Source organism: Rutidosis leptorrhynchoides, chromosome 10, assembly GCF_046630445.1.
Source record: "Rutidosis leptorrhynchoides isolate AG116_Rl617_1_P2 chromosome 10, CSIRO_AGI_Rlap_v1, whole genome shotgun sequence".
NCBI lineage: Eukaryota > Viridiplantae > Streptophyta > Magnoliopsida > Asterales > Asteraceae > Rutidosis > Rutidosis leptorrhynchoides.
Genome location: NC_092342.1, coordinates 211766931 through 211911109, shown reverse-complemented (window position 1 = coordinate 211911109; position 144179 = coordinate 211766931). Strand labels below are relative to the sequence as shown.

The following is a 144179-nucleotide window of genomic DNA, read 5'->3' as shown; positions in this document are numbered from 1 at the left end:
TTGGACCCTTCAAGATTACTGAAAGGATCGGACCCGTGGCTTATCGATTAGAATTACCTGCTGAACTTAGCAGTGTACACGACGTATTTCATGTCTCGAATCTTAAAAAGTGTCTCACTGATGACACTCTCGTTATTCCTTTAGATGATGTTCGCATTGATGATAAAATGCACTTCATAGAGGAACCCGTAGAAGTCATGGACCGATCTGCTAAACGCTTAAAACAAAGCACCATACCTATTGTTAAGATCCGTTGGAATTCACGACGTGGCCACGAGTATACCTGGGAACGTGAAGACCAAATGAAACAGAAATATCCCCATCTCTTCTCACCGCTGATGCATCCGAGAAGTCTACCTAAAACTTCGGGATGAAGTTTTTATTAATGGGGAGGTACTGTAACAACCCTCACTTTTTGACATCCGATTTTACTAGAATACCTAGAGTTGTTATATACGAATAAATTTAACGTTGACCGAATAAACGTACGCTTAAAATATATAATATAATTATAAATATTATAAATAAGGTTATGTTATAACATAATTACATCAATGAATATATATAATATTTATATTACTTTTGTTATTTAGTTAATAGAATATATAATTAACTAAATAATAAATAATATTATAACATTTATAAAACTAATAAAAACTATAAAGTAATAATCATAAATTTTAATTTTAATTATAAAAACTGAATATAATAATAATTTTTATATAAAATTCGTATTTAATAATTAAACAAATATAGAAATAAAATGTCAAATGTTCTTAGAAATGTATTAAATGATTTTTTTAGAATTTTATAAAAAAAATCAAAACTATATCTACTTTTAATAAATAAATACAAAAAATACAAACTACATTTTCTTATTTTAACTTTTAAGATTTACTTTTAATAAAAATACAAACTACTTTTTTCTTATTTTAACTTTAAGATTTACTTTTAATAAAAATACAAACTACTTTTTCTTATTTTAACTTTTAAGATTTACTTTTAATAAAAATACAAACTACTTTTTCTTATTTTAACTTTTAAGATTTACTTTTAATAAAAAATACAAACTACTTTTTCTTATTTTAACTTTTAAGAATTACTTTTAATAAAAATACAAACTACTTTTATTATTTTAAGATTTAATATATATTTTTCTTTTTATTTCTTTTACTTATTTTATTTTTTTTACCTAACATTTTCAACTATAAATACCACATACATTTCTCATTTCAAACTTGCACCTTAATCTCTCATTTCTCTCTTGAAGAACTACTTCTAGTTGATATCCCGGTCACTTACTTGCTTTACTTTCCTTTCTTGCGTGGAATACTTCAACTGCTATTTAAGGTTAATTCATAGCCCCTCTTTATTGCTAGCAAAACTTACTTACTTTTGGGGTGAGACACATGCTGTTTTTTTTTTTTTACTTTTTACACTTTAGACAAAAGTACCAAACTGCTTAAACTATGCTATACCCGACTTTGTTCAGCTAAAATCCCTACAGTGATATTTTTAAGTGCTCGGCATGCTAGGTTATTGGGGGTAGGCCTATCGGGAGTAACGTCCCCGATACATTTGACTATGTCTTTGTATTACTTGATAATGAAATTAAACCGACAAGTAGAACTAACTTGTCATGGGGCATACTATCGTTTAGTTTAAATATCACGAATTGGCATAACTATTTCTTTCGATCTTTCGAGATCAACTTTACAAACTAAATCTTGTGGTCTAAAACAACGGTCAAACTTTTTGTTAAACCTATGAACTTCACTCAACCTTTTTGGTTGACACTTTAGCATGTTTTGTCTCAGGTGTTGTTTGATTCAAGCTCTATACTTACTGCTTATGTGATGCTACTTGGACATAGGATCAAGAGATATCGCATTTATTACTTCTGCATGTGAACATTTCCATTATTGTTATTCCTGTCATTGTAACTACATTTCATTTTCCGCTGTGTACTTATTAAAGTTAAATTCATCATTTAGTATTGTTCTCGTTTATTATAATATGTTGGTATGTTTCGATATTAAGTCACATTTCGCCCAGGCCCTAACTGGGTGTGTGAAAATAGTAATAATATTATTATTATCTAATTAATGAACCATTATGTAATCTTATCATTACATGTGTTATATATATAAATATACACCTGTGTGATATATATTCTTTATTTATTTTCATACATATATATGTTCATAACTATGTGATATATATATATATATATATATATATATATATATATATATATATATATATATATATATATATATATATATATATATATATATAATATGTGTATGTGTTACATATATCTTAAGTCAAAGGTGATACATATAAATATATATATATTCTTTATTTATTATTATTATACATATACATATATATGTTTATAGCTATATGATATATATGTATATATTATATGTAAGTGTTATATATATATATATATATATATATATATATATATATATATATATATATATATATACATTAGTGTAGAGGTAGTACATATATATATATACTTATTACTATTCTTTTTACATTTACTAACCTAATATACTTACACAATACACACTCATACACACACACGTATATATATATACATATATACACATACATATACACGTATGTATATACTTACATATACACATACACATACATCTGCAATGTACACATCTACATACATACGTATGCATGCATGTATATCATTATCATTATTACTTCCTAATCAAGACACATGCACATAAAATCATAACTTTTATTTACTAACTACTTACTAGTTTATCCCATAACTTTTTATCAATCATAACCTAATAATTTATTAATCATTAACATAAAATCATAACCTTTTATTAAACAACTAATCCTAATCATGAACTAGTTTCATCATAATTCTTAATATTATTAACCCTAACTTCTACCATTACATAATATTTTTTTCCAACATGTATATCTCATAACATTAATCTTAATCAATTCATATTCATAATACCTTTTCCTATTAATCATAAACATAAGCTCATTAACCAACTTTTATCAATCTTTTTAACCTTATTCATAATACTTCATGATCATACACAATTCTTACTTGATTATACTAACTAGTTCACTTTTATTTATAATCATATTCATGAGTCAATAACCTTGACTTATTAATCATATCCATTAACAATTCTATATTCATATATACAAGTTCATAATACTTTAAAGTAATTTGATTAAATAGCAATATCTAGTTAGGGATTTTAGGGATAACTTATGAGGTTAAAGATCAAGAATGATGATGGTGATTGTGGACTGAATCAGAACAGGAACCAGCAGCAAAAATTTGACCCAAACAGATGGTTTCTTGGGTCTGATCTGGCTCAACAGAAACAGCAAAAAAGCAGCAACAATCATGACCCAATTGAGATGTTTCTTGGACTGTTTTTAACACGCAGAAGCAGCAGGAGATCAAACAAAGAAATGCAGCACAAAGACCACTTGTGCAGGCTGTTTTGATCACACAAGAACAGCAAGAAATAATAGGTTGTTGGGCTGTTTATTTGGCAAAAACAGAAGCAGGATAACAGCAGCCAGTTGTCGATTTAAAGGGCTGTTTGTGAGGCTAAACAGGAGCTGTAACAGCTGCAGGAAAGTGGCGAATGGTGGTGATTTGGATGGGTGTCAAATAGGTTGAACAGCAGGTAGAAAGAGTGGCGGTTCAAGGATGTTTGGCGGTGGTGAATGTCAACTAAAAAGCTTGTGGAAAGCTGCTGTTAGTGACAAAAGAAGAGGGGAAGAAGACTGCAGGAAAGTGTCAACTAATTCAACAAAAGGGAGGATTTTGGGGTTTAATTTGTGTTGCAACTTATGGAATAACATGAGGCATTTAGTTTCCTAATCACACTAGGATAGCTTAGGAAATAACTTAATGAACAAGGTTTTCTTGAGGTGAAAGAATTAGACTAGGATTAGGAATGAATTAGGGATCAAGCTTCCCTTTTTTTTTCCTCCTAGCCGATTATTATTTAATTATACATGTATTATATTTTTTATTTATTTTAGCATTTAAGTCTTATTTATATATTTTATATATTTTTTTTATTTAAGTTACATTTATTTAAATACATTTTTATTTAGTCCCTTATTTATTAGTCATGTCTTTTATTTATTTACTTAGATCTAATTAGTTTTTAATTTTATAATTGTCACCATTTAATATTATTACATATAGTTTATATAATATAAATCACACAAAACATAAACTTTATATAAACAGGAATTATTGATCAAAAATTATTATTTAATCAAAGTTTTGTAGAATAAAGTTCATGAGCACAAAGTCCTAATAGTTGAACAGTATAAACAGAAATGGAAAAATTGAGGGTCGTCATAGTACCTCCCCGTTAATAAAAACTTCGTCCCAAAGTTTTAGGTGGACTTCTCGGATGCATCTGCGATTGAGAAGAGATGGGGATATTTCCGTCTCATTTGGTCTTCACGTTCCTAGGTATACTCGAGGCCTCGTCGTGAATTCCAACGGATTTTAACAATAGGTATAGTACTCTGTTTCAAGCATTTTTCAGTTTGATCCACGACCTCAATTGGTTCTTCTATGAAGTGCATCTTATCATCAATGTGAATGTCATCCAAAGGAATAACGAGTGTGTCATCAACAAGACACTTTTTCAATTGAATACTTCGTTCACTTTGACCATCAATTTACGGATGATAGGCAGTACTCATGTCGAGTTGAGTTCCAAGAGCAGATTGTAAAGTTTTCCAAAATCTAGAGATAAATCGACTGTCGCGATCTAAAATGATTGAGATAGTGGCTCCATGATGTTAGACAATCTCTTCCTTCAATGCCTCAAGTTGTGCTTCACGGATTTGAGATGTAAAATTTTACGAATACGTATATTGAAAGCTCGGACTCGGATAGGTTTAGCACGATCCTTTCTACTAAGGGCATCGGAAACTACATTCGCCTTACCAGGATGATATTTAAGCTCACAGTCGTAGTCATTTAATAACTCGACCCAATGCCTTTGTCTCATGTTCAGTTGCTTCTGGTCAAAGATATGTTGAAGACTTTTATGATCGGTAAACACCATGAATTAATTCCCGTAGAGATAATGTCTCCACATATTTAATGCGAATACCACAGGTCCTAACTCTAGGTCATGCGTGGTATAGTTCTTCTCATGTTTCTTTAATTATCTAGATGCATATGACATAACTTTGTTACGTTGAATTAAGACACATCCGAAACCTTGATTCGAGGAATCACAATAGACTACAAAATCGTCGTTGCCATCGGGTAATGATAGAATCGGGGCTGTGGTCAATTTATCCTTTAGAACCTTTAAAGCAGATTCCTGTTCTTCGAACCACTCAAATGTGAGGACCCATCCTAATCCATCCGGATGAAGTCCATATCGATTATAAACAATTCCCAACAGTTGATTACATCGCGAGGTACTTGACCTCTATATGATACATTTTACAAACATTGCATTCGTTTTTAAAAGACAAACTTTCATTTACATCGACAGTTGACAGACATGCATACCATTTCATGATATATCCAAATATAATTAACTTAATAATAATCTTGATGAACTCGATGATTCGAATGCAACGTCATTTGAAATATGCCATGAATGACTCCAAGTAATATCTATAAAATGAGCAAATGCACAGCGGAAGATTTCTTTCGTACCTGAGAATAAACATGCTTTCAAGTGTCAACTAAAAGGTTGGTGAGTTCATTAGTTTAACATAAATCATCATTTCATAATTTTAATAGACCACAAGATTTCATATTTCCATTTCTCATAAACATACGTCCCATGCATAGAGACAAATATATCATTCATATGGATTGAACACCTGGTAACCGACATTCACAATATGTATATAAGAATATCCCCATCATTCCGGGATCCTCCTTCGGACATAATATAAATTTCGAAGTACTAAAGCATCCGTTACTTTGGATGGGGCTTGTTGGGCCCGATAGATCTATCTTTAGAGTTCGCGTCAATTAGGGTGTCTGTTCCCTAATTCTTAGATTACCAGACTATATAGGGGCATATTCAGTTTTAATCATTCAACCATAGAACGTAATTTCGATTACTTGTGTCTATTCCGTAAAACAGTTATAAAAGCAGCGCATGTATTCTCAGTCCCAAAAATATATATTGCAAAAGCATTTAAAAAGGGATTAATGAAACTCACCTAATGTATTTTGTAGTAAAAATACATATGACGAATCTGAACAATGCAGGGTTGACCTCGGATTCACGAACCTATATCATTTGTATTTTTATTAATATTCATATCGTAATTGAATAAGTTTGTATATTATATTTTAAATTATCTATTATACTTATTTATTTTGTTTATATATTCAAAATGTTTAATATCTATATTTTTTTCGTTATATTAATATATCTATATATATATGGTTAATATTATATAAAAGATATCATTAGTTTGTTATATATTAGTATTTATATAAATAATGCTATTATGTAAATATATAAGCTATTAATATACTTACAATATATGTGTTAAGTATATTTTAGGTACAAATATTTATTTGCAACAAAATGACAGTTTCGATAATAATGATTTACAATAATAATAACTTTCTTAATATCGATAATACTAATGATAATAATAACTATATTGTTAAAATTTGATACATATGTTAATAATAGTAGTAAAACTAATAATTACAAAAACGATATTAATACTAATATTAGTGAAAATAATAATAACTTGTAATAACAATGATCTTACAATTTTTAGAAGGATAATAATATTCCTAATATTAATAACCTTAATCTTGATAATAATAATAATAATAATAATAATAATAATAATAATAATAATACTTGTTCTAATACTTGTTTTGATATTAATAATAGTTAATATAGTATTACAATAACAATATTAATAACAATATGTAATATTAATGTTAATGGTAGTAATAATTATGATAACTAATGATAATACTAGTAATGATAATAATATTAGTGATAATAATAATTATACATTTTATCTTTGTATAATAATAACGATCATTTTCAGAATTCATAGTAATAGTAATATCAATAATAAGAATAATAATAAAAATAACAATAATAATAATAATAGTAATAATAAATGATAGATAATAAATGAAATTGTAAAACTACCTCACAAAAAATTCCATAAAGAGACTGCCCACGCTCGGGCTCGAACCCACGACCATTTGTTACACACAAACACACCCAAACCATTACATCGTCGGCTACTTTCTGTTTTATGACCATTCGTAATTTTATTTATCCCTTCTGCAATCCGAAGCCTGCTCTCGGTCCAGTAACAAAAACAGGTCCTCGGCCCAAATGATTTTGCAGTCCAACTGAAAATATCGATCCAGTTATGAATTTTCGTGGCTTCTTGACCTGATATCATGGAGTTTCAATTGGCTGAAACATAAAAAAAAAAAAAAAAAAAATAAAACAAACGCAGGCCAATCCATCAAGTCATTCGGTTTCCTTTTTCTTTACAGCTATCATAATATCTCATCATCATGTTTTAATTTAAATTGAATTGAATGATGAAGTATTGGTTTGTGGGGTTCGGTTGTATACAAGAAACAACAAACAAACTTTTAACTTACAGCTCAACCACACTTTGATTTTAGTATGATTCGGCTCAAAAGCAAAAGAGAAAGCACAATCCATAATAACTGTTCCACTATGTAAATCCTCTTTAATTTCGGTCCACAGAATGCAACAAAAAGAACGTATTCAATATTTATATATTTTTGTATTTGGGTTGGAATTTGACAAAAAGATAAACGCATAGTTGGGTATTGTTTTCTGTTGGGTTCACGAAGTGCAGCATTTTTCTGATGAGAATTTTAATGGTGGTGTCGGGTATTTGTATCGTGAATAGCAAAAGAAAGACAAGGTGATTCACAATGAGTTTCCATGGCCAAAGGTGATTTATAGTTGGTGTTGGCTTGTTTAAAACGGGAATACATAGCAACGATGATAAAAATATAAATGGGTTTCGGTGGTGATAGAGGTTTCATTTAAAAGGAAAACACAAGAAGAAAACGATGGTTTCATGATTGTTGAATTAAAAGTGGTGATGATATTATCGAGTTTCAAAGGATGATCACCGTTGGTGATTACAAAGGTGATGAAGTGTTGATTATACCATCGGGTTGTCGTAGTATAAGGAGAAGGATTGAATGATTTCCGTCTATTGATATAAATGATTATTATAATGAAAATGGTCGACAGAAGGTACCAATTAAGAACAGAAAATTGAGTAAAGAATATAAAAGGAGAAAGAAGCTGCTAACTGATTTTGGCTACATCTGCTTGATTTTAAATCTTAGTACAGAAGCTGGACAAAGACATCTAACAGCATCAAATAATTGATGAATGTGGTACAATATCGATCAGACAGGAAAATCAAATTAAGATAGTTGGATTGTGATAGAAAACAGGATACTTTCTTGTGTTGTATTCACCGTATTTATATAAATATCCATATCTGTATATATATTTATATATGTAAAGCTGTATTTATTTATATATATATGTGTATATATATATTTATATATATATAATGATATTCTGTATATGTATATGTATTTACATATATAATTATATTTGTATAGTTATATATTGATTATTTGTATATTTTTATATTAAATATGTAAGGAACTTAATAATAATAATTACGTATTTATTACTAATAAATTTTAATTTTAATAATAATGAAACTATTAATAGTAATAATAGAGTTAGTAATGATAATAATAATGACAATACTTGTATAAATCAAAATTCATATACAAATTAATAATAATAATGAAAGTAATACTAATAATATTAATTTAGCATTTATATTCAAATTTACAATTTAATATAATACTATATTATTATTTATGTATTGACATTTATTGAATAGTTAATATTTATATATTATATGTATATTCTACAAAAATAATATATAGATTCATAGTAACATATATATATATATATATATATATATATATATATATATATATATATATATATATATATATATATATATATATATATATATATATATATATATATATATATATATATTAACAATAACTTAATTATACTAAATATCATTTTACATTTTAAATTTAAGTATACTTTATTAATTCAAAATATTATATGAATATATATATATATATACTTTTACTTATATTTATATATATATATATATATATATATATATATATATATATATATATATATATATATATATATATATATATATATATATATATATATATATATATATATTTACAAACAAGTGTTCGTGAATCGTCGAAAATAATCACAAGGTCAATTGAACATATGAACATAGTTCCAAAGTTTTCGAGACTCAACATTACAGACTTTACTTATCGTATCGAAATCAAATAAGATTTAAGTTTAAATTTGGTCGGAATTTCCCGGGTCATCACAGTACCTACCCGTTAAAGAAGTTTCGTCCCGAAATTTGAGTGAGGTCGTCATGGCTAACAATAAATATGTTTTCTTGACGAATCTGAGCTGATAAATAGAGTTTTATCATTATTGATTAATATAGATAAAATAATTCGATTATTCGAAGAGCACGCATGAAGCTATCAAAATAAAGTGAAATGAATAAATGAAGTTTCGTTTTAACTTTTGACGTTGCCTTGGTTGAATTCCGGAATTCAAGGGATATAAAGAAAATCTTCGAAATCTAAAGGATTTGATTCTTCGGCGAGTAAGAAAATTAAGATCTCTATAATTAAATACGGTGATCTGCCTCGATTACTCTGTCTGATATTTCCACTATAAATTAAGCTCTTCCGTTCCATTATGCTCACCATTCCTATACTTTCCAACTTATTTCATACATTCAAAAGATTGTGAAAAATGCTTAATCCAGTTCTAATCCTTGATATTTTCCTAATTATCATTCCTGTCATCCTTCCTTTCAATCTTCCACAAGAAGAATTTGTTTACTTCTAATATTACCTTGGGATGATGTTATTCTTAATTATACCGTGTCTTTATATTGTTATTCGTATTAATATCCACGGTTTGCAACCGCCGGGTTGTGATTGAGCTTTATATCTTCTCTTACATTTTGGAGCTCTTTGCCTTTTTATTCTCCTCTCGACCTCTAGTAAAGCGAGCAACGGTCCAGAATTCGTAAGTACGGAGTTTTCGAATGAACTTAATGTCCTAACCAAGAAAAAAAACGAAATCGTACGATTTGATTTGTCAAATTATTAGAATCATTGTAAATAGATCTATCAAGAATATACTTTCTTGATATGTTCAGAAGTTAAGCAGAATGAAAGAGTCATGTAACATGGCACATGATGACGTTATGATCTGTGAATCATCATGTCCCATTAGAAACTCAACATGACTTACTGTAATATAATCACGTTGATCAAGTGTCATTATATTACACTAACTTATGCTTCAGTTCCCAACATTACTGCAATAACATTCATAATTTAAGCTCGAAAGTTTACAGAATATAGAAACTAACAGTTTCTATATGATGTAACACTAATATCATGAAGAGATTAATGATTTCATATAAGAATAGTTATGAAAATATCTTCAGAAATATGGAGGATATTTATAATGAAAGATACGATGGTATCTTGGGATTTCTAATATCGATGGATGATCAAGAAGATTTATTCGTAAGGGTTTAGATTCAGAAGCAAGGTATTCGTTAAAGATTTCATCTGAAACAGAATCATTTGGATTCTTTGAAGTCAAACTTATTCTTTGCGAGTTATCCACGGCGTTCTTCATAGTTTCGCATAATCTGCTTTTAGGTACTAAATTTTCTATTGAGTGTTTCCAATACAATGATAAGCAAAATTGAAACTACATTCTATGGTTGAATTACAGGAAGCACGAAGAGGTATATAATTTTGGACGAGAATATTTATGAAAATATCCTCAGAAATATCGAAGATATTGATGATGATATTTTGAAATTTCTAAGTTCGATGGTTGATGGATAAAGATTTTCCGCAAGATTTTAACATGACTTCGGAGCAAGATATTCTCTAAAGATTTCAACAGATCCAGAATTACCTGAATCCTTTGAATATAGGGTTTGATTCTAGTATTTGTCCTTGGTCTTCTTCGTGGTTAGCTCAATCCGTTTTCCAGTTCCAACTTTTCTGAGCTTTTCCAACATACTATTCTTTATCATCAAACTTTTGATGATTAAGGTCGTTTTACGGTTGTCTATGGTTTCTGCTGCTTCAATCAACTTTTTCAACATTCAGAGTATTGATTTGTGACTGAGTGCTTTTCAGAATTTCAGGATGGGAGATCATAGTTCTAAGAGATAGATGTTATAAGGATACATATAACTGTTGATGTGGAAATGTTGCGAGACTCACAATACATATTTGCTGATTCCCGGTAATTAGTATGGCAATTCTTGTTATAAGATGCGGGTAAGTACATGATAGGGTTTTAACTAACAAATATAATAATTCTTCGGAGAACTTAAGTCGATGAGTAATGAAGTTGCTAGTAAGTTTCTGTTAATGTGGTGGAAGATAAACAGTTCTCCGATAACGATGACGAAAGGCAGGATTATAATTCAAGTTATAATAAGTTTAATCCGAACGAAAGTAAAAATTGATTTGCTGGAGCTGTGACAAAATTGGCTAATTGTGGAAAAGAATTGCAATGTTATTTTGGGTGATAATAACACTAAGGAATTAGAACAACTACGTGTTAAACGTTTACTCTGTTTCCGAGAGTTTTTCAGGTGCATAACTATATGCATAAGTTCTTTCTTTCGTAGGTGAAGTGCGGTTGATTCATCCTATCGATTGAGGGTTTTCAAGAATCATGAAAGGTTTGAACGCAGATTGTAATCGTCAAGATACAAATGAGATTTAAGATGAAATCAAGTGGCAAACTTGAAGAATTGTTTAGTTTCATATATTATAACCAATATTTTTAATTCATTTTAATTGTCCAATGTTATTAGTCCACAGTCGATAGTCCACAGTTAACAGTCTAATAATTTATATATAGTTTAATATCTAATATTCGAATTAATTACTAAATATCGTGACCCGCGTACATGTCTCAGACTCGATCACAACTCAAAGTATATATATTATTTGAGAATCAACCTCAACCCTGTATAGAGAACTCGATCATTACTGCATATAGAGTGTCTATGGTGATTCCAAATAATATATATAGATGCGTCGATATGATATGTCAAAACCTTGTATACGTGTCCCGATATTTAAAGTGCGTAAAATAAATAACAGAAATTTAAATGACGATAAATAAAATTGCGAGAATGTAAATTGCGATAAATAAACTGCGATAAATAAATTGTGATAATTAAATGGTAATACGGGATTAACAGTTAGCTAGGAACAGTTAGCTAGGATTTTGTTAGCGTGGATTCTTAATAGAATTTCATATTGTTAATTAATCTGTTTCTAATCAATTTTTATTGTGTCCATTATTTCTTCATTATGCCACTTGTTGGATTCTGATAGGTCAAAATCCAAATATGTAATTGGATGAATATGGTTATTCTGTGGTGAACGAATTTGTATATCGGTGGATGTAAGTAGGATAGTATATGACTGTTGAAACAGATTCGAAGAACGTACAATGTAAGTTATTAATGTGAAATTTAAATAGTCCTCGGGTATTACCTACCCGTTAAAATATTTTCACCATTAACAGTTTGTACAAGAGAATTTTTAATTACAATCTTTATGAAAACATATATACATATATATTTTCTTCAGATATATTCATGGATTTAATGAGTTAATATAATATTAAACCCATTTGCTTTTCGGTTGGAACTAGAATAAATAATCTTTAAAACTTTAAAGATTACATATTCGACATGTCGAACGAAGATCATACTCAATGTACAGATGATGATATTGAAGCATGGATTGTTGATGGTACTGGTGCTGTTATTGATTGTACTGTTGGTGCCGGTGATGTTGCTGAAGCTGGTACATTTTGCACCATATTTTTCAAGGCTACAATTCGGGCGCATATTTCGTTGACTTATTACTCCGGGATGATTGTCGGTAAAAACGGGTGAATGAATAAGATTTAGAATCTGAGTTAGGATATAGTCATGGCGAGATATTTGGGAAATGAGGGTGAAATGGAGTTACGAACAGGTTTGCCGGTAAGTGCTTCAGGTTCTTCGCCAAAAGGTGAATTAGGTTAGTGGATGGGATCTCCTTCTGCGCGTCTCCATTGATTAAGTCGACTATGAATCTATCAGATGAATTGGGGATGGATGATTGGTTGATTCATTCTGGTGTCGTTGCTTCCGGAACTTAGATGACTATCCATTATGAATAACTGTCGGGATAACTATCGGAATAGCTGTCGGAATCTGAGGGACTCGATCTAGTTGAGGGATTCATCTCATACGATCAGATGAAGGATTTTTGATGAGAAATAGATTATAGAATGTAGATTAGTACCCTGCAATACATAATTTACATATACATATATAATACTAAAATCTCATAAGTTACGGAGGAATCTACGGAAGCTGTCAGGCAAAGATAACAATAACAGATACACTTAGATATGAATTAGCAGATACGCTAAGATATGAATTTTGTCTATACACTTTTCATGCAGTCAATGCAATAAGATGTGTCTAGACTAAGAATAATGAGCAGGTACTTTATTAAGGATGATAAGCAAATGATTTCCGACCAGAAATGATAAGCAAAACTTATGACATGCAGACACGGTCGAAGTCCAGACTCACTAATGCCTCCTAACGACTTATCAGTTAGACACACTAATGCAGACCTGGTTCGCTAAGACCTCGGCTCTGATACCAACTGTGAATACAGTGGGGACAACTACCGTCCCACCCAGTGCCTTCCCAGCTAACCGCCCGGTGACCACTGAGTGTACCTCAGATACTGATTTTAGGGCCTGCCTCTCGGCTACTGCCAACCCTCGTAAGGGATCGCAAGGAGTAAGAGCCAATGCTTCGTCACAGGTAACACTGTGAGAACCTCCTTTACGACTAACCCGCCACACATGGACGGCGTTATACCAGCTCTGATACCAACTGTGAGGACCCATCCTAATCCATCCGGACGAAGTCCATATCGATTATAAACAATTCCCAACAGTTGATTACATCGCGAGGTACTTGACCTCTATATGATACATTTTTACAAACATTGCATTCGTTTTTAAAAGACAAACTTTCATTTACATCGACAGTTGACAGACATGCATACTATTTCATAATATATCCAAATATAATTAACTTAATAATAATCTTGATGAACTCGATGATTCGAATGCAACGTCATTTGAAATATGCCATGAATGACTCCAAGTAATATCTATAAAATGAGCAAATGCACAGCGGAAGATTTCTTTCGTACCTGAGAATAAACATGCTTTCAAGTGTCAACCAAAAGGTTGGTGAGTTCATTAGTTTAACATAAATCATCATTTCATGATTTTAATAGACCACAAGATTTCATATTTCCATTTCTCATAAACATACGTCCCATGCATAGAGACAAAAATATCATTCATATGGATTGAACACCTGGTAACCGACATTCACAATATGTATATAAGAATATCCCCATCATTCCGGGATCCTCCTTCGGACATGATATAAATTTCGAAGTACTAAAGCATCCGGTACTTTGGATGGGGCTTGTTGGGCCCGATAGATCTATCTTTAGAGTTCGCGTCAATTAGGGTGTCTGTTCCCTAATTCTTAGATTACCAGACTATATAGGGGCATATTCAGTTTTAATCATTCAACCATAGAACGTAATTTCGATTACTTGTGTCTATTCCGTAAAACAGTTATAAAAGAAGCGCATGTATTCTCAGTCCCAAAAATATATATTGCAAAAGCATTTAAAAAGGGATTAATGAAACTCACCTAATGTATTTTGTAGTAAAAATACATATGACGAAACTGAACATTGCAGGGTTGACCTCGGATTCACGAACCTATATCATTTGTATTTTTATTAATATTCATATCGTAATTGAATAAGTTTGTATATTATATTTTAAATTATCTATTATACTTATTTATTTTGTTTATATATTCAAAATGTTTAATATCTATATTTTTTTTAGTTATATTAATATATCTATATATATATATATATATGGTTAATATTATATAAAAGATATCATTAGTTTGTTATATATTAGTATTTATATAAATAATGCTATTATGTAAATATATATGCTATTAGTATACTTACAATATATGTGTTAAGTATATTTTAGGTACAAATATTTATTTGCAAAAAAATGACAGTTTCGATAATAATGATTTACCAATAATAATAACTTTCTTAATATCGATAATACTAATGATAATAATAACTATATTGTTAAAATTTGATACCTATGTTAATAATAGTAGTAAAACTAATAATTACAAAAATGATATTAATACTAATATTAGTGAAAATAATAATAACTTGTAATAACAATGATCTTACAATTTTTAGAAGGATAATAATATTCCTAATATTAATAATCTTAATCTTGATAATAATAATAATAATAATAATAATACTTGTTCTAATACTTGTTTTGATATTAATAATAGTTAATATAGTATTACAATAACAATATTAATAACAATATGTAATATTAATGTTAATGGTAGTAATAATTATGATAACTAATGATAATACTAGTAATGATAATAATATTAGTGATAATAATAATTATACATTTTATCTTTGTATAATAATAACGATCATTTTCAGAATTCATAGTAATAGTAATATCAATAATAAGAATAATAATAAAAATAACAATAATAATAATAATAGTAATAATAAATGATAGATAATAAATGAAATTGTAAAACTACCTCACAAAAAATTCCATAAAGAGACTGCCCACGCTCGGGCTCGAACCCACGACCATTTGTTACACACAAACACACCCAAACCATTACACCGTCGGCTACTTTCTGTTTTATGACCATTCGTAATTTTATTTATCCCTTCTGCAATCCGAAGCCTGCTCTCGGTCCAGTAACAAAAACAGGTCATCGGCCCAAATGATTTTGCAGTCCAACTGAAAATATCGATCCAGTTATGAATTTTCGTGGCTTCTTGACCTGATATCATGGAGTTTCAATTGGCCGAAACATAAAAAAAAAATAAAAAAAATAAAACAAACGCAGGCCAATCCATCAAGTCATTCGGTTTCCTTTTTCTTTACAGCTATCATAATATCTCATCATCATGTTTTAATTTAAATTGAATTGAATGATGAAGTATTGGTTTGTGGGGTTCGGTTGTATACAAGAAACAACAAACAAACTTTTAACTTACAGCTCAACCACACTTTGATTTTAGTATGATTCGGCTCAAAAGCAAAAGAGAAAGCACAATCCATAATAACTGTTCCACTATGTAAATCCTCTTTAATTTCGGTCCACAGAATGCAACAAAAAGAACGTATTCAATATTTATATATTTTCGTATTTGGGTTGGAATTTGACAAAAAGATAAACGCATAGTTGGGTATTGTTTTCTGTTGGGTTCATGAAGTGCAGCATTTTTCTGATGAGAATTTTAATGGTGGTGTCGGGTATTTGTATCGTGAATAGCAAAAGAAAGACAAGGTGATTCACAATGAGTTTCCATGGCCAAAGGTGATTTATAGTTGGTGTTGGCTTGTTTAAAACGGGAATACATAGCAACGATGATAAAAATATAAATGGGTTTCGGTGGTGATAGAGGTTTCATTTAAAAGGAAAACACAAGAAGAAAACGATGGTTTCATGATTGTTGATTTAAAAGTGGTGATGATATTATTGAGGTTCAAAGGATGATCACCGTTGGTGATTACAAAGGTGATGAAGTGTTGATTATACCATCGGGTTGTCGTAGTATAAGGAGAAGGATTGAATGATTTCCGTCTATTGATATAAATGATTATTATAATGAAAATGGTCGATAGAATGTACCAATTAAGAACAGAAAATTGAGTAAAGAATATAAAAGGAGAAAGAAGCTGCTAACTGATTTTGGCTACATCTGCTTGATTTCAAATCTTAGTACAGAAACTGGACAAAGACATCTAACAGCATCAAATAATTGATGAATGTGGTACAATATCGATCAGACAGGAAAATCAAATTAAGATAGTTGGATTGTGATAGAAAACAGGATACTTTCTTGTGTTGTATTCACCGTATTTATATAAATATCCATATCTGTATATATATTTATATATGTAAAGCTGTATTTATTTATATATATATGTGTATATATATATATTTATATATATAATGATATTCTGTATATGTATGTGTATTTACATATATAATTATATTTGTATAGTTATATATTGATTATTTGTATATTTTTATATTAAATATGTAAGGAACTTAATAATAATAATTACGTATTTATTACTATTAAATTTTAATTTTAATAATAATGAAACTATTAATAGTAATAATAGAGTTAGTAATGATAATAATAATGACAATACTTGTATAAATCAAAATTCATATACAAATTAATAATAATAATGAAAGTAATACTAATAATATTAATTTAGCATTTATATTCAAATTTACAATTTAATATAATACTATATTATTATTTATGTATTGACATTTATTGAATAGTTAATATTTATATATTATATGTATATTCTATAAAAATAATATATAGATTCATAGTAACATATATATATATATATATATATATATATATATATATATATATATATATATATATATATATATATATATATTTTAACAATAACTTAATTATACTAAATATCATTTTACATTTTAAATTTAAGTATACTTTATTAATTCAAAATATTATATGAATATATATATATATATACTTTTATATATATTTATATATATATATATATATATATATATATATATATATATATATATATATATATATATATATATATATATATATATATTTATAAACAAGTGTTCGTGAATCGTCGAAAATAATCACAAGGTCAATTGAACATATGAACATAGTTCCAAAGTTTTCGAGACTCAACATATAATATATATATATATATATATATATATATATATATATATATATATATATATATATATATATATATATATATATATATATATATATATATATATATATATATATATATATATTTACAGACTTTACTTATCGTATCGAAATCAAATAAGATTTAAGTTTAAATTTGGTCGGAATTTCCCGGGTCATCACATCAAACTTCTTCCCCTTGTGAGTTAGCTTGGTGAGAGGTTTGGCTAGAATAGAAAAATCTTTGATGAACCTTCGGTAATAACCAGCAAGTCCCAAAAATTAGCGAATATGTTTCGCACTCTTAGGCACTTCCTAGTTTCGAATAGCAGTGATATTCGTCGGATCGACATGTATTCCTTCACTATCAACTACATGTCAGAGATATTGTATGGTTCGCAGTCAAAATTCACATTTAGAGAACTTGGCATACAGTTGTTCCTTCTTTAAGAGCTCTAGAATCAATCGCAAATGTTGCTCATGTTCTTTCTCATTCTTGGAATAGATTAGAATATCATCGATGAAAACGATCACGAATTTATCAAGATAAGGTTTGCATACACGGTTCATATGATCCATGAATACAGCAGGAGCATTGGTTAAACCAAAAGGCATGACAAGAAACGCATAATGTCCATAACGAGTACGAAAAGCAGTCTTAGAAATATCAGTTTCCTTGACTCTCAATTGATGATAACTCGACCTAAGATCAATCTTCGAATAGATGCTTGACCCTTGCGATTGGTCAAATAGGTCATCAATACGTGAAGTGGATAACGATTCTTGATGGTTAGCTTGTTGAGTTCTCGATAGTCAATACACATTCTCAACGTTCCATCTTTCTTCTTGACAAATAGAACGGGTGCTCCCCACGGAGACGATCTAGGACGAATGAAACCTTTCTCCAAAAGTTCTTAGAGTTGGCTGGATAATTCCTTCATTTCGGATGGAGCTAATCGGTATGGTGCCTTTGTAATGGGTGTAGCACCGGGCTTGGATAATTTAAAAGTAAAAGATAATATAATATCTAGGGTTGATATTTTTAGTTGACAATATAGAGATAAGGAGTAGGTAATGGTACACAATGGTCCTAAGGTTGATCAGACCTTATTTTCATCATGATCCATTAGGATTTCTGCATGACTTATCATAATATAACTACGTTGATCAGGCGCCATTATATTATTCTAAATCATGCTTTTATCACTCCATAAAGTTACTACTAATGTCATCTAGCCAATATTCATATTCTTCGAGGTGAATGATTCAATGGAAAATGAAAGAAAAGAAAATAACATCATTCATTCATTTTAAAGAAAATAACCAGAGTATTACAGAAACTTGACGAAATCTTCCAAAATATAGAAGTACTAAATGATAACATAAAGAACACTATGATAATGAGAAATTTAAATGACTCTAGTGGTTTCCAAAAACTCTTCATTGTGCCACTTCATTCTTCTTCTTATCCAAACATTCATTTTTGAAATGCCCTACTCCCTACTCCTACATATTTATAGCAAGTAGGAACGGTTGCATTTGCCTTTGTGGCTGGAGTTTTTGGTTGATGGAATAACAACTCTACAATTCTTGGCTATGTGACCCACCTTCTTACACTTAGTGCACTTATCCTTACACCATCCTTCATGATGTTTCTCACATCTTTTGCAATAAGGACGGTTTCCCTTATAAAGCTTGTTGAATTTTCTTTTAGGATTTTCTTGCTCCATTCCTTCCCTCTTCCTTTTTGCACCTTCTTTCTTCTTATGTTCGTCGATGAAATAGCTTGCCATGCAAGCGGCTTCTTGTATAGTGCTTGGGTTCATCAAGGTAACATCTCTCCGGACTTCATCAGGTAATCCATTGATGTAGCATTGGATCCCTAAATACTCGGGAGTAGTCATGATAGTAAATTCTTGAAATCGATGCAGTGTACTAATCAGCACTGACCGGGTTCCATGGCCTTACTTAGCAGAGGTACAGCTTACAACAACCGTTGTGCTTCAGCATGCACGTACGAAGTTTATATGCTTGGTGACTACTATAGCATGGTCTGGGACTAACAATCTACTAAGGGTCTAGTTAGATGTTTCACTCCTAAAGAGTCCTCAGTCGGAATCTAAAGCTTGATAGACTTACTACAACCGGTGTGCCTCAGTCGATCTTACATTGTATGCGATAGACTTCTCTTACCAAGGGGTGACACAGATAGTGTACTCTGAATCGGGGTTCGCGAATTCCCAATAACAGAGCCGATAACTACGTTCTATTAGTTGGAAAAGTGATTGAGTTTAAAGCATAATCGAAAAGCATTTCGACAACATACACAAACCAAAATATTATTTTGGCATTATAACTGATTACATCATAGCATACACTAAAGATAACTACTCACTAATCATGGCAACAACATCGCAAAACACAATGATAGAAGACATTATATAAAGATAAAGGATAGAAGTACCAGTAGATTAAACGAGTTCTAAATACAAAAGTGAAAACTTCAAACTCCAGACCGCTCCTAATACAATCTTCGGCGTTCTTCTCCGGGTACTAGATTTTCCGCACAGAGTTGAAGACCTTGAAAGTATAACTAATATTGTACAAGAGAGAGAAAGAAGTGAATTGAAGTGTGAGTTAGAATGAATGACAAAGACCCTTTACATAAGCTTGAAATTTGCCTGCAAACGGCTGGCAGGCTGTTTGTCAGGCCGTTTGCAGGGGCCGTTTGCCAGGCCAGCCCGTTTACCATGTCTGTTTGATCTGGTCGTATGGCGGGCCGTTTGCCATACTGGCAAGCAGTTTGTCAAGCCGTTTGGCTTGCTAATTCGCTGGATCGTAATTTGATTTCTTGTCTTTCACCGTTGTCGCTCTAGAATCTTCGTTTTAGCTCTGATTCTTTTTATTCTTTTTGCACCGTCTTCGTAATTACTTGATCTTCAATTCTAACCGACGAAGTGGGTATTTTGCCGATAAAGTTTGGAACTTTCTTGTTTTTGGGCCTCAATACCGGGGTGAAAACTTGACTTCTTAGCCGATATCAGCACGGCGTGCCACTTTCTTGGCACAACGTGTCATTCTAAAACTGGCTTTGCTAAATTTTGCTTTGGCATGATGTGCCACTTTCTTGGTACGGTGTGCCACTCTGAAACTGAATGTGATGTATAAAATTTAGGGTCTTACAACTCTCCCCAACTTAAACTGGATCAGGTCCCCGTAATCTCCGTCACTTAACAAACTGGACCCACACTCAATGGTCCTCCGACATACCTCCAAACTCGATGTCCACAACAGTTTCCATTAACTCGAATATCTCACCACACGCTAATAATCACTAGCGTGTATTAGCGCAACAAACGTTATCTCATACACTCAATCTCCAAATGCCCACTTAGGAAAATACGGAAAACACCATTATCGCTTCAAGTTCTCTCGACTAAAACTCGCAACAAGCTACATCTATAACTATATCACCCAACGCGATCTACTAGGTCCAATACGTCATGAACCAAGTCTTGCATTAATCCAAATCGAAAAGGATCCATGCCTCATTAAAACTCTGTACTTCATCGGTTCATAAACACATCACTCAACCGGCCAATCACGAATGTTCTCCAAATCAAGAACCAACTTTCCCCGTCACCACCATCTGGTTATTCCTTCAACGAAGAAATTTCGGTGTCCCCAAATAATCATACTGGGAACACAAACTTTCCCATCAATCGATCCGCACATGACCACCAGTCTCTGGATTAATCCAGGACGACAATAATACACCACGAGCTAGACAAAACATCAACATCCAACACAGGGTTTCTCCCCTAAACCCTCCAACACATCCTTACAATTACAGCTTCCTAGTACTAGCATGGAAACTATTCGTGTACTAGAATCCCGTCAACAACGAATTATCATCACAACAATTCAAAATTCTTCATGCGACCCACAAAAATATCCACCAACGCCTGGTGAATCCTCTTGCCTCGACCGTCCATTAAGGTTGGCCTCGACATTTCAATGCAACCAACGGGTCGCATCACTAGGGAACACACTCTCGCAAACAAACAACATCCGCGTGCCTCGATGTGAGACAATCGGAACCGACACTCCCCGCCTCACAATCATCCATAAAGTGGAATAATCCACTGACAATTTTAACGATCACGTTTCCCGACAGGGAAAATACAGTATTTACCACAATATCGAACTTGTTCAAATTCAATAATACTATCCGAGTTTCACGAAAACCCAGATTTTCACTACGAGAGCACCCGTAACGACGGCTTCATTCTCTCACTCCGGGATCTCAAACTTCACTTTTGATCTCATACCGCACATTGGTACTACACGACCACCGTACATAAGTAGACTTACACTTCCTTCGATCCCATCATCACAATCTTCATGCATAACATTCCGGAATTCTAACTCATAATCGTATTGCACGATCTCGAGTCGACATCAACAACCCGTCACTCTTCCTCGTTAGGAACTCCGAATACCTATTGAGGCTTAGCACGGTACACTCCGACACTAAACTATACACAACACCACCAGAGCTTCCTCGGGCGATAGTAAAAACTCCCCCACTTATGATTCAACTCCACATTCTCACCGCCAAGATGATAACATCCCGCGGAATTGTCATTCCATGACACACATGACCATTCTCATCGATGGTCATACACACCAAATCACCGCAAATTCACTTTAGGCTCTCAGAGCCGTCATACACAATCACTTGAGATGTCATACACGTGACAACCCCGCACCTTCATACCACAAATCAAAACTAACAGCCCTTTATCGTTCACAAAGCGAACTCCACCAAAGTACTACGTACGCCTTTAAGCATAGGCATATGCCACTCCGCTTAATCAGTCGTGCATCTCAGTCGAGATCACCCGACCTTCCACGCAATGAACCTTTATCAACAATTTCTCACTCTCATGGAGAAGAGTGACCAATCCGGCTCAATAATTGCATCGAACGCAATATCAAGACTTCATCATAACCTTCGACCTAACTCACCATTATGTCCATCATCGGCTCACCGGTCATCTTTACCCATCTATCACTTAAGAGCAATAAGATTCGCTCATCCTTCACTTCATAAGAAGTATTTACCACAATGCTCTTAATCTTCATCTTTCGCAACCGTCGAATTACTATCACTCGTCGATCACTATTATAATCTTCGATGCTTCAAAGGGTATCTCACGGTTACCCAAAGCACAAAGTGATCACACCATCATGGGAGTTGAACATCACACTAGCAGGTATAAGGGGGCACCTGACGCAGTGTCATGCAGACTCCCACCACAATCTACCGAGATTTAGAAACTCGATCTTTGGGTTCCATACACCCGATGTCACCCATCTCTCCACAATAATGACCCGAAGTCATACCTACCAGACAAACCTTACGGTTTATTGTCTTATAAAAATTTACTAGCGATCACACACAACCCGCAATTCCACAACGCCAAACAATAGAGCCTAATGAAGCCCTTCATCTAACACTATGGAGATGCTCGGGAACACCAAGTCTTACACCCTTCCACATATCGGCACAACCACAACTGCATGGGATATTCCGTTAGGAATGTTCCCCTAAAATCCACAACACACTAACACATTAACGCAACCGTTGTCATATGGGTCCCACTCCCATGAGTTTAACGACCCGAAGACTCCTCGATTCACCAATTCCAAGGCGACCCACAACTAGAATCCTTACACGATTCTCTAACCACACACTCTACCGAGTGTTACCCAAATCTACAATCATTAGACTCGTTGCATCCTATTACGGAATTCAAGTCCTAGACGCACACACACGCACACATAAATCGGTCATCCTAGTTACGATGGGTAACTACAACTAACGGCAACCTCAATAGTGCACCCACCACTTAGGGTGACTAAGCACGCACCATACTCCTAAGTTTTCTCACTCACCTTAGCTAACAGAAACCACCGTTACACTTCTCGACTCACAATGAACCCGATGTGACAACAAGCACATCACCCGAGACAACTATATCCTAGGAACCAATAAAAGATTCCTAATTCGTCTCGATTCTACCCCAACCATGCCACGTTTCCTCCGTTCGGTACTCGTCATGTCATGCTTGGTGTCAAGATACACTTTCATAATAATGGTAATCAGTCACTATTACAATTGTGTACCGTACCATTTTCACATGGTCACGCAAAGTACTTTACCCGGACTGACGCAACATTCACACAAATAACACGCGATAACTCCGAGTACCTGAATGACCAAAGTCCTTACCGTGAACTTGATCATTCAAAACCGCCAAACATCCGAATCTCTCCAATAGATTCGTATCTAGGGCACCGCACCAATAGATACCTGTATATGCACCTATATACAATATAATAATAAATGCACAGAATCCCAACTACAAAGTCATCCCACTACTTAAGGATTTATCGTCAAAGCAACCTCCTAGTCAACCTACTACATTAGGCGATTATCTATCTAAGGTACAAGCGCAAACTCCAATTAAGGCCCCACATATCTCATGTCCTAGTTAATGTACCTACGCTAAGGCACTAACTATTACCATCCTGACCCGTATTTCTACAAGTCCGCATATAATTCCACACCGTCAAGTCTAAGTCTAGGCACGTATCACGAAGTTACCTAAATCCCTTAGACCATTCTCTGATACCACTTGTAACGACCCAAAATCCGTTTATCAAAAATGAAGCACTATATATATATTTTTGATAAGTTAGGTCCCAATATAGTGTTCATAATACATAACATTTCCAACTCTGTTTTAACCAAAAACATAATATCATAACGTTAAGTTTAACAACTTATAATGACCCTAGGTACACAAATGACACATTACAAAAGCATTTGTAATAAAGACCCAATTACACAAAATACGGGTTAAGACTCAATAACCCAACCCAATACCAAGAGCATAATCCCGGGGACTACCAAATCCCCAATCCGCATCCAAATATCCAAAAGGTACCCCATCGAGCCCAAGCGCTCCTACGTATCTAGTCTATCAACGAGCTATCTTCACAATCACAATTCCTGTAAAAAGGTAAACAACAAGAGGGGTAAGCATAAAACATAGTGAATGCAATAATTATACATATACATATAATCTACTTAATTGCAAACACTTACACAAACACCACATATGAGCTAGCAACTCAACAACCATGCAACCACAATGCATAAACTAAATATCCGCAATTCACAATAAGCTAGCATCGCCAATAGCATATATTTCACAATTTAATATGCTAAATACAAAAATCACACAACCATGGTTAACCATAAGCATAAGGGAATGGTACTCGTGAATGACCATCGGTGTTCACAACAACCATAACGACATATATCACTAACCCCTGGGTGGTATCGAACACCTGAACTTTAAACCCACCTATCACGTGAAATGTGGTATCGAACGCCCGAACTTTAAACCCACACTTCACGCCCACGCACACAAATGATATGGTATCGAACGCCCGAACTTTAAACCCATATCACATGCCACACATGATGATGAGGTATCGAATGCCTGAACTTTAAACCCTCATCCCATGCCAATACGATGTGGTATCGCACGCCCGAACATTAATCCCACATCACATCCCACACAAATAAATAAATTACATACATACACGTATAATTATTCCACTCACCTTGGAATGCCCACACAAATCATGTGTAATATGATATCTGTCCTCAAATCCGAGTAAGTAACCACCTATATCACACATCCGTACAATATACACATCAATAACCATCCTCTAAAAGAGAACCCGACACTCACATCCCTTAGTCGAGAGATCTCACCTTGCTCGTTTGACCCGCCCATTTATCTCCTAATGAGCTCAACCCAATTACCACTTCGGGTGGTAATTTGGACCCACACTAATAAGTACAAGTTAACCCAATTTGCACTTTACACTAACTAAACCAACATAGGTCCCGACACTAGATTACTACTTAGGTAGTGATCATTTCAAACACCTTTCACACCAAAATTACAACATGTGCAATTTTGACCCATATTGCTTTTGACCACATTTGACTTATATTAAAACATCACTTTCACTCAAAATCACTTCTCATGAGCGATTATTTCCACAAACACCATTTAACACTTAACACAAGTATTTAAACATCCATTTGATCAAAACTAGTGTCATTACCAAATTCTACCCAATAATCTTACCCATTTTTACATAAGTCCCAAAAATGCCCAAAATTACTAACGACTAGTGATTATATTTCCAAAACACCAATTAACATCTAAATTAAGTATTTACATATTCGATTCACCAAAACTTGACTCATAACTTATTTTGATACTAAATCAAGGTCAACACCCATTTTGACCAACAACATGTTCTTAAGAACACCAAAAACACCAACACACTTACTACCTAGTGATTTAACACCCAAACTCATGACAAATACTTCCAAATTCGTCATCAAACCCTAAACCTACAATAATTAGGTCAACACACACTAACCATACTCAAAACCCCTAAATTTTACCATAAATGGGGTTTATAATCCTAACTAGCACAACCCTAAACTCAAACAAGAATCTAAAACAATGAAATTCGGATTCGAGAGTTACCACTACAACCAAAACATAGCTAGAAACGAGATGAACAACTTTAACACTCGGACTTTATTGAGAATCAAGCTTCTTCTTCTCTGAATCGAGCTCTCTCTCTAAAAATGGGTTTCCCTCTCTAGGTCAAGAAGAGAGTGTTTGAGTGGAAAAAGATGGGATAAAATGAAAATAAGAATGAGATGGAATCAATTTTGTGGCTAAAAATACGGCTCCCATGTGAAATGACCAAAAAGCCCCCATTTCCCCTTGTAAAAATGATGAATCTGGTCTTGGCACGGCGTGCCACCTAACTGGCACGGCGTGCCACTTAGGTTCTGAATTTGATGATGTTTGCCTTGGCACGGCGTGCCACTCTGAAACTGGTTTTGCTAAATTTTGCTTTGGCATGACGTGCCACTTTCTTGGTACGACGTGCCACTCTGAAACTGAATGTGATGTATAAAATTCAGGGTCTTAAACTCCTCCTCACACCGATACAACCATTACTACGGGGAAAATTCCATAAGGAACTTACCATAACTCCACAATAAACTAACACGAACCATCATCATAAGGGTCTCACTCCTGCGAGTTTAATTACCCAAACACGCCCCAATACATCGTCATCAAAGATGACCTACAACCAAAATTACTACCGGATTCAATAACTCCGTACTCAACCGAGTACGTACAAAAAAGCACCCAAAAGACGTATTCCATCCCAGTACAGGATCCAAGTCTCCATCACATGCTCACGTCGAACAACCTAGTTACGGTAAATCACTATACCAAAATAAAACTCAATAGCACACCCACTTGACCACGCACGCGTCAACTCGTGAGTTCACCTACTCACCTTAACTAACCATATCCACCGTAACACTTTTCGATCAATAATATACCCGATGTGAGACAAGCATATCACCCGAGACCATCATAACCTATGAACCAATACATGATTCCTAAATCATCCCCGAAACTACCTCAACCATGTCACGTGCGTTAGTTCAGTACTTGACATGTCATGTTTGATGTCAATATACACGGTTGTAATAATGGTGATCAAGTATTAATACAATTGCGTACCTTACCATTTCCACATTCCCATATAAAGTTCTTTAGTTGGACTAGTGCCACATTCACACAAGGCAACACACGCGACAATTCTTAGAACACCCGAATGATCAAAGTCCTTATTGAACTTGACCATTCGAAATCGCCAAATAATCGAACCACTCCATTAGATTCGTCCCTAGGACACCGCACCAAAAGATACGATATAATAATAATAATAATATATGCACATATATCACAACCGCATGCCATCCTACTACTTAAGGATTTATCATCAAAACAACCTCCAAGTCAACCTACTACTTTAGGAGACTATCTATCTAAGGCACAAGCACAAACACCAATTAAGGCCCCCACATATCCACAAGTCCTGGTTAGTGTACCTACGCTACGGCACTCACTATTATCAATCCGACTCGTATTTCTACCAGTCCGCATACGATTCCACACCATCAGGTCTAAGTCTAGGCACCTATCACAAAGTTGCTTAGATCCCTTAGATCATGCTCTGATACCACTTGAAACGACCAGAACCCGATAACTAAAAATGACTCACATTGTTTTTTAAAGTGACCCATCGCGTCGTGAGCCATATTGGTTGCGGCGCGATCCCATATACAATTCTGATGCCGAGTTTGATTACCAGTCCAGACGATCTGTACATGCACCGAGTCGCGTCGCGACCTGGCATGGTCGCGTCACGACAACCCACTATGCCTGATAGTATGTTCCTTGAATTAAACTCGACACCCAAATTGCACTACATGTCACATCACGATGGAAGAGGGTCGCGACGCGACTCTAAGCTGTTTCAGATTCTATTGTGGCCGAAAAATATAAACACAAGTATTTTCCAACATTACAAGTCCCAAATCTTTTTCCCAAAACTACACGAAAGTTTCCTAAGACTCGAATACCACAATTTATTAAGTTACAAGTAAATCAAACCAACCATTGGGTCATAAAGACCCGATACAAATTAACGTGAAAGTTTCGACCCAAGTACAAACCACACATCGAGTTTTAACTCAATAGCCCAACTCAATATCACGAGCATGATCCCGGGGATTTTACCAATCCCAACCCAAGTCCAAAGGCCACAAGCCTATCCGCCAAGCTCAAGCACTCCAAAGCGTCTAGTCTAGCACCTATATTAGCTTCAAGCCAAATCAACTGGTACCTATAAAAAGTTAAACAACGAGAGAGGTAAGCAATGCTCAGTGAGAAGAACAACTATACACATATGCATACAACTTACCGACCCACAACCACAACACAAATATAGCATACGAAGTACCGCAACAAGCATCTTAACTAGCATGGCAAAAACATAATAACATGCTAAATAACAACAATATAACAGTAGTATGCTATAATACAACATCACACACAAACCTCATGGTTAACTAAGAGCAGACATGAATGGTTCTCGTGAATAAACCATCGGTTATTCACAATTACCATTAGTAGTATGACACACGATTTTCACTAACCCCATAGGTAGCACGAACACACGATATCCACCTTTCAAGCCATGGTGATACGAACGCATGATTTTCACCACGTTACCGATGTGGTGTCGACACACGAACTTGAGTGAACCCAACATACTTTTCAGCATCACCATATTCCTTAACACATAGGCATTCAAACACATAAACACTTATTCTTTAAAAGAGAATCTAACGCCTGCACACCCTTAACCAAGGGTTCCCACCTTGCCCACTAAAACTCGCCCATTTAGACGCCTAAATGGACATCACCAAATTACCACTACGGGTGGTAATTTCAACCCACACACAAGCAAGTACAACTTAACCAAATCGAACTTGACCTGAAAAGACCCTCATACGCAGTATCCCATGATTTAAGACAAGATAGTAACCACCTTTCCAACACAAGACCTCACAAGTCCATTTTGACCCAAAGGCACAAAATGCATTTTGACACAAGTCATAAACACCCACAATCACTATTACTAGTGATTAGGTTACCAAAACACCAATTAACAACAAAAACCAAGTACTTAAGTACTTAACCCACCAACACAAGTGAATAGCACTAGTTTTGACCCAAATCAAAGTCAACACCTAATTTTAACTTACAAATATGTTTTTATGAACATCCCAAACACCCACCAACACATGAACTAGTGATTCACTCCTTAAATCATGACTAATTCCCCAAAATTTGTCATCTAAACCCTAGATTACAACACAAGGGTTTACATGCCTAAACTTACACCAAAACCCCCCAATTTCAAAGGAAATGTGATTTATAAGGCGCCACTATCACAAACCCTAACCCAAGATGAAAATTAAACAACAAAATTTGGATTTGGATATACCTCAAACACCAAAGGGAAGTCTAGAGGCTGAACATACCAAGACGAACTTCAAATCGAGCATGCATCATCATCTTCTTCACAATCTTGAGCTTTCTCTCTCAAGCTATTCTCATCTCTCTCTCTCTCTCTCTCTCTCTCTCTCTAAAGTGAGTTTGGTGAGTAAAATGAAAAAAAAGAATGAGCTCAAGATCAGTTTTGCTGTTTAAAACCCGTCACATGCAAAATTGTAATCACGTCCCCGAAATAAAATAAATTGCAAAACAACCCAGTTCTGCCCGCCCAAGGTCGCGCGCGACCAGCACACGTCGCGATGCGACGCTTACCTTTTTCAGAATTTGGGGTGTTTTTTCTTTACAAAGTACTCAGAGATGATGAAATTGATGCTTCCTCAACTGAAACAAGGCTTCTCCAAACTTGTTAATACTTCACTGATAAAGGAATTCCTCCAATTTGTTTTAAAACCACAAAGCCTAGGTTTCCCTTGGAAACTCATTCATTTTCTTTCTCTATTTTTGTTGTGAGTGAAAATGAAAATACTAAAATGAGATAAAATTCTGGAACTTTCAAGATATATGAATCTTTACCGGAAATCACACAAAACACCCTTTATCTTTCAAAAGTTACAAAACAGTCCCTGAATCTTACCGTCTTACAGGGCGGTGCGCCTCTATGCTGAAACCGAGCCGTCACAAATAAAAGGTAAAAATAAATAACATGTGAACCTTACAATAATTTAAAACAAAAATCTGACACATGAATTAATGAAGGTAAAAAAAACTGACTTTACTATGTCACAGATAAATTTCATTTATTTGGCCAAACATTACATAATTTTTATTTGTGACGTCACATGCATTGTTATATAGACTCTTACCACTTCTTATTTATTTAATATTTTAAACACTTATATAAATATTGAAGCTTTTACTTCTAACTTTAAATTTAAATTTATGTATGCTTCCATAGCTGTTGACAACTTTTACGAGATACACTATATAAGTGACTCCCTCATTTCATTTATAATGTCATCCTTGATTGTACACGATTCTAGAAAATCCCATTAAATATACTTTTTACGGAGTAGTTTTTACCATTCAGAGTTGTAATCACTTGAATCCAATAATTTGCTTGAAATTCAACGGATCAATCAGAGTGCGACATGTGGCGCAACAATCACATGTGATTGAAAAAAAAAAATTTAAAAGAAAATTCTTTTTTAAAATTTTTTTTTTTTGAAAAATAAATTTTTTTTGAACAATTTTTTTAACAAATTTTTTTAGAAATTTTTTTAATTTTGTTTTTTAAAATTTAGAATGTCAAATCTAATCACATGTGATTGTCAAACTCAATCACATGTTATTGTAAAACACAATAACATGTGATTCTGCATGTCAAATCCAATCACATGTAATTGAAAAAAAAAATTCAAAGTTTTTTTTTTCAAAAAAAAATTTCAACAAGAAACATACTTTAATTCGTTAATTTGATTAAGTTTATTAGCGTTTTGTGATCATATCTTTAAAATTTCAGACTTTAATTCAGTGATTTGATCAAGTTTTGATCAAAAACTTGGTGTTTAAAGGTTTTAGCACAAATTTACTGAATTTCGTCATTTTACTAAATAATATTTTTTCAATCACATGTGATTGAGTTTGACATGTAGAATCACATGTGATTGAGTTTTACAATCACATGTGATTGGCATGAAGAATCATATGTGATTTACTGCTTGTCAAATTCAATTATATGTAATTGAAAAAAAAATTGGAAAAAAAAAAATTTAGAAAAAAAAATTTTTGAAAAAAAAAAAGTTTTTTATTTATTTTTTTAATCACATGTGATTATCGCGCAACGTGTCGCACTCTGATTAATCCCTTAAATCTCAACTTAAAAATTGATTTCATTTGAATATTTTTCTTACGGTTCAAATATATCTCTACTCACTCAATTTATTTTATTGGTTAAAACATTAAACCTATATGACAATTGAAAATAATACTAAATAAACTTTTACAATGGATGAAGTACGTGACTATATTTATGTATTGACACTGTCTCTATCTATTCTATTCTATCTTCTACGTAGTATCTATTATATTATAACAAAAGTGATATTAGCAAATCATATCATATTCAACAAAAACTGACTTGGCAAAGCTATTACCCTCGGATTAAAAAGCAAATTAAAAAAAGACCGTCTGATCAAAATTACGTGATTTATTTGCAAAGAATTCAAAACCCTAATAAACACAAGTAGCTCCCAAATCGTTCATGAAGCATCCGTTCTTGATTAGATAACAAATTCAGATCCCTGCTTTTCTTTCCTTGTTGCCAATCCAATATTTCAATAACCGATGGTACTTATCTAAAATAATCCTCTTCCCATAATAACAATACCTTAATTTCAATTTAACGATTCATGTATTTAAGTCCGTCATTCTACGCAATCGTATGTACTTCAAACAATAACATGGTCTAAGTTAGGGTCCGTTTTCAATTTTCTATTTTCCATAACCTGAATCGTACAAAGAACAAAGAAAATCGTTCGTATCTGGATGTAATCGTATATGTTAATTAATTCAGTTATCTGTTTCTAATTATTTATTTGGGGGAGTTTCTATAAATTTCTGGGAATTATTAGGTTATAAAGACTTTTTTTTTTTTTTTTTTTCAATGGATGGGTAGGTTAGCGAAATGGTGTTTGTTATTCACATTCTAAATTCCGCTCATTAGCTTGAAGATCTTGGTATCTGTCGGAAATGAGTGGAGGAGATTATGGATATTGTTTAGGAGGTAAGTGATTCATTTGTTTAATTGTAGGGTTGTAAAATGGGTGGGTCTTAGGTGATTTCTCAAAACAAATTATTTGATTTTAAGAATATTTAGACCATTTGTATCGCACCCCTGCCAACCTCGTTGTTGCCGACGTGTCTTGCCGAAAACGCCAACTCGCCGCTGTATCGCGGCGTTGGCAACCGGCGTTTTGCCGGCATTAATGAGACTAACGGAGCTTCCAACGGACGTTTTGTCCACGTGTTTCGTTTTGGTTGGTCAGCAAAAATAGATCTGTTGATGAGGGAGCAGTTGGGATTAAAAAAAAATTAATAATTTTTTCTATTATATATATCCTCATTTTACTCAACAAAAATACACACAATTTACTTCAAACACTCCCAATTTCATCTTTATTTACAAAAAAATGTCTAACACTCCAAGCAATTCACAAAACGCGAATGTTGATGATCACGATGCACCACTCTCAAGTACCTGTCTGTTATTAAATATTTTGGCGTTCGGGACTCCTAATAGTCTCGGGTTAAACCGACCTCTTCATACACAAAGTCCACAACAATTGTTATCCGTCACTAGAAATTTATTTAGGTTCAACCAACCGCCACAAATCGTGTCGCCGTTAACTCATGAACAACAACAACAATGGACATTTTTACAACACCAACAAATGATGCAAAATCAACAAATGTTCCAAAACCAATCACAACAATTGTTCTAAAGCCAAGCACAACAATTATTCCAAAATCAACCACAACAAAATATTCAAACTCAACAAGCAATTTCTCAAACCCAATCGCAAGAATCGCAAAAACTGCAATAACCTCGGGCTACTTGCAAACACGAAAAAAAGAAAAAAGGTATATAACTTATTGTTTATTTTTATTATTTATATATATTTATTATTTTATACCTACTGTTAAGGTATATATTTATATATTTATTCTATATTAATATATTATTATATATATTTATTATATATATTTATTATTTATATATTTATTATATATATTTATTATTTATATATTTATTATATATATACCTACTGTCATAATATATATATATATATATATATATATATATATATATATATATATATATATATAATTTATTATATATTATATATGTTAATGTAATATGTTAAATATTTATAGGGAAAGCGGGAGAAGAACCAAGAAAAAAGAATGCAAAAGGGTGGTCGCAAAAAGAACTTGAGTGGTTAGCAGAATGTTTTTGTGATACTTCGAAAAATTCTATTGTTGGGAGATCACAAAAGCGCCAAAGTTTTTGGGGCACGACAATGGAGAAGTTTAATAATAACGAGTTTGGATGGGTACGAAACGAAGATTCGTTATCTTCAAATTGGCGAGATTTAAACAAGTCATGTACGGAGTTTTTGCCATTTTATAAGGATATTAAAGATAATTGGCGTAGTGGAGCAAATGATGAAGATGTTTACAAATCTGCGGTGCAATCTTATTTTGATACATACGAAAATCGTCATTGACGACGCCGTCTACTTGGGTCCCATTACGTGATCATAAGTCTTTAATATGACGTTTGACCAAAATATGTCGCATTCATTTCAAATGTAAAGATGTTTCAAGTTTACAAAAGTAGTTCAACAACTAGTGACGTTACAACGTTTTACGTACAAATGAAACATATGCGACACAGTTTAAATGTAAAGTCAAAAGATGCTCCATGTATGCATGTATACTCGACATCCAAGCAAGTATCAAAATAGTGAGCGGAAGCATGTAACACATATCGTTCAAGGACCTGACAAAAACATAGAAAATCTGTCAACGAAAACGTTGGTGAAATCATAGGTTTAATAAGTGAGTACGTAAGTAAGTTGAAAAACAAGATTTATAGCGTTGAAATAATAGTAAGAACATTCTAAAAGTTGTTATCACGAGCACCCAATTATCAATGCTTAACTAACGTTACCCCATCACAATAGTGTTAGAACATACACTGTTTCTCGAAAATATATTTCATCCGCATAACGGTAGCGAACCGTCCGAATGAGGGTTTGTCAAACCCATATGTCCATACAAGATAAGTTCTCGCTTACACCCGGCAAGTGTAACTAATGATAATCGAATTGAGGATTTTCTTCTAACTCGTACGTAGAATGTTTGTTTTCGTACTTGTGTTCACTTTGTTAATCGAAACGTTTATGTTTTTCTCATCCCAAATGTAAGTTTAAAAGAGTAAAAGTGGGACTATGATCTCACCTTGAGTGCACGAGTAATAAAGTACTTCACAAGTAAACGTGTGCAAGGACAATTTTTAGGCTTGACCTAAACAAGTAGGTTGTATAAATAACGGTAAACACGATTGGTCAAAGTTGTTCAATTAGTCCTATGGCTCGTTACGACTCGATTAATTAGCATGTGAATCAAATTTGTCAAGTTTCATGCAAGATACAAGTATAAGAGCAAGTTAGAATGATTGTATAAGTGATTGGTTAAGTTTGATCAAAAGTCAACTTTGGTCGGGTCAAAGTCAATGAAAAAGTCAACACATTCGGTTCGGGTCCCGAACTATTTTTCTGAGGTTTTTAATCATATATAAGCATGTTAGAACAAGTTACATGTGAATCGGAGGTGCGTAGCATAGTTAGAATTTAACGGTAAACGACCAACCAAATCAGAACCTGGTAGTTCATTTGGACGGCGTCCAGATTGACTGGACGGCATCCAGATGTGAAGGCCTGGACAGAGTCCAAGAATCTGGACGGCATACAGATTAGTGCACATACTTGCTTTGCTGAAAACACACAAGTGCACGAACCAAACTTCAAACAATCACATTTTATGATCCGTAAACAATCAAAATATGTATCTTATATCATCGGAAAGGTATTTTGACGAGCAACGCAACTAAGCACATTTCATCAATCAATTTAACATTTACATAAACCAAAATCACATTAAATGCTCACCATTTATTACATTCAAGTCCATTAAATGCGTCTCATGATTCGGGCAACCAATTTACATGTATGATATGCCGTTTCGAAGGTAATTAAACACACATTGCAACTAAACACTTATCAACAACATTTCATAGCATTTAATGCATCAAAGTTCATAATCAAGCCTATCAAACCCTAACCCAAATCACCAAAACAATAATCATGTTAATGAAGTTTCCTTAATCAACCTACACATCAAAATGAAGCTAGTGATGCTAGTAACACATTTAATACATGAAATTTTAACATTTAACAACATTTAAGCAACCAAATTACAAAATCAAACACACCAACTTTCAAGTTCATGCTAGTTACTTAAAATAACAAGATCGAGCATACAAATAATATATTCATGTTAGACTTGAGCCATAGACACTAATTAACACTTTTATAAGTTAAAAACATCAAGAACACAAAATCTAGTATTTTTAGAAAGTTACCCAAATGCAATGAGATTGGTAGAGGAAGATGCAAGGATTCCGAATATGTAATTTGTTTGAGTTGATGCTTGCTCGATTCAAAATAGATGTTGATTCTTTGTTTGGTTGTTTGAGAGAAAAAGAATGGAAGTATTAGAGAGGGAGGTGAAGAATGAATGGATGAGAGAGGCTTGACCATTTGACCTAGTCAAATGTTTGGCATCTTGGCGAATTTAGTCTCTCAAGTTTGAATCGGGTGCGTGAATTACCTAAACGAGATAATTTAAAACGCTTATTAACGGAGGATGTTATAATTATATAACGGACTTTAAATTAGTATAACGGAAAGTAAACAGAAAAAGACGGGATGTTACATTACCTACTCCTTAAAAGAAATTTCGTCCCGAAATTTAAGTAGGCGTAGTAGTCGTTTTTTCTTCCTCGGGATTTTGCGTTTCCGAATCCACGAATAAATGAGGGTATTTCCTTTACATTTGATCTTGCCTTTCCCAAGTAAACTCGGGTCCCCTTTTGGCATTCCAACGGACCATAACGATCAGAATTCTACTTTGTTTTAGCGTCTTGACGGAGGTGTCCACAATTTCAACCAGTTCCTCCACAAAATGAAGTTTGTCATCAATAGTAAGTTCCTTGAGAGGGATGACGAGTTCGGGTTCGGCAAAACACTTCTTCAAGTTCGATGCATGTGAAGTAGGATGAACGGAGCTCATTTGAGGCGGAAGATCTAAACGATAAGCAACGGTTTCAACACGCTCTAAGATTTCGAAAGGACCAATATACCGCGGATTCAGCTTTTTGCATTTCCCGAAACGGATTACACCTTTCCAAGGTGCGACTTTTAACATTACGCGGTTACCGACTTGAAATTCGAGGTCGTTGCGTCTTTTGTCGGTATAGCTCTTTTGATGACTTCGGGCCGTCCTAAGCCTATCTCGGATTTGAACGATCTTCTCGGTTGTTTCATGAATGAGCTCGGGTCCGGTGATTTATGTGTCGCCAACTTCGGCCCAACAAAGAGGAGAACGACATTTTTGGCCATACAAAGCTTCGAAAGGTGCGTCATTGATACTCGCGTGGTAACTATTTTTGTAAGAGAATTCGGTGAGAGGCAAGTGCTTGTCCCAAGCTTTTCCAAAGTCGATAACACAAGCTCGTAGCATGTCTTCCAAAGTTTGAATTATGCGCTCACTTTGTCCGTCGATTTGCGGATGGTATGCGGTGCTCATGTCTAAACGCGTTCCCAACGCTTCTTGTAAAGTACGCTAAAATCTAGAAACAAAACGACCATCTCGGTCAGAAATAACCGATAAAGGCACGGTGTGACGGGCTACGATTTCTTTAATGTAAAGTTGTGCAAGTTTTTCCATGTGTTCGGTTTCCTTCATGGCTAGGAAGTGGGCGGACTTGGTGAGACGGTCTACAATAACCCAAATAGTATCATAACTGCTCACCATTCTTGGTAGTTTTGTGATAAAATCCATCGTTATTCTCTCCCACTTCCATTGTGGAATTTCGGGTTGTTGAAGTAGTTCGGACGGACTTTGATGTTTGGCTTTGACTTTGGAGCAAGTTAGGCATTTTCCAACATAAGTAGTGACGTCCCTTTTAATGTTCAGCCACCAATATTGTTCCTTAAGGTCCTGGTACATCTTATTGGCACCGGGGTGAATCGAATATCTTGACTTATGGGCTTCGTCTAAAATAAGGCTTCGTAAGTCCCCATAACTAGGCACCCAAATCCTCCCGGCGAAATATCGAAGTCCGCTCTCCTTAACTTTGAATCGAGAGGTGAGGACGTTCAAGTGTTCGAGAGAGATGTTTTCATCCTTGAGAGCCTCATCTTGGGCTACCCGAATTTGACTATTGAGGTTGGTGTGAATGGTAATGTTTAAAGCTCTGACACGAAGAGGCACCGCTCTTTCCTTTTGACTTAAGGCATCAGCTACTACGTTTGCCTTTTCGGGATGGTAACGAAGCTCATAATCGTAATCGTTTAAGGTTTCAATCCACCGTCGTTGTCTTATGTTTAGTTGCTTTTGGTCGAAGATGTGTTAGAGGCTTTTGTGATCGGTGAAGATGGTACTTTTGGTTCCATAAAGATAGTGTCTCCACATTTTTAGTGCAAAGACAATGGCTCCGAGTTCGAGATCATGTGTCATGTAATTCCGTTCATGAATTTTTAGTTGTCGAGAGGCATAGGCAATGACTTTCTTTCGTTGCATCAATAAACACCCAAAACCATGTTTCGAGGCATTGCAATATACAATAAAATCATCATTGCCTTCGGGAAGTGACAAGATAGGAGCGGTGGTTAGCTTTGTCTTCAAGACTTGAAACGCGAATTCTTGCTCGATCGCCCAAATGAATTTCTTTCCTTTGTGAGTTAACACGGTTAGAGGACGTGCAACCAAGGAGAAGTTTTCGATGAATCTACGAAAGTACCATGCGAGACCCAAGAATTGACGAATGTGAGTAGGAGTAGTAGGAGTCTCCCATTTGCTAATTGCTTCGATATTTGCAGGATCGACCTTAATACCTTGGTCGCTTACAATATAACCAAGAAATTGAACTTCCTTAAACCAAAATTCACACTTGGAGAATTTGGCATAGAGTCATTCTTATCTCAAGAGTTCTACCACGAGTCAAAGGTGTTGTTCGTGTTCTTCTTCGCTTTTAGAATAGACCAAGATGTCATCGACGAACACAATAACGAATTTATCGAGATACGGTTTGCACACGCGGTTCATAAGGTCCATGAACACCGTCGGTGCGTTAGTGAGACCAAATGGCATTACAAAAAATTCATAACTACCATAACGAGTCCGAAAAGCGGTTTTGGAGACATCTTCCCCCTTAACCCTTAATTGATGATAACCCGAGTGGAGATCGATTTTTGAATATACACGAGATCGTTGTAATTGATCAAAGAGGTCATCGATGAGTGGAAGAGGATATCGGTTCTTAACCTTTAATTTGTTTAGTTCATGATAGTCGATACACATTCGTAGGGATCCATCTTTCTTCTTAACGAATAAAATCGGAGTGCCCCATGGTGAATGGCTAGGTTGGATAAAACCACGATGAAGTAGTTCTTGGATTTGACTTTACAATTCTTGCATTTTGGATAGAGCAAGTCTATACGGTGCACGTGCTACGGGTGCGGCTCCCGGAATAAGATCAATTTGGAATTCTACCGGCCGATGAGGTGGAAGACCCGACAATTCGTCGAAAAATACATCGGAAAAGTCACTAACAATTGGCACATCATCGATATGCTTCTCGTCGATCTTGACTTTCTTAAACATGGGCTAGAATCGCGAAACAACCTTTACGAAGGTATTTTCCAACTTTAAGGCACGAGACGAGGTTGAGTCCGGTGCAACTCTTATCGCCATAGACAATCAAGGGTTCACCATTCTTGATAAGAATTTGAATCACTTTAAGATCGCAGATGATGTAAGATTTCATTTTGGTTAACCAATCCATACCAATGATTACATCAAAGCTCCCTAGTTCTATAGGTATCAAGTCAATTTTAAACTCTTTACCCATTAAGTTTAATGTACACCCCCGATAAAATTTGTCGACACTCAATAGTTTACCGTTGGCCAGTTCAATGGTATAAGTAGTATCTAGTGGAAGTGGTGGAGTGCTAAAAGAATGAGTCAAAGTCTTGGATACAAAACTCTTATCGGTACCCGAATCGAATAAGCAAGAGACATAGTAATTGTTGAGAAGAAACGTACCAGTGACTAGTTCATTGTCATCTCGGGCTTCCTCGGTGTTAATGTTGAAAGCTCGGCCGCGCGTATTGGGGTTATCTTTCTTCTTTGGGCATGCATTTCTATAATGACCTTGTTGGCCACATCCGTAACAAGTGACCGCCTTTGGTGCATTGGACCCCTTTTGAGCGACAGGGGCGACGTTTCTACAATCTTTGGCCATTTGACCAATTCCTTAGCACCGGTGGCAAACTAGGGTGCCACATTCACCAAAATGATGTTTGTGGCATTTGTTGCAAAAAAGTTTGGTTCCAGCATAACTTTTCTTGGTGTCGGAGGTGAGAGGCTTTTTAGTGAAGTTGTTGTTGCTTGATTGGGGAGCTTCCCATTTTCTTTTGTTGTTACCCGACTTATCCTCGGCTTTAGGTGCCGGTACATCGATTTTGTCCACCGTTTCTATTAATTTGCGGGCCATATTCAAAGCTTCTTGATGATTGGTGAGTTTGGATGACATTAGCCCGTGTTTGATGCTCTTTGGAAGACCATCCATGTAAAGTTCAACCCTTAAAGACTCGGGGTTCACGAGGTTTGGGCACATCAAGGATAGCTCGGCGAATCGTTGATTATAAGCCTTGAGGTCGTTTCCGACCGCTTTTAGAGTCCTTAGCTCTTGTTCGAGCTTGCGAGTCTCTTCACATGGGAAGTATTCGATGATCATCTTTTCCTTTAAGTCAGACCAAGAGAGTGCGTGGGCTTCATCGGTACCCACCGATTGTACATACGTGTTCCACCACGTGAGAGCGATACTGGCGAAAGTGTGGGTGGAATATTTGACCTTGTCTTGGTCCCGATAACCGCATATGCTAAAGACGGCTTCTGTTTGTTCAAACTATTGGGTGAGCATAACCGGTCCTCCGGTCCTATCAAAAGTATGAGGTTTGCACCCCATGAAAGCTTTGTAGGAGCATCCCTCGTTTGAGTTACCGGCTCCATTGTTGTTGTTATTGTGGTTGTTGTTGTTGGATGAGTGACCGGCCATGGCCGCATCCACAGCGGTGGCTATCATTCATTGTAGAGCTTGTTCGGGTGTTTCATGGCATGGTACAGGGCGAGGAGGCATTGTTCCTTCAAAACACAAGAATATCGTTGATTAGTATACTTAATAATACTAACCGTGATATGGAATGAGGATAAAGAGAAAATTTTCCTTGACTCGCCTTAAATTCTTTATGTCATAATATCGGAACGTTCATATTAGTCACCGTAATTTAATCCCGGAAATTATATTACCCTAATTCATATGTGCATTCGACATTATTTCACTAAGTCAAGGTGACGTGTCAATCAAATTAAACAACGTGAGATTAAGATGAAATAAGAGTAGATATGAGTAGAAACGTTCGAGTATAAATGCACAAGTAGTCAAGTAATTCCTACTTCAAGTCTATATGCCGGTTGTAGTCTAGACTCACTAATGTACCCTATGACTCGGAGTTGACATCAATGAACTCTAAATCCCTACAACCTATGCTCTGATACCATCTGTAGCGACCCGAAGAAATCATCATTGACGGCGCCGTCTACTTGGGTCCCATTACGTGAAAATAAGTCTTTAATTAATATGACATTTGACCAAAATATGTCGCATTCATTTCAAATGTAAAGATGTTTCAAGTTTACAAAAGTAGTTTAACAACTAGTGACGTTACAACGTTTTACGTACAAATGAAACCTATGCGACACAGTTTAAATGTAAAGTTAAAAGATGCTCCATGTATGCATGTATACTCGACATCCAAGCAAGTATCAAAATAGTGAGCGGAAGCATGTAACACATATCATTCAAGGACCTGAGAAAAACATAGAAAATCTGTCAACGAAAATGTTGGTGAAATCATAGGTTTAGTAAGTGAGTACGTAAGTAAGTTGAACCACAAGATTTATAGCGTTGAAATAATAGTAAGAACATTCTAAAAGTTGTTATCACGAGCACCCAATTATCAATGCTTAACTAACGTTACCCCATCACAATAGTGTTAGAACATACACTGTTTCTCGAAAATATATTTCATCCACATAACGGTAGCGAACCGTCCGAATGAGGGTTTGTCAAACCCATATGGCCATACAAGATAAGTTCTCGCTTACACCCGGCAAGTGTAACTAATGATAATCGAATTGAGGATTTTGTTCTAACTCGTACGTAGAATGTTTGTTTTCGTAGTTGTGTTCACTTTGTTAATCAAAACGTTTATGTTTTCTCATCCCAAATGTAAGTTTAAAAGAGTAAAAGTGGGACTATGATCTCACCTTGAATACACGAGTAATAAAGTACTTCACAAGTAAACGTGTGCAAGGACAATTGTTAGTCTTGACCTAAACAAGTAGGTTGTATCAATAACGGTAAACACGATTGGTCAAAGTTGTTCAATTAGTCCTATGGCTCATTACGACTCGATTAATTAGCAAGTGAATCAAATTTGTCAAGTTTTATGCAAGATACAAGTATAAGGGCAAGTTAGAATGATTGCATAAGTAATTGGTTAAGTTTGATTAAAAGTCAACTTTGGTCGGGTCAAAGTCAACGAAAAAGTCATCACGTTTAGGTCGGGTCCCGAACTATTTTTCTGAGGTTTTTAATAATATATAAGCATGTTAGAACAAGTTACATATGAATCGGAGGTGCGTAGCATAGTTAGAATTTAACAGTAAACGACCAACCAAATCAGAACCTGGCAGTTCATCTGGATGGCATCCAGATTAGCTGGACGGCGTCCAGATGTGAAGGCCTGGACGGCGTCTAAGAATCTGGACGATGTCCATATTAGTACACAGACCTACTTTGCTGAAAATACACAAGTGCACGAACCAAACTTCAAACAATCACATTTTATGATCCGCAAACAATCAAAACAAGTATCTTATATCATCGAAAAGGTATTTTGACGAGGAACGCAACTAAGCACATTTCATCAATCAATTTAACATTTACATCAACCAAAATCGCATTAAATGCTGACCATTTATTACATTCAAGTCCATTAAATGCGTTTCATGATTCGGGCAACCAATTTACATGTATGATATGCCGTTTCGAAGGTAATTAAACACACATTGAAACTAAACACTTATCAACAACATTTCATAGCATTTAATGCATCAAAGTTCATAATCAAGCCTATTAAACCCTAACCCAAATCACCAAAACAATAATCATGTTAATGAAGTTTCCTTAATCAACCTACACATCAAAATGAAGCTAGTGATGCTAGTAGCACATTTAATACATGAACTTTTAACATTTAACAACATTTAAGCAACCGAATCACAAAATCAAACACACCAACTTTGAAGTTCATGCTAGTTACTTAAAATAACAAGATCGAGCATACAAATCATATATTCATGTTAGACTTGAGCCATAGACACTAATTAACACTTTTTTAAGTTAAAAACATCAAGAACACAAAATTTAGTGTTTTTAGAAAGTTACCCAAATGCAGTGAGATTGGTATGGATTTGAAGAGGAAGATGCAAGGATTCTGAATATGTAATTTGTTTGAGTTGATGCTTGCTCGATTCAAAATAGATGATTATTCTTTGTTTGGTTGTTTGAGAGAAAAAGAATGGAAGTATTAGAGAGGGAGGTGAAGAATGAATGGATGACAGAGGCTTGACCATTTGACCTAGTCAAATGTTTGGCATCTTGGCGAGTTTAGTCTCTCAAGTTTGAATCGGGTGCGTGAATTACCTAAACGAGATAATTTAAAACGTGTATGAATGGCAGGATGTTATAATTATATAACTGACTTTAAATTAGTATAACGGAAAGTAAACGGAAAAAGATGGGATGTTACATTTGATATCCCCACTCGGGCTAGTCGCGCTAGCATTTAACGGGTGTTTAATACTTCGTCTATTTTAACACGCTCGCCAAGTGTACTATTAGGGGGTGATACTTTATTTTACGTTAAGTTAGTTACCAAGTGCCCACGGTTAAGCATATACTTTTCATACTGTTTTGAATACGAAATCTCGTGGTCTACATTACATTGTTGATTACAATAAAACTATAGCTCACCAACATTCGTGTTGACATTTTAAAGCATGTTATTTCTCAGGTGCTTAGACGTTGTTGCTTCCACTGTATTAGACTTGTTGTTATAGGCTCGCCATGTTAGACTTCCGGTGCATTGTTTAGAGATGTCTCAATCATGGAACTTTTTTCTTGCATTCACAACTTATGTTATTTTCGAACTATGGTTTTGTAATGTCCTTTGTGTCACGTACTTATGTTAATGCTTTCTATTCGTAGAAGCACTTTATCTTTTGTAAAACATTTGACGTTGGTAAAAATGTTATGTTTTCATGAATGCAAAACTTGTTTTAAAACAGCATATAGTGTTGTAACCATGTAATGGACCTGTTGTTGATGATCCATACACATTGATTTTGTACGGGCATCATATTTGGTATCAGAGCTGGTTTGAACCGCGTCCATTCTTGGCGGGTTAATCATAAAGGGTGTTCTGATAGTGTAACCTATGACGAAGCATTGGTTCTTACCCCTTGCGGTCCCTTTCTAGGGTTGGCAGTAGCGGAAACGCGGGCTGTAAAATCAGTGTCTGAGGTACGCTCAGTGGTCACCGTAGGAAAGGCACTAGGTGGGTTTCTACCCCAAATGTTATCACATTTGGTATCAGAGCATTGGTTGTAGGGAATGAGTCTGCATTAGTGTGTCTTGACCTAGTCGACTAGAATTCACTAATAGGACTAATCTATAACTCGATCGTTTACCTGATCCTGCGAAAACTGCTTATTGCAACTGTTTACTGCTATATGCTACTGCTTTATGGTATTGATTTATGCTACTGCTATACGCTACTGCTACATGCTACTGTTATATACTACTGCATGTTACTGCTTATTACTACTGCATGCTACTACTATCTGCTTTTGATTGCATAATACTGCTATATACTACTGTCATTTGTTACCACTATATGTAACTACTGTATGCCACTATCATCTGCTACTGCTACTTGTAACCATTGCATACTACTGTTATCTGCTATCGATTATATGATACTATTGTATAACACTACTGTATGACACTACTAGTATTACTCCATTATGTACTACCTTAGACTACTGTTGTAGGTTACTATTGTGTGCGCTATGATATACTATGTGCTAACGTTTCTAATTAACTGAGCCGAGTGTTAACTCACATGTATCCGAACAAACTTTGAAATTTCTTGCACCGTAAGATATTTTCTCAATCCATCCCCACTCATCCGATTTTGAGGACTTGTATCCTGATCCATCAGTTACCACCATCCACCCGACCCCGAGAATGAAGCGATTCCTTGCGCAATAGAAGAATGATTCCCCTCGGTGCATGCACAAACCAAAGTAGATCCCTTGAAAAAGGAACCCTCCGTGGAATGGACGGAGCAACCACACCTTGTCACACTTACCATGCTCACCGTGCTGGGACACACACGATGTACAAACTCTCAGAATAATGCTTAAATCTCACAACCTGGTATACTATTTACCTTCATCTTACACCATCCATCCGAGATCTAACAACATAGTTGGACTTAGGTCCCTAACACTCTTATACATTAAGATGTCAGAAGGGCATTTAAATTCCCCCAGGTTGGAGTATCTTCCGTTGATTCTAATTTATACCCAATGACTGCAGAGTCACCTCACATCGCCCTATATCATTCCTTGTTCGACATGAGGACATGATTGAAGCTCTTTAAAGGAACCTGGAAGTATTGCACGAACCCGAGCGTTTTAAAGACATGCACCGACACATTTAAACATCGATGTGTACCCTACGGAACCTACGCACCTACACCGACAAGCCGTGGGATAAAGTATGCATATTTCCCGTTGGAATAGCAAGGATGGAGAATCACTTAGATGGAGTTGACTAGAAACTCGAAGTTGATCACATTATCTCGAACTTGTGAAGTGATGACGGAATGGAAGTATGAATTAGTTTAATATAATGAAGACTGGCCCACGTGATTATATTGCGGTAACTCATACAGAAGTTTCGATGTTGTTACACGAGGAATATGAAGTGATCAAAGAGAATTTTGGAAAACACAGTGGTGTATTTATTAGGCGGACTACTAGAAGTGGAGGAAGAATGGCTACATGACCAAGGAGGTCAAAAGGGACTCACATGGATCTGGAGTATAGTGGAGACTACGTTTCTTCTCAACAATATTATTGTTTCAGAGTTGTTTACTACTGGAGCGGTTGATACCCTAGATCTAAGAACTTTAGTGTTTTGATTAGTAACCCCTTAACACCCATGGACGTTAAGTATATTTTATGGAGCAAAGTAATGGAAAAATAACAAAGATATGTGAATAATTTAAGGTAGTACCTTAAAATTAACAGGTGGGTCATTTGAAGATGACCTCATGTCAACAAAACATGGAAGTTTTAAAGTAGTAATTGGAAGGGATTAGTTACCTACGCACAAGCATATGTTATTTGAGAAGATTGATAGAATTTTTCAAGGTAGTATAATAAGATTTGGTTGGAATGGACCTTGAGATTAACCTAACACCCATCAATTTGGGAAGCTTTGATGTAATAGTTGGAATGGACTTTAGGATTAACCTAATACTCATCAAGTTAGGAAGCTTTGATGTAATGGTTGGAATGGACTTTAGGATTAACTTAATACCCATCAAGTTAGGAAGCTTTGATGTAATAGTTGGAATGGACTGGCTTTCAAAGATGAAAGCGAAAGTTTTTTGTAGTGAGAAGATTCTTCACATACCTCGTGAGAACGGTGTGCCAATGATAGTCCCCGGAGAGAGGTGTAACTCAACGCTAAATCTCATAAGCTGTTTGAAGGCTCAAAAGCTATGAGAAAAGAACATTTTGCAATATTGGCACATGTGAAGAAAGTAGAAACCGAAGAGAATCGGACGTCCTTCACCGCGATCGAAAATTCAATGAAGTCCCAATCGTTAGTAAATTCCAAGAGTTTTTCTGGAAAAGTTGCCTGGACTACTGCCACCACAACTGGTAGAGTTCCAGATCGATTTAGTGACAGGAGTTGCTCCAGTTGCTCGCGTACCTTATCGACTTGCACCAACCGAAATGCAAGAGTTGCAGAGTCAACTACAAGAATTGCTAGACCGTGGATTTATTCGACCAAGTTCTTCGCCTTGGGGCGCTCCCATTTTGTTCGTAAAGAAGAAGGACGGATCTTTCCGTATGTGTATCAATTATCGCGAACTAAACAAGTTGACAATCAAGAACCGGTATCCCCTTCCCAGGATTGATGATCTATTCGATCAACTGTAAGGATCAAGCGTTTACTCCAAGATTGATTTACGGTCAGGCTATCACCAATTGAGGGTGAAGGAAGAAGATGTGCCTAAGACTGCGTTCCGAACTCGGTATGGTCATTATGAGTTCCTTTTAAGATCCATGAATACAGCATCTTATGAACCGCGTGTGCAAGCCATATCTAGACAAATTCGTTATCGTATTCATAGATGATGTCTTGCTCTATTCAAAAAGCAAAGAAGAACACGAACAACACCTTCGACTCGTGCTTGAACTCTTGAGACAAGAACAACTCTATGCCAAATTCTTCAAGTGTGAATTTTGGTTAAAGGAAGTTCAATTTCTTGGTCATGTTGTAAGCGATCAAGGTATTAAAGTCGATCCCGCGAAAATCGAAGCCATTAGCAAATGGGAAGCCCCCACTACAACTACTCATATTCGTAAATTTTTAGGCCTCGCCGGTTACTATCTTAGATTCATCGAAGTGTCTCTTTGATTGCACGTCCTTTAACCGCGTTAACTCACAAAGGGAAGAAATTCGTTTGGGCAGCCGAACAAGAGTCGGCGTTTCAAACCCTAAAGAAAAAGTTAACCACCGCTCCAATCTTAACCCTTCCCGAAGGCAATGATGATTTTATTGTATAGTGCGATGCCTCAAAACATGGTTTTGGGTGTGTATTGATGCAACGAACGAAAGTTATTGCTTATGCCTCTCGACAACTGAAGATTCACGAATGAAACTACACGACACACGATCTCAAACTTGGTGCCGTTGTCTTTGCACTCAAATTGTGGAGACACTATCTTTATGGAACTAAAAGTACCATCTTCACCGCCACTGAACATGAGACAACGACGGTGGATCAAAACATTGAACGATTACGATTGTGAACTTCGTTACCATCCTGGCAAGGCAAATGTTATAGCCGATGCCTTGAGCCAAAAGGAAAGAATGGTACCTCTTCGTGTCCGAGCCTTAAACATCACCATCCACACAACTCTCAATAGCCAAATCCGTGTAGCCCAAGATGAGGCTCTCAATGATGAGAATATTTCTCACGAACTCTTGAACATTCCCGTCTCTCGATTTCGAGGTCAAGGAGACCGGACTCTGATATTTTGCTGGAAGAATTTGGGTGCCTACTTATGGGGATTTACGAAGCCTTATTCTAGACGAAGCCCACAAGTCAAGGTATTCGATTCATCCCAGGGCTGGTAAGATATACCACGATCTCAAGGAACATTATTGGTGGCTAAATCTTAAAAAGGATGTTGCTATTTATGTTGGAAAGTATTTAACTTGTTCCAAGGTCAAGGCCAAACATCAAAGGCCAATTGGGTTACTTCAGCAACCCGAAATCCCACAATAGAAGTGGGAAAGAATAACGATGGACTTCATCACGAAACTACCAAAGACGGTAGGCAGATATGATACCATCTGGGTTATTATTGACCGTCTTACCAAATCTGCTCACTTCCTAGCCATGAAAGAAACTGATACGATGGACAAACTCGCACAACTATACATAAAGGAAGTTGTATCTCGTCACAGTGTACCCTTATCGATTATTTCCGACCGAGATGCCCGTTTCGCTTCTAGATTTTGGCGTTCCCTACAAGAAGCTTTGGGAACACGTTTAGACATGAGTACCGCATATCACCAGCAAATCGACGGACAAAGTGAACGTACGATTCAAACTTTGTTGGACATGTTGTGTGCTTGTGTTATTGATTTCGAAAAATCTTGGGAAAAGCATTTTCCGCTAGCCGAATTCTCATACAATAATAGTTACCATTCGAGTATTAATGCCGCACCTTTCGAATCTTTGTATGGCTTCAAATGTCGTTCTCCTAATTGTTGGGCCGAAGTAGGTGAAAAGCAAATCACCGGACCCGAACTAATCCATGAAACAACCGAGAAGATCGTTCAAATCCAAGCAAGGCTCAAGACGGCCCGTGATCGTCAAAAGAGCTATGCTGACATTAAACGTAAAGATCTCGAATTCCAAGTGGGTGACCGCGTAATGTTAAAAGTCGCATCTTGGAAAGGTGTAATCCATTTCAGAAAGCGTGGAAAGTTAAATCCGCGATATATTGGTCCTTTTGAAATCTTGGAGCGCGTTGGACCCGTTGCTTACCGTTTGGATCTTCCGACTCAATTGAGCTCCGTTCATCCTACCTTCCACGTATCAAACCTAAAGAAGTGTCTTGCTGAACCAGAACTTGTCATACCACTAGATGAGCTTACGATTGATGACAAACTCCACTTCGTGGAAGAACCTGTTGAGGTCATGGACCGCGAGGTTAAGACTTTAAAGCACAACAAGATTCTAATTGTCCGGGTCCGTTGGAATGCTAAACGAGGACCTGAGTTTACTTAGGAACGAGATGATCAAATGATGAAGAAGTATCCTCACCTCTTCACGACTCTGCCGTCTACCTCAGCTTAAAATTTTGGGACAAAATTTTCTTTAACAGGTGGGTAATGTAACAACCCGACTTTTTCAACTTATAATTATATTTTATACTCTCATGAAACTGCATATTTGTTTCATGACCCGTACTAATCCATCTGGACGAATACATTACATTTGGTTACATCGCAAGGTACTTGACCTCTATATGATACATTTTACAAACATTGCATTCGTTTTGAAAAGATAAACTTTTCTTACATCGAAAGTTGACGATATGCATACCATTTCATAATACATCCAACTATAATTGACTTAATAATAATCTTGATGAACTCAACGACTCGAATGCAACGTCTTTTGAAATATGTCATGAATGACTCCAAGTAATATCTCTAAAATGAGCAAATGCACAGCGGAATATTTCTTTCATACCTGAGAATAAACATGCTTTCAAGTGTCAACCAAAAGGTTGGTGAGTTCATTAGTTTAAAATAAACAATCATTTTCAATAATATAATAGACCACAAGATACTCATAAATATACGTCCCATGCATAGAGACAAAAATCATTCATATGGATTGAACACCTGGTAACCGACCTTAACAAGATGCATATAGAATATCCCCATCATTCCGGGACTCCCTTAGGGCATGATAAATTCGAAGTACTAAAGCATCCGGTACTTTGGATGGGGCTCGTTGGGCCCGATAGATCTATCTTTAGGATTCACGTCAATTAGGGTGTCTGTTCCTTAATTCTTAGATTACCAGACTAAAAGGGGCATATTCGATTTTGATAATTCAACCATAGAATGTAGTTTCGATTACTTGTGTCTATTTCATCAAACATTTATAAAAGCTCATGTATTCTCAGTCCCAAAAATATATATTGCAAAAGCATTTAAAAGGGGAGCAAATGAAACTCACAATACTGTATTTTGTAGTAAAAATACATATGACGATATTGAACAACTGAACAATGCAGGGTTAGCCTCGGATTCACGAACCTATATCATTTATGTATATATTAACACAAATAATTGTAATCAATTAAATTCATATATTATATCTTAAATTATATATTTTTATATTTAATTTGTATATATTTAAAATAGTTAATATTTATATAATTTAATATTATTTTTAAAATCAATAATTTGTTATATGTAAATATTTATATGATTAATCTTTATATATATAATTATATGTAATATTATGGTAGTTGGAATATATATATATATATATATATATATATATATATATATATATATATATATATATATATATATATATATATATATATATATATATACTTATATAGAAAATATTTATTTGTTATAATAATATTGTTAATGTAAAAGTAGTAATCATAACAATAATAATAACAATAATAATAATAATGAAAATATTAATAATATTAGTGATAATGATAATACTACTACTAATAATAATAACTATAAAAATAATGATTTTACTAATAATAATATTACTAACATTTATTTTAATAACTATAAAGATATTAATGATAAGAATAATAATAATAATAATAATAATAATAATAATAATAATAATAATAATAATAATAATAATAATAATAATAATAATAATAATAATAATAATAATAATAATAATAATAATAATAATAATAAGCAAATAAATAAATAACTACCTCAAAGAAGTAGTCTAACAAAAATGCCCAAGTTCGGGTTTGAATCCGTGACGTCCCGCTAACCCGATAACATCCTTAATCAATCTTGTTTTATCTCACAACCAATATATGTATAACCCAAACTTCTGTTTCTATTTTCTTCTTCATCTTCCTAGATCAAGACCCATGTTAAAATTTTCATCATCATTATCTAAACAACATTACTATTATCATTATCATAAACTACCTAATCACCATCATCATGCATTATCTACTATCAACATCATCCTTATCTAATTATCATGTTATCAAATTCACCTTTTCATCATAATCTATATCGTCGTCTATATCAATATCTATAAATCATTATCAATCTCGCCACTGTTATTACTACTTCCATCATTCATCATCGTTCACTTATCAACCTAATCATCAAATCATTGTGATATACATATCACCGACTCATCATAGTACATATCTATCAACCTTTTTATTTCATCGCACATCATATAGAAATCCATTAAAAGTCCCAGACAAAAAATATAGCCCATTTATATTGTTAAATGGACTTACAAAAGCCCATAACCTGTTTCAGTTAAATTAACGATGGCCTTGTGGTGTGCTGCAGTTTGATCGAAAACAGGTACACAACAACATAGTTGTGCAATTGTGTATAATCATCTTCTTAACAGCGTCTATCATTATTATTATAATTTCGATTACTATCTTAATCATATTCACACATTATCACATCTCCATCATCATCTATATCCTAACATCATCATTGTTTATATCGTTAATATACTATCATTACGTAATCATAATCGTATACCACCGTTATTAAAACATCAACAGAAAATAGGAATTGATGCAGTTGTAAGCTTTGGCCCAAATGAAAATCTGATCTTGGCCCACTAATATAACAACTAACAGCTCGGCCTAATCTGATTTCTACTTGCTATCAGCCCATCGTACCTAAGACAATATCCAGTGAAACTAAAATTTGTACGTGCGTGTACATGTGTTATCCTGTCTGGCCCCATCGAATAATTAATAACAGTATTAAGTCACCAGCTTGCACAAGAGGTAGCAGCCAAAACAACATCCAAGTCACGGCCCCAATAATTCTAGCATAATCGGCCCACGGCTAAATCATTCAACCTACTTCAAAACTCAATCAAACTATCTGATTTCTTTTTCGTTAAAAACTAGTAGGTGGAGTTTTTAATTTAGGTTTTTCGACCACAATGTAAAGAATCTAAATAAAACGGCCATAAACTGTTCGATTCATCATCATTCTTATCTCAACTTTCTCATCATCTTCATTATTCTAACAATACTATAGAAACAGAAATGTCAATTCAGCTGCAGGTCTTCAATGGTGATAAAAAAATATATATATCGAAAAGATGTGATGTTTGAACCAGATTAGGAGCATGCTGTACTGCAGCAGTTTGATTAGAGAACGGGGAGAAGGGAAAACACAGTTGCAGCAGTAATAATGGAAGTAACGTTGGTTGTGTGTGTGGATTAAACCGAATAGATTGGCAGGAATGTTACAGCAGGTGGTGTGGAGGGTTGTTGTGTTCATTAAGAGAGAGAATAAGAGAGAGAGAAATAGGTTGTGGTTTAATGGAGTTAACCTCGTGGTGGTTTATTCGAGTTACAGTATAAGGAACGAGCTATAGTAGTCTTCTAGGTCTGGAGTTCGAATTGGGAAGAAACATAAAACGAGATGATTTCAACAGTATGCTTTGATGTTCTTTGATCTTTGTATGACACATACTTATTCGACACAGTGATAGGGAATGATGTAGGTTATGGTAACGATAATAGAAGTAAATTAGATAGTGGTTAAGAAGGTTTCAATGGTGACTAACCTTGGTGAGTAGGAAGGAGTGGTGACGGCGGTATGGTTGTTCATAGTTGTTCATAGTTTTAGGTTTTTAAGAGGTGATTGTTCGTGGTGAAGATCGTTGGTGATTTGAAGATGTTCGATGGTGATTCTTAATAAGAGAAAGATAGTAGTAGTGATCATAATAGTGATCGTTGGTGATGTTATAGATGGCGGTTTGGGTTTCATGAAGAAGGAGAAATAAGAAGGGTTCGATGGTGCGGTTGTTCGAAAGGAAGCTCTTACAAACAACGTGATTCATGGTGGTGTTAGAGGCCGAAGGTGGTGATAGGGTGGTAGTGGTCTAGTGATGGATCATGTAGGTCGATTAATCAGGAGAAGTTGCAAATTTGTTAGCTTGTTCTCCTAATACATATGTGTGAGTGTGTATGTATATAGTAAAAGAGAAGATATCAAGCATTTATAATACAAACAACAGATATTTGATGATTGAACCCATATGTCACGGATATATTACTATTAGTTTGCCGACACTTTTTCACGAACTGCTATATTGTACTCCGTTGATAATTAGTGGTGGATAAAGGTCTTCGGAAAAATCCCAAATTTTTAAATTAAATATATATATTTATTTTGATCATAATGGTATAAAATTCGATCCTTAATTTGTTAAATAAAAATTACATCAACTGTCCCTCTCATTTATGGGTGAAATATAAAAAGTTCTAAAATTTAATAAACAGCTCCTAAAATACATTTTTAATAAGTCCATAATTTATAGAACTCATTTTCGGATCACCGTTTATTTTAAAATCATATAAGTTTGAATTAAACTTCTCTATATAATAATCGAAACATCCAACGAGTATTACAATCATTAAACAATTATATTTAATATACTCTATACATATATTTATTTTTATTTTTATATGTATACACATTTATTAACAAATAATGGTTCGTGAATTGTCGAGACTGGTCGAAGGTCAATTGAATATATGAAACAGTTCAAAAATTTTGAGACTCAACATTACAGACTTTGCTTATCGTGTCGGAATCATATAAAGATCAAGTTTAAATTTGGTCGGAAATTTTCGGGTCGTCACAGTACCTACCCGTTAAAGAAATTTCGTCCCGAAATTTAATTGGGATGGTCATGGCTGACAATAAGTACGTTTTCATGACAAATATGAGTTGATAAATAGAGTTTTATCATCATTGAAAATTATGGATAAAACAATTCGATTATTCGAAGAGCACAAATGAAGCTATCATAAAAAAGTGAAATGAATAAATAAAGTTTCGTCTTAACGTTTGACGTTGTCTTGGTTGAACTCCGGAATTTTAGGGATTTTAAGAAAATTTTCTAAATCTAAAAGATTTGATTCCTTGGCGAATAAGGAAATTAAGATCTCTATAATTAAATTCGGTGATCTGCTTCGTTTACTCGGTCGGATATTTCCATTATAAGTTAAACTTTTTCCGTTCCATAACTTTTACGTCTCATATACTCAATTTCCAAATTCAAAAGACTGTGAAAATGCTTAATCCCGTTCTAACCCCTGTTATTTTCCTAATTATTATTTCTGTCATCCTTCTTTTCAATCTTCCACTAGAAAAATCTGTTTACTTCTACTATTACCTTGGGGTGATACTATTCTTAATTATACCGTGTCTTTATATTGCTATTCGTGTTAATATCCACGGTTTGTAACCTATGTGTTGTTATTGGGCTTTATATTTTCTCTTATATTTTGGAGCTCTTTGCCTTTTTATTCTCTTCTCGACCTCTAGTAAAACGAGTAATGGTCCAGAATTCGTAGTTATGGAGTTTCAGATGAACATGGCTAATGTTCTAAGAAAGAAATTGTAAAGGCACGATTTTGATTTGTCAAATTACCAGAATACCTCGGAAAAGACCGAATCATCAATAAATATTTTCTTGATATTTTTGAGGTTAAATATAATACAAGAGTCGTGTAACATGGCACATGATGACGGTATGGTCTGTGAATCGTCATGTCCCATTAGAAACTCAGCATGACTTACTATAATATAATCACGTTGATCAAGTGTCATTATATTATACTAACTCATGCTTCAGTTTCCAACACTACTTCAAAAACATTCTTATTTTAAACTCGAAGGTTTCATAATTTAGAAATTAAAATAATTTCTTTTATGATGTAATACTGTGACGATCGCTCCAAATCCATATGGACGAACACGTCATTCATTGATTTCATTGCGAGGTATTTGACCTCTATATGATACGTTTTGTAAACATTGCATTCTTTTGAAAAGGCACACCATAAATAAATATTTAAATCAAAGGTTTTCGACATCTGATGATTTCTACATATAGACAATCACCATAAATAATAGTTTACAACAGTACTTCCGTTGACAATGCAGTCAAAATAAGATACATGATAATGATTTGGTGAATGCAACGTTTCCTTGAAAAATATGTCTTGCAAGACTCCATGCACATAGCTTGTCTAACATCTAAGCAAACAGCGGAAGACTTCTAGGAAACCTGAGAATAAACATGCTTAAAAGTGTCAACACAAAAGTTGGTGAGTTCATAGTTTTAATATTGCGCATAATCTGTATTTAAAGGTGGATCACAAGATTTCAGTTGTTTCATCCAGAAAGGTTTATCAAAAGATTCTACGAAATTGAGCACCCTGGTAACTAAACTTAACGTATATTATTTATACCCATTGTATAATCATCTTAATAATACACGCAAACTAACGTGTACGCTTCTCAAATAGCATACGTCCGTTAAAAGGCTAGTGCTCTAGCTCGGACTGGGATATCAAGTCCTATGGATCCATATACTACTACTCGTGCCCACCAGTTCTTATAACCGGCAGTTACTAGTTACCAAAGCTAAGGGATTTTCGGTTCAAACTCGGTGTAGAATTTAGTATGTACTTGTATCCATTGCGTTTAAAATAAAGTGCATGTATTCTCAGCCCAAAAATATATATTGCAAAAGCAATTAAAAAGGGAGAAATGAAACTCACACTTATAAATATTGTATATCGGTTAATAAAGCATTTGCATGTATTCTCAGCCCAAAAATGTAGAGAGTAAAAAGGGATCTTATGAAACTCACCTTAGCAGCATATAAAGTCATTCACCAAAATGTGATCGAAACACGGATTAACAAATAACCGTAGATCTCAACCTAGAGAACATATGTTGGTCAATAAATGTCTATCAAGCTAGGTCAGGTCATAGTGTATCACAATCCTAATGCTCGATATTAACATACAAAAGTTATCCAATGTTGTTTCAAAAAGTCAATTTTGACAATAGTTTAACAAAACGAGACGTACCTTATATAAGGATTCATTTACTCGGTTGGTAATATTCAAAAATCCAATTTATCAATCTCGTAAACAAGTTGTTTAAATCTTAATTGTAGATTCAAAAGCAATTTTAATTAACTTCAATCATAATTCAGTTGCTCATATCTTTTAATCCGTTCATCGAAATTATTCGATATCTAAATGAAAAGTTATTGATTTTTCGTCAGCTTTCCAAAAACATGTATATCATATACCTTTTACCAGTAATATATATATTTAATTTGTGGTACATCATAAACTGTTTAATGAGGAAATTTAGCATACAAGCATGTATAAATATATATACTCGAGCATTAGACATGGATACACAATTATTATATAAAAGATAAAATATAAGTACTTACATATCAATATTGAGATTCAATATTGTAGGACAGTACGTAGACGTAACGGAGATGATAAACACTAGGTTTGACTTGCGAACAATACCCATGAATATTTCCCATAACCTCCATAGCTATAACTCATAATTTTCTTAGCTCAATCCCGCTCGAAAAATCCATTTTAAAAACATTTGGACATAACCTCGTCGTAGTATTTTATGTATAATACTAATAATTATTATACTACTGATAATAATAATAAGATTAATAATAATATTAATCTTAATAATAATAATAATAATAATAATAATAATAATAATAATAATAATAATAATAATAATAATAATAATAAATATAAATATAAGAGTGTGAGAGAGAGAGATGGATGGAATGCATTAAAAATCAGAAACGGTCGAGCTTTTATACATGTTTGCTGAATCTGATGCCCATGCAATGGCATGGGCTTTCAGTGCAAATGCCATGCGATCGCATGGCCTGTCTGGACAGCTCACTTTCATTTGTTTTCTTGCTTGTCGACATATTATTTAATTATATATATAATATATTTAATTTATATAATTAATTATATATTATATTAAATTCACATGCATAGTTGACATGTAATTTTTGTTCCGATAAGTCGTACATCATCACTCGACTTATGTCCCGGTTCCGGTTTTTCAAACGTCCTTTCGTACGCTGAGAAAACTTGTACATTACGTTTCGCGACTCGTACCTTTGTCAAAATATAGTCTTAAATTGTTCATAAACTATACCACTCAAAGTATATCTTAAACTTTCGAGTATTTTGGTCATTTACTTCTATAAATCATCGTCTCGCTATTTGTTAATATATATATAAGAACAATTCATTTTTATGACCAAGTGAATATTATATTTTATCGTATTGTTAAATATATATTTTCAATATTAATAAACACGTTTTAAAATACATATCGCAAGTTATTCATATATCTAATTCCAACAGTTAATATTCCTTATTATTGTATGTCTCTAAATTACGTTATTTAAACAAACACTTTACCATTTATTTCGAATACCATTAAAAAGGAATAATTTCTCAAATAAGTGTGGACCTCACAACAGAGACCCGTAACAATATCATAATCATTAAGAGACCTAATAAATATCTTTTAATTCAATCGTTTGGCATAATATTTTAACTTCGTAGTTGAATATATCAATCAGATAATCAAACCAATAAGTTTAATGCACAGTATCATTTACTTAACACTTTGTTACGTTTTCAAGTTATAGTATATGTATCTATTTACATATAATTGTTCGCGAATCATTGAGAACAATCGAAGGGTAACTGAATAGTTCAAGAATTTTAGGATTCAACTTCATAGACTTTGCTTATCATGTCGGAAACGTTAAAGATTAAGTTTAAATTTGGTCAGAAATTTCCGGGTCATCACAGTACCTCCCCGTTAAAGAAATTTCGTCCCGAAATTTGAGTGAGGTCGTCATGGCTAACAATAAAAATGTTTCCATAACGAATATGAGTTGATAAATGGAATTTTTTTCACCATTGAATAATATGGATAAAACAATTCGATTACTCAAAGCGTATGAGGGAAGTTATCGTAAAATAGTGAATTGAAGGAATAGAGATTCGCCTTAACTGTTGACGTAGTAACGATTGATTTCTGGAATTTAAGGAATAGAAAATCTTCATTATCTAAATAAGATTTGATTCTTCGGAATTTGCGGAAATTAGGATTTTCTTTGATTAAATGCGTAATCTGCCTCGATTGCTATGTCTGATATTTCGCTATAAATTGACCTCTTCCGTTTCATTTATTTTCACCACTCCTATAATCTTCTTCCTTATTTAATACTTCTTAATAGATTGTGAAAATGCTTCATCCAGTTCTGATTCTTGATATACTCCTAACTTTCATATCTATCATTCTTCTTTTTCATCTGCCACCAGAGGAGGTTATTTTCTTCTACTATTACCTTGGGGTTATATTATTTTTTATTCTCCCGTGCCTTTATATTGCTATACGCATTGATATACACGGTTTGTAATTTCGGGGTTGTTTTCGGGATTTATATTTTCCATTATATTTCGGAGCTTCATGCTTTCGTTTTCTCTTCCCGACTTTAAGTCAAGCGAATAATGGTCCAGAATTCGTAGGTATGAATTTCGGAATGAATATAATTAATATTCTAAGAAAGAAATGGTAATGGCACAATCTGACTTGTCAAATTACCAGAATACCTCGAAAAAAACTGAATCATTAAGAAAAATATTTTCTTGATATGTTTTAGAGGTTAAATAGAATGAAAGAGTTATGTAACATGGTTCATGATGAGGGTATGATCTGTGAACATTTATCACGTTCCATTAGAAACTCAGCATGACTTAATGTAATATAATAACATTGATCAAGTGTCATTATATTATACTAACTCATGCTTCAGCTCCCAACACCACTTCAAAAATATTCATATTTTAAACTCGAAGGTTTCAGAATTTAGAAACTAAAATAGTTTCTTTTATGGTGTTACACAGATATCGCAAGGAGAAAATTGATTTCCGATAAGAATGATTATGGAATTATCTCCAGAAATATGGAGGATATTTATAATGAAAGATACGATGATATCTTAGAATTTCTAATATCAGAGGATGATGAAGAATATTGTCCGCAAGGGTTTAGATTCGGAAGCAAGGTATTCGTTAATGGCTTCAGCAGATACTGAATAATTTGGATTCTTTGAAGGCAGGTTTAGTCTTTGTGATTTATCCACAACCTCCTTCATACTTTGCTCAATCCGTTTTCCAGTTCCAAACCTTCTCTTTTTCTGAGCTTTGCCAACACACTATTCTTTATCATCAAACTTTTGGCTGTTAAGGTCATTTACAGTTTTTGCTACTTCATCTGCATTCAAAGTTATCATAACCGAATCGTTGGTTATCAATCCGAGGTGTTTTCAAAAGTTTGAAGGGTTTGCATGAAGATTGTAATTGTCAAGATACATATGATGTTCTAGAATTTTGAACGATACAAAATTTTTTTCTTCTTCTGGGTTTAAGAATAGAAGTGATGTTCTAGCATAGTTTTGAAGTCAAAGTATGGCATTTGTATAATGTAAGAATCTAAGAGTGATGTTTTCTGTTAAATCTTGGCTTGGATTCTGATTTTTCAAAATCAGAATATGTAATTGAATTTGTATGGAAACGATTGTATATCGCTGTGAGCATAGTTAATAATTTTTGAATCAAAGTTGAAGAAAGTACAGTATAACATATTAATTGTGAACTTATATATTTCTCGAGTATTACCTACCCGTTAAAGATTTCACAATTAATACTTTGTACAAAAGACTTTTTTTTTTATTACCGTCTTTATGAAAATATATGTATGTATATTTTCTTCAGATGCAATATAGATTTGATGAGTTAATATCATATTAAGCTCATTTGATTTTTAAATTGAATGAATAATCTCTAAAACATTAAGGATTACATAATCTTCGCGGAGTATTTCACTAATGAAATCAATACTTCATTATTTATTCTTATTCCTCGGTGAAGGATGTTGATGCTCGTGAAATTCTTATGAACTTCATAAGATATAAATGATGTTTTCTAGAAAGTTTCGAGTACATCGAAGATAAAAGTGTAAAATCAAACATGTAATTGATTAATACACTAAGTTCATTATGAAATAGAATTCATTGAGTTGAAACGGATATTTGTAGTTAACGATGGTTAAGTTGTTAACGAAGGATGTACATCATAGCATATTAGTAATATGAATTAACCGAGTAGTATCTACCCCTTAAAATTCACACGTAATAGCTTAGTACGAAAAGATTCATGATGGTTTTAAAATTTATATATATAAGATATACATATAAATTCTTTAGATGAATTGATTTATTACTTCATAACTCATTGATACAATATACTCATTGTTGACTCGTAATGATGTCCACGGTGCTTTCTTGAACTGACGGAGCTTGTGATGTTAGAGGTGCTGCTGATTCTGACGATGTTGACAGCACTTACTGTGCTGGTGAGGCTAAGGGTACTGTTGATGTTGTTGGTAAAACAAGTCTAGCTTGTATCTTACACCATTCGGATAAGGGTTTCTACTCTATCTGATTTAGGGTTAAGGCTAGAATAGATAATCTCTAAACTTTAGAAATTACATAATCGCCGTAGAATGTTTCTCCGATGAAGTTATGAATCCATACTTCATCGTTTGTCGTTGCTGGTACTTCTTGGTACCTATAGTGCGTATGATGTTGATATTCGAGTTACAGATTGTGATGTTGAGGCGTGTGATGTGGATGTGGTTGTTGGTGGTGGTATTGATCCTGTTGGTGTGGATGATGGTGGTACCGATTATGCTGCGGGTGCTGCTGCTGGTGTTCGTAACCCTTGCACCATATTCTCCAAAGCCACTACCCGAGCACGAAGCTCGTTGACTTCTTCTATTATACCAGTATGATCGGTGGTTCAGACGATCGGATAAATAAGATTTATAATATGGGATAGTATATAATCATGATGAGATATTCTGGAAATGAGAGAGAAAATAGTATTACGAATAGGTTCGCCGGTAAGTGCTTCAGGTTCTTCGCCAATAGGTGAATGTGGTGGATAGAAGAGATCACCTTCTTCTTGTCTCCAATGATTAAGTAGGCTACGAACCCATCCCCAATTCATCCAGAATAGGTGATGGCTGATTGGTTGATCCATTCCGGTTACACTTTCTTCAGAGTTCAGGTGAATATCCATATCGGAATAGCTGTCGGAATTTAAGGAATTTGAACTAGATACGGGATCCATCTTGTATAATTAGAGAGATGATTTTTGATATGAAATAGATTATAGATTTTAGATTGGTAATCTTCAATACATAATTTACATATGTATATATAATACCAAAATCCCGTAAATTACGGAGAAATTTTTGGAAGATGGCAGTCAAAGTTTACTGTAATAGATATGCCAAGATATAAATTTTGTCTATACACTATCTATACAATCAATGTAATAAGACACGTTTAGACTTAAGATGATAGACATGTAATTTCTGACAAGAAATGATAAGCAAAACTTTTGACATGCAGACACAGTCGAAGTCCAGACTTACTAATGCATCCGAACAACTATCAGTTAGACACACTTATGCAAGACCTGGTTCACTAGGACCAATGCTCTGATACCAACTGTGACGATCGCTCCAAATCCATATGGACGAACACGTCATTCATTGATTTCATTGCGAGGTATTTGACCTCTATATGATACGTTTTGTAAACATTGCATTCTTTTGAAAAGGCACACCATAAATGAATATTTAAATGAAAGGTTTTCGACATCTGATGATTTCTACATATAGACAATCACCATAAATAATAGTTTACAACAGTACTTTCGTTGACAATGCAGTCAAAATAAGATACATGGTAATGATTTGGTGAATGCAACGTTTCCTTGAAAAATATGTCTTGCAAGACTCCATGCACATAGCTTGTCTAACATCAAAGCAAACAGCGGAAGACTTCTAGGAAACCTGAGAATAAACATGCTTAAAAGTGTCAACACAAAGGTTGGTGAGTTCATAGTTTTAATGTTGCGCATAATCTGTATTTAAAGGTGGATCACAAGATTTCAGTTGTTTCATCCAGAAACGTTTATCAAAAAATTCTACGAAATTGAGCACCCTGGTAACTAAACTTAACGTATATAATTTATACCCTTTGTATATTCATCTTAATAATACACGCAAACCAACGTGTACGCTTCTCAAATAGCATACGTCCGTTAAAAGGCTAGTGCTCTAGCTCGGACTGGGATATCAAGCCCTATGGATCCATATACTACTACTCGCGCCCACCAGTTCTTATAACCGGCAGTTACTAGTTACCAAAGCTAAGGGATTTTCAGTTCAAACTCGGTGTAGAATTTAGTATGTACTTGTATCCATTGCGTTTAAAATAAAGTGCATGTATTCTCAGCCTAAAAATATATATTGCAAAAGCAATTAAAAAGGGAGCAATGAAACTCACACTTATAAATATTGTATATCGATTAATAAAGCATTTGCATGTATTCTCAGCCCAAAAATGTAGAGAGTAAAAAGGGATCTTATGAAACTCACCTTAGCAGCATATAAAGTCGTTCACCAAAATGTGATCGAAACACGGATTACCAAATAACCGTAGATCTCAACCTAGAGAACATATGTTGGTCAATAAATGTCTATCAAGCTAGGTCAGGTCATAGTGTATCACAATCCTAATGCTCGATATTGACATACAAAAGTTATCCAATGTTGTTTCAAAAAGTCAATTTTGACAATAGTTTAACAAAACGAGACGTACCTTATATAAGGATTCATTTACTCGGTTGGTAATATTCAAAAATCCAATTTATCAATCTCGTAAACAAGTTGTTTAAATCTTAATTGTAGATTCAAAAGCAATTTCAATTAACTTTAATCATAATTCAGTTGCTCATATCTTTTAATCCGTTCATCGAAATTATTCGATATCTAAATGAAAAGTTATTGATTTTTCGTCAGCTTTCCAAAAACATGTATATCATATACCTTTTACCAGTAATATATGTATTTAATTTGTGGTACATCATAAACTGTTTAACGAGGAAATTTAGCATAGTTGACTTGTAATTTTTGTTCCGATAAGTCGTACATCATCACTCGACTTATGTCCCGGTTCCGGTTTTTCGAACGTCCTTTCGTACGCTGAGAAAACTTGTACATTACGTTTCGCGACTCGTACCTTTGTCAAAATATAGTCTTAAATTGTTCATAAACTATACCACTCAAAGTATATCTTAAACTTTCGAGTATTTTGGTCATTTACTTCTATAAATCATCGTCTCGCTATTTGTTAATATATATATATATAATAACAATTCATTTTTATGACCAAGTGAATATTATATTTTATCGTATTGTTAAATATATATTTTCAATATTAATAAACACGTTTTAAAATACATATCGCAAGTTATTCATATATCTAATTCCAACAGTTAATATTCCTTATTATTGTATGTCTCCAAATTACGTTATTTAAACAAACACTTTACCATTTATTTTGAATACCATTAAAAAGGAATAATTTCTCAAATAAGTGTGGACCTCACAACAGAGACCCGTAACAATATCATAATCATTAAGAGACCTAATAAATATCTTTTAATTCAATCGTTTGGCATAATATTTTAACTTCGTAGTTGAATATATCAATCAGATAATCAAACCAATAAGTTTAATGCACAGTATCATTTACTTAACACTTTGTTACGTTTTCAAGTTATAGTATATGTATCTATTTACATATAATTGTTCGCGAATCATTGAGAACAATCGAAGGGTAACTGAATAGTTCAAGAATTTTAGGATTCAACTTCATAGACTTTGCTTATCATGTCGGAAACGTTAAAGATTAAGTTTAAATTTGGTCAGAAATTTTCGGGTCATCACAAATGCAGATAGCGTGAAGAGGTAAATGATTTCAGATAAGAATAATTATGGAAATATCTTCAGAAATATGGAGGATATTTATAATGAAAGATATGACGATATCTTAGAATTTCTAATATCAAAGGATGATGAAGAATATTGTTCGCAAGGGTTTAGAGTCGGGAGCAAGGTATTCGATAATGACTTCAGCAGAGACTGAATCATTTGGATCCTTTGAAGGTAGATTTCGTCTTTGTGATTTGTCCACAGCCTCTCCTTCATGGTTTGCTCAATCCGTTTTTCAGTTCCAAACCTTTTCTTTTTCTGTGCTTTTCCAACACACTATTCTTTATCATCAAACTTTTTACTGTTAAGGTCGCTTATGGTTTTTGCTGCTTCATCAGCATCTCGAGAACTATTCTGCAGTTCGGGGTGTTTTTCAGAAACTTCACATTCGTAGTATGTAAGTCCAGGAGATAGATGTTATATGTATAATTGTTGGCGTCGACATGCTGTGAGATTTTCAAAATACTAATTGCTGATTCCCAGTAAATGGCATGAAAATTCTTGTTACAAGATGCGGATGAGTATACGATAGGGTTTTAATGAACAAATATAATAGTTTTTCGGAGACACTTAAGCCAATGAGTGATGAAGTTGCTGGTAAGTTTACTGTTAACGTGGTGAGATATAATTGGTTCCCCGGTAACGATGACAAAAGGCAAACTAACATATCAAGGTTATAGTAAGGCTAATCCGAAAGAAAGTCGAAGTTGAGTTGTTGAAGCTGTGACAAAATTGGCTACTTTGGAAAGGGATCGCAAAGTTATTTTCGGTAATAACAACGCCAAAGGAGCTAGCACAGATACATGTTAAACGTTTACTCAGGTTCCGAGTGTTTTCAGGTGCATAACTATATGCATCAATCTTTTTTGGTAGATGAAGTGCGGTTGGTTCATTCTCTCGATTGAGGTGTTTCCAAGAATCATGAAAGGTTTGAACGCAGATTGTAATCGTCAAGATACAAATGAGGTTTAAGATGAAATCAAGTAGCAAACTTGAAGAATTGTTTAGTTTCATATGTTATAATCAATATTTTAATTTATTTTAAATTGTCCAATGTTAGTAGTCCACAGTCAATAGTCCACAGTTAGTAATTCAATAATTCATATATAGTTTATAATATTTGAATTAATTAATACGTATCGTGACCCATGTACATGTCTCAGACTCGATCACAACTCAAAGTATATATATTATTATAGAATCAACCTCAACCCTGTATAGCGAACTCTAGCATTACAGCATATAGAGTGTCTATGGTGATTCCAAATAATATATATAGATGCGTCGATATGATATGTCAAAACCTTGTATACGTGTCCCGATATTTAAAGTGCGTAAAATAAATAACAGAAATTAAATGATGATAAATTAAATTGAGAGAATTAAAATTGTGATAATAAATTGCGATAAATAAATGTAATGTGGAATTAACAGTTAGCTAGGAACAGTTAGCTGGAAACAGTTAGCGTGGATTCTTAACAAAATTTTCCTCATAGTTAATTTGTTTGTTTCTAACAAATTTTATTTTGTCCAATGTTTTCTTCATTATGACACTTGTTGGATTCTGATAAGTCAAAATCCAAATATGAAATTGAATAAATAAAAAACAAATGGTTATTCTGTGGTGAACGGATTCGTATATCTGTGGATGTAAGTACAATAGTAAATGACTGTTGAATCAGATTCGTAGAATGTACCATGTAACTGATTAATGTATAATCTAAATATTCCTCGGGTATTACCTACCCGTTAAAATATTTTCACCATTAACAGTTTGTACAAAAGAATTTTTAATTACAATCTTTATGAAAATATACTTGCATATATATTTTCTTCAGATGTAATCATGGATTTAATGAGTTAATATGATGTTAAACTCATATGATTTTTGGTTAGAACTAGAGTAAATAATCTTTAAGACTTTAGAGATTACATAATCGCCAGGAAGAATGAAGATAATTGATGTAAATCGATACGTAGAACAGTGATTATACTCGAGGTACAGAATGAGATGTTGAGGCATGGATTGTTGATGGTACTGGTGCTGTTATTGATGTTACTGTTGGTGCCGGTGATGTTGCTGAAGTTGATAAATTTTTCACCATATTCTCCAAATTGATTACTTCAGCGCGAAGTTTGTTGACTTCTTCTATTATTCCGGGATGATTGTCGGTCGAAACGAGAGGATGAATAAGGTTTAGAATTTTAGATAGAATATAATCGTGGCGAGATATTCGAGAAATGAAGGTGAAAATGGTGTTTCGGACTGATTCACCGGTAAGTGCTTCGGGTTCTTCGTCAAGAGGGCAATTTGGTTGGTGGAAAGGATCGCCTTCTTCGCGTCTCCATTGATTAAGTCAACTACGAACCCATCTCTAATCATCCAGAATAGATGATGGCTGATTGGTTGATTCATTCTGGTTACACTGCTTTCAGAGGTCGAGTGGAAATCCATATCGGAATAGCTGTCGGAATAACTTATCGGAATAGCTATCGAAATCTTTGGGACTCGAACTGGTTAGGGATTCATCTCGTACGATCAGATGAAGTATTTTTGATAAGAAATAGATTATAGGATGTAGATTAGTACCCTGCAATACATAATTTACATATGCATATATAATACAAAAATCTCATAAGTTACGGAGGAATCTACGGAAGTTGTCAGGCAAAGGTAACAATAACAGATACGCTAAGATATGAATTTATCTATACACTTTCTATGCAATAGAGGCTGTAAGATGTGTCTAGACTTTAAGGATGATAAGCAAATAATTTTCGACACTAAATGATAAGCAAAACTTTTGACATGCAGACACGGTCAAAGTCCAGACCCACTAATGCATCTAAACAACTATCAGTTAGACACACTAATGCAAGACCTGGTTCGCTAAGACCACCGCTCTGATACCAACTTTCATGACCCATCCTAATCCATCTGGACGAATACATTACATTCGGTTACATCGCGAGGTACTTAACCTCGATATGATACATTTTACAAACATTGCATTCGTTTTGAAAAGACAAACTTTCATTACATCAAAAGTTGACGATATGCATACCATTTCATAATACATCCAACTATAATTGACTTAATAATAATCTTGATGAACTCAACGGCTCGAATGCAACGTCTTTTGAAATATGTCATGAATGACTCCAAGTAATATCTCTAAAATGAGCAAATGCACGGCGGAAGATTTCTTTCATACCTGAGAACAAACATGCTTTCAAGTGTTAACCAAAAGGTTGATGAGTTCATTAGTTTAACATAAACAATGATTTTCAATAATATAATAGACCACAAGATACTCATAAATATACGTCCCATGCATAGAGACAAAAATCATTCATATGGATTGAACACCTGGTAACCGACCTTAACAAGATGCATATAGAATATCCCCATCATTCCAGGACTCCCTTTGGACATGATAAATTCGAAGTACTAAAGCATCCGGTACTTTGGATGGGGCTCGTTGGGCCCGATAGATCTATCTTTAGGATTCGCGTCAATTAGGGTGTCTGTTCCCTTATTCTTAGATTACCAGACTAAAAGGAGCATATTCGATTTTGATAATTCAACCATAGAATGTAGTTTCGATTACTTGTATCTATTTCGTCAAACAATTATAAAAGCGCATGATTTCTCAGTTCCAAAAATATATATTGCAAAAGCATTTAAAAAGGGAGCAAATGAAACTCACAATACTGTATTTTGTAGTAAAAATACATATGACGATATTGAACAACTGAACAATGCAGGGTTGGCCTCGGATTCATGAAACTATATCATTTATGTATATATTAACACACATAATTGTAATCAATTAAATTCATATATTATATCTTAAATTATATATTTTTATATTTAATTTGTATATATTTAAAATAGTTAATATTTATATAGTTTAATATTATTTTTAAAATCAATAATTTGTTATATGTAAATATTTATATGATTAATCTTTATATATATATAATTATATGTAATATTATGGTAGTTGGAATATGTATATATATATATATATATATATATATATATATATATATATATATATATATATATATATATATATATATATATATATATATATATATATATATACTTATATAGAAAATATTTATTTTTTATAATAATATTGTTAATGTAAAAGTAGTAATCATAACAATAATAATAAAAATAATAATAATAATGAAAATATTAATGATATTAATGATAATGATAATAATACTACTAATAATAATAACTATAAAAATAATGATTTTACTAATAATAATATTACTAACATTTATTTTAATAACTATAATGATATTAAGGATAAGAATAATAATAATAAGCAAATAAATAAATAACTACCTCAAAGAAGTAGTCTAACAAAAATGCCCAAGTCCGGGTTTGAACCCGTGATGTCCCGCTAACCCGATAACATCCTTAATCAATCTTGTTTTATCTCACAGCCAATATATGTATAACCCAAACTTCTATTTCTATTTTCTTCTTCATCTTCCTAGATCAAGACCCATGTTAACATTTTCATCATCATCATCTAAACATCATTACTATTATCATTATCATAAACTACCTAATCGCCATCATCATGCATCATCTACTATCAACATCATCCTTATCTAATTATCATGTTATCAAATTTACCTTCTCATCATAATCTATATCGTCGTCTATATCAATATCTATAAATCATTATCAATCTCGCCACACTGTTATTACTACTTCCATCATTCATCATCGTTCACTTATCAACCTAATCATCAAATCATTTTGATATACATATCACCGACTCATCATAGTACATATCTATCAACCGTTTTATATCATCGCACATCATATAGAAATCCATTAAAAGTCCCAGACAAAAATATAGCCCATTTATATTGTTAAATGGACTCACAAAAGCCCATAACCTGTTTCAGTTAAATTAACGATGGCCTTGTGGTGTGCTGCAGTTTGATCAAAAATAGGTACACAACAACATAGTTGTGCAATTGTGTATAATCATCTTCTTAACAGCTTCTATCATTATTATTATAATTTCGATTACTATCTTAATCATATTCACACATTATCACATCTCCATCATCATCTATATCCTAACATCATCATCGTTTATATCGTTAATATACTATCATTACGTAATCATAATCGTATACCACCGTTATTAAAACATCAACAGAAAATAGGAATTGATGCAGTTGTAAGCTTTGGCCCAAATGAAAATCTGATCTTGGCCCACTAATAAAACAACTAACAGCTCAGCCCAATCTGATTTCTACTTGCTATCGGCCCATCGTACCTAAAACAATATCCAGTGAAACTAAAATTCGTACGTGCGTGTACATGTGTTATCCTTTCTGGCCCCATCGAATAATTAATAACAGTATTAAGTCACCAGCTTACACAAGAGGTAGCAGCCAAAACAACATCCAAGTCACGGCCCCAATAATTCTAGCATAATCGGCCTACAGCTAAATCATTAAGCCTACTTCAAAACTCAATCAAACTATCTGATTTCTTTTTCGTTAAAGAATAGTAGGTGGAGTTTTTTATTTAGGTTTGTCGGCCACAATATAAAGAATATAAATAAAACGACCATAAACAGTTCGATTCATCATCATTCTTGTCTCAACTTTCTCATCATCTTCATTATTCTAACAATACTATAGAAACAAAAACGTCAATTCAGCTGCAGGTCTTCAATGGTGATAAAAAAAATATATATCGAAAAGATGTGGTGTTTGAACCAGATTAGAAGCATGCTCTACTACAGAAGTTTGATTAGAGAACGGGTAGAAGGAAAAACGCAGTTGCAGCAGTAATAGTGGAAGTAACATTGGTTGTGTGTGTGGATTAAACCGAATAGCTTGGCAGGAACGTTACAGCAGGTGGTGTGGAGGGTTGTTGTGTTCATTAAGAGAGAGAATAAGAGAGAGAGAAATAGGTGGTGGTTTAATGGAGTTTACCTCGTGGTGGTTTATTCGAGTTATGTAGAAGGAATGAGCTATAGTAGTCTTCTGGGTCTGGAGTTTGAATTGAGAAGAAACATAAAACGAGATGATTTCAACAATATGCTTTGATGTTCTTCGATCTTTGTATGACACAGACTTATTCGAAACAGTGATAGGGAATGATGTAGGTTATGGTAACGATAATAGAAGTAAATTAGATAGTGGTTAAGAAGGTTTCAATGGTGACTAACCTTGGTGAGTAGGAAGGAGTGGTGACGGTGGTATGGTTGTTCATAGTTGTAGGTTTTTAAGAGGTGATCGTTCATGGTGAAGATCGTTGGTGATTTGAAGATGTTCAATGGTGATTCTTAATAAGAGAAAGATAGTAGTAGTGATCATAATAGTGATCGTTGGTGATGTTATTGATGGAGGTTTGGGTTTCATGAAGAAGGAGAAATAAGAAGGGTTCGATGGTGCGGTTGTTCGAAAGGAAGCTCTTATAAACAACGTGATTCATGGTGGTGTTAGAGGCCGAAGGTGGTGATAGGGTGGTAGTGGTATAGTGATGGATCATGTAGGTCAATTAATCAGGAGAAGTTGCAAAGTTGTTAGCTTGTTCTCCTAATACATATGTGTGAGTGTGTATGTATATAGTAAAAGAGAAGATATCAAGCATTTATAATATAAACAACAGATATTTGATGATTGAACCCATATGTCACGGATATATTGCTATAAGTCTGCCGACACTTTTTCACGAACTGCTATATTGTACTCCGTTGATAATTAGTGGTGGATAAAGGTCTTCGGAAAAATTCCAAATTTTTAAATTAAATCTATTTATTTATTTTGATCATTATGGTATAAAATTCGATCTTTAATTTGTTAAATAAAAATTACATCAACTGTCCCTCTCATTTATGGGTAAAATATAAAAAGTTCTAAAATTTAATTAACAGCTCCTAAAATACATTTTTAATAAGTCTATAATTTATAGAACTCATTTTCGGATCACCGTTTATTTTAAAATCATATAAGTTTGAATTAAACTTCTCTAAATAATAATCGAAACATCCAACGAGTATTACAATCATTAAATAATTATATTTAATATACTCTATACATATATTTATATTTATTTTTATATGTATACACATTTATTAACAAATAATGGTTCGTGAATCGTCGAGACTGGTCGAAGGTCAATTGAATATATGAAACAGTTCAAAATTTTTGAGACTCAACATTACAGACTTTGCTTATCGTGTCGGAATCATATAAAGATCAAGTTTAAATTTGGTCAAAAATTTCCGGGTCGTCACAATTTGTGCGTACTAAGTTAGATTATATTCTGGGATCATTATTCATGTTAATTACTTTCGTTAATATCTTACAACGTGTTATTAAGTGCGTAATCACTTAACTTGATCCTCGAATGCATTTATGACCGTTAGTGTCACTTGTCGTTTAAAACACGCTACGTACTTGGTACACATTAACCTTTTGTCATAACTGGAGCATTACGACTACTTAATCATAATTGTTATTTATTAATGACAATTACTTGGCTTGATGGTTTCTTAATTACGCTTAGTGTTTACTAATGCACACTAGTTAGTATTAATGGGCTTAACACCTTATTGGACTTAGCTTATTAAAGGCCCAACCTACTCAATTTAATGGACTCATTTTAGTGGGCTAGTTAATGGATTAGTTAGCCCATGTAACATAAGACAAAACCCATTTAATATTAAGACAAAATCTCTAAGCATGCTTATGTACCTTCTTACAACATTTAACCTCATTCCACCATGTCAACCAACATACCAACATTACCTTGTACCACCACCCATTCCAAGCCAATGGTCCCCCATCCCCACCCTTGGTGACCGTCGGCCTTTTATGCCCATCACCACCATTTCATTTTTTTTTTAAACTCTCATTTCATTTCACAAAATACACACTTTTCTATCTAGTTTTTCTCTCTAACTTTCTCACACTAGAACTTTGAAGAACTTGTAAGTTCTTGGCTTCTTTTTCTTTCTTTTCTTTCTTTAATTCGTGATTCATCATCATCATGATCAAAGATTCAAGTTTTGTAACTTGAATCTTCATAAACCTTGTAGATTCAAACTTTGATTTGAAAGTCTTCAAGAACATGAAGGATTCAAGCTTTTTAGCTTTGAATCTTAATTACTTTGTTAGATCTAAGTTTTATAATTTAAGATCTCTTTATTTATGTTAAAAGACCAAAACTTATGTTTATGATCTTCATGTAACTTGTAGATCTAACTTTTTACTTTAAAGATCTTCAAGAACATTAGAAATCCAAGCTCCTAGCTTGAGTTTTCTACAAAAAGATTATTAAAATATCAAGTTTACTAACTTATGATCTTCTTTAATTTGTTGTACTTTAAATTGTAACTTGTGTTTCCATTAAACAAAGATACAAGCTTACTAGCTTGAAATCTCATAAGTATTGTTAAGAAATCCAGGGTTTCTAGTGATCATATACATACTTATGTATATGTATATTTTTATTGCGGAAGAACATTTAAAGGCAAAAACACAAGACAGCTGAACCGCGGTAAATTACTAATGAACGCGGTAGGATTACGCAAGAATATTAAAGAGTGCGAAGGATTCTCGCAGTGTTTGTGCGGAATGCCTAAGTGCCCGCACATCTTACTTCCGCGTAACTCCTGAACCTATAAATAGGGAGCTTGGCCTCTCATTTTAGGTTGTTGATTCTGGAGGAATTGCTCTAGCCATATTGATCTCTCTCGTGACTTTGCCCGAGACTTGATCATTGTTTGGTTAAGGTAATTTGCGAAGACCGGGACATGGTTGTTGATCACTTAGCACTTAACAAAATATGACAATAAGGTCCCAAAACCATAATCGACATCCATTATACCCCCTCATTGCACTCAATCCTTGATTAACCTTAATAGGATGATCTAGGATTGATTAATTGGCGCCATCCGTGGGACGCGAATAGAATTGAAATGAGAAATTTGCGTCCATTATAATCGAGCTATTAAACTCATTTTCTAATTCTAATCGTGTTATTTTCTTCATTATGTTGCAGGAATATGCAATTCGTGTAACAATAGTTGTGTGCAAAGCGAAATGACTAGGCGACAAAAGCTTTTGGCGACTAAGAAAGTTGTAAATATGAATTTGAAGGTGCATAAAGCACGTGACACCTGTTTAAACAAAAGTTTGCTAAAAGAACTGAAAAAAGTGCAAGATGCGAGAATAATAAGTACAATACACAAGAAAAAAGGATTCAAAAAGCGAAAAGCAGTAGAAGTGTTTGAAAAATGGCAATTCACGCCTATTACGTTTCCATTTGCACAAAATCACGAAATGAATGAGATGCCATTAGTCATATCGTGTAAAATCGCAAATACGGGGATCACAAAGCCAACTGCGATATCCTTATCTGGTTTTGCGGGTGAATCTGCCTGGCCCATGGGGCAATTATCATTAGAAATTGAATTGTGCGACGAAATAGAGGTGAAGTTGACAAGGCAAACGCAGTTAGATTTTTATGTTATACGCGCTGCCTCGCATTATAACATGTTATTGGGAAGATCTGCGTTGCGAAAGCTTGGCATAGTGCCATCTACAATACACGGAATGGTTAAATTCACTACTTGCAAAGGTGTAGCAACCATAAATTCTATGACTATGCCACCAATTTGTGCGGCTATAAGCACGCAAGACACAGTTGTTGTGCATAAAATTGAAGAAGATAATATGGTCGTTGTGAATCCTAAGTATGTTGATCAAAAAATTAAAATTGGCGCTGAATTGAATGCGGAAATACGAAGGAAGATTGTGCAATTGCTTTTTACTTATATGGATGTATTTGCTTAGAGTGAGCAAGATATGACTGGGGTTCTGCGTAACGTTGCAGAACATAGATTAAATGCTAATCCGGCGTTAAAACCTATTGTGCAAAAGCGCAGAGGAATGGCTCCAGATCGCATGAAGTGGTTATCTGCGGAAGTTGCTAAATTAGTTAATGCAGGAATATTGCGCGAAGTGAAATATCTAACATGGGTTGCGAACCCTGTTTTGGTGAAAAAACCTGATGGTTCGTGGAGGATATGTATAGACTTCAAAGACATAAACAAAGCTTGTCCAAAAGATAACTATCCATTTCCTGAAATTGATCTTAAGGTGGAATCTTTGCACGCCTATCCTTACAAGTGTTTTTTAGATGCTACAAAAGGATACCATCAGATACCAATGGCGTTGGATGATGAGGATAAAACCGCGTTCCATACTGGAAAAGGCATTTATTGTTATATTAAAATGCCCTTTGGCCTTAAAAATGCGGGAGCAACTTATCGGTGATTAATTGATAAAGCGTTTGAAGGACAGATAGGCCGTAATCTGGAGGCTTATATTGATGATCTTGTTGTTAAAAGCAAAATGTAAGAAAATATTTTGGTTGATATGAAAGAAACATTTGAAAGTTTGCGAAAAATCAACATGAAATTGAATCCGTCTAAATGCAGTTTCGGGGAAAGGGAAGGCAAGTTTCTAGGATATTATGTCACTGAGCAGGGTATACAAGCAAATCCTAAGAAAATTGCTGCAATCGAAAATATGACCGCGCCTAAAACTGTTAAAGAAGTACAAAGTTTAACTGAAAAAATCGCGGCTTTAACCAGATTTCTTTCAAAGGCCGCGGAAAGACAGTTGCCTTTCTTTCGCACTCTTAAAGGTTTTTTGAAGCAGAAGAACTTTGTATGGACTGAAGAAGCAGATAAGGCATTTTAAGAGATGAAGCAATTGCTTGCTACATTGCCTACATTGATCGCGCATGTTGATGGCAAAATATTGTACCTTTATATATCGGTTGCGAATGAAGCATTTGGCTCAGTACTTGTTGCGGAAAGGAACAAGATCCAAAAGCCAGTTTATTTCGTTAGTAAGGCGCTTGCGGGAAGTGAAATAAATTATGCGCCGATTGAAAAATTTATTTACGCGTTAGTTTTGACGTCAAGAAGGTTGTGCAGATACTTTCAGGGTCATCCAGTACATGTCTTAACTAATTTGCTGGTTAAGAATGTTTTGAGAACACTCGCGATATCTGGAAGACTTGCCAAATGGGCGATTGAGCTTGGAGCATTTGAAATATCGTATCTACCGCGTACATCTGTAAAAGGTCAAGTTTTGGCAGATTACCTTGCAGAAATGACGGGTGACTTGGAGGTTATCCATGAGAGAACACAATTAAAGCCACCTCAGCACGAAGTTTGGGATTTATATACAGATGGCGCATCGTGTATTGAAGGAGCAGGCACGGGATTAGTGTTGACAAATCCAAGTGGAGAAGAACACACATACGCGCTACGCTTTAATTTTGATGTAACAAACAATGAGGCTGAATACAAAGCATTGCTTGCAGGATTAAATATGGTGCATAAGATGAATATTACGCAATTGCGCGCATATGTTGATTCGCAGCTGGTGGCAAACCAATTCAATGGCTCTTTTGAAGCCCATGAGTTGTCTATGCAGAAGTATTTAAAACTTGTGCAGGATTCCGCAGAAAAATTTGAATTCTTTGAGTTATCGCAAGTATCGAGAAGTCAAAATAAAAAGGCGGACGAGTTGAGCAAACTCGCTGCATTGACATTTTCGCACTTTCAAAAACAGGTCTGGGTAGAAGAACTTCCCAATAAATCCATAGATGGAAGTTTATTTGTTGCGGCTATCGAAGAGGTTGCACCAAATTGGATGGATCCTATTGTCAATTATCTGTGAAATGATGCATTGCCAGAAGATAAAATGGAAGCTCGTTTGGTACGCGAAAGATCACCTATGTATGTGATTAAAAACGATGTGTTATATCGCAAATCATATTTGAGACCATTAATGCGGTGTGTAGGACCCGCAGAAGCAGCAACGATTGTTGAGGAAGTGCATAGTGGATCTTGTGCTCTTCATTCAGGTTATAAAACCATTGCCGCAAAAATAATGCGAATGGGTTACTTTTGGCCTACCCTATATCGCGATGTTGCGCAAACAGTTAAAAGGTGTAAAAGCTGTCAACGGCACGCATCACAGAATCGTAAACCAAGGCATGGTATGATTCGAATTGATTCACCATGGCCATTTTATAAATGGGCCATTGATATTGTGGGACCCTTTCCACCAGGTGCATGGAATGTAAAGTTCCTGATTGTAGCCATTGATTATTTCACTAAATGGGTGGAAGCAAAAGCCTTACGCACAATCACTGGCGTGCAAGTGCAGAATTTTGTATGGGAATACATTGTGTGCAGATTTGGTATTCCGCGGGAGCTTGTAAGTGATAATGGAGCACAGATTGCAAAGGATCCATTTTTAAGTTGGTGTACAGAATTGAATATAATTCAAAAATTTACAGCAGTGGCACATCCGCAGGCAAATGGGTTGTGCGAGGTCACTAATCGTGATATTGTCAGCGGTATTAAAAAGTGTTTGAATGAAAAGCGGAATGGATGGGTTGATGAACTTTCAAATGTACTATGGGCTCATCGCACTACTTTCAAGAAAAGTACGGGCGAAACACCTTTTAACCTAGTATATGGTTCAGAAGCAATGATCCCCACGGAAGTCATTGTTGAGACGCATAGGGTTGCTAATTTTGATGAAAGTGCGAATGCAGATGGCATTTGTGAAAACCTAAATTACATTGAAGAGCACAGGCTTATGGCCGCAATACGTGAAGAAAATAATAAGCAACAAATTGCTAAGTATTACAACAAGAAAGTACGCGCGTTAGCCTTTGATGTAGGAGAATGGGTTTTGCGGAATAATGAAGCAAGTCGTGCTGAAAAACAAGGGAAGTTGGGACCCAATTGGGAAGGTCCGTACAAAATAGTGGGAATTAATGCGGTAGGCTCTTATAAACTCCAGGACATTGAAGGGCGTAATATACCTAACGCGTGGCATGCTACTTTGTTGAAAAGATATTACGTGTAATCAAAAGAAATGTGAGAAATTCTATGCGCATTCTAGGGATTCATGTTAATGCATAGCAAATAAGTTTGCACTATTATGTGAAATTGAATAAAGTTCAAGTTTCTGTTCATAGCAGCAATTGCGTGTTTGTGAGTAGTTTGTAAGTATAATGCGTTTAATGCAATACCATAAATGAAATTAAACAAGTGATGGTAAAGACCACTTGGTAGTTAATAAAAACATTTTAAAGTGTATGCGAAAGGAAGTCAGTTTGCTATCTTTTGCCCAAAGTATTAGATCTAGCCATACTTGGATGCTTCGCAATAAACACAAGTTTTTACCTAAGGATCGTTTCGGTGGACTTAGAAGATTCATAATGTGCAGAAGAGCACGTGCATACAGGTTGTTTCGCATAAAGTAATTGTTTTTTATGTGCACAATAGTAAACAATGAAATTGCAAAGGACAATGCTAGTGATTATGAATAATATTATGAAAAGCGCTATATAAATATAAGCAATTGCAATTGATAAATGAAATTTTATTATAATATCGTGAAGGGTACAGCAAATCGACTCATTAAAATGCGCCTACAGACACGCTTACAAATTGCGAAATCCTATTCCTTATTGGTTAAGTCTAAATCAATAATGTCTTCGACGGGAGCATCCTTGTTTTGACTTATAGCTTCTAATTTTGGAATAGGAATAACGCGGATTCCTTCCCTGGCCAATGCTACCATTTCTTCTGCCTCTTCAAGAGGGCAGATTAGCTTCTCAATATACTCCGGCATTGGTTCCGGTAGAACGGTAACCTTGCTAATCTCCTGCAAAAACTTCACCCGCTCAAGCTGTTGAAGTGCGGTGACATACGTATCAAATCGCTGCGAAACATCAGCTGAATCCATAACGTTTTCCCAAGTTCATGCAGCTGTTCGCGAAGTTTCGCGTAGTTAGATTCCGCAGTCGTTTTCTCGGATAAAACAGCGGATAGCTCGGTTTGAGTTTGAAGGAGCTTGGTTTTCATCGTGTCATGGGCGGCTTGAAGATTGTCCATTTCAATGGCTTTCTCAGACAGTTGTTTTTTCAAATCATCCACAGAATTTTTTGTTGCTTGTAATTCTGTGGTGATGGAAGACACTTAGGACTGAGTGCTTGCGTGCTTGGCTTGTTCCTTTTTCAAAAATTCAGTAAACTTTCTTGACGAGACATTGCATCAAACGCAGATGCAAATGACATGTAGATGTTCTGGGAAAAACAGTTGAATGCGTCGCTATGCGAGAGTTTGTAAACTCCACGCGCAAATCATGAGGAAGGGCAAGCTTCATATGTTGCCGTTGATCCAGCGCAACTTCTGGAGAGGCGCATAAATAGCCTTGAAGGCCATCCACTTTAATTGATTTTACAGTGCTGGGAGGAGTGCGCCGAATGTCTTCGTATTTGGATAAATCAAATGTTGGTGGAGAACTTGTTTGTGTTGATGGTGGTGGAGTAACAGACGTTTCTGTTGAAAAAGTATATATAAAAAAAAGAAAGAGAAAGATGTATTAACATAATCGAACACTATAGGTGTTAGTTAAAGCAATAATAATATACGCAATTTGAACATTACCAGTCTCGGATGCAGTGGGAATAACTGAACTAGACCGCGTAAACCTCTTTGGAGAACCTGTAAGAGGAGATGTAGCGGTTCGTTTGCTGGGAGTCGCAGTTGTTTGTTGGGTGCTGGTGGTAGGAGATTTTTGTACAGGTTTTGATGATGATCTCGATTCAGGGCTTTTTAGCCGCTCTGCGAGAAATTGTTTTGTGTCATCCTTCTTTTCAATCTCGGAAACCCTCATGATGATGATGGATGAATGTAAAGGTTGTTTGTGTAGAATTAAAACAAAAAGCGATTGTAAAGAAATGATCGTATTGATGGTTATTATGAGGGAGAGAGAAAGTATGATGGATACAATGATAATCAGTTTCTATACATATGTTGAACAAATAATCCCAACGGTATTATTACTTAACGGCTATATACGCAAATAAAAATTCAGCAAATGAAAAAATAGCCGTTGTAAACATAAATAATGTCTTTACGCGAAACATTGTGCGTGAATCGTATGCACATGCGGACAAACTGTAAATTTTATTTTTTAGAGTTTATTGTCTTACATTTTTTGCAAAAATGTAACACAATAAACTGGGGGGGACTTGATCATATACATACTTAAGTATATGTATATTTTTAGTGCGGAAGAACATTTAAAGGCAAAAACACAAGACAACTGAACCGCGGTAAATTCCTAATGAACGCGGTAGGATTACGCAGAATATTAAAGAGTGCGAAGGATTCTCGCAGTGTTTGTGCGGAATGCCTAAGTGCCCGCACATCTTACTTCCGTGTAACTCCTGAACCTATAAATAGGGAGCTTGGCCTCTCATTTTAGATTGTTGATTCTGGAAGAATTGCTCTAGCCATATTGATCTCTCTCGTGACTTTGCCCGAGACTTGATCATTGTTTGGTTAAGGTAATTTACGAAGACCGGGACATGGTTGTTGTTCATTTAGCACGTAACGAAATATGACAATAAGGTCCCAAAATCATAATCGACATCCATTATACCCCCTCATTGCACTCAATCCTTGATTAACCTTAATAGGATGATCTAGGATTGATCATCTAGCTTAAGGTTTCATTATTGTGTTTGATCTAAGTTATGTAACTTTTGGTCATCTAACTTGTTTAAACAAAAGCTCATAAGCTTACATTCATTTTACTTTTCAAAAATCTAAGTTTTATAACTTAAGGTTTTGTAAAAGTTGAAAGTCTAAGTTCTATAACTTAGGGTTTCACCAAGAACATAAGATCTAGACCTTTTAATCTAAGGTCTTCAATATTTAGCTAAGATCTAAGTTCTATAACTTAAGGTCTTGCTTATTTAGTTTGAATCAGAGTTTATAGCTTAATAGAACTTGTACTTGTGTCGAAACTAAGAACTTGATGTAACTTTGGTTCATCATCTTGCTCAAACTCTCAAATGAGTTGTATTTCATTTCTTAGTCTTGACTTTATGTGTTGATGGTTAAACCTTGCTTAAAGTGATGCTAAAACATCAAGAGTTGTACACTTGAAGCTTATACGCATCAAGGATGAGAACCGTGATGAGCATCAAACACCAAGAAGCCCACCGGAGCACTTGTTTTCTGTTTTTCAGGGTTTGATCTGACTCCTGGGACTTCTGGAAAGTGATTTCCAGATAGTTCGGTTCGAGTAGATGACTTTTCGTTTAAGACTCGCCTAAATCCAATATACGGTTTAGGATTTATAGCCTTCCGAAAATCACTACGCCTTCGTAACGACGTGCTGAAATTTCTGACCTACTCGCGCTTGAACCGTCGCCACGGTCAAACGACATCGAGTTAGGATCTGAAAATTTGACAGCGGTAAGAGGACTCACATACGGAGCCTTGGCCACTGACCGCACGTCATTTCAGTTTGTATAGAGGTCGTAGCAGCTGATCGAAGTCAGCCCTTAGTTTCGATCTCTATTCTTGTTTAAAACTTACTTTATCTTTTACGTGTGATGATGATGATGATACTTAAGACTTAACTTATTTACTTTTAAACTTTTGGGGATGATTTACTAACTTAGTAACCTTTGACTTAGGTTGAGGACCTTTCGGACCAACTTACTACTTGCTTACTTATTTGTATTGACTTTACCGCACATTCATTGTGAGTTATAGCTCCCTTTTTACTTTAACTATTTTTTGGACTGAGAATACATGCGCTTTTTATGTTTTACATACTAGACACGAGTACTTTAACTTTATATATGTGTGGGTGACATTATGGTAAAAATTTTCCCCTTAGCTCGGTAACGTTTAACTATTGGATTATGAACCGGTAGACGCGAATCTTAGATATCGATCCATAGGGTTTGACATCCCCACTCGGGCTAGTAGCGCTAGCATTTAACGGGTGTTTAATACTTCTTTTGTTTTAACGCACTTGCCAAGTGTACTATTAGGGGGTGATACTTTATTTTACGTTAAGTTAGTTACCAAGTGGCCACGGTTAAGCATATACTTTTCATACTGTTTTGAATACGAAATCCCGTGGTCTACATTACATTGTTGATTACAATAAAACTATAGCTCACCAACATTCGTGTTGACATTTTAAAGCATGTCATTTCTCAGGTTCTTAGACGTTGTTGCTTCCGCTGTATTAGACTTGATGTTATAGACTCGCTGTGTTAGACTTCCGCTGCATTGTTTAGAGATGTCTCAATCATGGAACTTTTCTCTTGCATTCACAACTTATGTTATCTTCGAACTATGGTTTTGTAATGACCTTTGTGTCACGTACTTATGTTAATGCTTTCTATTCGTAGAAGCACGTTATCTTTTGTAAAACATTTGACGTTGGTAAAAACGTTATCTTTTCATGAATGCAAAACTTGTTTTAAAACAGCATATAGTGTTGTAACCGTGTAATGGACCTGTTATTGATGATCCGTACACATTGATTTTGTACGGGGCATCACAGATGAGGCCGAGTTGTTTGGGGAAGTTCCGATGCAACGTCTAATGGGACGTGATAGAGCAAAGAAAGCCCAAAACAGTCGGCTTCGTCGGACGCAGGAGCGTCATCTCGTGGTAAAAGTTCGAGTACGTCGAGGACGGAAGAGTTTATGGACCAATGGGGTATTGTGGCAAAAGAAAAGACAAGTGCGATCGACACTTTCAAGCAGTTTTGCACTATGCAAACCGCGCTCACACAAATTGATGAGTTGGGGAGATCATCGGCTCAAATGGAAGAACATGAAGACGTGATACGTCTTCAAAATCTCAAAAAATTGGTTCGTAAGCAGATGAAAGACAACTTGAACATCGACGCTAACCCGAATGCCTAGATTCACTTTATGTTATTTCATCTTTTTATATTAAGTATTTAGTTTATGTATTTTTTTATTTTGGATTTTAAATTATGTACTTTATTTTATTTAATGTTATTAATTTTATAACAAATATTTATTTTTATTTTTAATAATAAAAATAAAATAAAACTAATAAATAATACAGAAAAATAAAAAATTAAATGTTAAATCAGCATTCCACTTACACAACACCAACTCACAACACCAACTCACAACACCACCACTACTCCACTCAATAACACAACACGTCCTAGTAATCAAAAAAGTGTAAAAAGTGCACAACACGAACTACCACTACAAATGGTTTTAGACATTCAGAAAAAAGTGGATTACTTTTGACTCATTTAACCCGAGCCAAACCCTTGGAATTATGTAGCCGCTTGAGTTGAACATTTTGCAAGAAATGAGGAAAATGTGTTGAAATGGCTACCTGGATTTGCTTTACGTGTAATGTGAAAACTTTTACCCATATAATTGTAGTTGGGTGAATTTTGTTTTATTTCTAACTAATAGGTCAAAAGGGTATTTGAAATAGGTTTAATGGGCCTACAACGTGCTATCTTCTTTGTGCAAGAAAATCAAATATTTATCGTAATAGTTTTGTCTTCTATCTAACTACTTTTATTTTTTATTTGAAGGAACACAAATTGAACAAGAATACCAACTGACTCATTTTGCCACCAAGATGTTCTAATCAGTCTACACATTGTGTATCTTGTTAATTATAATCCACATTTGCAGGAAATGAACATGATGGTGCAAGTAAATCAACCACAAAATCAACTTGATGAATATTTTACAACATTGAATGATATTCTCTCAAAAAGGGCAGACGAGATTCATCAATTACAAACAAGATTAAATAATTTAGAAAACATTTGGCTGAATACAATGGTCTATATCATTTGCTTTGAGTGGCAACTAATTCAGCGTTCTTAGCCAATGTGAATCACTGGTTTCGACTTTGTTTGTTAAAAGATGAGGGTATGAAGTGCTTTTTCATTTTTTTTATATGGGTTTTGCATATGAATTATGTAAGATGTGTAACTTGTGGCGATTTATAGAGATAAAAAAAACTATCTTTATGGATGCAAATGACAAACAACTCATTTGTTATGATTTTAAGGTTCTCATATGCAATGGCGGAGCCAATAGGGGTGCTTTGGGGTGCCGAGCATCCCCTATTAAGCCCATATACTTCACGTTTGTAATGAAGTGTAAGGTGTAAAAAGCTCGTTCTTTAATTTAATGGAGGTTGTGATTTGATTTACACAGTCAGAGATGAAGAAGATGGGTTTTATTATCCCAATATAACCATATTATCAGTTTTAGTCCTTCAACTATCTAGCTTTATTTCTTTTATGTTCCTCTTATTAATTACACTCGAATTTAATTTTATTTAATTGATTTGTGATCCTATATTAAATGTTAACACCATTTTAATATTCTTGATTTTATACATCGTAATCTTATTTTTGAACGATTCATTTTGTATCCTTTTAGTAAAAAAAATATACTTTTTTATATAAATATAAAAATATAATAGTAAAATATATTAAATACTTTGATTTGTGTCCTTTCTATGAAAAATGAATCTTTTAGTTTATTAAGTCACTGAATTGTTGTCACTATTAAGTTTTTTTTATCTAAAAGTTTCTCAAACGTTAATTTGTAATTTCACTGATTTATTGTAACTTAGATAATAATTCATTTATATGTTGTTTTAAAATTGTTTTTTAAGTTTTATTTCTCTAAACGTGTAATGACATTGTTTTAAATCACTTCAATAATTTAATAATTTTGCAAATTTTTTAATAAATTTTTTTGTAAGCCACTCCTATGTTCAAATCCTGGCTTCGCCATTGCTCATATGGTCCATATAAACATGAGATTAAGAGTGAGTTATCTTGATACCCTTTCTGAAAAGTGCCTGAATTTCTTTGGTAGTGTATGGAGACTTGTCATTTTTACTCACATGGAGTAAAACGGGTTTGAAAGATGAAAGGGAACTTGGGCAAGTAATGCACTATAAGGAATATTCTTTAATCGAAAAAATTGATACTTATAAATATCTACAATTCACATGTGAGTATTTCCACTGTTGCAACAAGATTTTAAATTGTATGTTGTATGAGACAGATCGCTTAATTTAACTATAAAGGAAACAAACAATTTTTAGTCACGAAAATTGCACAAAATGTATCATAATGCATTTCACTATGAGATGTATATTTTGGAGTTTTGTTTTTAAATATAAGTAACACATTAATTGTTATTGTTTGAAAGTGACTAAAAAGTTTTTGTAGGTCAATTTAATTTTGATATTTTTAAAAGTAATATTTAGTTAATGGATGATTGGTACGATTAGATGCATAAATATATAAATTTAGTAGTCATTAGATACCACTAAATGTATTTCTTTTGCAAAATCTCATTTGAACCTACTGAAGTCTGGAAATCAAATTATCCATTCGGGGAAGATGAATGATGGTTATGTACACAACCTTATAATATTCACATAACCAATCATGACACAAGTTACATAACAATTATGCCACAAGTTATATAAATTGTTACAACAATTTATAAATTTTGTCATTATTTGGGTACAAAACTGTTAAACATGATTATTTGTGTACATAACAAAAATGATTGTGTACATATCATCATTCTAAAAAAAAAATTATGAGTGAGAAAAGAAATTAAGTTAAATTGGAATTTAAGTGTAAACAAACCACATGCACCATCTTTGACAAGTTGAACCACTTATCATTCTGGTCAAAAATAAAAAGACGGAATAATGATACTAACCCAAAAAAAAAAAAAAAAAAAAAGCCTTCCAACTTAGCTTACATTTGGACATGCGAAGAAAATGTGACCAAAAGTTTGAACTCATCAATAACAAATCAAACAATAAAGGAGGTCTAGCTCTAAATATCTAGCAATAAATTAAGATGATGAAGTCTCTCACTACATTGATAGTTTTAATGATCAACTCATATCTATGTAATATTATTGGTTAGAATATTGTATTATATTTAGCATCTTTTTATGTCTTAGTCCTGCAAATTTGTGAGCTATAAACTAGTTACCATACATAGTAAGATAGGTAATTATATTATAATAATAATAACATCACAAGCTTGGTTTGCCGTTTTCGGTGGTTCCAAAGTCGTTTTGACGCTAACCAACCCCCCCCCCCCCCCACCCCACCCCACCCCACCCCACCCCACACACACACAAAAAAAAAAAGGAAAAAAAAAAAAAAAAAAAAAGGTAATGATACCTTTATACATGTTTCTTTCTTTCTTGATGATTGACGATGAATTAAGTGTCCTCATTTTTTTATTCGTTCCTTAAAATATGCAACCAACACACCCCATGTCAAATATTTGGTCCTTGTCCTAGGGGATATCATCTAGTTTTATATATAATGAATGATGAATGATGAATGATGACAAGTACAGTGATATTTTATGTATGTATGTTTCCATAGATATTCACAACTTTTACGAGATACACTATATAAGTGACTCCCTCATTTCATTTATAATGTCCAATTTGATTGGTACACGATTCTAGAAAATCCCATTAAATATACTTTGTAGTTTTTACGGTTCAAATATATCTCTACTCACTCAATTTCTTTTATCGGTTAAAAAATTAAAGTTATGTGACAACTGAAAATTATACTAACTAAACATGTACAATGGACGGAGTACGTGATCATATTTATGCAATTGACACTTTGTTACCTTACATAGTAAGATACGTAATTTTATATATAATGAAAATAATACAAGTACAGATTTCTTCAACAAGTAGAACTTGTTGGGAATTTATTCAACAAGCACACCTTGGGGATTTATTTAAGCTATAGCGTTGTTACCCCAACTAGAACAGAACATAATTAAAAGATCCACATAAAACATGCACAAATATAACAGAACAATAATATGATCCAGATCCCTTCTTCAATTTTTGCTTTGGCATTTTCATGCTTTTGCCTTCTTCATTTTCTGAACAGTTTCAACTGGCTGATCAGCTTCAACTGCGTCATCAGCTTCAATCATGGTACCGTTAAGATCATCATCTTCTTGTTCAACATTAGCTTTAGCAGCTAATCGTTTTTTATGTCCATGATGATGGTGCCCCTCGGCTAAAAACTTTTTGAACCAAATTGCTGATTTTTTCGGATACCTTTGAAGATTATTTGCATAATCCACGTAAATCATACCAAATCGACTCGTATGCCCGAAAAACCATTCGTAGCTATCCATGAATGACCACGCAAAGTACCCCATAACATTTACTCCTTCCCTATAACATCATTTACAACAACATCATGTCATATATACATATGGTCATTTATGTTGTAAATTAATTTATAATTTACCGATTCGCGTCTAAGATGGCCTTAAGATGCCATTTGATGTATTTAAGACGAAATTCATCATCTCGAACTTGTTCATAAGTTTGCTCTGGTACATTGTTCTGATTAGCTCCTGTCACAAGTTACTCCGTAGTAAATATACATAGTCAATCAGAACATTTCTGAATCAAATTAAGAGCATAAAAATGTTACAAATATTTAAGTAAATTATTATTTGGACTTTTTTACATACCATTCTCAGTTATTACAAAATGTTTTTCAATTTTGTATGTCTTCTTAACATATATCAAGAGATCTGTAAGCTCCTTGGCACAAAGATAAACCCATGAACCTTCAAAAGCCTGTAAGATGTGTAAGCATTAATCTTGGTTAATTAGTTTAATAACTGCTGATCCGTTTTTTGGGAACTCTAATATTGACTTGTCTTACCGGCGGGCCTATAAAGTTACCCTGGGGGTCTTTTGCTATAAATCATGAGAGAAAATAGTAAATGTCAGCAACAAATCATAAACAATATATGTATTAAGAGAAATTTGTGAAATATTAAAATCGAAGCTAACTTAATTTGAAAAAATAAAAAAAAATAAAAATATGAGAGAGAAAAACACCTAATGGTACGTAATGGGTATCCATCGTATATCCCCAAGGGACCTTAGGAGGACTAGTACCATAATACCCTTCGTAACTTGCTGCGTAAGTTGCAGTGTAGTAGTTAATTCCCATAAAATCATACGATCCAATCAACTTGGATCGTTGATCATCACTGAATTTAGGCAAAACTCGGCCCTTTGGGTGATTAGGAGTTGGAGAAGTGGCAAAAGTTTTCATGCTTTCTGGCCATTCGCCGCTTGCTAATGGCTCCAAAAACCTGAAGTATTAATTAATTTACTACTGTAAAATTTTGAATGTTACTTTGTACGAACAAAATAAATCGACAATATATACTTACCATCCAGCCATAAAATCAAAGGCATATCCAACAGCTTTAACATCATCTGCGTTATTCGGACCACGCCAAGGCTTGAAATAGTTAATGTCTACAGTAATTCCAACTTTTCCTTTTTGAACATCCTGAACAATAATGTACGTTTCACCTCATCACATATATTGTTTTGGTAAAAAAAAAAAAAACAAAAACAAAAACACTGATAAATACTACCTTATAATCTTCTTGATACTTTCGATAAGCAGCTGCATGACAATTGAGTAAGTTGTATGCTACAATATAAGGCTCTGTTGCAGCATCACCATCATCCTTATCTCCACCCCTTCCTGGTGCCATCATACCTGATACGTACCCTGATTCAGTGAACCTGTGTGGCTCGTTCAACGTCAACCAGTTCTTCACTCGATCTCCAAACTCCCAAAAGCATATTTCCGCATAATTCACAAAGTCGTCCCTAATAAAAAAAAAAAAAATGTATATTTTTTGATAAACGTAATTAGTCAAGAGGTTTGTGAAATATTGATGATATACAATTGAATGATTCACACTTACACAATTTTGGAACTTAAGAAGCCCATATATTCTTCTTCTAGCGCATTAGGAAGATCCCAGTGAAAAAGAGTGACAAATGGCTCAATCCCATTGGCTAACAACTCATCTATTAACTTGTTGTAATGGTCAATGCCTTCCATGTTTTTGCCCATGCTTACTTTCCCACCTGTTCATATTCACTTAATAAATCAATTCATATATACTGTATATTAATTTTAAATGTTATGTTCTTGACGGTGATATAACTATGCACACAAGACATGTAACAATTATTTGATTTCTTCTTGGTTTATACAGTTTTAAAATAGTTGAATTTTAATGCTTTGTTATACGAGAAAATGCTCTATTTATGAAAATAACTAAAAGTATATTCAGAGTGATCTCATTTTTCACTTTTTTAAAAGAATATTATAATCTTCTGTTTCATAAAGCTCAACATATTATTTTGTGATTTTGTCACCTGGTAATATCCTGGGCCATGAAATTGAGAACCTGAAATGCTTGACACCCATGTTCTTCAGCAATTGTACATCTTCCTGAAAATATATAAATTATAACAAAATGTGATGTATGCAATTACGGAAGATGAACGCGTGAGTAGTTAAGTCCCCCTGTGTGTTAAAAAAAAATGTGATCTAATTCATCAAATACCCTTTCGTATTTAAAAAGATATTGTATTTCAGAGTGTTAATGTGTCATCACTTTCAAAACTTTTTTAATTTACACCTAACTACCTAAGGCGATATTAGTCAATGCAATGCAATGCGTGCAGCATTAGTGTTGCTTTAGCTGCATTTTGTTATTGTATAGAAGTTGTGACTAAGAATAGAGACTTTAAGAATCGACAAAACAGTTTATGCGCGTATTTAGTTACCTTCATTCTTGCGTAATTGTCAACAGCAACACATGCGTTTGAACGATCGAAAATCTTTTCTGAAATCATTCAATTAGAATATATCAATTCCTTAAACATAAAGGCAGTTAGATCGTGTATATGTATGTATGCTAGGCTATACATACCTGGGCGTCTAAGTGCAAAACAATCCCAAATACTTAAGCCTTTACGATCTGCATTCCAAGCACCTTCAATCTACGACTCGAATATGAACAGATTTAATTAACTACGTCTTGTTTTCCGCGATATAGTATCATTTATATAATCTATATTCTATTATTTTAAAAGACTTCATAAAACGAAATCAAATGTAGAAATTAAGTGACATTATATATGAGTGACGTTTAATTGCTTACTTGATAAGCTGATGTTCCTACTCCGAACATGAAATGACGAGGAAAATCAGAATGTTTTGGAACAGGATTAGGATCAAGATCGTAATCGTGGTTTATGTGATCGTTGATGTTAACAACAGCCATTACTAGTAACTAAGAGTGTATGAACTACTCGAGAGATGAATTGTTGTAGAGTTGTAATGGTGAGGAATATGTATCATGGGGGTGGCATTTATATAGCCGTGCATGCATGTATATTAGAGATAATTAATTCATTTTTTATCTTTTTATTTTTCAATAAATTACTGCATCCGTCCCAAAAAACTGAATTACCTTTTAAAGTCTTTCTCTTTTAACTTTGAGCTTCAATTGTTTGTTTGTATTACAAAACACTTCATAAAAGTTATATCAATGAAAAGTGTATTTAAAACTTAATCCATTCATACACGGAGTGGTTTCCATCAAATATTATATTACAAATAAATATCTTATATAAACCTCAAAAGTTAATGTGCATTTAATGTGCACTCAAAAGTTAATGTTTCGGATTGTACAAGATTGTGCTCATTAAATGCGGTAAGCGCTGAACTGTTTGCGCGTTTAAGCATCTATTCATATCAAGTAACCATCTAACAATCGCGAAATCAACAATTAATAAATTACCCGACTGCTGTTGTTTTCTGGTAATTTTGACATTATCGTTGCAACTCCAGCTTTCATGGGAAATTTGAACACACCATGCACGATGGAGAGCACTGCTTTAAACTTCTGCAACGACAGGTATCCCAACAGCACATCGTAGCCTGATGGTGCACGTACGATGTAGTGACCCGAACTTTTCCATGTTTATATATATTAAATGAAATTTATAATTACATGATTAAGTGTTTCCAACATGTTAAGCAATCAAACTTGTTAAGACTTGATTAATTGAAATAGGGTTCATATAGACAATTGACCACCCAAGTTGACCGGTGATTCACGAACGTTAAAACTTGTAAAAACTATATGATGTCATATATATGGATATATATATAGTTAACATGATATTATGATAAGTAAAAATATCATTAAGTATATTAACAATGAACTACATATGTAAAAACAAGACTACTAACTTAATGATTTCGAAACGAGGCATATATGTAACGATTATCGTTGTAACGACATTTAATTGTATATATATATATCATATTAAGATATATTAATACATCATAATATCACGATAGTGTAATAATTTAACATCTCTTTAGATATAATAAACAATGGGTTAACAGCATTTAACATGATCGTTAACCTAAAGGTTTTAAAACAACATTTACATGTAACGACTAACGATGATTTAACGACTCAGTTAAAATGTATATACATGTAGTGTTTTAATATGTATTCATATACTTTTGAAAGACTTCAAGACACTTATCAAAATACTTCTACTTAACAAAAATGCTTACAATTACATCCTCGTTCAGTTTCATCAACAATTCTACTCGTATGCACCCGTATTCGTACTCGTACAATACACAGCTTTTAGATGTATCTACTATTGGTATATACACTCCAATGATTAGCTCTTAGCAGCCCATGTGAGTCACCTAACACATGTGAGAACCATCATTTGGCAACTAGCATGAAATATCTCATAAAATTACAAAAATATTAGTAATCAATTTAAGACTTATTTACAAGTAAACAAAATTACACATCATTTATATCTAATCCATATACCAACGACCAAAAACACCTACAAACACTTTCATTCTTCAATTTTTTTTATCTAATTGATCTCTCTCAAGTTCTATCTTCAAGTTCTAAGTGTTCTTCATAAATTCTATAAGTTCTAGTTTCATAAAATCAAGAATACTTCCAAGTTTGCTAGCTTACTTCCAATCTTGTAAAGTGATCATCCAACCTCAAGAAATCTTTCTTATTTACAGTAAGATATCTTTCTAATACAAGGTAATACTCATATTCAACCTTTGATTCAATTTCTATAACTATAACAATCTTATTTCGAGTGGAAATCTTACTTGAACTTGTTTTCGTGTCATGATTCTGCTTCAAGAACTTTCAAGCCATCCAAGGATCCTTTGAAGCTAGATCTATTTTTCTCATTTCCAGTAGGTTTATGCATAAAACTTGAGGTAGTAATGATGTTCATAACATCATTCAAATCATATATATAAAACTACCTTATTCGAAGGTTTAAACTTGTAATCACTAGAACATAGTTTAGTTAATTCTAAACTTGTTCGCAAACAAAAGTTAATCCTTCTAACTTGACTTTTAAAATCAACTAGACACATGTTCTATATCTATATGATATGCTAACTTAATGATTTAAAACCTGGAAACACGAAAAATACCGTAAAACAGGATATACGCCGTCGTAGTAACACCGCAGGATGTTTTGGGTTAGTTAATTAAAAACTATGATAAACTTTGATTTAAAAGTTGTTCTTCTGGGAAAATGATTTTTCTTATGAACATGAAACTATATCCAAAAATTATGGTTAAACTCAAAGTGGAAGTATGTTTTCCAAAATGGTCATCTAGACGTCGTTCTTTCGACTGAAATGACTACCTTTACAAAAATGACTTGTAACCCATATTTCCGACTATAAACCTATACTTTTTCTATTTAGATTCATAAAATAGAATTCAATATGAAACCATAGCAATTTGATTCACTCAAAACGGATTTAAAACGAAGAAGTTATGGGTAAAACAAGATTGGATATTTTTGATTGTTGTAGCTACGGAAAATATTGTAACAATTCTATACAAATCATATCCTAGCTAACTTATATTGTATTATACATGTATTCTAATATATTAGGTAATCTTGGGATACCATAGACACGTATGCAAATGTTTTGACATATCATATCGACCCATGTATATATATTATTTGGAACAACCATAGACACTCTATATGCAGTAATGTTGGAGTTAGCTATACAGGGTTGAGGTTGATTCTAAAAATATATATACTTTGAGTTGTGATCTAGCCTGAGACGTGTATACACTGGGTCGTGGATTTATTCAAGATAATATATATCGATTTATTTCTGTACATCTAATTGTGGACAACTAGTTGTAGGTTACTAACGAAGACAGCTGACTTATAAACTTAAAACATTAAAACGTATTAAAAATTTTGTAAATATATTTTGAACATACTTTGATATATATGTACATATTTCTTATAGGTTCGTGAATCGACCAGTGGTCAAGTCTTACTTCCCGACGAAGTAAAAATCTGTGAAAGTGAGTTATAGTCCCACTTTTAAAATCTAATATTTTGGGATGAGAATACATGCAATTTTATAAATGTTTTACGAAATAGACACTAGTAAATGAAACTACATTATATGGGTGAATGATCGAAGCCGAATATGCCCCTTTTTAGCTTGGTAGCCTAAGAATTTGGGAACAGACCCCCAAATTGACGCGAATCCTAAAGATAGATCTATCGGGCCCAACAAGTCCCATTCTGGAATTTGGAATGCTTTAGTACTTCGATTTTATCATGTCCGATTGGTGTCCCGGAATGATGGAGATATTCTATATTCATCTTGTTAATGTCGGTTACCAGGTGTTCACCATATGAATGAATTTTATCTCTATGTATGGGATGTATATTGAAATATGAAATCTTGTGGTCTATTATTATGATTTGATAAGATATAGGTTAAACCTATAACTCACCAACATTTTTTGTTGACGTTTTAAGCATGTTTATTGTCAGGTGATTATTAAGAACTTTCGCTGTAGCATACTAAAATAAGGACAAGATTTGGAGTCCATGCTTGTATGATATTGTGTAAAAACTGCATTCAAGAAACTTATTTTTGATGTAATATATTCTTAATGTAAACCATTATGTAATGGTCGTGTGTAAACGGTATATTTTAGATTATCATTATTTGATAATCTATGTAATGTTTTTTAAACCTTTATCGATAAAATAAAGGTTATGGTTGTTTTAAAAATGAATGCAGTCTTTGAAAAACGTCTCATATAGAGGTCAAAACCTCGCGACGAAATCAATTAATATGGAACGTTTATAATCAATATGAACGAGACATTTCAGTTGGTATCCGAGCGTTGGTCTTAGAGAACCAGAAATTTGCATTAGTGTGTCTTATCAAGTTTGTTAGGATACATTAGTGACTCTGGACTTCGACCGTGTTTTCTTTAAAAACGATTGCTTAACACTTTTGTTGGAAACTATATATTATTAACATGTAAATATTATGTGATATATTAACCTCTTAATGTGTTTGATATTGTGTGATAGATGTCTACCACTAGTACAAATCCCATCGACTAACCTAATAATAATGAAGGGTCGAATATAATTTAGGAAGATTCACAAATTCCTGAAGAGGAACCGGAAGAAGAGGAACCGGAAGAAGAGGAATCAGAAGAGGAGGAACCGGAAGAGGAGGAACCGGAAGAAGAAGAGGTTCCGGAGGAAGAAATATTGATACCTACAGTAAATCGATTAAATAAAAGAAAATCATCAACCAACGGACCAAAGTTAAAAATGGTCAATGGTGTTTCAGCCGAGGAAGCAAAATATTGGGAAGATTACCAATTTCCGATGAATCGGATCCCAATGAGGATTCCGATGATGTTATAGAAATTACCTCGACCCAATTTAATATGGTAAAAGAAAATAATAAGGGAAAAGGTATAAAAATAGAGAAACCTGATTCCAACCCCGATGAACTTTATATGTATCGGCAACGTCCGTATTTCTTAAATTGTAACAATAACCCGGGAACCTCTAAACCACCAGGTTTTTCTAAACCATTGTGGAAGATGACGGCTCGTATTAGAGGAACATCATATATCCCTAGAAAATTAGAAAAATGAACCAAGTCCGAAGAAGAAGAAACCAGTGATTCAGAATAGAGAGTTGTAATCATGTTGTGTATTATATGTATTGTAGTGTGCTTGTACTTTTATGTTCTATGTAAAAATTTCTTGTATTGTTTGTTAATTATCGTTTACGAATCTAATCCTTGTCTATTTTACAGTATAAAAACACAAAATGGACGTTTAGGATAGACAACTAAAAATTTTAGAAGACCTACCAGGAGATATGATTTATGAAATCTTGTCTAGAGTCGGGCGGAATTCATCAGCACAATTAATTACGGCAAAATAAGTTTGTCAAATGTTTGAAAGACATTCCAGGCATGCCTTAGTATATAAAAGGCTTTCCTTTGAAAGATGGGGTATATCACATTGGGGAGACTTTAAGTTACGCCAAGTTTTCTTTAAGGCATTTAGTGCAGGAAACCCAGATGCAATTTTACACTACGGGTTACGAACCTAGATATATATATATATATATATATATATATATATATATATATATATATATATATATATATATATATATATATATATATATATATATATATATATATATATATATATATATATATATATATATATATATATATATATTGACTCAACATATCCCAACATAGGACTCCGTTCTTTAGAAAGAGCTTCTAACATGCAACATAAAGAAGCATGTTATGCTTACGGGTTAATAATGTTCGCTTCTCATCAAATGGAGAAAAAGAACATTGGATTGAAACTTTTAAATAAAACATTTTCACAAGTGACGGACTTAGTAATTGGGGTAAGAAACAAGGTTTTTAGATTGCTACGAGGCTGTTGGGCATTACGAAACCCTCGTCCTTTTGACGACATAACAACATGCTGCTAGCCAATGGTCATAACGGTTACTTTCCACAAGATCAAGGATGGGAAGTCGTCTTAGTAAAACCAGAATGCATGACTTGTTTCTGGACTTATGAATTACGTGTCTTTATTTCTTTTGCTGAACAACTTGCGTATTAAATAGAATTGCCTTTATAGCTGCCGGGTAGCAAAGTTATATGTGCTATATTTCATCCTATATGTATAATAGCGGTATTGTAAGTTTGTAATATTTTGTATAAAGTTTGAACGCGAAATATTATTGTAATACGTTTTTCATATAGAAGTGTAGTAGTTGAGTTGTATAGTAGCTAGTAAGTATGAACTTAACGGGTAGGTACTACCCGAATTAAAATGATAAAATGCTAATATGATGAAAAACCTTTTATAAATAAGTTCATATAATGCTACGAGATACTATTGACTACTCTTAAATTCTATATGATTAACTCAATTCTTTTGGCTATTTTTGAAGGAAATGGCACCAGCGACTCGTCAGAATTTGAACATGAGCGAGGAAGACTTCCGTATTTTCCTTGCAGCAAACATAGCTGCAGTACAGGCTACGATGTAAAATAACAATAACTCTGGATCTAGCAGTGGAACTAATTCATTAAAATCGTGTAGGATGCTCCTACAAAGAATTCACTGCCTGCAAACCTTTGGAATTTGATAGAACTGAAGGACCAATTGGATTGAAACGGTGGACCGAGAAAGTCGAATCAGTGTTTACCATAAGTAAGTCTACTGAAGAGGACAAAGTTAAGTACGCTACGCATACCTTCACAGGTACTGCGTTAACGTGGTGGAACACCTATCTTGAACATGTAGGACAAAATGCTGCTTACGCACTACCGTGGTCGGCATTCAAGCAATTGATGAACGAGCAGTACCGTCCTAGAAACGAAGTCAATAAGCTCAAAGTAGAGCTTAGAGAGTTACGAACACAAGGGTTCGACATTACCACATATGAACGACGATTCACAGAGTCGTGCCTATTATTTCAAGGAACGTTCGAAGATGAAGAAGAGAAGATCGACGCATTTATAAAAGGGATACTAGTAAGGATTCAAGAAGATGTGAGTTTACACTAGCCTGCTTCCACACAAAAGGCAAGTCGAATGGCTCATAAACTCATAAATCAGAATAAGGGAAGAATTAAAGAGCAGGCGGCCGAAGAAGCCAACACGAAACAACTCAAGAGAAAGTGGGAAGAAACTAGTGACAAGGGTCACCAATACAACAACAACAATTACAACCACAACCGTAACAACAATCGCAACAATAACCGCAATCCCAACAATAACTACAACAAACATCTCAACAACAACAACAACAACTACAATAACCGTTCCAACAACAATAACAATCCCAACAACAACATCAATAAGAACGGCAACAAAAACCAAAAATGCCAAAGGTGTGAATAGTACCACCAGAATGGGTTCTGCACGACATTTTGCACAAAGTGTAAAAGAACTGGCCATGGTGCGAAAAAGTGTGAGGTCTACGGACCAAAGTTTAACAGAACTAAAGGAACAAATAGTGGCGAAACAAGTAATGCCGCCTATGTTTGTTATGGATGTGGAAAACCGGGCCACATTAGAAGTAATTGCCCAAATCAGGGGAATACTAATGGGCAGGGCCACGGAAGAGTTTTTAATATTAATACGGCAGAAGCGCAGGAAGACCCGGAGCTTGTTACGGGTACGTTTCTTATTGATAACAAATCTGCTTATGTTTTATTTGATTCGGGTGCGGATAGAAGCTATATGAGTAGAGATTTTTGTGCTAAGTTAAGTTGCCCATTGATGCCTTTGGATAGTAAATTTTTACTCGAATTAGCAAACGGTAAATTAATTTTAGCAGATAATATATGTCGGGATAGAGAAATTAAACTAGGGGATGAAACATTTAAAATTGATTTAATACCAGTCGAGTTAGGGAGTTTTGATGTAATAATTGGCATGGACTGGTTGAAAAAGGTGAGAGCAGAGGTCGTTTGTTACAAAAATGCGATTCGCATTATGCGTGAAAAAGGAAAACCTTTAATGGTGTACGGAGAAAAGAACAACGCAAAATTAAATCTTATTAGTAGTTTGAAGGTGCAGAAACTAATAAGAAAAGGTTGTTACATCATTCTAGCACACATCAAGGAAGTTAAACCTGAAGAAAAGAACATCAGTGATGTTCCCGTCGCAAAAGAATTTCTCGATGTATTTCCGAAAGAATTACCGGGATTACCCCCACATCGATCCGTTGAATTTCAAATAGACCTTGTATCAGAAGCTGCACCAATAGCTCGTGCTCTATACAGACTCGCACCCAGCGAAATGAAAGAATTACAAAGTCAATTACATGAACTGTTAGAGCGTGGTTTCATTTGACCAAGTACATCACCATGGGGAGCTCCTGTTCTGTTTGTCAAGAAGAAAGATGGTACATTCAGATTGTGTATCGACTACCGAGAGTTAAACAAACTTACCATCAAGAACCGTTACCCTCTACCGAGAATCAACGACTTATTTGATCAACTACAAGGCTCGTCGATTTATTCGAAGATTGATTTACGTTCTGGGTATCATCAAATGCGGGTGAAGGAGGATGATATTCCAAAGACTACTTTTAGGACGCGTTACAGTCATTACGAGTTTATGGTTATGCCGTTTGGGTTGACTAATGCACCAGCTGTGTTCATGGACCTCATGAACCGAGTGTGTGGACCATACCTTGACAAGTTTGTCATTGTTTTCATCGATGACATACTTATTTACTCAAAGAATGACCAAGAGCATGAAGAACATTTGAGAAAAGTGCTAGAGTTGTTAAGAAAAGAAAAACTGTACGCTAAGTTTTCAAAGTGTGCATTTTGGTTGGAAGAAGTTCAATTCCTCGGTCATATAGTGAACAAAGAAGGTATTCAGGTGGATCCAGCAAAGATTGAAACCGTTGAAAAGTGGAAAACCCCGAAAACTCCAAAACACATACGCCACTTTTTAGGGCTAGCTGGTTACTAACGAGTTGTAGGTTACTAGTTGTAGGTTACTAACGAGGACAGCTGACTTAATAAACTTAAAACATTAAAACGTATTAAAAATGTTGTAAATATATTTTGAACATACTTTGATATATATGTATATATTTGTTATAGGTTCGTGAATCGACCAGTGGCCAAGTCTTACTTCCCGACGAAGTAAAAATATGTGAAAGTGAGTTATAGTCCTACTTTTAAAATCTAATATTTTGGGATGAGAATACATGAAATTTTATAAATGTTTTACGAAATAGACACAAGTAAATGAAACTACATTATATGGGTGAATGATCGAAGCTGAATATGCCCCTTTTTAGCTTGGTAGCCTAAGAATTTGGGAACAGACCCCCAAATTGACGCGAATCCTAAAGATAGATCTATCGGGCCCAACAAGCCCAATTCTGGAATTTGGAATGCTTTAGTACTTCGATTTTATCATGTCCGATGGGTCTCCCGGAATGATGGGGATATTCTATATGCATCTTGTTAATGTCGGTTACCAGGTGTTCACCATATGAATGAATTTTCTCTCTATGTATGGGATGTATATTGAAATATGAAATCTTGTGGTCTATTATTATGATTTAATAATATATAGGTTAAACCTATAACTCACCAACATTTTTTGTTGGCGTTTTAAGCATGTTTATTCTCAGGTGATTATTAAGAACTTCCGCTGTTGCATACTAAAATAAGGACAAGATTTGGAGTCCATGCTTGTATGATATTGTGTAAAAACTGCATTCAAGAAATTTATTTTTGATATAATATATTCCTAATGTAAACCATTATGTAATGGTCATGTGTAAACGGTATATTTTAGATTATCATTATTTGATAATCTATGTAATGCTTTTTAAACCTTTATCGATAAAATAAAGGTTATGGTTGTTTTAAAAATGAATGCAGTCTTTGAAAAAATTCTCATATAGAGGTCAAAACCTCGCGACGAAATCAATTAATATGGAACGTTTATAATCAATATGAACGGGACATTTCATATGATGCTAAACTTTACTTTATTAGTGCACGTTTTTGCACAATCGTCATCATCTTCCAAGTGTAGTTTGACCTCCAAGGTTCCTAGTTTCAGCAGTGGGCTACCAGAGAGCCCTCAGAACCTTTCTTTTTATGGTTTCAGACTAAGTTTAAGTTTTCGCACCTTTCTTTTTATGGTTTCAGACTAAGTTTAAGTTTTCGCGGAAGCTTTTGGAAGTATCGCTCGAACATGATATCCGCGCTGCTGCCAGTGTCCACGCAGAGGCACCCGACCTCGAATCTGATCTCCGGCAAACGTCCACTAACCAAGATGAGGTCGCTCTTAACTTCTTGAACTTCGCTGATTTGAAACGGGACCCACATATATCCCCGAGAGTGCGCATATCTTATCTTTACGATGATACGTTCTTTTGTGACAACATAGATTACCTTGTCTCACCCCTTTTCCTTGTCTTCATCGTATTCTTCCTTGCGCGAGCATTCTTTTAGCTCCTTTAAGTGTTAGGGCTCGCCTCATTTCAAACATGCAACAACCTTATCTGTCAGCGCTTTGCATCTGTTAGTCTCATGTCCGTAATCATCGTGAAATTCACAGAACTTAGACTTGTCACATCTTGCGTACTCCGACATGCATGCATGCTGACCAAAAAGTTTTGATATTGGTTCCGTCGCAAGGATTTCTTTGAGGCTTTTTGCTAAGTTTTTGATGAGCGTTTGGTTGTGTTCCCTGTCTCAATTCCATTGATTGTTGCTGCCGTGACGTCTATTAGTTTGCTCGCGTCTGTTATCATTGCCATGCTGGTTGGGAGCGTTATCCTGATATCCTCAGTGAGAGTTATGCAGCAGCGTCCTCCTCTTAGTGAGTCATGGTCATCGTGACGGCCATGACTATTTCCATACCCGCAATACCATATGGTGTCTTCAGCTGCGTGCAAATGCTCATGCGCTTCCCTGATGGTCTCAGCTAATGTTTCTGGTGGCTTCTTTCACAACTTCTGCCATAGCTGTAAGCGGCGTTCTCTGCAAATTCCATGAATAAATCCGGAAACTTTGTGTGATTCAGCTAAGTTGGGGATGCGCGCGACCTCTCGACTATACCTATCAATAAACTATCCCATAGATTCTCCACGTCCTTGTTTGATATCATGACATTCGACATGCGTCCTCCTGGATGCCCTCATCTTGTGAATGTTGAGAAAGAAGCGTTATATCAAATCGCGGTAAGAGACGATGAGTGGTGCGAGCAAGTTGTTGAACTACTGACGCGCTATTACTTCGAGAAAGGGAGGAAATTCTGCGCATTTGGTTTCATCAGCCCACCTTTGTTTGCGGGAAATCCCCTTATATTTCTGCAAGAAATCACCAGGATCCGAAAGTCCGTCGTAGTATCTTAAAGTGAGAGGAATCGTAGGCAAAGAAGGGGCTATGTAGTTAAGTATGTGAGATGCAAACTTTTCAGAAGTTGGTGCGGTCTCAAAGTTAGGCTTAACACTGACTCCCTTCATTCCTGTGAACAAATTTCTAATCATGAGCTCCGCCTTTCCTGGTTGCTCGAAGTCTTCAACCATATTATCTGGTGCAACTTTCATTAGCGAGTAGATCAAATTAGCCTGGTTTTGGGGGCGCTATTTAAGTGTTCGAGTGCTTGGCACAGAGTTTGATACTGTGTTGAGAGGTGTCTGTCAGGAGACATAGACTGTTGGGGTTGGGCGCGATTCTGCTAACAACGCCGTTTGATGCAACCCCAATTTTAGTTGAGTGCTTTGTATGTTCAGTTCTCGCGTATCAAGGCCCATTTTTTGCAATGCTTCTATTTCGCTGGCCGGTGTAGTGGGTGTGCACGATTTGATATTTGAGAATTCAGCATTAGTACCGTGCACAGACGAGCCAGACGCTCTAACGTAGATGGTGTTCGCCGTCCATGGTATTGATCGCGTAACTTTCGAGGTTTTGAAGCCCTGAGTAGGAGTCTCTGGTGAGGAAGGAAAGGTGGTTCTTGTCGGTAATGCACTTGTGCCACTACTTGCCCACGGATGGCGCCATTTGATCAAGCATATAATGTTCCAAGGGGTTCGGTTCATGCGAGATCAACAATAAAGGGGGGTTTAAGGGTTTTTTGAGTTTAACTCTCCGGTCCAGAGTACCGTGAATAACCTTCATACGAGATGTAACCCACCATCATTCGGGTTAACCGGAGTTGATGGCCCATGGAATATGTTAGGATTTACGTGGTATGCGCTACCTGAAATTGCTAAGTGTTTGAGGGAGCTATTTCGGTTGCGCGGGTTAGCTAGAGTGGAATATCCTTGAGAGTATTCTTGTGGTTGAAGGGGAAAGTAATTCTATTGTTCTCTTCTTGTTTCGTTCGCGTTACTCCTATTTATACTTGTGAGTTTTTGTCCCTTAGTGCCACGTAAAGGGACAAAAGGATATGTTGGTGCCACGTTGCATTGTCTCCATCCTTTTATTCAAAAAAAAAACTATAAAAGTACTACCAATATCTTAGTACTATATCCTTTATACCCTGCTGTCCTTTTCTGATCGCCCTGCAATGTCAGGATCGCATCGTGCTGCCACATGTGTCCTTTCTTCTTTAGTATCGCCATAGTACATTTCTAGACTTATTCGTTTCCTAAATATGACGTTATGCTTAAACTTCGAGATCAACGTTTGTGAGCTTATTATAAAGGCTTGATGAGATGGTGCATTAGCCAGTGTATGATATGAGCCTGCGCGATTATATGGGGTGACACACGCTGATCTGATATAGCGCAAATAAATGTTCAGCTATGCGCATCATTAGCAACCGACCGAAAAATTATGACCAACACCAATCACCACCTGAATCAGGAAATGCAAGTCTAAAAAACCCCACCACCTATAATCACCAAGAACAAAGAGTAAAAAAGCAGTTACTTGCCCCCTGATTCCATTGATGAGAGTAGCCGAAGAAAAAGCTTACTCTAAAACACTAAGACTCAGCATATAATGTTGATTTATATTGAAAACAACTTAATGATTCTTTGTTGGCTGCACATAACATATTAGTGCTAATAACTATGTTTTGTCATAATTAAATCCTTAATTACATGGGTGACTCATCAATCTCCTCCTATTTGATGATGACAAAACATTTGGCATAAAAAGTACACTAAGGATAAACTATAATAGAACTTGGGAAATAAATCATAATATGCCCCTTTAGTTCATTTTTATGGGATCTTTTTTGAGTTATCTATATCGTATAACTTGATATATTTATGATGATAAAATAATTAATAATATACATTAATTAAAGTACATTACAATCAGTATAGTACTACATACAATATACCAGATACAAATTATTCTAACACAAGCCTAGAACCATTATTCTTCTTCTTCTTTCACAATTAACATCTTGTAGATTTCGTTAAGTTCATCAACGCCTAACTTGGGAATCTCTTGTGGCTGAATGATATGTTCTTTCTTGGTGAGTGAGGAGGCAGTACAAGTTTCCTACTTCCTTGCAAGCTCAACATCAATGTCAAAAACTGGGTTACCAGCATACTTCTTTGCTCTGGAGAACAACCCTCTTAATTTATAAATGAAGTTGTTCCTTAATTTTCCTGTTTGGCTCTCTGAAGATATCCAGCAGCTCCATCCACTCAGAGTAACCATAATTTCTCAAGTCATCAAGATAAATATGTTCAAATTCAAAGTCCTCTCTACTAATGTTGAATGTGTGATTAGTGCATCTTTGACATTTAGATATTTTTGCTTTACTGAATTGTCTAGTCATCACACCGTGAAGTTTTTCTTTTCAATGCTATCCCATACTTCTTGGGAAACAACATTCAATAATGGTGGATTATAAACATCAAAATTTTTCTTTGACTTCGGTTTCTTAGCTGCTTATTCTTCAAGTTTGATATGTTGTTGCAAGGCATCATTTAGTAGCATGGCATCTTTACTACTTGGGAGGCTACATATTCTTCCATACTTACGCCTAGTGCATCTTCCTTGTTAAATATTTCTCTTTCCTCCTCTGTACTTAGCCTTAAATCATAGGATTCAAGGTATAGGCCAATTGACATATTTCATATGACTGATTTGATGTAATGTTCCTGGTCAAGTGGATAAGTTATTGCTCGTATCCTTCGAACGTTCGCTTCTTGAGCCAGTTCATTCCTTCGCTACCATTTATCAACAAGAATGTTTATCCTTTTGGATTCTCTTTCTTCATAAGACAGAGGTGGAGGAGAAAAGGGTTTTACGAGTTCATCTTCCCATACAACTTGTTTGTTATTTCTTTTTGGGGAATATGGTTTTAGATGTTCAAGAATTACCTCAAGTTCATCTGTGCTGGCAGAAGGACCTGCTGGTTCTCCTTGTTGGAGGGTTTCCATCATTCTTTGTAGGTGATCTTCAACCTACAGATCGATGGGCATTGAAGATCAAACTGGCTGGTCTCAAGAAAAGGGATTTGTCCTGCACTAGCACTTGGAACCTCTTCTTGAGTACCCATCTCAAACGACTGTGTTGTGTCTTCAACACTTCTATCACCCATCAGCACACTTCATGTTGGGTCTTCTATCTCAACTTCTCCAGTTGAGTCTTGAAATCTCTAGGCTCAACATCTTCATCACTTGTCTAAAATAAGTGTTTAGGCCTTAGAATTGTCTCTAAGCTTTGAATTTACCCTTTGTTTATCAACTGTTTTGGGTTCAGGTGATGGTTATTGTGTTGGTGGTGGTTCTTGTGTCGCCAAGAAGGGATTAATTATTTGATGCTCCTTCTCAACATAGTACTGAATAGCCTCTACTAGAGTTTCTTGCTAAGTAAAGGACTAACTAGCTTCTACTGGTTGTTGTTGTTGTTCTGTTGATGATTGTTCATTTGGCCGTGAAGTAGAAGTGTTTGTAAACTTAGATGATAGAAAGTATTTGAGGGCAACTATCATATCTTTATTATTTTTATCTTTAAGACTGTGATAGACATCCACTTGTTCAACGCTCATATTCTTGATTCTTTCATTTCTTTCAGCATAGAGCATAACTTTCTTCTTCTCCATCCTTATCTGGAAGCTAACATCTCTTTTCATGTTACATTTCATATGCTTTTTCGTCAGATCATCAATGTCTTTCATTTTCCTCTACTCAGCAGTCATATTTACTCTCTCCTTGTTTTTCTTCACTTTTTTGACAAATTATTAATTGAAGAGAGCATCGAACTCAATTATTGATTTCCTGTTACTTATGCTGCTGTCTCATAGTTTTCTTTTTCATTAATTTATCAATTTTCCTAGAGATAACAAAGATTTTGGCTTTAGCTGTTGCTTTAGTTGTAGCTTTCCTGGCTTGAATGCCAATACCATGTTGATCAATGTCATCTTCTCTGTGCTTCTTGGGAGCATTCTCGGTTTCATATTCCCCCTTAGTTTTTTTTGTTTCATTTCATGCCTTCTCTTCTCCGCTTTTTATTATCATCAAGGTTCGAAGTAGAGGCAGTAGGAACTAAGAGTTCAACATCACTATCATTATCACGAGATAGAGTGAAGTGGTTCCATTCGGCATTAACATGAGAGAGATTTGCACCTGGGTCACTGATAACTTCCAAATTATACATATTTTTACAAACAATTTAACACGTTATATAGGTATTTAAGCAACATTTCTAATACTTGTGTTTTTTTAGAAAATGTGATTAAACTGGACAAAAACAAGAAAATGCAGAAAAGCAACTGAAAATCAAGCCTGAAATCGAAGAACTTGGTGCTCAAGTCAAATACACCAGATCCACCGGGTAACCTACTTGAAGCCGCCAACTAAAATACTATTTCTTATACGACAAGCTCAAGTCAGAGATAAATAAGGAAACAAATCTGTATCAGAATTCAAGAGCTAGAGCAGCCAGCTGGACTACCTTTAGCCGCCGGCTAGATATGCAGAAAGACGGTTTCGTATGCTTGAAGAACAAGTTAAACTTACGGATAAAGTTAACCGACATTCCTAGCTGCCGGCTAGACCTGCCTTAGCCATCGGCTACGCTATATTTCTGAGTTCTACAAATAGATATCGAATTCTGCCGCTTTCAATGTACATTCAGTTTTAGGGTTTAGTTACGAAAAATTACGAATTCTTTAGCCTTTTAAGTTTACTTTCAAGTTGAAATCATCATCTTTTCAATTTTATTAAAGTTTCTTTCAATTAATTAAGGTACTTTTACTTTTATTTTCATGTTTCTCTTTAATTATGTTTCAAATATTGTTTATTTTTTTCTGTAAGTCTACCATTATGAACTAAGCGTTTATAATGGTTATTTAGACGAAAACTACATTGTTGGGTTTCAAGTTAAAGCCACCGTCTATGAAGATCTTAACCGCCGGCTTCCTACATCAATTTGTACAGTTTCTGGTTTTTCCAGAACTGTGTAATTATGTGTTTGTGATTGTTGTTTTATCTGCTCCCATAATCTAGATCTTTATTTGCATGCTTAATAATTAGGTAATAAGAACTTGAATTAACTAGTAATTAATTCGAAGTATTCTTTTACTCGATTGATCTAACTTTTATGATTAATCACATCAAACAAAAATATTTTTAGATTGCATGAAATTTAGCTAAAGATCATGTGTAGTAATAAACTAGAAAAATATTAATTATACTCACATTATAAATTCACCATTGTTCGGTTTAATCAAAGAACTTGGAGCTCAAGTCAAATACACAGATCCACCGACTAACCTACTTGAAGCCGCCAGCTAAAATACTATTTCTTGTACGTCAAGATCAAGTTGGAGATAAATAAGGAAACAAATCTGTATTAGAATTCAAGAGCTAGAGCCGCCAGCTGGACTACTTTTAGCCGCCGACTAGATATGCAGAAAGACGATTTTGTGTGCTTGAACAACAAGTTAAACTTACGGATAAAGTTAAACAACATTCCTAGCTGTCGGCAAGACCTACCTTAGCCACCGGCTACGCTATATTTCTGAGTTCTACAAATAGATGTCGAATTCTGCCGCTTTCAATGTACATTCAGTTTTAGGGTTTATTTACAAAAAATTACGAATTCTTTAGCCTTTTAAGTTTACTTTCAAGTTGAAATCATCACCTTTTCAATTTAATTAAAGTTTCTTTCAATTAATTAAGGTACTCTTACTTTATTTTCATGTTTCTCTTTAATTATGTTTCAAATATTGTTTTTTTTGTTCGTCTACCATTATGAACTAAACGTTCATAGTGGTTATTTAGATGAAAACTACATTATTCTGGGTTTCAATATGAAGCTGCCAGCTATGAAGATCTTAACCGCCGGCTTCCTACATCAATTTGTACAGTTTCTGGATTTTCCAGAACAGTGTAATTATGTGTTTGTTGTTTTATCTGCTCCCATAATCTAGATCTTTATTTGCATGCTTATTGATTAGGTAATAAGAACTAGAATTAACTAGTAATTAATTCGAAGTATTCTTTTACTCGATTGATATAACTTTTATGATTAATCACATCAAACAAAATATTTTTAGATTGCATGGAATTTAGCTAAAGATCATGTGTAGTAATAAACTAGAAAAATATTAATTATACTCATATAATAAATTCACCATTGTTAGGTTTAATCAAAGAACTCTAGTTTATGAGACTTCAGTTGTCAATTGCATGAGAATCTAGTTAAGATTGATTATAAGCTAGTAACTTCAATTTATCTAATTAGATTTATTAACTTATCTATTTATCAGTGTAATTAAATGTTGCCTAGTCCATACCACAAGATTAAGAAGACATTTATCATGTGATTATTTGAATACTATAAGTTAAAATATCAACTTTGAACACCCACTTAGTTAATATGTCCTTTAAGTCCTACTTTGTGAATTTTATTTGATATTTAGCTTAACCTTTTAGGGATAATAATTGGTCTATAATTGTTATATTGCTAACTATTAAGTTGAATAATGAAACTATCTAATAATGAATTGCTCATAATTCATAAGTCCAAGTAATCACTTCCTTTTATTATATTTAATTTAAATCAATTCATATTCTATCTTTCCTAAGATATTATTATCAAAATTAAATAAAGATAATCTATAATACTAATACCTATTAATTCTAATTCTTCCTTAAGAATTAGATAAAGACAACTTATATCTGCTACCCGTAGTCTCTTGGGACGAATCCTTAACTTGCTAATTGCTATACTACAGATCGGGTTTTGTTGCTCGTAAGGTGTTAAAAGTGAAAAGTAAATTAAGAATATATAATTTTAAAAGTTGAAAATAAAGTAATCACAAACACACACTTTTACACACATCAACTTTTTGGCGCCGCTGCCGGAGATTGCGGTAAAAATAGATATATTGAATTTATTTTTGGTTTTTTGATGTTTCTTGACGAATGGTGTCTAAGAATTCTTAGGCAGTAGGTTCCTGGATTGTTCGATTATAAGGGTCCTGCCTACGTACCTATTGTTACCTGACCATCACGAATTGAAAGATTGTTAGGTCGAAAGTTTTTTTGATTAATTATTGTAAGCGATAAAAATTGTTATTATAAATATCATGTATTATATAACTAACTTTAAATAATTAATTAATCTTATTTATTCATCTATAATTCTCAATCTCAAATTCCGAATTCAATATTTATACCTCCCGTTCAAAATTCATCCTCTAAAACTAAACCCATAATTAAGTGCTTAGTTCTTAAATGCCTTTACCTATCCAAAATTATTAATCTTTTAAGTCCTAAGGACTAAAACTAAAATCCCATTCTTAGAATACTATTTTAATTGTCATAGGTTATATGACCACTCTCTCTAAGGATCCTACTTTAGAGAGAAAAACTGTATGATCCCGAAAAACTAGTTGGTCATAGCTAACCAAAGAATTAAAGAATCACTTGTAAGGAAATTAAACTTCAAAGAAGGAGAACCTTCTTCCCGACCGTTTTCACCTCTAACTCCTAATTCTAATCGTTTAGGAACTCTTTTTGATTCATACTCTAAAATGAGAGATAATAATAATAATTCAATGGAAGCTGTGATGAAGGCTAATCGCGAAGGTCTAGGGTACTCAACTGGAAATTAAGGAACAATTCGAAATTAAGGGTCATATTCTTCACTTACTCAAGGAAAACGAGTTTAGGGGTACTAAAAAAGAAGATGCTAAGGATCATCTACGCTAGTTTAAGGAAATTTGTATTCCGTTTAAAATTCTTGGGGTTGATAAGAAGTTATCTACTTAAGGTTGTTTCCTTGGTCTCTTAAGGATAATGCTAAGGATTGGTTAAGCTCTTTACTTGAGGGAGAAATCATTGACTGAGATGCTATAGTTGAAATATTCTTAACTAGGATCTTTCCTGCTTCTAAAAGCGTCATTCTTAAAACCAAAATTGCTAATTTTAGACAAAAGAATAGTGAAACATTATATGCTGCTTGGGTTTGGTTTGGTAAATTATCAATAATGTGTCCGCAACATGGTTTAACTACTTTTAAAATTGTCACCATTTGTTACAAAGGGTGTGATGTTGCGACTAGAAGGGAAATAGACAATTCGGCTGGAGGTAACCTTATGAGTGAAACTGTTGATGAAGGTCACACGTTAATTGATAAGTTAGTTGCTCATTCGCATAAATGGCACCAAGATCTCGGAGTTTCTCATTCTGTTAGTGCTATAGGTTATGATTCGGAAGATGTGTTAAAGGCAATGAATGTTGAGTTAGGGAACTTAAGCAGGCAAATGGAAAAGCTTACTAATGATATGCATGTGATGAAATTAGGTTGTGAGAAATGCAAGTTGAATATTTTTCTTATGCTGGTCAAAACTTTCAAAATGGGAACTCCAACTTTCATTAATTCAACAATGAGCACTCTTCATTTCAAACCATCCTTCCGCTAACCAATAAGAAAAATGTCAAACTCTTGAAGAAAACATCATTACGTTTATCAAAAACCAAAATGAAGCCAACGATGTAATCAAATCCCAATTATATCAAGTTCAAAATAACCATCAATCTTCGATCCAAAACCTAGAGTGTAACGTTACTAAGCTTATTCAAATGCTTGAACGAAAAAGTTCATCTAGTTCGAAGAAACCTAAGCAAGTTCATTTTGAGAAAGTGAATGAAATTACTACTCTTGTCAATGAGTAGGGAAGTGATGATGAAGTGACTATTAAAGAAGAAGTTTCAGAAGCTAGAGAGTATTAATGGTATAATAAGTTTGTAGAAAAAGAGCCTGAAGAGGAAGATGAGCCAATGACTGAGTTTGGAAATATTGTTGATGAAATGGTTTAAAAAGAGCCATTAGGCAGAGATGAAGTTTGTAAGTTTGGATAGTCTAAAGGATATTATGTTATGTGGGGATATGGGATGACTGAGGAGGAATTATCTAAGGATATAGATGAAATGAACGGAGGAGTTTCTAACCCTGAAAATATGTTAGACACAAATAAGTTGAAAGTTAAGCCCGAGGTAATAGATATTTCTTGTAATAAATTCGATAAGATTTTTGATGAGGAAGAAGATGAAAACTTACCAAAGTTGCTAGAATTGTTGAAAGGTCATGACCCGATAAATTATTTTCATCCTTATGAGTTCAGTATAAGTTTTGATAAGTTTCAATATGCTAATAAGAAAGAAAGTGTTTCGGTCCATAAAGATAAGGAAATTAGGAAAGAAGTCTTGGAAGCTAATGGTGTTCGTGTATTCGATTCAAGTAAAATTCAAACAAATTCCTATTCTAAATTTCCTATTATTCGTCCTGATCCGGGAGAGTTTCATATCCCTTATGATATTCAAGGTCTAAAATCCTATCCGTGCTTTAGCTAACAGTGGCTCAAGTGTCAGTGTAATGACATTCAAATTATACTATCATTTAAGATTGCAACCTCTCAAACCAATCAAAGCTGTTATTTCTTATGCCCATAGTAAAATACACCAATTTTTGGGTATTGTTATAAATGTTGAAGTCAAAGTGGGATTTCCTAGTTTTATTATTTATTTTATTGTAATGGATATGGAGAAAGATCCTACAATTCCTCTCCATTTGGGTACACCTTTCCTATCCACTGCTCATACTAATATAGACTATCGTGATAGCACCATTGTAATTCATCAAGGAAATTATGGTGAGATCATTCCCATTGTGCCAAGATAAACTCTCCATAGGAAGCTCAACTGAATGATTAGGGATAAGTATAGGGAGGAAGGGGATGAGAATGTTAACTTCTTGGATTATTATTGTCATAAGAAAGAGTTCACCACAGAAGAAGTTATGTTAGAATTCATCAAGAAGCTATATAAGGTTAGTGAAGAAATAAGAAAACAGGTTAGTGAATTGCAGTTGGGTTTTGAGCAAGCATCTCATAAGAATAATATGGCTGCTTTGAAAGCAATGAAAGACATTAAGTTGCTTAAAAAGAAAGAGGATGAAGAAGGTAGTGCAGCTTGTAATCACTTTGAGCTTTAGGAGTAAAAAATTTGGAAAATGAGTCTTGCAACCGAATCATTAATCAAAACTACCTATCCGTTTATTTATTTTCGTTAGGAAGACATGTTTAAATTATTAAAGTGATGTTTAAGTGTTTATGTTTATGAAAAATTATGTTCCTATGTGTTTAAATTTCATTAATAAAACTCATGGTTTTTTTTATATATGTTGTGTTATTTACTTTTCTGTTGAGTTCGTATCTCTTAAAGTTATAATTTCAAGCAAATAATTGTATGATTATTCCGCGATCGTAAATTATGTAATATCATTCTTCTCCCTTTACTAATTTTGTCTTTCTATTAATTTAATAAAGTATAATTTTATACAAGTGAGAACATTACATAATATTAAATGTGAGGAGAGAAGTGAAATATTCACTTGAAATTAAATACCAAGATAAAATTTGTAAATTTTAAGAAAATAAAATTTTTTCCTAACTAATCACACTTAAATGAATAAAATGGATAAATTTCAAGATTTCTTATCTTGAGTAAACTTTTACTTTTGAAAGATGGAAGGCTTTGAAAGATATCAAGTTTAGTTTTTGAAAGCCTTAATAAAGTAATGTAAATGATAAATGAATATTTAGGATTATAATTTTCTTTAAACCAATTTTAAAGCAATTACCAAGGTCATTAGCATTTGAATACATAACTAAATTTATAGGGCATTAGAAATAATGTCTGTATACATATCTAAATATATAGAGTGCTAAACAAAATTTCAATTAGTTACCATTAAAAACCTTAGAGTTTAGTTGAAAACCCAATAAAACCTAATTTCCATTCCTACCTTTATTTTTAGGTTACTAATACTAAATTTTAATCTTACTTTATCTTGTTTAGTTTTCGTTCTGAAATTTATTTTTAAAAAGAAATAATTGGTTTAAATTAGACTTTTAATTATAATTAGCTATTATATTTTAGTGTTTGTGGCTTTTTAACTAAGTCTTGACCCAAAGTGGTTTCAAAGGTTCCAAAATGATTCCACCAATTACTTAATGATATTAAGTGCATAGTAATAATAATCACCATCATCCTATCTTTCATATCATGTTGATCATTCCTTAAAGATCATATCTCAAGAAACATGATATTCAGTGCTATTCTTTGGAAGAATATTACACTCATATATGAGACGAAATATATATATATATATATATATATATATATATATATATATATATATATATATATATATATATATATATATATATATATATATATATATATAAAATGATTGCAAACTTATAGCCACTATCATATGACATATTAAGTATGTACCATTGAAGACATAATTAAAAAAATCATTCTCATTGTGCTTAAATGCTACATTCCTCAAAGCATTTTTACCATTCACCGAAGAATCTAAACTTAATCCTTATGCACTATAATATTAATGTAAACAAGGGTATGGGTTTAGCTTAGTAGAAAAGTTAAAGTGGACAAATACACAAACATAGGTACAATTCTAGCTGTAATTGACGATATGATTTAAACTTAAGACTTAATTGTAAGATTATTTTAGATTTATCTTTGTACAAATCAATGTCAAGTTACGATTACTAAACCTTATAAAATTTGATTGATTAATGTTCCTAACCGCTTTTAAACCAATTTTATCCGTGTCTTGACAACCCAAATAACCCAATTCCACAAACTACACAAGTTTATATTTCTTTTGATACATTAATAAGGTGAAAATATAAAGCTAATGAACTTTTTGAAAACACTTTGTGAATCAAAGTCTTAATCTTCTCTTAAATTTTAAAATAAAGTTTTACTTACACTAGTAACGTTTAAGTGTGGGGAATTTGATAACACCCAAATTATACATATTTTTACAAACAATTTAAGGCATTATGTTGGTATTTAAATAACATTTCTAATACTTTTATACCAAAACGTGAGTAATTCTTGAAAAAAGCTATTTTGATGTGTTTATTTAGAAAATGTGATTAAACAAGACAAAAACAGGAAAAAGCATAAAAGCAGGTGGAGCCGCCAGACGGGGACACCAAAGCCGCCAGCTAGATTCAAAGGTCCAGAAAGTCAAGCCATAAATCGAAGAACTTGGAGCTTAAGTCAAATACACTAGATCCTCAGGCTAACCTACTTGAAGCTGCCAGCTAAAATACTATTTCTTGTACGTAAAGCCCAATTCTGAGATAAATAAGCAAACAAATCTGTATCGGTTTCAAGAGCTAGAGTCACCGACTGGACTAGCTTTAGCTGCCAGCTAGATATCCAGAAAGTCAGTTTTTTGTGCTTGAAGAATAAGTTAAACTTACAGATATAGTTAACCGACATTCCGAGCCACCGACTACGCTATGATTCCGAGTCGTATAAATAGATTTCGAATTCTGCTTTTTTCAATGCACAATCAGTTTTAGGGTTTAGTTACGAAAAATTTAGGAAATCTTTAGTCTTTTAAGTTTACTTTCATGTTGTAACCATCATCTTTTCAAGTAAATTCAAGTTTCTTTTAATTGATTATGATACTTTTATATTTATTTTCACGTTTCTCTTAAATTATGTTTCAATTATTATGCATATTTTTGTGTTCATCTACCGTTATAAACTAACCGTTCATAGTGGTTATTTGGACGAAAACTGCATTATCTAGGTTTTAAGATGAAGTCACCGGCTGTGAAGTTTATAGCCGCTGGCTGGATCTTACTTAGCCGTCGGCTTCCTACTTAAATTATACAGTTTCTTGTTTTCCCAGAATTGTGTAATTATGTTTATGTAATTGTTGTTTTATCTGCTTATCTGCATCCATGATTTAGATCTTTATTTGTATGCTTAATGATTAGGTAAGAATTAACTAGTAATTAATTCGAATTATTCTTTTACTTAATTCATCTAACTTTTAAGATTAATCACATCAAACAAAATATTTTTGGATTGCATGGATTTTAGCTAAAGTTCATATGTAGTGATAAACTAGATAAACATTAATTATACCCATGTCATAAATTCACTATTGTTAGTTTTAATTAAAGAACCCGAGTTTATGAGAATTCAACTATCAATTGCATGAGAATCTGGTTAAGATTGATTAGAAGCTAGTAACTTGAATCGATCTGATTAGATTTATTAGCTTATGTATTTGTCAGCCTGATTAAATTTTGCCTAGTCCACACCACAAAATTAAGAAAACATTTACCATGTGATTATTTGAATACTATAAGTTAGGATATTAACTTTGAACACCTACTTGGTTAATATGTGCTTTAAGTCATACTTTATAAATTTTATGTGATATTTAGCTTAACCTTTTAAGGATAATAATTGGTGTATGATTGTTATTTTGCTAACTATTAATATGAGTAATGAAACTATCTAATAATGAATCTCTCATAATTCATAAGTCTAAGTAACCACTTCCTTTTATTATTTTTAATCTAAATCAATTTATATCCTATCTTTCCTAAGATAGTCTTATCAAAATTAAATAAAGATAATCTATAATACTAATACTAATTAACTCTAATTCTTTATTAAGAATTAGACTAAAGACAACTTAAATATGCTAGCCGTAGTCTCTTGGGACGAATCCTTAACTTACTATTTGCTATACTACATCGATCGGGTTTTGTTGATCATAAGGGTGTTAAAAGTGAAATGTAAATTAAGAAAATATAAATTTAAACGTGAAAAATAAAGTAAGCACAAGCACATACAATTACACACATCAGTCATTACGAAATGCTTGCCGAGAAAGATTGATGTTCCTGACTTCATTTAGAAAATCTATAATTGAGATGCGCTCCACTTCAGTTCTAGATTCAACAATCCATTCTACTAGATGTTAGACAATGTCCAGATGTCAGACTAACTAAGAAACTAGAACCCTAGCCACAACCTCCCTTTCTAAGTTAGCATTAATCTCATCAAGATGAACATTATCTTCACTGGTATATTAGTTAAAGCTTTCCCCTTTTCATGTTCTTCTATAAGCGTGAAGATATCAACCGTAGATACATTGCGAGGTATTTAACCTCTAAATGATATATTTTACAAACATTGCATTCATTTTTAAAAGACAAACTTTCATTTCATCGAAAGTTGACAGGCATGCCTACCATTTCATAATATATCCAAACAATAAATGAATTAATAATAATCTTGTTGAACTCAACGACTCGAATGCAATGTCTTTTGAGATATGCCATGAATGACTCCAAGTAATATCTTTAAATGGAGCAAATGCACAGCGGAAGATTTCTTTCATACCTGAGAATAAACATGCTTAAAAGTGTCAACCAAAAGGTTGGTGAGTTCATTAGTTTATCATAATCAATCATTTTTATAATTTTAATGGACCACAATATTTTCATATTTATAAACAGGATCCTCTCGTCTGCATAAAGATAAAATCATTCATATGGTGAACACCTGGTAACCGACATTAATATAATGCATATAGAATATCCCTAAAACAGAATCCTCTCATCTGTATAACAGAATCCTCTCGTCAGTATAAAAATCGAAGTACTAAAGCAGTTCAAATTCTCTGACTGGGGCTTGTCAAGGCCCATAGATCTATCTTTAGGATTCGCGTCAGTTAGGTAACATAAACCTCTCGTCTGTTTCCCTAATTCTTAGGCTACCAAGCTAAAAGGGGTGATATTTGGTCTAATAATCCAACCATAGAATGTAGTTTTGAGTACTTGTGTCAATTTTGTCAAACATTTATTAAACAGTGCATGTATTCTCAGCCCAAAAATATATATTGCACAAGCATTTAAAAGGGAGCAAATGAAACTCACAATACTGTAATTCATAGTAATTACGCATATGACGTCACTGAACAAGTGCAGGGTTGGCCTCAGATTCACGAACCTATATTAATTATATATATTTATATGTTGGTCAATATCTGTCTAAAAATTAGGTCAAGTATTAGTGTATCACAATCCTAATGCTCGAGACCAATATGCAAAAGTCAACAAAAGTCAACTTGACTTAAAATGACTTCCTAAATCTATACATGTTTATTATGTAACTTAAATATAGTCATTTTATATATTTTAATATATTTATCAGATTTTATTAGAGTAAATAATACAAGTCATTTATTAATAAATTAAAATTTATATTAAAATTTATATATGATAAAAATATACCTTTATACATCTCAAGTAATAAAATTTATACAGTTCACTCAATATCATAAAAATATAGTGGTATGTATTATAAATGTAATTATATTACGTGTGGTAAAAATATCTTTGTATCACATATTTATTTGATAAAATAATATTGATAATAATAATAATGAGTAAAATTTGTATTATTTTGTAATAATAATAATAATTATTATTATTCTACTAATAATAATAATAATAATAATAATAATAATAATAATAATAATATTTATATTTACTAATGATGATATTAAATATAATAAAATCATAATTCTAATCATGATAATTTTAATAATAACGATACTTTTTAATATTAACTGTAATAATAATAATATTTTATATAAAAAGAATAATTCTATTTAAAATAATAATTTTTAATAATAATAATACTAAAAGGATAATAATAATGATATTTTATAATAACAATGATATTTCTATTAAAAATGATAATTTTAATAAAAATGATAGTTTTAATATTAATGATACTTTTAATAATAATAATAATGATGAAAATAAATGAAAACGATATTTTTATCTAAATCAGTATCTTACAATATTTTAATTTCATCATGATACTTATACTCATTATTTCTTAATCGATTTGTTTAATAGCTAGATAATACTAATATTAGTTTTAATGATAATGATACTAATAATAATAATTATAATAATACTAATGATAATACTAATAATTATTATAATGATAATAATAATAATAATCATAATCATAATTATAATAATCATAATAATAATCGTAGTGATAATAATGATAGTATATAATAACAATAACGATTTTAATGATAATACTTATATTGATAACGATAATGATAATGATAATAATTATTATTATTAGATAATAATAATAATGACGATAGTAATAATAATAATAATAATATTAGAATTAATGATAATTCAGTTGACCATATTTTTTAATCCGTTCATCGAAACCATACGATATCTAAATGAAAAGTTATTAATTTTTTATCCAGCTTTCCAACGACATATATATCATATACCTTACCTCAGTAGCATATGTATTAAATCTGTGATTTATCATAAACTATTTAACGATGAAATTAAGCATACAAGCATGCATAATCATATATACTCGAGCACTAGTCAGGGATACACTATTAATATATATAAAAGATAAGATATGAATGCTCACGTATCAATATTGTGATTCAATATTGCAGGAAAGTACGTAGACGCAACGGAGATGATACACTGGGTTTGACTCATGAGCTTTACCCCCGAACCATATCCATAACCTCCATAGCTATAACCCATAATTTCCTTAGCTCTATCCTACTCGAAAAATTATTGTGAAATCATTTGGACATAACCTCATCGTAGTATTTTATGTATAATACTAATAATACTCCTAACTATAAGATTAATAATAATATTAATCTTAATAATAATAATAATAATAATATTAATAATAATAATAATAATAATAATAATAATAATAATAATAATAATAATAATATAAATATGTTTACGGAGAGTGTAATATGTATGTGTGTGTAAAACTGAGTGAATTCGACTGAATTTATAGAACATTTCCTGCAATTTGGCCTCATGCGATCGCATGGGCATGCATGCATTTTGCCATGCGATCGCATGGCTTCTGTTCCGAGCTCAAAATTGTTTAACTCGTGGGCTGCCGACAGTTTTTATTATTATTTAATATATAATATATTTAATATATAATTATATATATTATATTATATTTACATGCATAGTTAAATTGTAATTTTAGTTCCGATGACTTGTACGTTGTCACTCGACTTATGTCTATATTTCGATTTCTCGAATGCATTTTCCTACACTTAGAAAACTGGTACTTTATGTTTCGTGTAATGTACCTTTATACATAACAAGACTCAAATCAATGAAAAACTATCTCACTTAAAGTGTAACTTATTTATTTGAGTGTTTTGGTTATTTGCTTCTTTAATTCATCGCTTCGCTATGTATATATATATATATATATATATATATATATATATATATATATATATATATATATATATATATATATATATATATATATGATAGCATTATTTTAAATTAAAACATTTTATATCAACTTTACATTGTATCATTTTGAAATATATATATATATATATATATATATATATATATATATATAAATTTATATATATTAGAAATATTTATTTAATAACATAACATTTAGTTTTTCAAATACTAATTATATTTCAAAGTATAATTTAAGAACGTTTACATAATAGAAATTATTATATCATATAACGTTTTCATTTTAACAATTAACTAGATATAGTTCATTTATGTACTAATGTTTATTTTAACTTCTTAAATGTTCTAGTTAACTTATTTAAATATTAATTGAATTAATAAACAAATATTACTATTGTTTACTTAATTAATTTAATAATCATATATATATATATATATATATTCATTATTCATAAACACGTTTTAAATATACGTTGCGAGTTATATATATATTTAATAATTAATATACCAAACTATTCAAATTATGTTACAAAAATATTTTAATAATTAAATTCTATTGAATCGAAAAATATTTTCGCACGTCTGAAACTAAATCAACTGAATATTATGAAATTTAGTTCTCCACTAACTTTTGTCTAACTCTCGTTATTTGACACTTTGTTCCTACTTGCAAGTCACTTTACCATTTATTCCGAATATGGTTAAAAAGGAACGATTTCCTTAAATCAACGTGGACCTCACAACAAAGACTCATAACCATCTAATGTTTATGGAATTGATCAGAGATAACATATCTTCTAATTCAGTCATTGAGCGTTATCTTTTAATTCCGTAATATATCAAATAGATATTTATACCAATAAGTTTAATGTATACTATTATACATTTAATACATTGTTAACGTTTTCTGATCATAATATATGTACATATCTATTACACATAATTGTTCGTGAATCGTCGAGCACAGTCAAAGGGTAATTGATTATATAAAAGTAGTTCAAAAATTTTGAGATTCAACTTTACAAACTTTTCTTATCGTGACAGAAACATATAAAGATTAAGTTTAAATTTGGTCAAAAATTTCTGGGTTGTCACAGTACCTACCCATTAAAGAAATTTCGTCTCAAAATTTGATTGGAATCGTCATGGCTTACAATAAGTATGTTTTCATGACTCATATGAGTTGGAAATTAGAGTTTTATCATCAGTGAGTAATATGGATAAAACAATTTGATTTTTGTAAAGAGTACGAGTGAAGCTATCACAAAAGAGTGAAATGAGAAAGGTAAAGTTTCGTCATATCTTTTGACATAGATAGGGTTAATTTCCGGAGTTAAAGGCATTTAGAGAAAATCTTCGTAATAAGATTTGATTCTTCGGTAATTAAGGAAATTGTGTTTTTCTTCAATTAGGTGCGTAATTTGCCTCTATGTCCGATATTTCACTATAAATCCACCCCTGTCATTTCCTTATTTCCACAACTCTCATCTTCTTTACTTTCTTCCTCAATTCATACTTCTAAAACATTCATCAATATGCTCCATCCAGTTCTAATTCTTGATATATTCTTGACTATCACATCTGTCATTCTCCTTTTTCATCTACCACCAGAAGAATCTGTTTACTTCTAGTATGCTCTTAGATTCATAGTGTTTTTAGTTCTCCCGTGTCTTTATATTGCTATACGCATTGATATACACAGTTTGTAATCTCTGTGTTGTTGTCGTGCTTATATTTTCGCTTATATTTTGGAGTTCCATGCTTCTGTTTCCCCTTCTCGACTTTAAGTCAAGCGAGTAATGGTCCAGAATTCGTAGGTATTAAGTTTTGAATGAACATGACTAATGTTCTAAGAGAGAAATTGTAATAGTACAATCTTGATTGGTTAAATTATCAGAATTCAAGAGAAAAGATAGAACTATCAGCAACATATGTTCTAGATATGTTGGGAGATTAGGTAGAATGTAAGAGTCATATAACATGGCACATGATGACGTTATGGTCTGTGAATCATCACGTTCCATTAGAAACTCAGCATGACTTACTATAATATAATCACGTTGATCTAGTGTCATTATATTATACTAACTCATGCTTCAATTCCCAACACTACTTCAAAAACATTCATGTTTTAAATTCAAATTTTTCAGATTTTAGAAACTAAAACAGTTTCCTTTATGATGTAACACTGATAGCACGAAGAGATAAATGATTTCAGATAAGAATAGTTATGAAAATATCTTCGGAAATATCGAGGATATTTATAATGAAAGATATGATGATATCTTAGAATTTCTAAAATCGACGGATGATGAGGAAGATTTGTCCGCAAAGGTTTAGAGTCAGGAGTAAGGTATTCGTTAATGACTTCAGCAAATATTGAATCATTTGGATTCTTTGAAGGCAGATTTAGTCTTTGTGATTTGTCCACAGCCTCCTTCAATGTTTGTTTATCTGTTTTTCAGCACCAAAATTTTCTTTTTACCTTTTCCAACATTCTATTCTTTATCATCAAACTTTTGGCTATTAATGCTGTCTACAGTCCTTACTGCTTCATTAGCTTTTTCAAAACTTCATAGTACTGATTCGTAGGCTGAGATGTTATTCAGAATTTCAGAATTATAATTCCAGGAGGTAACGTTATATGTATATATAACTGTTGTCGTAGAAACGCTGCTAGATTCGAAAATAATTATTGATACTTCTCGGTATTTGGTATGGCAATTATCATTACAAGATGCAAATGGTTACAAGATGGGGTTTCGATGAATAAATATAGAAATTTTTCGGAAAGATTTACACCACAGAGTAACGAAGTTACTGGTACATCTGCTGATAATATGGTGGAATATAAAAGGTTCCCCGGTAACAATGATGAAAAGGGCAACTTATATATCAAGGTTATAATAAGGCTAGTCTGACTGAAAAATCAAAATTGATTTGTTGGAGGTGTGGAAAAATTTGCTACTTTGAAAAGGGATCGTAAAGTTATTTTTGGTAATAAATGCCAAATGATCTGACAAAGATACGTGTTAAACTTTTACTTAGGTTCCGAGTGTTTTCCAGGTGCATGACTATATGCATAAGTCCTTCTTTTTCGTAGATAACGTGTGGTTGGATCATCCTCTCGATTGTTTCTTAATTGAGGTGTTTCCAAGAATCATGAATGGTTTAAACACAGATTGTAATCGTCAATATACATATGATGTTCTAGAATTTTAAATGATACGAATATTTTTCTATGTTTTATGAATAGAAGTGCTAGTACAGTTTTGAAATCACAGTATAGCTTTGAAAGATGTTGGGATTTAAGAGGGATGTCACCTGTTAAATATTGACTTGGATTCTGTTCTGTCAAAATCAGAATATGTAATTGAGCTTGTATGCAATGATTGTGTATCGTTGTAAAGGTAGTGAGTATAGTTAATGATTCTTGAATCAAAATTGAAGAATGTACATTGTAACATATTAGTTGTGAACTTATATATTTTCCGGGTATTACCTACCCATTAAAATTTCACAAGTAATATTTTGTACTAAAGAATTTCTATTACACTCTTTATGATAATATATGTATGTATATTTTCTTCAGATGTAATACAGATTTAGTGAGTTAATATTAAATTAATCTCATTTGATTCATGGTTGGAACTAGAATTGAATACTTCCTAAAACTTTAGAAATTGCGCAATCTTCGCAGATTATTTTGTAAATGAAATTTATGAATCAATACTTTATTACTCATTTTTATTGAACTTTCTTCGGTGAATGATGTTGGTGTTCGTGGAATCCTTGGGAACTTCGCAAGATATGAATAATGTTTTCTAGAAAGTTTCGAGTACATCGAAAATGAAGGTGTAAAATCAAACTTGTATTTGAGTAATACTCTTGGGTTATTATGAAATGGAAACTATTAAGTTGAAGCAGAGATTATAGTTAACGATTGTTAAATTGTTAACGAAGGATGTACATCATAGCATATTAGTAACATGAATTAACCGAGTAGTACCTACCAGTTAAGATTCGCACGTAATAGCTTAGTACGAAAAGATTTATTATGGTTTCAAAATTTATATATATATATATATATATATATATATATATATATATATATATATATATATATATATATATATATATATATATATATATATATATATATATATATATATAAGATATACATATAAATTCTTCAGAGGAAATGAGTTAATACTTCATAACTTGTTGATACAATATACTCGTTGTTGATTCGTGATGATATCTGCGATGATTATGGAACTGGCAGAGATTATGATGCTGCAGGTGCTGCTGGTGCTGGTGATGCTAACGGTACTGCTGGTGCTGATGATGCTGACGGTACTGCTGGTGTTGGTTGTATAACAAGTCTAGCATGTAAATCACGCACTATTCCTGACAGGGTTTCTACTCTACCCTCTATCATTTCTTTCCATCCACTCATCTAATTTGATAGATCTTGATTTTCAACTCGAAGTTCCCTAACTTCTTCTAATATTCCCACTTGGTTGGCATTCGGAAGTAGAGGTCGAATATTTTCTGAGACTGTAGTAATGCGACCTTCGAGGCAGAAGATTTTGGCAAGAAGGGTGAAAATAGTGTTGCGTATAGGTTCACCGGTGAGTACATCATGTTCTCCGATGTTAGGAAGTAAGTTTGGTTTGCGGTAGGGTTTGCCTTCTTCATTCCTCCATCGAGCGAGTAGGTCTCGGACCCACCCCCATCTCCTCTAGAAAGAGAAATAGCTAAACAGTTGAAGAACTTCTGGCTTATTGACTTTGGTGTCTACTTCAATATTCATCTCGAAATCGCTTCCGGAACTGATGGAATCCAAGCTAGATGTAGGATCCATCTTACACGATCAGATAGAGGATTTTTATATAAAAGGATTATTGATAGGAATCAATGGTTGGATGGTATTCTTAATGTATAACATGCATGGATATATATAATACCAGGATCCCTTAAATTACGGAGGGATTACAGAAAACGCCAAATGAGACTTACGGCACTATATATGGTGAGATATGATTCTTCTATACACAGTATATTCAATAACCTCAAAACATGTGTCAAGACTTATGATAAGTAGGTAATTACAGTCAAGAAATGATAAGCAAAACTTTTTGACATGCAGCTAAGGTCGAAGTCCAGACCCACTAATGCATCCTAACAACTATCAGTTAGACACAGTAATGCAAGACCTGGTTCGCTAAGACCACTGATGAGTGCAGCTGTGTATACGAAATACTATTAAACAAGTTTTATTTATTTATTTACAGATGGGATATACCTAAACTCTGCTACAACACTATAGGCAGTGTACCTAATCGTAGAGTAGTATAGTTTTTAGTAAGTTCGGTTCGCTCCACAGGAAGACGACTTATTTTACACTATATTTAAAACAACTATATTTGTACAAAATATATATAATTATTTATAGTAACAATGTATAAAAGGGAGATTTACCGTTTAATGACCGGTTTATCGATTTTATATTTTAAGTCAAGCGTAAAGTAGATGACGATATTTAAATAGTGATAAAATAAATATCAATAATTAAAATGACAATAAATAAAAGTACGAGGAAATATAAAATAAAATAATTATGCTTATTTAAACTTCCGTAATCATGATGTTTGATGTTTTGATTTTGATTTATTACCCTGGGTTAATTGTCCTTTGTCCTGGGTTATTTGAAACCTATCTGGTTTTTGTAACATCCCGCATTTTTCCGTTAAATTATTTTAACGCCCGTCTTTTTCTTTTTAAATAATACCCTTCGTATCTAGATTCGTATCCTTTGTTATGTAACATTTTAAATATTCTCGTTGTTGGAAGATAACGTCTCCCGTACTCTCGTGTAATTTAAAATATTCGATCGGTTAAATCCCGCACCCGCTTCTAAACTCGAGGGACTAAAATTGACACGGGGCAAACTAGTTGACTAGGTCAACTAGTCCACCCCAATCACCACCATTCAACCATCTCCCTCTCTCTCTCTTTCTCTCTAGCAAGAACACACACACAAACCCCAACTTCATAAAATCATCATCTAAATTCGGGATTGGAAGCAAACTTCAAAACAAATTACATTTTCGTGATCCTCTCTTCATCCTCTACATTTTGGTACCAATTTCATCGAGTTTGGGTAACTTTCTAAAAACTCTAGATTTCTATAAATTCGTGTTTTTGACTTGAAATTGTGTTAGTTAGTGTCTATGGCTCGTGTCCAGCATTAATATATGTTTTGTTTGCTCGATTTGTTGATTGGGAGTAACTAGTATGAACTTTGAAATGGGTGTGCTTAATCTTTGATTTTGGATGAGTAAATGTTGTTTAATTGTTAAAGTTCATGTATTAAATGTGTTACTAGCATCATTAGCTTCAATTTGATGTGTAGGTTGATTAAGAAAACTTCAAAAACCCGATTAAGGATTTTGTGATGTTTGACTAGGGTTTGATAGACTTTGAAACGAACTTTTGATGCGTTGAATACTTGTTAATGTTGTTAGTAAGTGTTTAGATGCAATGTATGCTTAATTACCTTCGAAACGGCATATCGTATGTGTAAATTGGTTTCCCGAATCATAAAATACGTTTTACGAACTTGAAACTTTGAAAGTGGACTTTTATTGATCACTTGATGAGATTTCGGCTATCGTAAATGATGTTTTTGTTTGATGATATGTGGTTAGTTGTATTGCTCGTCAAAATACCTTTCCGAGGATATAAGATACATGTTTTGGTTGTTTGCGGATCATAAATGGTGAATGTTTGATGTTTGGTTCGTGCATACTTTGAAAAACTGACCAGAAATCTCTGCCCAGATGGTGGCGCGGCGCGCCCCATCCCCGCGCGGCGCGCGGATTGGCCTGGCCAGATTCTGCTTTGTTTGGCGCATTTCACGCGAAATGTTTGACTAGCTATCGACCTCCGATTCACATGAAACTTGTTTTAATATACTTGTATATGAATATTTAGCATAGAAAAATAGTCCGGGACCCGACCCGAACGTGTTGACTTTTTTTGTTGACTTTGACCAAGTTTGACTTTTAGTCAAACTTAACCAAACTTTTATACAATCGTTCTAACATGCTTTTGTACGTGATTCTTGCATGAAACTTGACAACGTGATTCACATGCTATACTATTCAAGTCGTATTGAGCCATAGGACTAATTGAACACATTTCACCCGACCTTGTGTCGTAACCGGTTAATTGATACAACTTATTTGTTTAGGTCAAGGCTAAGCAACATTCATGCACACGTTTACTTTGTGAAGTACATTTATACTCGTGCAATCAAAGGTGAGATCATAGTCCCACTTTTACTCTTTTTGAACTTATATTTGGGATGAGAAAACATAAACGATTCTTTTGAACTAAGTGAACACAAGAACGGGAAAACAAACATTCTACATACGAGTTTAGAACAAAAATCCTCAATTCGATTATCATTAGTTACACTTGCCGGGTGTAAGCGAGAACTTATGTTATATGGCCATATGGGTTGACAACCCTCATCCTTGACGGTTCGCTACCGTCTACGGATGAAATATATTTTCGAGAATCAGTGTTTGTTCTAGCACTATGGATGGGGTATACAATGGAAGGAATGTTAAGCTTTGATAATTGGGTGCTCGTGAAACAAACTTTTGGAATGTATTACTATTATTTCATTGATGCAAATCTTGTGGTTCACTTGTACTTACTTACTTAAACCTATGATTTCACCAACGTTTTCGTTGACAGATTTCTATGTTTTTCTCAGGTCTTGCACGATATGTGAAACATGCTTCCGCTTACTATTTGATACTTGCATCCGATGTCGAGTATACATGCATTTCATGGAGCGTCTTTTGACTTTACTTTAAACCGTGTCGCCTAGATTTCAATCGTATCTATAACGTTGTAACTAAACTTTTGGTTGAACAATTCTTGTAAACTTTGAAACAATCTTTATTTTGAAATGAAGGCGACATATTTTGGTCAAACGTTATCTTAAAGACTTATAATCAGGTAATGGGACCCACGTAGCCGACGCCATCACTTGACGATTTGTCGGGGTCGCTACAGGTGGTATCAGAGCCTTGGTTGTAGGGATTTAGAGTTCATTTGTGTTCACCCCGAGTCATAGGGTACATAGGTGAATCTAGACTACAACCGGCATATAGACTGAAGTAGGAATTATTTGACTAACTGTGCATTTATACTCGAACTCTTCTATCATATCTAACTCGTATTCGATCTTGATCTTACGTTGATAAATTTTGTTGGTGCGCCACCTTGACTTTATGAAGTAATGTTAAATGCACATGAGAATCAGGGTAATATAATTTCCGGGATTATATTACGGTGATTCACATGGACGTTCCGACATTATGACATAGAGAATTTAAGGCGAGTCAAGGAAAATTTTCTCTCTATCCTTATTCCATGCCACGGTTAGTATTGTTGAAAATACTAACCAACGATATTCTTGTCTCATGAAGGAACAATGGCTCACCAAGGTCAACACAATACTCCTCTCGAAACTCTAGAACAAGCTCTTCAACGAATGATAACCACCGCCGTGGGTACGGCCGTGGCCGATCACTTTTCTAACAACAACAATCATGGAGCCGGTAATTCAATCGAAGGTTGCTCCTACAAGAACTTCATGAAGTACAATCCTCCCACTTTCGATGGAACCGGGGGACCGGTTACTCTCACCCGATGGTTTGAACAAATGGAGACCGTTTTTAACACAAGCGGTTGTCGAGACCAAGATAAGGTCAAGTTTTCCACCCTCACTTTCACCGGTATTGCTCTCTCATGGTGGAACACGTATGTACAATTAGTGGGAAGCGATGAAGCCCACACACTCTCTTGGACCGAATTAAGAGAAAGAATGATCACCGAATACTTCCCGCGCGACGAGACTCGAAGGCTCGAACAGGGTCTAAGGAATTTAAAAACGGCCGGAAATGACCTCAAGGCATATAATCAACGGTTTACCGAACTAGTCTCGATGTGTCCAATTCTCATGACTCCCGAATCCCTAAGAGTCGAACTTTACATGGATGGCCTCCCTAAGAGCATTCAACACAAGGTAATGACATCCCAACCCACTAACCTACAAGAGGCTTTAACAATGGCCCGCCAAGCCTTAAAAACGGTGAATGAAATGGAAGCACCGGCACCAATGGTCGAGAACCACCCGAGTAACAACAAAAGAACCTGGGAAGCCTCTCAATCAAGCAACCACAACAATAACAACAACCCCGCCAAGAAGCCTTTTACCTCCAACGACAAGAAAGGCTATGCCGGAAAACTGCCTTTTTGTGACGAATGCCACAAGCATCACTTTGAAGGATGTGGCAGGTTTCGCCACCGGCGCCAAGGACCCGTCGCTCGAAAGATGCCCAACGTACACAGAACGGGTGCTTGCTTCGAATGTGGCCAACTGGGTCATTTTAGGAATGTGTGCCCAAATAAGAAAATCAACCCCAACGCACGCCGTTGAACCTTCGACATCGACACCAAGGATGCCCGGAACGACGATGGACTAGTAACGGGTACGTTTCTTCACAACAAACCGTATATTTCATACTTGTTCGATTCGATTACCGCTAGACGTTTTATAACCAAGGATTTGACTCGTGCTCTTTATATTCCACCTCTTTCCCCCAGATACTACTTAGACGATTTAAGTGACCGACGGAAAAATATTGTGTGCCTATAAATTTTATTGGAGGAAATACGTTAAGACTTTTGACTTGACACCTATAGAACTAGGGAGCTCGGAACCTATTCGTTAAAAAAAAAAAAAAAATGTTTCCCCATCATCTTGTATAGATTATTGTGAACCGAGTAATTTTCGGTTGGAAACCGATACCCTCTCCCTCGCATCCATGACCTCATGATTATTTGCACGAATCCCGTATGTTCCAAATCGACCTCCGTTCCGGTTATCATCAATTGGGGGTTAAGTGAGACGATGTCTCCTAAGCCACTTTCCGAACTCGCAACGTTAGTTGTAAAACTCTCTTAGTACCGTTTGATTTATTTAGGGCTCGCCCGTATCCATAAACCTCTTGAACCGCGTATGCAAATTCATATAGACTAGTCTGTTATCGTATTTATAGATGACATCTTAACTTATTTAAGTAAAGAAGGAAAACGAACAACATCACCATCTTACGCTCGAACTTTTGAGAAAAGAGCAACTTTATACCAAATTCTCCGAGTGAGAATTTCTGTTGAACGAAGTCCAATTTTCTAGACCATGATGTTAATGGTCAAGGCATTACAATCAATCTCGAAATCAAGCCACATGTAATCAGGAAACTCTCCCAACTCAGACTTGTATTCGTAAAATCTTAGATCTCGCCTGTTATCACCGAAGATTCATTTCTGACTTTTCTCGTGTTACCCGACTTTTACACTCGTTAACTCACTAAGGGAAAACTTTAAACCTCTCCGTGTTCGAACCTTGAGCGTGATTCTTCACACCAACATTTCTAGTTAAAATCGTATAGCAACAGATGGAACTCAAACATGGAAATATTTCTACATGAACGCCGAAAGGCATACTCTCTCGACTCAAAAATCAACATAACTAAAATTCGTTATTTTGCACGAAGAATTCAAATACTAAATTGTGGATCCGATCAATATTCTCGTCATCACGTACCACACTACATACCTCTGTTATTTCACCGTTACCGTCTGATATTACTGGAAATTAAGATAACACACAATCCAACGATACTTCACTCTTCTTTGACTTAACGCCCTTGTGTTTCTGATAATCGGTCAACTATTATTCAACCCCGAACTATACAACTACGTGTACTACCTCGTTTCTCTTTCAGACTTCAACTTTTGACAACTAGAGGCACGTTATAGCAACCTCGAGATGTAAACTCATCCTATTCTAAGTCCTCATTTCACTACTATCTTTACCGTTCGCATTTCCGTTTAAAGGAACTCCTTGTAACATTTCTCCATGGATAGAGAAACTCCTCATATTACATAAGTATTCGCCACGAGGGTGAATAGTCCTAACGAACATTTTTCGAACCCTAACTAACTTGTTCAAACGTATCTTAAGAGATTCTATTCCAACACGGTGTATCTTTGTCAATTATTTTGTATCGAAATACTCGTTTCACTTCTAGTTTTACAAGAAACCTTGGGAACCCGCTTAGACATGAGTACCGCGTACCACCCACAAACTGACGAACCGAGCAAACGAACGATTTACGTCTTGGAAAGACATCTCACAAACTCGTATTGTCACCTTTAGTAGATCACTCTTACAACAGTAGTTACCACTCGTGTGTTCACGCGCACTTTTCGAAACCTTATATGACCGCTAATGTCATACCCCTGTTCATTTAACCAAAGCATCAACCACCAAAATCTGAACTCCATCAAGAAACAACAATTGAGATCGTTCAAGTCCGAGAAGGGCTCGAGACAACCCATTGTCGCCAGAAGAGTTATACCAAACTTAGAGGAGAACCTCACAAATCCCAGTGTGTAACCGCGTAATATTGAGAACCCGCACCTTGGAAGGGTGTAATCCGTTTCGGGAATCAGGGAAAGTTAAACCCGCGACATGTTAACCCTTTTGAAACCTTGGGGCGTATTGGAACCGCTCCCTACCGTTTAGAACTTCCGACTCAATTAAGTTTCTGTTTACCCTACATTTCGTGTAACAAACTTAGAAACGTGTCCTGCGGAACAGGAACGTGCAATCCTGCTGGATACATCAACTATCGATGACAAACTTCTCTTCATAGGAAAACCAGTTGAAACCGGGGATCGTAAAAACTGAACCTTAATGCAACGTAAAACCCTGACTATCCAAATTCATGAGAACCCTCAAGAACGTACTTTCACTTATTCATAGCATTGACAACGTAAAGTCTCGAGTAAGAGATATCGACTACTACTTCCAACTAAATTTCGGGACGAAATTTCTTTTGAGGTGTGGATAATGTAACATCCCGCATTTTTCCGTTAAATTATTTTAACGCCCGTCTTTTTCTTTTTAAATAATACCCTTCGTATCTAGATTCGTATCCTTTGTTATGTAAAATTTTAAATATTCTCGTTGTTGGAAGATAACGTCTCCCGTACTCTCGTGTAATTTAAAATATTCGATCGGTTAAATCCCGCACCCGCTTCTAAACTCGAGGGACTAAAATTGACACGGGGCAAACTAGTTGACTAGGTCAACTAGTCCACCCCAATCACCACCATTCAACCATCTCCCTCTCTCTCTCTTTCTCTCTAGCAAGAACACACACACAAACCCCAACTTCATAAAATCATCATCTAAATTCGGGATTGGAAGCAAACTTCAAAACAAATTACATTTTCGTGATCCTCTCTTCATCCTCTACATTTTGGTACCAATTTCATCGAGTTTGGGTAACTTTCTAAAAACTCTAGATTTCTATAAATTCGTGTTTTTGACTTGAAATTGTGTTAGTTAGTGTCTATGGCTCGTGTCTAGCATTAATATATGTTTTGTTTGCTCGATTTGTTGATTGGGAGTAACTAGTATGAACTTTGAAATGGGTGTGCTTAATCTTTGATTTTGGATGAGTAAATGTTGTTTAATTGTTAAAGTTCATGTATTAAATGTGTTACTAGCATCATTAGCTTCAATTTGATGTGTAGGTTGATTAAGAAAACTTCAAAAACCCGATTAAGGATTTTGTGATGTTTGACTAGGGTTTGATAGACTTTGAAACGAACTTTTGATGCGTTGAATACTTGTTAATGTTGTTAGTAAGTGTTTAGATGCAATGTATGCTTAATTACCTTCGAAACGGCATATCGTATGTGTAAATTGGTTTCCCGAATCATAAAATACGTTTTACGAACTTGAAACTTTGAAAGTGGACTTTTATTGATCACTTGATGAGATTTCGGCTATCGTAAATGATGTTTTTGTTTGATGATATGTGGTTAGTTGTATTGCTCGTCAAAATACCTTTCCGAGGATATAAGATACATGTTTTGGTTGTTTGCGGATCATAAATGGTGAATGTTTGATGTTTGGTTCGTGCATACTTTGAAAAACTGACCAGAAATCTCTGCCCAGATGGTGGCGCGGCGCGCCCCATCCCCGCGCGGCGCGCGGATTGGCCTGGCCAGATTCTGCTTTGTTTGGCGCATTTCACGCGAAATGTTTGACTAGCTATCGACCTCCGATTCACATGAAACTTGTTTTAATATACTTGTATATGAATATTTAGCATAGAAAAATAGTCCGGGACCCGACCCGAACGTGTTGACTTTTTTTGTTGACTTTGACCAAGTTTGACTTTTAGTCAAACTTAACCAAACTTTTATACAATCGTTCTAACATGCTTTTGTACGTGATTCTTGCATGAAACTTGACAACGTGATTCACATGCTATACTATTCAAGTCGTATTGAGCCATAGGACTAATTGAACACATTTCACCCGACCTTGTGTCGTAACCGGTTAATTGATACAACTTATTTGTTTAGGTCAAGGCTAAGCAACATTCATGCACACGTTTACTTTGTGAAGTACATTTATACTCGTGCAATCAAAGGTGAGATCATAGTCCCACTTTTACTCTTTTTGAACTTATATTTGGGATGAGAAAACATAAACGATTCTTTTGAACTAAGTGAACACAAGAACGGGAAAACAAACATTCTACATACGAGTTTAGAACAAAAATCCTCAATTCGATTATCATTAGTTACACTTGCCGGGTGTAAGCGAGAACTTATGTTATATGGCCATATGGGTTGACAACCCTCATCCTTGACGGTTCGCTACCGTCTACGGATGAAATATATTTTCGAGAATCAGTGTTTGTTCTAGCACTATGGATGGGGTATACAATGGAAGGAATGTTAAGCTTTGATAATTGGGTGCTCGTGAAACAAACTTTTGGAATGTATTACTATTATTTCATTGATGCAAATCTTGTGGTTCACTTGTACTTACTTACTTAAACCTATGATTTCACCAACGTTTTCGTTGACAGATTTCTATGTTTTTCTCAGGTCTTGCACGATATGTGAAACATGCTTCCACTTACTATTTGATACTTGCATCCGATGTCGAGTATACATGCATTTCATGGAGCGTCTTTTGACTTTACTTTAAACCGTGTCGCCTAGATTTCAATCGTATCTATAACGTTGTAACTAAACTTTTGGTTGAACAATTCTTGTAAACTTTGAAACAATCTTTATTTTGAAATGAAGGCGACATATTTTGGTCAAACGTTATCTTAAAGACTTATAATCAGGTAATGGGACCCACGTAGCCGACGCCGTCACTTGACTATTAATCCATCCCCGTGTCCGGTCAAATGAATAATTATTCGTATTTATAAATATTCCACTCACCGTACCCAGTCAAGCGTATGTGGTTATATATAAATACGGTAAATTATAAATCTCTATATTAAATTAACGAGATATCATTTAGTTAATATAAACCCCATTAATAGCCCATAGTCCAATTTCCACAAGTGTCGGTCTTTTGTCCAAACCCCAATTATGGTCCAAAGCCCAATAACCCCGTCTTTAATATTTAGTCCAACATCACGATTACTTCAGCTTAAACAAGCATAATAATAACTTAAATACGAGACATTAATTTAAAAAGGAAAAACATAGTTTACAGTGGTTATTAATCGCGTAGTGTTACACAGATAGAACTCCGACTTTAAAACCCGTAAAATAACCTTTACATTACCCAAACTAATCTAATATAAAACTAAACTATTATATATATATATATATATATATATATATATATATATATATATATATATATATATATATATATATATATATTACAGAGGGAGTAGAGAGATATTGATATGGTGTGTGTTACTTCGACTGAAATCATTCCAATTTATAGGACCTGACCAGCTTTTCTCAACCATGCGATCGCATGATAATAAGGTAGCCAGGCCATGCAATCGCATGGCTGCCTTGGACAGCTCACATCTCTCTATATTCTACTTTGCCGATGTTTTATTTAAATATATATAATATATATAATTAATTATATATATTATATTATATTATTGTGCATAGTTGACTTGTAATTTTAGCTCCGTTGAGTCGTACGTTGATACTCGGTTTATGTCTCATTTCCGGATTTTCGAACGTCTTTTCGTACGCTTAGATATCTTGTACTTTGCGTTCCGCGACTTGTACTCTTGTAAGTTTTAGACGTTTCTTATCAATAAATGGAACCACTTCGATTGTATCTTGTACATTTGAGTTTTTTGATCATTTGCGTCTTCAAATCGTCATTTCTTCTTTTGTTTTCGCACTTATTTATTTAAACGATTACAACATAAAAATAGAACAATAGTAACTAAAATCTTTACATATTGGAAGGATATTGATACTAAATATATATTTATTTAGAGCACTATCATCCACCGCTCTGATACCAACTGAAATGCCCCGTTCATATCGATTATAAATGTTACATAATAATTGATTTCATTGCGAGGTATTTGACCTCTAAATGATATATTTTACAAACATTGCATTCATTTTTAAAAGACAAACTTTCATTTCATCGAAAGTTGACAGGCATGCATACCATTTCATAATATATCCAAACTATAAATGACTTAATAATAATCTTGTTGAACTCAATGACTCGAATGCAACGTCTTTTGAAATATGCCATGAATGACTCCAAGTAATATTTTTAAATTGAGCAAATACACAACGGAAGATTTCTTTCATACCTGAGAATAAACATGCTTAAAAGTGTCAACCAAAAGGTTGGTGAGTTCATTAGTTTATCATAATCAATCATTTTCATAATTTTAATAGACCACAAGATTTTCATATTTATAAACAGAATCCTCTCGTCTGCATAAAGATAAAATCATTCATATGGTGAACACCTGGTAACCGACATTAACATAATGCATATAGAATATCCCTAAAATAAAATCCTCTCGTCTGTATAACAGAATCCTCTCATCTGTATAAAAATCAAAGTACTAAAGCAGTTCAAATTCTCTGACTGGGGCTTGTCAAGGCCCATAGATCTATCTTTAGGATTCGCATCAATTAGGTAACAGAATCCTCTCATCTGTTTCCCTAATTCTTAGGCTACCAAGCTAAAAGGGGCGATATTCGATCTAATAATCCAACCATAGAATGTAGTTTTGAGTACTTGTGTCTATTTCGTCAATCATTTATAAAACAGCGCATGTATTCTCAGCCTAAAAATATATATTGGAAAAGCCTTTAAAAGGGAGCAAATGAAACTCACAATACTGTAATTCGTAGTAATTACGCATATGATGGCACTGAACAAGTGCAGGGTTGGCCTCGGATTCACGTACCTATATTAATTATATATATTTATATGTTGGTCAACATCTGTCTAATAATTTAGGTCAAGTCGTAGTGTATCACAATCCTAATGCTCGAGACCGATATGCAAAAGTCAACAAAAGTCAACTTGACTCAAAATGACTTCCAAAATCTATACATGTTTATTATGTAACTTAAATATAGTCATTTTATATATTTTGATATATTTATCAGATTTTATTAGAGTAAATAATATAAGTCATTTATTAATAAATAAAAATTTATATTAAAATTTATATATGATAAAAATATACCTTTATACATCTCAAGTAATAAAATTTATACAGTTCACTCAATATCATAAAAATATAGTGGTATGTATTATAAATGTAATTATATTAAGTGTGGTAAAAATATCTTTGTATCACATATTTATTTGATAAAATAATATTGATAATAATAATAATGAGTAAAATTTGTATTATTTTGTAATAATAATAATAATTATAATTATTCTACTAATAATAATAAAAACAATATTTATATTTACTAATGATGATATTAATTAAAATAAAATGATAATTCTAATCATGATAATTTTAATAATAACGATACTTTTTAATATTAACTGTAATAATAATAATATTTTATATAAAAAGAATAATTCTATTCAAAATGATAATTTTTAATAATAATAATAATACTAAAATGATAATAATAATGATATTTTATAATAACAATGATATTTCTATTAAAAATGATAATTTTAATAAAAATGATAGTTTTAATATTAATGATACTTTTAATAATAATAATAATGATAAAAATAAATGAAAACGATATTTTTATCTAAATCAATATCTTACAATATTTTAATTTCATCATGATACTTATACTCGTTATTTCCTAATCGATTTGTTTAATAGCTTTTAGTCATCTTTTATATCACATTCATAATAATGATAATAATATTAATCATAATAATTAGATGATACTAATATTAGTTTTAATGATAATGATACTAATAATAATTATTATAATAATACTAATGATAATACTAATAATTATTATAATGATAATAATAATAATAATAATAATAATAATAATAATAATAATAATAATAATAATAATAATAATAATAATAATAATAATAATAATAATAATAATAATCATAATCATAATAATAACCTTAGAGATAATAATGATAGTATATAATAACAATAACGATTTTAATGATAATACTTATATTGATAACGATAATGATAATAATAATCATAATAATAATAATAATAATAATAATAATAATAATAATAATAATAATAATAATAATAATAATAATAATAATAATATTAATAATAATAATAATTAGATAATAATAATAATAATGACAATAACCATAACGATGATCGTAATAATAATAATAATAATAATAATAATAATAGAATTAATGATAATTCAGTTGACCAAATCTTTTAATCCGTTCATCGAAACCATACGATATCTAAATGAAAAGTTATTAATTTTTCGCCAGCTTTCCAATGACATATACTCAGTTGACCATATCTTTTAATTTTTTGCCAGGTCGTCACACCATATACTCTTCATGTCACACCCCTTAAATGGGACCGGGGGTCATATGTGACTAACCAATATCATAACACAAGTGTAAAGCGAGAACGATTCTATATAAGACGTTTTTAATATAAACAAATGTATTAAAGCAGCGGAAAGTATTAAGTCATTATAATAAATGTTTTAATGCGATAATATGAATGTATAATTGCGGACTCCAAAAGCAGCAAATTCCAAGTAGCAAATAACTCTAGCAATCTTCTCCTGAGACAAAACATGCTTAAAGTGTCAACCAAAAATGGTTAAGTGAAAAACATAGGTTTATAATAGTGTTTAGACCACAAGATTTAGTTATAAAGTTTAATTAGTTCGTTAGTAGTGCTGAGGTGTATGATATCGAAACTAAACAAGTTACCCCGTGATCACTTTATTCGTTCGTGTCGTTAAATCATTATTATGTATCCATTGACCAACGGTCATCCAGATAGAGACGTTACTCTCAATAGCGTTACCCACATCAATTAAGCTTGCCAAAATTCCAGCAACTAACGATATCATGGCAGTGATTAAGCATGAATCAAAGCATGTCATAGCACAGTTTGAACTAATCAAAATAAAGTTTTCATGTACTTGTGTCTAAGTGTAAAACAGTTTGAAAGCAAGCATGTGTCTCACCCCAAAAGTTCAAAATAAATATATAAAGTAAGTTAAAAAGTGGGGCTATGAAGTTCACCTTAGTAGCAAGTAGATATTCCACGCAAATAGTAAGAATGGAGTATGTAATCGGAGATCTCAACCTAGAGATATAACGTTTAATTAGTTAATGTCTAACAGACATATAGTTAGTTTATTTATATAGTAAACTATATTAACAGTGATGGTTTTTGAGAAAAGTTCCTATTCTCAAAAGTTTCTATTTTTGGAAACCTAATATTTATGGAAAGCTTCCACTTATAGTAAGTTTCTAATTTAAGAAGTTCGGGTTATAATTCTTAACAAAGATGTTGTACAATCTTGCCCAAACTTCGTTGCTATCATGCAAGTCACTTGAATAATCTATTGTTACCAAGCAGCTCAGGATCTCTTGACCAGAATCTAAGTCTTTGTAGCGACCCGACCAAATCGTCATTGACGGCGCCGTCTACTTAGGTCCCGTTACGTGGTCATAAGTCTTTAAAACAACGTTTGACCAAAAGATATGTCGCATTCATTTCAAATGTAAAGGTTGTTCAAGTTTTACAAGAATAGTTCCACCACAAGTTACGATACAAAGTTTTAAGTACAAATGAAACTTATGCGACACAATTTAAAAGTATCCAAAAGACGCTCCATGTATGCATGTATACTCGACATCCAATGCAAGTATCAAAATAATGAGCGGAAGCATGTATCATGTATCGTTCAAGGACCTGAGAAAAACATAGAAATCTGTCAACGAAAACGTTGGTGAAATCATAGGTTTAAGTAAGTAAGTACAAGTGAACCACAAGATTTGCATCAATGAAATAATAGTAATACATTCCAAAAGTTTGTTTCACGAGCACCCAATTATCAAAGCTTAACATTCCTTCCATTGTATACCCCATCACTTAGTGCTAGAACAAACACTGATTCTCGAAAATATATTTCATCCGTAGACGGTAGCGAACCGTCAAAGATGAGGGTTGTCAACCCATATGGCCATATAACATAAGTTCTCGCTTACACCCGGCAAGTGTAACTAATGATAATCGAATTGAGGATTTTTGTTCTAAACTCGTATGTAGAATGTTTGTTTTCCCGTTCTTGTGTTCACTTAGTTCAAAAGAATCGTTTATGTTTTCTCATCCCAAATATAAGTTCAAAAAGAGTAAAAGTGGGACTATGATCTCACCTTGAGTGCACGTATGAAAAGTACTTCACAAAGTAACGTGTGCGAAGGATAGTGCTAGTCTTGACCTAAACAAATAGGTCGTATCAATAACGGTAAACACGATAAGTCAAGGATGTTCAATTAGTCCTATGGCTCGTTACGACTCGATTATTTAGCATGTGAAATCAAATTGTCAAGTTTCATGCAAGATACAAGTATATAAACAAGTTAGGAAGGTTACATAATCATTTGGTTAAGTTTGACAAAAAGTCAAACTTTGGTCGGTCAAAGTCAACGAAAAAGTCAACACGTTTGGGTCGTGTCCCGAACTATTTTTCTGAGGTTTTTAATCATGTATGAGCATGTTAGGACAAGTTACATGTGAATCGGAGGTGCGTAGCATAGCAAACATTATTCAAAAATTGACCAAGTTGGACAGACCAGAATGGCGCGCCGCGCGGGTATATGGCGCGCCGCGCCATTACCTGTGCAGAGAATTCTGGCAGTTTTTAAGTTTTATGCACGAACCTAACTTCAAACAATCACCATTTATGATCCGCAAACAATCAAGACAAGTATCTTATACCGTTGGGAAGGTAATTTGACGAGGAAAACAACTAAACACATTTCATCAATCAATCTACCTATTACAACAACCAAAACCGCATCTAATGCTTAACATTAACCGCATACAAGTTCATAAATGCAATTCAATGATTCGGGCAACCAATTTACATGAATGATATGCCGTTTCGAAGGTAATCAAGCATACAATCCAACTAAACACTTACCAATAATAATCCATGGCATTCAATGCATCAAAAGTCCATTTCAAGTTCATCAAACCCTAACCCAATTTCACCAAAATCACTAATCAAGTTCATGAAGTTTTCTAAGGCAACCTACACATCAAATTGAAGCTAGTGATGCTAGTAACACAATTAAAACATCAACTTTTAACATCTAACAACATATGATCATCCAAAATTCAAGAACAACACACCAAAATTCAAGTTCATGCTAGTTACACTAAAACAACGAGATCGAGCATATAAATTATATATTCATGTTAGACTTGAGCCATAGACACTAATTAACACTTTTATAAGTTAAAAACATCAAGAACACAAAATCTAGTGATTTTAGAAAGTTACCCAAATGAGATGAAGTTGGTACCAAAATGAAGAGGATGAAGAGAGGATCACGAATATGTAATTTATTTTGTTGTAAGCCTCCTAGATCGAATTTAGATGATGATTGAATGAATTTGGATAATTGGGTGTGTGTTCTTGCTAGAGAGAAAGAGAGAGATGGAGATGATAATGAATGGGTGAAAGGGGTTTGACCCTTTGACCTAGTCAAGGGTTTGATCCCTTGTCAAGTTTAGTCCCTCAACTTTCGTTCGGGTGCGGGAATTACCTAAACGAGATAATTTAAAACGCGTATCAACGGGAGATGTTATAAACATATAACGGACTTTATATTAGTATAACGGAAAAGTAAATGGAAAAAGGCGGGATGTTACATTACCTACTCCTTAAAAGAAATTTCGTCCCGAAATTTAAGTAGGCGTAGTAGTCGTTGTTTCTTCCTCGAGATCTTGCGTTTCCGAATTCACAAATAGATGAGGATACTTCCTTTGCATTTGATCTTGTCTTTCCCAAGTAAACTCGGGTCCTCTTTTGGCATTCCAACGAACCTTGACAATCGGGATTCGGCTTTGTTTCAATGTCTTGACGGAGGTGTCCACAATTTCAACCGGTTCCTCCACAAAATGAAGTTTGTCATCAATAGTAAGTTCTTCGAGAGGGATGACGATATCGGGCTCGGCAAGACACTTTTTCAAGTTAGATACATGGAAGGTAGGATGAACGAAGTTCAATTGAGGCGGAAGATCTAAACGATAAGCAACGGTTCCAATACGCTCCAAGATTTCGAAAGGACCAATATACCGCGGATTTAGCTTCCCGCGTTTCCCAAAACGGATTACACCCTTCCAAGGTGCGACTTTTAACATTACTCGGTCACCGACTTGAAATTCAAGATCGTTGCGTCGTTTGTCGGTATAGCTCTTTTGACGACTTCGGGCCGTCCTAAGCCTATCTCGGATTTGAACGATTTTCTCGGTGGTTTCGTGAATGAGTTCGGGTCCGGTGATTTGCACGTCGCCTACCTCGGCCCAACAAAGAGGTGAACGACATTTGCGGCCATATAGCGCTTCAAAAGGTGCGGCTTTAATACTCGCGTGATAACTATTGTTGTAAGAGAACTCGGCGAGAGGTAAGTGCTTGTCCCAAGCTTTTCCGAAATCAACCACGCAAGCTCGTAACATGTCCTCTAAGGTTTGAATTGTACGTTCGCTTTGTCCATCGGTTTGAGGATGATATGCGGTGCTCATGTCTAAACGCGTTCCCAACGCTTCTTGCAATGTACGCCAAAATCTAGAAACGAAACGGCCATCTCGGTCGGAGATAATCGATAAAGGTACACCGTGTCGGGCTACGATCTCCTTAATGTAAAGTTGTGCAAGTTTCTCCATTTTGTCCGTTTCTTTCATGGCAAGGAAGTGTGCGGATTTGGTGAGACGGTCAACAATAACCCAAATGGTATCATAACCGCCCGTCGTTTTTGGTAGTTTGGTGATAAAATCCATCGTTATCCTTTCCCACTTCCATTGCGGGATCTCGGGTTGTCGAAGTAGTCCGGACGGTCTTTGGTGTTCGGCTTTGACTTTGGAACATGTCAAACACTTGGAAACATAAGTAGCTACGTCCCTTTTGATGTTCGGCCACCAATATAGCTGTTTAAGGTCGTGGTACATCTTATTGGCACCGGGGTGAATCGAGTATCGTGACTTATGGGCTTCATCTAAAATAAGGCTTCGTAGGTCCCCATAACTAGGCACCCAAATCCTTCCGGCGAAATATCGGAGTCCGGTTTCTTTAACTTCGAATCGAGAGGTGAGGACGTTCAAGTGTTCGAGAGAGATGTTTTCATCCTTGAGAGCCTCATCTTGGGCTACCCGAATTTGGCTATTAAGGTTTGTGTGGATGGTGATGTTTAAGGCTCGGACACGAAGAGGCACCGCTCTTTCTTTTCGACTTAAGGCATCGACTACTACATTTGCCTTCCCGGGATGGTAACGAAGCTCGCAATCGTAATCGTTTAAGGTTTCAATCCACCTTCGTTGTCTCATGTTGAGTTGCTTTTGATCGAAAATGTGTTGAAGGCTTTTGTGATCGGTGAAGATAGTACTCTTGGTTCCATAAAGATAGTGTCTCCACATTTTAAGTGCAAAGACAACGGCTCCGAGTTCGAGATCATGTGTCGTATAGTTTCGTTCATGAATTTTGAGTTGTCGAGAAGCATAAGCAATGACTTTCGTTCGTTGCATCAATACACACCCAAAACCATGTTTTGAGGCATCGCAATATACAACAAAGTAATCATTGCCTTCGGGAAGTGACAAGATAGGAGCGGTGGTTAGCTTCGTTTTCAAGATTTGGAATGCGGATTCATGTTCGGTCGCCCAAATGAATTTCTTTCCCTTGTGAGTTAATGCGGTTAGAGGACGTGCAACCAAAGAGAAGTTTTCGATGAATCTACGATAGTACCCGGCGAGACCCAAAAATTGACGAATGTGAGTAGGAGTAGTAGGAGTCTCCCATTTGCTAATGGCTTCGATTTTCGTTGGATCGACTTTAATACCTTGGTCACTTACAACATGACCAAGAAATTGAACTTCCTTTAACCAAAATTCACACTTGGAGAATTTGGCATAGAGTTGTTCTTGTCTTAAAAGTTCAAGCACAAGTCGGAGATGTTGTTCGTGCTCTTCTTCATTTTTAGAATAAATCAATATGTCATCGATGAACACAATAACGAATTTATCGAGATACGGTTTGCACACGCGGTTCATAAGATCCATGAACACCGCCGGTGTGTTAGTGAGACCAAATGGCATGACAAGGAATTCATAACTACCATAACGAGTTCGGAAAGCGGTTTTGGAGACATCTTCCCCCTTAACCCTTAATTGATGATAACCCGAGCGGAGATCGATTTTCGAATATACACAAGACCCTTGTAGTTGATCAAAGAGGTCATCGATGCGAGGAAGAGGATATCGGTTCTTAACCGTCAATTTATTTAGTTCACGATAATCAATGCACATTCGTAGGGATCCGTCTTTCTTTTTAACAAACAAAATCGGAGCCCCCCAAGGTGAATGGCTAGGTTGGATAAAACCACGATCAAGTAGTTCTTGGATTTGACTTTGCAATTCTTGCATTTCAGATGGAGCGAGTCTATATGGTGCACGCGCTACGGGTGCGGCTCCCGGAATAAGATCGATTTGGAATTCAACCGGTCGATGAGGCGGAAGACCCGGCAATTCGTCGGGAAATACATCGGAATAGTCACTAACAATTGGCACATCATCGATGTGCTTCTCATCGGACTCGACTTTCTTAACGTGAGCAAGGATCGCAAAACAACCCTTACGGAGTAGTTTTCTAACTTTAACACACGAAACGAGGTTGAGTCCGGTGCAACTCTTATCGCCATAGACGATCAAAGGTTCACCATTCTCGATAGGAATTCGGATTGCGTTAAGATCACAAAGAATGTGAGATTTCATTTTGACTAACCAATTCATACCGATTATTACATCAAAGCTTCCTAGTTCCATGGGTATCAAATCAATTTCAAATTCCTTACCCAAAATGTTTATCGTACACCCCCGGTAATATGTGTCGGCACTTAATAGTTTCCCGTTAGCCACTTCAATGGTATAAGTGGTATCTAATGGAAGAGGTGGAGTCTTAAAAGAATGAGTCAAAGTCTTGGATACAAAGCATTTATCGGCACCTGAATCGAATAAGCAAGAGACATAAGAATTGTTGAGAAGAAACGTACCCGTGACTAGTTCAGTGTCATCCCGGGCTTCCTCGGTGTTTATGTTGAAAGCTCGGCTGCGCGTATTGGGGTTATCTTTCTTCTTTGGGCATGCATTTCTATAATGACCCGTTTGGCCACATTCGTAACAAGTGCCCGTCTTTGGTGCATTGGGCCACTTTCGAGCGACGGGAGTGGCACTTTTACAATCGTTGGCCTTATGACCAACTCCTTGGCACCGGTGGCAAATTAACTTACTACATTCGCCAAAGTGATGTTTGTTGCATTTGTTGCAAAGAGGTAGGTTCCCGGCATAACCTTTCTTGCCGTCGGAGGTGTAAGGCTTCTTAGCAAAGTTGTTGTTGCTTGATTGGGAGGGTTCCCACTTTCTTTTGTTGCCGCCCGATTTATCCTCGGCCTTAGGTGCCGAAACTACGATTTCGTCAACCGTTTCAATTAGTTGGCGAGCCATGTTCATAGCGGCTTGATGAGTAGTGGGTTTGGATGACATCACCCCTTGTTTGATGCTTTTTGGGAGACCGAGCATGTAGAGCTCAATCCTTTGAGATTCGGGGTTAACAAGATTAGGACACATCAAGGATAGTTCGGCGAAGCGTTGATTATAAGCTTTAAGATCGTTTCCGACCGCTTTCAAAGCTCTTAGTTCTTCCTCAAGCTTTCGGGTTTCTTCGCGCGGAAAATATTCAACAATCATCTTTTCCTTTAGATCGGCCCAAGAGAGGGCATGAGCTTCATCGGTACCCACCGATTGAACATAGGTGTTCCACCATGTTAGAGCAATTCCGGAGAAAGTGTGAGTGGAGTATTTGACCTTGTCTTGATCCCGGCAACCGCTTATGCTAAAGACGGCCTCGGTTTGTTCAAACCAACGAGTAAGCACAACCGGTCCCCCGGTTCCATCATAAGTGTGGGGTTTGCACCCCATGAAAGCTTTGTAGGAGCACCCTTCGCTAGAGTTACCGGCTCCTTGGTTGTTGTTGTTGTTGTTGTGGTTGTTATTATTATTGTTGTTGGATGAGTGACCGGCCATGGCCGCATCTACGGCGGTGGCTATCATCCGTTCGAGAGCTTGTTCGGGAGTTTCATTGCGGCGTACACGACGAGGAGCCATTGTTCCTTCAAGACACAAGAATATCATTGATTAGTATTCTCAATAATACTAACCGTGATATAGAATAAAGATAAAGAGAAGTTTTTCCTCGACTCGCCTTAAATTCTTTATGTCATAATGTCGGAACGTTCATATGAGTCACCGTAATATAATCCCGGAATCTATATTACCCTGATTCATATGTGCATTCGACATCATTTCATATAGTCAAGGTGGCGCATCAATCAAATTAAACAACGTGAGATTAAGATGAACTAAGAGTAGATATGAGTAGAAGCGTTCGAGTATAAATGCACAAGTAGTCAAGTAATTCCTACTTCAAGTCTATAT

At 34.1% G+C, this 144179-nt stretch overlaps 2 protein-coding genes and 1 non-coding gene across 3 annotated transcripts; 1 reads left to right on the top strand and 2 right to left on the bottom strand.

Annotated features, from left to right (window-relative positions):
• Nucleotides 1-75406: 75406 nt before the first annotated feature.
• LOC139870802 (uncharacterized) lies at nucleotides 75407-76393 on the top strand. The gene has a single exon (XM_071858574.1). The coding sequence runs from the start codon at nucleotides 75407-75409 to the stop codon at nucleotides 76391-76393; it is 987 nt and encodes a 328-aa protein (XP_071714675.1).
• A 9868-nt stretch (nucleotides 76394-86261) lies between these two features.
• LOC139873333 (beta-glucosidase 24-like) lies at nucleotides 86262-89832 on the bottom strand. Its single transcript, XM_071861258.1, has 12 exons — nucleotides 89648-89832; nucleotides 89417-89486; nucleotides 89271-89329; nucleotides 88857-88932; nucleotides 88397-88562; nucleotides 88058-88298; nucleotides 87848-87969; nucleotides 87507-87766; nucleotides 87328-87362; nucleotides 87131-87239; nucleotides 86902-87010; nucleotides 86262-86825 (listed from the first exon to the last, which is right to left on the bottom strand). Exons 1-12 carry the CDS (start codon nucleotides 89768-89770, stop codon nucleotides 86501-86503), a joined length of 1695 nt encoding a protein of 564 aa, XP_071717359.1. The 5' UTR covers nucleotides 89771-89832; the 3' UTR covers nucleotides 86262-86500.
• An 18933-nt stretch (nucleotides 89833-108765) lies between these two features.
• On the bottom strand, nucleotides 108766-108872 carry LOC139873872 (small nucleolar RNA R71). The gene has a single exon (XR_011767585.1). It is a non-coding gene; the product is annotated as a small nucleolar RNA R71 (small nucleolar RNA).
• Between the last annotated feature and the right edge of the window lie 35307 nt (nucleotides 108873-144179).

Excerpts from the sequence above, each read along its gene's own strand:
- LOC139873333 (XM_071861258.1), bottom strand. The coding sequence starts at position 89,770 with ATGGCTGTTGTTAACATCAACGATCACATAAACCACGATTACGATCTT. Across the intron at positions 87,011-87,130 it reads TTTTGTAATAACTGAGAATG|GAGCTAATCAGAACAATGTA; the intron begins GTATGTAAAAAA and ends AACTTGTGACAG. Across the intron at positions 86,826-86,901 it reads GCCATCTTAGACGCGAATCG|GGAAGGAGTAAATGTTATGG; the intron begins GTAAATTATAAA and ends ATGATGTTATAG.
- LOC139870802 (XM_071858574.1), top strand. The coding sequence starts at position 75,407 with ATGAAGCAATTGCTTGCTACATTGCCTACATTGATCGCGCATGTTGAT.